The 130,589-nt window shown below is 47.0% G+C and overlaps 2 protein-coding genes across 9 annotated transcripts; both read right to left on the reverse strand.

Moving 5' to 3' along the window:
• Nucleotides 1-6,487: 6,487 nt before the first annotated feature.
• LOC131082116 (interferon-induced very large GTPase 1-like) lies at nt 6,488-70,401 on the reverse strand. Of its 8 annotated transcripts, XM_058021767.1 has the most exons (5): nt 70,345-70,401; nt 68,696-68,826; nt 67,884-68,010; nt 67,615-67,802; nt 32,652-41,530 (listed from the first exon to the last, which is right to left on the reverse strand). In XM_058021767.1, the coding sequence occupies exon 5, from the start codon at nt 41,526-41,528 to the stop codon at nt 34,224-34,226; it is 7,305 nt and encodes a 2,434-aa protein (XP_057877750.1). In that variant the 5' UTR covers nt 41,529-41,530; nt 67,615-67,802; nt 67,884-68,010; nt 68,696-68,826; nt 70,345-70,401; the 3' UTR covers nt 32,652-34,223. The 8 variants fall into 8 exon arrangements, 7 of the variants coding, with proteins under 7 accessions (XP_057877754.1, XP_057877755.1, XP_057877750.1 ...); XM_058021771.1 differs by lacking the exons at nt 32,652-41,530; nt 68,696-68,826 and adding an exon at nt 6,488-15,424; XM_058021766.1 differs by lacking the exon at nt 68,696-68,826.
• A 40,991-nt stretch (nt 70,402-111,392) lies between these two features.
• LOC131082130 (interferon-induced very large GTPase 1-like) lies at nt 111,393-118,727 on the reverse strand. Its single transcript, XM_058021811.1, has one exon. It carries the CDS (start codon nt 118,725-118,727, stop codon nt 111,393-111,395), a length of 7,335 nt encoding a protein of 2,444 aa, XP_057877794.1.
• Between the last annotated feature and the right edge of the window lie 11,862 nt (nt 118,728-130,589).

Below are 130,589 nucleotides of genomic sequence, written 5' to 3' on the forward strand. Positions count from 1 at the left end.
GGATGCTCCATAAGGTCCAGTGGCTACAGGTAAGAATCAGGGGAAGGCCATTGTGAAAAACACCAATCACTTGTTTTTGACATTTTAAAAGTTTAATAGTTATAAAATGGTTATAAAATAGTAATAAAATTAGAGTAATAAAAATTTGGACAATTATGATTAGGACAATAGGAGACAATAAAAACAAAGAGCTATGGTCAGCCCTGGTACCTTCTTCTGGGCAAAATAAGCCAGAAAAAGGACATCCATTAACAGAGGATACCTTAAAAACAATAACCTGTTGCATATTCATACATCTCATACATGATGCATAAATTCCATTCAAACAAAGGATTCTGTCTGGTCAGTGTCAACTTCTTCCTCTTAATTCTAACTGCATCTTCAGGGCTGAGCAAGGGAGGAAGAAGTTTGTTTCTTCTGATAATGGAGCAATAAATTCTTTTTCTCTGAAAGACTTAGGTGTTTGCAGCTGCTATCTCAGTGAGAGTACCTCATTCCTCTCTTTAAAAAATATCTTACATGGCATAGTTTCTATTTTAACATTATAACTTAAAACTACATTTAACACACTACTGAAAAAAATTAATACAGCGTAACTTTCTAACATAACACATATAATACTAATTTGATTATTTGCAAAATGCCAATCATAAAATACACACTTTTCACACTGGGCACAGTGACCATGAATTGACTGAAGTTTTCAATTCTCCATGAAATAAGGAGAAGCTTTAACAAAACCTTGAACTTCAACAAAACCCTCAACTTCCAGGGGATGGGCTTTGTCTTGTTTAGGATACTGATTCAGAAAGTCCCTTGGGAAATAATCTTTAATTGAGGAGTGGGGGCTCAAAAGCCTACCACAAAGGCTACAACACCTCAGTCCTTGAGGAGCAGAAAAAGGCTAGGAGAAACCTCCTGTTGCCTTTTGGATCAAGGCAGGCGACCTGGTTCTGAGGTACAGCTCGACAGCCCTCTCTCTAGGGCCGTTCGGGCCAATGACATACGCAGACACCAATGTGGTGGACGGTCAAAAGGCGTTTATTACTTCTTCTCATGGGGTCTTATAGTCTTAGGGGTCTCTACGTCAAAAAGGAGTTTGTCCTTCTTACCTATGGTTAGTAGGGGATGGAAAAGTACTGGGTAAGGGATGGAAAGTTACTGGCTTCAGTGGGGCAACATTCCTATTGTTAGTGGGACCACATTCCTATGTTAATTTCTTATCTATGAGTACCTGAGGGTCTTATCTATGGGGAACCGAGGGTCCTAGCTTCCCGTGACATCGCGAAATCTTCCGCAGCGCCTCTTCCCTAGCTACCACAACCTCCCTCCAAGGCTGGGTGAGAACAGCCTCCTTCCCATGGGCCTCTGCAGGGACACGTTAATATTTCAAGTTTCATTGGTTCTCCCAGTTGTTCCACCCCAGCCCAGCCCAGCCCCCCATTCACCCTATATGTATATCCCCTAGAATCTTCTCCCCTTTCTCAATCCCTATTGGCCCCAGTTTGCTGCAGTGCTCCTCCCCATCATCTCATTGGTTCTTCTATTTGCTGCCCCTCCCCTGCACCATTTTTCCCTGTTTCCATTGGTCCTTCTCCCTCAGATCCACCCCCTTTCCCCCATATTTAGCCCTCTGCCCTCGGCTCTTCTGGGTCTTTTCTGGACCCGCTTCAAAGTGGTCGACAGCCCTTGGTTCTCCAAACAGAGACTTGTCCTTCATCTTTCTTTCTTAGCTCCTTTTAACAGGTGTGCTCCAGACCCTGAAAACACCAATTGCTCTCCGGGACTTGTTGTAGTGTGACACCTCAGAAGGGTTCAGGAGGGCTGGATGTGCTTTAAGAAGGAAAACTTCAAGGCACAGGAGCTGCTCATCAAAAGATGAGCAAGAGGGGGAGTAGACCAGCCTGGCTGAACATGGAGCTTGGAACTCAGGAGAACTGTTTCAGAAGAAGGGACAGAGAGCATGGGAAGAGTGCAAGAATCTTCTTAGGTCATGCAGAGAGAAAATTTAAAAGGCGAAAGATCAGCCTGGGCACTGCTGGGAAAGGTAATGTGAAAAGTCCATATTATATGGTTGGCTCTTTGCAGATATTATGTTGTAATAATTGATGTTACTGTATTGACCTTTTTTAAATAGTGTGGTAAATATAGTTTCAGGTTATAACATAATGTTAAAACAGAAATTATGCATTGTGAGATATTTTTTTAAACTAACTATAAGATAAAGAAATTCTTCACACAGAGATAACAGCAACAAAACACCTAAATCACCAATAAAAGAATTATTGCCTCCTTATCGGAAAAGACAAACTTTCTTACACCTCCTCGTTTCTGAGGCGCCAATAGGATTAAGGAGGAGAAGTTGACAATAACCAGAGAAGACCCTTTGTTTAAAAAGAATTTATGCATAATGTGTGACATATGAATATGCAACAGGCTATTGCTTTTAAGGATTATTCCTTTGTTAATGAGTGGGCTTTTGGGGTTTAATTGCCCAGGAAGCATCCAGATGTCCATATTTGATCTTTATTGTCCTAAGTCTGATTGTGAAATTCTTATTGCTCCAATTTTAATTACTGTTTTTGTAACCATTTTATTTCTATTAAACTTTTAAAACTTTAAAACAAGTGATTAGCGTTTTTCGCAGTAACAAAGAGCATTTTTATAAATATATCAACAACTAAACGAGAGCCAAGGAAAATTTCCATCCTTTTTTTTGGGATGCAGAAGGGATCATTGTCACCAAAGAAGAGGAAAAGGGTGAGGTACTTAATGCCTTTTTTGCCTCAGTCTTTAATATTAAGACCAACAATCCTGTAACGGGTCTCTGAGCAGGCAGCAAGGGATGGGGAGCAGAACAGATCCCCTGTAATCCAGAAGGAGGCAATTGGTGACCTGCTGAGACACTTAAAAGTCTACAGGGCTGGATCAAATTCATCCCAGGAAGCTGAGGGAGCTGATGGAAGAGCTCCCCAAGCCATGCTCCATCATTTATTATCCATCCTGGCTCACTAGTGAGGTCCCAGAAAACTGGAGGTGGGGCAGTGCAACACCCATCAACAAGAGGGCTGAAAGAAGGATCCAGGAAAGTACAGACTTGTCACCCTGATGTTGGTGCCCAGAAAAGCCATGGAACAGATCAGCTTGAATGAAATCTGCATATACAGGATCACAGAATTACAGAATTATTTAGGTTGGAAAAGACCTCTGAGACCAAGTCCAACCCGTGACTGATGCACACCTTGTCACCAGCCCAGAGCACTGAATGCCATAGCCGGTCCTTCCTAGGACCTCCACGGATGGACACTCACTCCAAAACTCCCTGGGCAACCCCTTCCAAGGCCTGACCACCCTTTCCAGGAAGAATTTCCTCCTGATGTCCAACCTTCTTGTAAATCACTTATGCAGAAGTCAGGACCAATGGAAAGTTATGTAATCGTGGTGGAATGCTGAGAGCTCTGGAACAAGTCAAACCAGCCCAACCCATTTGGTTCAGGAACACCTTTGGCAGCTTTACATAACCTGGGCAAAAAACATCATCTATGGAAAATCACCAAGGAACCCCAAGGACCCCCCAAGAAGACACCAAGGCAAAATAAAAAACTGCAAACGTATAAGGAAGATCCTGGAATCTCCTCTAACCACCTATGTAATGAGTATTGATATTTCAGGTTAATAAGCACCTGTAACCCCTTGAGCCAGGCAGGTACTTTAGGTGGGGTTATCCCCCTGCAACCAGTGCTGCAATGAAGTGATGCTGCTTCTTAATGCACACTGGGGTTTGGAGGGCTTCTTTTGGTGACAGTTTCTGGTGAATCAGACAGGACAGTGCTTCTGACACTCTGTGGTCTCACAGGATTGAAAGGACTCCGGCACTTACCAAATACATTTTTGGGGAGATCCTCCATTCTCTAGATCTGGTGAGTTCAGGGCAAGGCCCCTGGAATTTTACAGCATTACTAAACGGGATGAAGGGTGCACTTGTCCAGAATCATGGTGGAAAATCGTCACAGGATTGGATTAAAAGGAAGAGTAAAGGGAAGGCACATTTTGAGTTGCAGTAGTCTTCCCTCCCAAGGTGCAGAAAACTGTGCTGGCTGTTGTGTAGGGAGCTTACACAGGTGCCTTGTTTCAAGCTCTGTGGTGTGTGAATGGTAAATTTTATATTGCTGTAGTTTTGTATCATGGGATCAGGTCAATCCGTTGAAGGGGGAATTCTAAAGAACTTCCCTTTGTGCTGTAAATTGAAACACTGGGGAAAGGGGGTGGGTGGAGATTCCTTGGCAGGAAAGCAATTGGTTGAATACTGTAAACATTGATAGCCAATTTATGCATTAGACAATGAAGAAAAATAACCAAAGGATGGTTTCATATATAACACTTTATTATAATTAATGTTGTTTTGTCACTGGGTAGGAAAATGGGATGGAGTATTGTATGTCAATTTATTTCTCACAGCACCATCATCCAGTACAGCAGAAGGATGGTGGTGTAGTACCTAAAAATGTCATGCGGTTATCAGGGAGGAAAAAGCCTGAAAGATTTTATTCAGCCTGATCTACATGAGAGTGTTGTCTTGAAGCTGGAAAAATAGGAGTGTCCTAGTTTAACAGAGATGTGTACCAAGGAAGGTGAGAAAATTCCTGGAATAGAAAGATGAACCCCTCACTCCAGATTATTATAACTTTGGAATTACTGGGCTTCTAGGCAAAGATGTGGGAAAAGGAATATATGTTCTTTACTAGGAGATCTACAGATAGGGATATAGATATGTGTGTATATATATATATATATATATATATATACATACACACACATAGACATAGGCATAAATATAGATAACAAGACAAGCAACTACAGCTGTACGAAATGGAAAGGTAGAAACTACCACAGACACTGAAGGGTTTGATTTGGAGCCTTGGAAGAAGCTTGAATTGATGTAAAAACAAAAGTACACAGACATGAAACAGAAAAATTATAAACTCATGTTTCTATAGTTGTAAGTAAGAATATGCCTTAAGTAAGTGAGAAACTGCATTGGGTAAAATGGTGAAGGGTTTTATAATGTAGTAATGCATTTGTATAGAGTAAGCTAAGAGTTTAGATGTTATAATAGGAGTATAACTGTGTATGTGTAATAGTTGCCCATTGGATAAAAGTATCCACAGTGCAGCAGAATGAAGTAAAGGTGATAGGTTAGAAAAACAAAATAAACTTTGTGACAACTTTCCATTGGATGAGAAAGTCATGTTTTGCCTTGCAATGAAGAAACTTGTGACTACTTTGACCAATGGCCGACGGTTTACTCCATTAAAATCTGTTGAATTTTGAGGCTGATGTTTATCTGAGTAATAAAACTGTTTTTTGCCTGACAGTAGTCCCATCCCTTCTGTAAGGCATCGATAATAAAGAGCAACAAGAGGAACAAAAAACCACCAACCAAAACCAGCCTTTTCTCTCACCCATCAAGTAATTTCCCTTTGGTGTAGTTACACCCACAACCATCAGGGAGCGCTGTTGGCTCAGTCGAGGCAGAGAGGCTGCAGTGACGCCCCAGCGGCTCCAGGGGTCGCTGCTGGTTCCCAGCGAGGCGGAGGGGCCACAATGGCTCCCCTGCGGCTCCAGGGGTGCTTGGAGTGGGCTCACAAACCTCCGGAGATGGTGGATGGTGATTGGGATCTCAAATAAGGGGAAAAGATGGGAGATGGTCACGTGTGGTGTGGGCATCGGGTGCCTGTCTTTCCTAATGCAAAAAATGCTATTTACTTTTGTTAAAATTTTAAAAATGTATTAGTAATTAAAATAGAAATTAAAATTGGGACAATAAAAATTAGGATAATAAAAATTGGGATAAAAAAGGGAATAAGAGACAAAAAAAGAAAAGAATTATGGATGTCTGGAGGTTTGGTATTTTGCTAAAAGGCACACTTTTCTAATAAAGGATTACTCTCTAAAAGTAATAGTTTATGGTATATTCATTTATCTTATATATGATTTAAATATTCTTTTCAAATTAGAGTGGTTTTGTTTATTTTAGCTTGCCCCCGACCCCTTCTTGTAAATTCAGTTATTTGGTTTTTGGAAGTTTGATTTTTCTCGATAAGCAGGTAATAATAATTTTCTTGGGATTTTGGTGTCGTTGTTTTTATCTAGATAGGATTATGTGAAGAATTTCTTTGCTATATTTTTAAATATTTGAGTTAGTTACAAAAAGTATCTTATATAGTTTCTATTTTAATATTATTTTACAGCGTAAAAGCTGTATTTACTACACTGCTTAAAAGAGATTAACACAGGACTACTTAAAAGAGATTAATATAGTATAACTTTGCAACATAACACATATAGTATTCATTTCAATATTTGCGAAAAGCCAATACATATAATATGTATTTTTCACCCCCCTGTCCCCTGCCTGTCTGTGGCACACAGAGCTGGAGTCACTTCCAGCTGCGGCTCCCCTGAACACAAAGGAGACACAGAGCAGTCCAAATCAACTCCTTTATTAGCAGAGTGTGAAAAACGCCAATCACTTGTTTTAAAATTTTCCAAGTTTAATAGTAATAAAATACCTATGAAAATAGTAATAACAAATTAGAGCAATAAGCATTTGGATAATCAGAGTAGGACAATAGAAGACAATAAAAAGTAAAGAGTTACAGACATCTGGGTGCATTTTACTCTTTCTGCCAAGCAAAACCACACCTCGCTAACAAAGGATCAATCCTTAAAAGCATTAGCCTGTTGCATATTCATGTATCTCATACATGATGCAAAAATAATTTCCAAACAAAGGGTCTTTTCTGGTTATTGTCAACTCCCCCACTCATCTTATAAATCAATCATCTTGGTCCCTCAAAGTCTGGTTCTTCCCAATAAGGAGGCAATAATTCTTCTCTTGGAGCTTTTGGTGTCGTGTTACTGTTATCTCTACATAAAGAATTTCTTGATGCTTTAACCATTCCTTGAGATAGTCAGAAAAGCATCTTCCATCACATCGTTTCTATTTTATATTATGTTATAGCCTAAAATTTATACTTACCACACTACTTAAAAGAGATTAATACAACATAACTTTCCAATATAACACATATAGTGTTCATTTTAATATTTGCAAAGAGCCAATGACATAATATGCATTTTTCCCACGGAGCCTGCAGGGGATGAGGCTGAAGCAGCCCTTCAGCAGCTCTCCAGGAAGGCCTTGGCCCTCCCATTGCCAGCGGGGTTTCAGCACATGCACAGCAAAAGCCCCCACAGCTCCCTGGGGCAGAGCCAGCTGGTGCCACCTTCTCCAGAGCATGGCTCTGGTGCCACCAGCCTGCCTGGGCAGCACCAGCACTGCCCCAAGGGCTGCTGCGGAAGGTACTGCAGACAGGATTCTCCACATGGGGCACTCCAAAGGCTTTTGTTCAGCAGAGAGGCCAAGGGCAGGAGCAGCTCCTGCTGGGGCTGAGAGCTGGAGGGAAGGGCAGCAGCCCCAGGCACCTGAGCAGGAGCGGCTGCCCTGGATGGAGATACAGCACCCCTGAGACACAGAGTGAAAGCACTGCCTGAGCCTGGGGCAGTCGTGTCACTGCTCTCCTGAGCCTGCAGGCACAACAGCTCCTGCTGGGAGAACGGCCTCAGTTGATCCAGGAGGCTTCAGTGAGGGAGGGAAGGATGACACCCAAAAGCCAAGCAGCCCAGCTTGCAGCCAGCGTGGAGCTGGTGTCAGGTCCTGCAGGCTCTTCTCCGAGCAGGACAGCTCCTTGCTGCAGGAAAACTGCCTTAGGGGCACTGTCCCTTCTTGTCTCACAGCAGCTGATCCAAGGGGTGCTTTGAGTGCTGCCTTTCCCCATCCCTGCCCTTGGGCTCAGCCTTGGCCACAAGGCCGATTGTCCCAAGGAGGGGATTTGGTTTGGCTCTAGGACAAAGACAAGGGACATATTTATGGCAAGAAGGCAGGAGGATTCTGGCTTTTTCATGAAGCGAAGGAATTGCTGAGTGAAGACCGCAATAATGTGCCTTATTTCACCAAATTTGGGAAAAATTAGATGCTATTATCTGAACGTGGTTTGAGAGCATCATCATTGTAACTGCATTATGTTGAGAGCCTTGTACAAACTTCTCCTAAACTCAAAGCTGTTGTAGTTCTTCCTACCCAAGGATGTGGCCTAACGTTTCTCCAGCTCAGACAGAGCTTCCTGCTTGGTAATTCTCCGCCACACCTCAGGGATTTCTCCTTTGCCCTGAAATTTCCCATTATACAAAGCTTCCAGCTGTGTCCTGAAATGAGACACAAACCATTTCCAGTACGCCTGCATGGATGAATCAGGAAGAATATTCCAAGTGGAAAAAGGAGGTCCAGCATCCCGGTATCTCTTGTAGGGGATCCATTTGCTGTTATCAAACACAAATTTGAGATTAGTTGTAACAAGGCTGGAACAAATATCAATGGCCAGCTGGTCTGTGCCATGCCACATGGTTCCCATCAAAGCTCGTGGGCGATGGAAGACCACCTGATGGTCTCCATCGTGATTCTGCATTGTGTTTGTGCAGACAGCCCCACAAAAGGGACACTGCTCCCAGCACCCTGAAAAATGCTCTGCCAGGATGGTGTGAGGCTGCCTTGGAAATGAGCTCAGGTCAGCAGCAGCCAGTTCTTTCATGAGCCTTTCCCTCAGGTCATCCAGAGCTTCTGCCATGGCACTGCTCAGGAACTCAATGTCTGTGACCTCCTGGTGCTCGATGGCCTTCAGGTCACTTCTGGGCAAGTTGATCACCTCTGTCAGTTGCCTACAAAATTCATCCAGCCAAAGAGAGACTTTGTCTTCTCTGTCTTTTCTGTCTTTGAAAATTTGGGTTGATGAATAAACAGCTGACAGGATGTTTTGATAGATATTATTAAAGGAGTAATCTAAAAACTTCTTCAGCCTCCTGTTCTCGTCTGAACAGTAACGCTGAACTTGTATCGCAATGTATTTCTGAAAACATTCCTTCGGATGCATAATGTAACATTTAAAATACTCAAAATTTTCCTGTTCTGCCAGGTATCTCAGGATACAAACTTCCAGATTGGCTCTGCTGCCCTGGAAATCTGGGAATTTGCCCTGCATGTCCTCAGCTATGGCTTTAGCTGTCTTCTCATAGATGGCCTGGCTAAGAGCTCGTTCAATCTTGTCACAAAGGGAGGCAGCAAAAGTTGTGACAGAAGTGGCTCCTTGGCAGGAAATTTGGAAACATTGGAAGAAATCTTCTCTCTTGCTGTTCAGGTACACAACTGGGTCATTTGCCTTTTGGAATGCTTTGTGCATGGCTTTAAACCTTTCTGCTGCCATTGTGCACAGATACAGAGACAAATCGATGCTGTACTCTCTGTTAAAAGTACAGGTTGCATTGCTGGGAACAGAGATGACACCTTTCTGTACTTCATTGAGTATTTCATGAATAAAATTTCGACTATAATCACGTTTCTCCTCTTCCTTCTTAGCAATGTTTGCCTTTACACATGTTATGATGCTGTCCGTGATGTGCTGAAAGTTGAACATATCAGCAGTGGAAATGCTCCTGGGAGCTGGGATAACACCAAAAATCTTTTTCTTCATGATGTGTTTCTCTGGATCAAAAGAAAATCCTTTGCCTCTGGGAAATGACATGATCTGTGCATGGATGCCCGGCTCCTTAAAGTGCTCAAGAAGGACATCTTCAATTTCTGCATCAATATCCACCAGTTCCAGAGGACGAACAGCACAGGAGACTTCGGCAATCCACTTGCTCCAGACAAGAGTGAAGTTGTCCTTCAGTTCTCTCTCACTGAGGCTCTTCCCTTTTAGAGTCACAGCCAGTTCCCGACTCCTTCTCAGGAGTTCATCTTCATATTCCAACTTCCTTCCATCCAGTTTCCTCTGCTCCTTCTGTAGCTCAATGAGATTCTCACATTTCTTTTTTGTTTCAAGAAGAAGAATCTCTTTTAGTTCTTTCAGCTTCATCTCTGTGTTTGATTTCCACTGGACCAGTGTTTCACAGTCTTTGTCCTCCCTGAAATACTTTTCCACTTCTTTCTCAATGGCATCACTTGTCTCTTGCACCAACCCTTCAAGGTGTTCTGTGGTTACATTCTGCAAGTCCCCATTCCGAATTTTGTTGTCCAGTCTCATCTGTACATCTAAGATGTGACTCCTCAGCCTCCATGTCCACTGACTAAAGGCACTTTCCAGTCTCCTGTATAGAGCAATCTCCAGGGAATTCTTGAAGCTGAACACAAAGTTTTCATTCAGCAAAGCATTCCAGAGGTCACCAATACGATCTTTCAGACTTGAGAGCCTCAGAATGCTGCCCTGCGACTGCTTCTTGGCAGCCTGGAGGATTTTGCTCTTGAGTTGCCGGACATTCTGGCTGTAGGTGGGGTTGGGTGGTGCCATTGGGGGGTCTCCTTCCCACAGATGAGCAAAGTAGTGAATGTGGGTGTTCACATCAAAGTCGATGACATCACTGAAGGAGGAGACATCACAGAATTCCTGCTGAGCAGCTACCACAGTCATTTCATCCAGCTTTTCTTGCAAACGCCTTTGTCCTTCCATGTTCTGCACCTTGGCAGTTGCTTCCCCCACATTTTGGTGGACAAAGAGGCAGCTTGGGGAAAGATTGACTTTCTTCATCCTCAGGAAAGCCTGCACAGTGATCTGGAGAACATCTTGCATTTCTAATGGATTTTCTCCAAAGATATTGATCACAGTCATGTTGCCAATACCAATGACAAAGGTGGCCAGCTCATTGTCATGGTTCAGAGAGTGTTTATTTGCCATCTCGATGGCACGAAGTCCCTCTGTGTCGACCACCAGCACAAAATCAAAGCCCAAGTCTTGCTGCAGCTCCTCGCCCACTGGGATGAGCTGCATGAAGGCTCCGCGGGTGCATCTCCCTGCGCTGACGTTGAACTGCAGACCAAACATGGCATTCAGCAGGGTGGACTTGCCTGTGCTCTGGATGCCGAGCACGGAGAGCACAAACACTCGTTTGTCCCCCAGCCTCTCAATTAAGCTGTCAAAGATTGCTCCCACCCAGCGCAAGGGCAGGTAAGAAGCGTCCCCATCCATCAACTCCACAGGGTATCCTGAGACCATGAGATCTACTGCAAGTTCTGGAAGTTTGACGAAATTGTCATTAGTGGAGTTCATTAATTGCAGAGCTTCAAAAATCTGCCCTACTTCTCTCAAGAGGTGCTCCAGGCCGATGGATGAATCATTGATTTCATCAGAGAGGGCATACAAGCGACTCAGCAACTCCGCATTCAGCATGGCTTTTTTCTTGCTTTTCTTTCTTGAACAGATTTCAGACCATAACTTGTGATAGTCTCTCCTCAGTTCTTCAAGCAAGCCAAAAGACAGGTCATGCATGAAGACCTTCATCCAGTGCAGGAAGTATTTCTTGGTGTTTGCTGGCTGGGCCTGGAGAAATGCAAGGAATGATTTCATCAGTGCGTTGAGAGGGAAAGCTTGTTCAAGCTGCTTTCTTCTTATTGCTTTCTTCTCATGTTCAATTTGGCTGTGATGATGCTCAATGCTCTTGTTCCCCTTCTTTTGCAAGCGAGTGAGTTCTTTGTCCTTTTGGCACCACTGGTACCACAGTTTTCCTTGAAGTGGCAGCAGCCGGGATTTGATCTCAGACAGCTTCTCTTTCTTCAGAAGCTCCACCAGCTCCTTTGCCTTTGCTTTGGCTGTCACGCACGCAGGTTGATCTGCATCCACTATGAATCCATGCTGGCGAGCTTTGTCCACACAGGCATCCAGGCTGGAACATGGATTAGACCCTTCCAGGAGATTCGCAATTGTCTTGGTGAGCTCCTCCACCAGTTCTGCTTCATTTCTGTTTTTAATCCCTATTGTTATGTTTTTGCTAGCTTGTCCAGCTGCAACGTTCTCTTTTTCCGTGAGAAGACAAAGCAAAGGCCTTTGTGACTGCCACAGGTCCTCCAGAAGCTTTTTACCCCTGTTGTCCATGTGCTCCCAATCAGACACAAGAGCCACGTTGACAGCAGATATCTCCTGCAGGAACTGCATCTGTGCTCCGTGATCCCTGGCGTCTCCATGCAGGTTACAGAAAGCCACGCAGCACTCAAAGGTGTCATCAGAGCTTCCACGGGGGCAGTACCAGGCGATCTCCACCAGCCCTTCCACCAGCAAACGCTCTCTGGTGCTGCCTCTGCAGTGGCGGTGGAAGAAAGTGTCGTGTTTGTGTTTGCTGAGCAGAGCATTGAGGAGCTGGGACTTGGAAGAGGAGGCCGAGTTGCCAATGCGGATGAAGGACACAATGGGTGTCTGTGCTAGAAAGATGAGTTTGTTGCTGTAAGTCTTAGTTTGGGCCTGCTTTCCTGACTTGTCCACCTCTTTCCAGCTCCTTTGGATTTGGCTGAGGGCGTAGAGTGGGAACTCAATGTGTGAAGTGCTCGGGTTGGGCACCAGCAGAGGCAGCGCCAGTTGGCAGAATGCCAACTTGGTTGCCAGGGTCTGTCTCAGGAAGTCATCAGCACAATGGAAAATGGCCATCTGCAGGTCCATGGGGTGCACATGGCTGTCCCTGCTTGCACATTCAGGAGCTGCTTCCATCAGCTCTTCAAGAAAGTTTTCAAAGGAGTCTGATTGTTGGTTCTCTTGCTCTGTGGTTTGTGGCACGGGTGGAAAGCTGGGATTGCTCCTTTCCCAGCAAGTCAGGTACCTCACCCGGTAATCCATGGTTAACAGCTTTTGCAAGAAGTATAGTGGCAGTTCTGTGTCCTGGCTGGGCTGGCTGTCTTGCAGAGATGTCTTGGAGATGGTGTGGAAATCTCCCATCCCCATTTTCCTTGGATAGTGACTTTCCAGTCCAAGGTGCTGGAGCAGCTGGAGGAACTCCTGGTTTGCAATGGCTTCATTTTCTTTGAATTCACAGCTCTCGGACTTGGATTGGGACTGACTGGAAACCTCGGGTGTTGAAAAAGTGTCTTCTAGGTCGCTGAGTATGTTCTGCATCCTCTGTTCATTCCATTTGTCATCCAAGCAGCCATTGATCAAGGAGTCCAAGTCCTGTTCCAGCCTATCCCAGTCTTCGTCTCCACTGTGCCTTTGGAGGAGATTCTTTATCCGTGTCGACCACATGCCTTTCATGTGTTCTTCCATGAAAACCAAACGCTCCCTCTTCTGCTCAAGGGACAGCTCTTGACTTTCAGGTGTCACAGTCAGACCCGTCAGCAGGAGGAAGGCCTCAGCTCTGTTGGGATCTTGCTCCTTCAGGTTCATGTACTCTGCATGTGCCACTTCCATTTCCTTGGCCATGTACTGAATTTCTGGGTGTCCAAGGAGGTGCTGAAAAGTGCTGCTTTCCACCTGGTATCCTGTGCTGGTCACAATCAAGAGCACCAACAGTTCCATGTCCTTCTGAGCCTGTTCCTGGAGAGACTGGAGTAAGGAATAAATTGCCAGGCTGCTGGTCAGGGTGGCTTCTATCTTTGCTTCATGAACGTCAGAAGCAGAGCTTCTTGGTGCGCAGGTTACAGCATGGATGTGCTCCTTCATTTGCTGCAGTGTTTTGATGAGTTCTTGAAGCTCAGAGACTTTGGGAGATCTGGGAAGCGGGTGCTCAGTCTTGACGATCCATTTCATAATGAAGGAAGCCTCAGGGAAGTCCTTGACAGAATAGACATGAGGATCCAGGAGACTCCTCAACATTACCTTGATAGTGGTAGTGTTTTCTGGAGGTGACTCCTGGCATCTCCGCATGGTGTTCACCAGGAAGTTCTGCAGGGCTTTGTCTGACAGGCACACATTGATCCACACACTGGGGTTTTTGGTTTTTGCACTCAGATCATCTTTTAGCTCCATCAGCATGAGCAGCTTCCTTTCATCCACTTTTGTCACCTCCCAGGCCTTCACAGCTGCCATGAAATCTCTGGCCTCTTGCACTGCACTGCCCTGTTTCTCTCCAAAAACGGTGCCAATACTCTGATTCGTCAGCGCTTCGTACCCAGCCCTGAGGGTTCTTCTCATCTGAAGAATAGACTTAAAATCCCCACAGTGATTGTACAGGATGATGTCCCACACTGGGATCAGCTCAAAGCCACGGTCGATAACGCACCACGTTGTGTTATCAGACACCAGCCCCCTTTTCCACTGAGGAAGTGAAGCTGTGTCTGCTGGGCCCCCTGTGTTGGCCACATAGAGCTGAATTCCTGTATGAGAACTCTTTCCAGCTCTCCTCAGGACAGAAGCCTTTGAGCTGGATTTGGAAACATCCTGGGTCCCTTCTACATTGGCCCTGAAGCCACCCCAGCTGGCCCCATCAAAGCTGTTCAGTGCTTCAGATGTTTGTCGCTTCACCTCTTCCCGCTGCTCAGCTCGAAATCCTTCTGTAGATGCCTTCCACCAGAATATCCCCCCAAAGTGGATGGGACCCTGGTTTATGTGGGACCCAAACCTGCTGAAGAAGCTCTCACACATCTTCACCAAGGTGGAGTTGTCTTCTTTCTGACTGAAGCTCAAAAGTTGCTCCTCCATGCCTTGCAGCTCCTGCAGAGCTGCATCCGAGAGATGAAGCTGATGCCTTTGGAAGTAGCAGGAGGCCAGAGGGATGTACTGGTACTTGATGATGCAAAAGTAGCTCTGCTCTGAATGGGACTGGTGGGTGTCCTCTGATTGCGAGGAGCTGCTCTTATCTACACTCCCTCCCAGATTAATCCCCCAGACAGTACCGCTCATGCTGAAGCCCAGCTGCTCCATGGACTTGGTGAAAGTGGATTCTTCCGCAGAGGAGGAGAGCTCCTTCCTCTCAAGCAGCGATCTGTGCTTTGGACCAGTGAGCTGGAACCCCTCAGGAACCCTGAGGAGCTGCTCTCGCTTTGCCAGCACATCTTCAGGTCTGCTGGTTCTGTAGATGCCCTGCAGGGCCAGTCCCCCTGACGCCCGCCTCAGTACCTCCGTGTCAGGGATGTTCTTCCCACTGCCTGCTGACTGCTCCTGCTGCTCCAGCTGCTTATGGATCCTCTCCAGTATATCTGCCAAGGGTTTCTCTGGTGGTGGCCAGAACTCTTTGGGAATATCCATGGCTCGCCACCGAGTCTCTGCTTTCTTCCTCAGAGCATCCTGGCTATGGATGTTGAGCATTTCTGTCCGATACTTCAGAGCTTTTTTGACCTCATCTTGTCTCTGCTTTGTTATCTCTGAGTTATACTTTTGCATCTCCCTGCACGTTTCGTTCAGGAGTTTCTCGAAGGGCTTTTTCTCCCAGGGGTGCCTTGACTTACACTCTAGCCTGAAGTAGTCTTTACATTCCTGATGTTGCAGGGATTCTCTGCAGTTGATTCCCAGGATCTGTGTCCGTTTGGGCAGCAAGTATTCAGCATCCGTTCCTTCCTTCTGGAATGCCTCTGCCAGGAGCTGGGCCTTTGCATCCTCCTTCTGTGTAGCCATGGCTGTGGAGGAAGAACAGAGACATTCCCTAAGGTGTTTTCAGAGGCCCCAGGCTACTGGCAGAGGCTCTGCAGCAGCTACAGCCCTGGGGATTGCTCCCACCAGGCTGCTGGAGCCAGGTCTTGGATGGCACAAGTGGCAGTGAAACAGAGATTTTTGGAGTTCGCTTGAGTTAGCATTATGAATTAAGGATTTAAAGTTTATAGTGTTGAACTATGTGTTGAATTTTAACCTATGCCCTGTACCATGGAAGAGGTTTCTTAAATAGAAACCTCTTCCATGGTACAGGGCATAGGAAAATGCAAATTTCTGAAGCTTCTTGCAGAAAGAACAATACCAGAGGAGACTAAGGGATGCAAAGAACCCAGATAAAGGGACTTCTCTGTCTCCAAGCTGATGAAGGTCAACAGATGTACTCAGATAATCACCAAGGGACCAAATGTGCACACGTGAAGGAGAAAAGTTCAAAAGTTCAGTCATGAGGAAGACCACAATCTTCAGCCTCAGAGACCACCTCAGAGACCCCCATGTGACCACTAGAGCAAACAATGCATGCTCAGAAGGGCATGCATCCAATTACCATGTGAGGCGAGAACAGGCACGGCCAGGGGTTGAATATGCATGGAAAGGTTGTGTAATGTATTCCATATGGAACACCTTTGTGAATAAAGGTATGGGTCAGACTGAGGCTCAGGGCACAAGTTTTCACAAGATGTATCTTGCTTTTGGCAGTCATTGACAATACATACCCACTTCATAACTACATCAGGTTGTGGAGTCTATTTATTCTGCATATTGCTTCACCAGGGTCTCCTTCCCAGCACCCTGGATGTGCCTGTTGCTTTCCCGTTTGCAGCATCAACCCTGTAGCTGAGTGTGTATCCTAGAGACAATACAGAGACACAGACACAGGCACACACATGCAGACACAGAGACAAAGTCTTGAAGATACACACACAGACACACACAGACGCGCACACACACAGAGAAACACACACAGATTCACCCAGCCACACAACCTGCCCTGGACAAGGTGCTGCCTTCACCATCGCCCACATCCTCCCAGCAGAACTCCTCAATCCACAAGTGCAGACAGCGGGGGCCATTCCTGGCTCCCTGGAGCACTGGCACAGCCCCTCTGCCCATCCAGCAGCCCTGCCTGCATCCTGCACCCTCTGCCCAGCCCACGGCTGCCCTGCTCGCTGCCTGGCCCAGCCTGCTGCTCCCAGCACCCGGAGGCAGCGCTCACACACTCCCCCCATGGCACCCCACACTCCCCAGACACACTCCCCCCATGCCCCCCAGGGGCTCTGAGCTGTGCTCCTGCTCCAGCTGCCAGCGCAGCCCCTCCCTCGCCCCTCTCTGGCCTCTTCCCAGGAGCTGCTTCCTGGCACCCTCAGGGGCCCACCCCAGTGCAGGGGGAAAATCCACCTTGTCCCTGCCCACAGCTGTGCCTGGGACATCCTGGTGCGCTTTAATGAGTGACTGGATGTGAAAAATGATTGCATAATATTGGCTTTTGCATTTATGTATTAGCTTTTGCATGTTATTAGTTATGAAAAACATTATTCACTTGTGTTAAAATTTTAAAAAAATAACAGTAATAAAATAGTTATAAAAATAGTAATAACAACTAGGGCAATAAGAATTTGGATAATTACATTTAGGATAATAAAGGACAATAAAAAGTAAAGAATTGTGGATGTCTGGGTGTTTTGTTCTGCTCTAGAATATGCGTTGTTAACAAAGGATTAATTTTTAAAAGCAATAGCTCATTGTATATTCATATAGTTCATACATGATTTAAATATTCTTTTTAAAAAGTAGATTTTTTTGTTTATTAATAACTTCCCCTCCTCATCTTGTAAATTAATCTTTTGGCCCCTTGAATTCTGGAAGAAGTTTGAACTGTCTTGATTAGGAAGTAACAATTTTTTTTTGAGATTTTAGTGTTTTGTTGTCATTATTTTAATGAGAAGGATTTCTTAGTTATTTTATTTATTCTTTGAGTTAGTATAAAAAGTATTTTATATCACATAGTGTTTATTTTAATATTATGGTATAACTTAAAAACTATATTTACTACATTACTTAAAAAGGTGAATACAGGATAACTTTCTAACATAACATATATATTATTAATTTTAATATTTGTGAAAAGCCTATAATATAATATAATATAATATAATATAATATAATATAATATAATATAATATAATATAATATAATATAATATAATATAATATAATATAATATAATATAATATAATATAATATAATATGTGTTTTTCACATTAGTGATGATAAGTATATAAAAATAGTACAAATTATAACTATTTTTAGCTGCTTGTTAATATAATCTATCAGTTTAAGGATGCACTGTATTGCTCATAGGAATGGTAGAGTAATGAATATAACATCTATCTATCACTCATTGAAATAATAGTATGATGAATGTTTTGTATTATAGACCTTTGCAAAACCCAGGATGTAGAAAAAGGTTTTTGTGTAACTAAAACGGTGCAAAGCCATCCACTGCTCATAGCATCCAGCCAGGAGACTAGGTTGCAGTTAAGGAGTGGAAAGAAGCACCACTTATGGCAAAGTGGTTTGGACCTTTCCAAGTGTTGTTGACTACAGAAACAGCTGTCAAGACACCTGAACTCAGATAGACCCATCACATTTGCATCAGGGTCTCTAAAACCCCAGAAGTTTGGACATCTCATCTGGAAGAGAGGGATGGGAGGCTGTGACTGGCACTCCACAGGAGTTGACTGGAGCCGTAGCCAGTAGGTCGACATCAGGGGAAACCCTGTGTGACTACCCACAGAGTGCGTGCTTAAATAGATGTGTGGGCATCCCTCCTCTCGGATCTCCAGTCATTGGGGGCCAATCCTCACTGTCATTGTTTTCTTTATGTTGAGTTCTTTCTGTGCTTTCACTCACTGCAGATGGTGTGGAAGACAACATGAGATTTAGATTAGGAAATGAGATTACACCATTAGAATGTTTTTCTTAATGATTTTACCTTTATATTGTCAGTTAGGTTTGAGCCAGAGATGGGAGAATAGTTTTTTAGTCCCAGAAGAAGAAGAAGAAGTAGCAAAATCCTTTACCCTTAAAGGATAATTGTTGGGTCTGTAGAGGGCAAGGAGGATATGAAGAGTGGCCATGGGTGGCCAGCCCAGTAGAGCCTACATGGTGGGTCAGCACCCTGAGTGCCGTCCATGATGGAATGGGATTTTGGGATGAGGAAGAAAGTCCATGGCAGCTTAATTTTTCTGAAAGAGGCATTTATCATCTAAATAGAACAGGAGACCTGTATGTCAGAAAAAGTGTTTGTGACTGGACTTTATCTTTGGGTTTAGACCGTTGGATCCCCAGTACCCTCCTTACAATTGTTCTAAATATTGAGGCAACTGGAATCAAATGCATGTTAAGCTCACTAATGGTAGCTGGGTAAGGTGTTCCCACCATAATTACTGAAGGGATTTTGAAGGCTACAAAGCAGTGGGGAAAGATAATTTTTTTACCACTTGTTTTTAAGCTGTCCCCAGGATAATTCCACAAGTAGGACACATGTTGTGTGCGACTGTCAGTGGAAGGGGCAACACTGGAATGGAACTTGAACTCTTTTTAATAAGTTCTGGTCCAGATCCAGCAGAACAGATATGGGATGTAACTGCAGGTGGAAACTTCATGTGGGAGCTTGGAAATGCAAATACTGTGATTCTTATGGTGGGGCAACTATTGTTGGGGAACCACTCGGCCCAGAAAGCAAGCAAGTCTTTTGACCCACCAATTAATGATGAAAATTGGGACGGCCCCTTTGCCAATGGGACCTGGCTCTGAAAGGGCATTTTTGGATTTGTGGCCAACATGTTATCATGGTTTAACATTGCTTGGTTTTTAGTTAAAGAGAAAATCCATCAGTTTCAGAAGTGATTCTCTCTGAAGACTGCTGACTCCTGACTCAACAGAACTAATCACCTGGTTAGTTTTGAATATTGACACCTTGTTAAACCACTTATGAAGTCCAGACATGCCTCTGTGAAATCGTATTTAAAAACAAACAAACCTGGCGAAAAGCTCTCCTACTTTCCAGCCTTTGAGCAGACACCTGGACCCTACCTAGGCATGCTGGTTTTGCTTTGGAGGGCTGTCGGGGCTGGGCCAGGCCCTGCTTTTCTGCAGTGTTGGCCAGGTCAGGCTGGCTCTCCTAAGCCCCAGCCCAGGTACTTGCTGAAATTCTGCTGCTGCTGAGTTTCACCCACAAGTACCAGGCAGGGGAAGCCATCAGCCTGTGGCACGCTGCCACTGAGCCATAGCCTGGCTGTTGAACTCTTAGCCACTTCCCCCTACAGTGCAGCCATCAAAAAAAATCCTCCACTGTGAACAGCTCTGGCCACTGCCCGGCAGAGATAATGTGACCAACAGCAAAAGGCCATTTCCTAATGCAAGGCCCAGGTAAGATTAATTGTTCCAGTGCCGTAGAATCCCATTTAAGAAGAGATACACCTGCAGGTGCCAATCTTCTCCTGAGTCAGAGGAAAGGAATGGTGAAGGCATATGGAGAGAATGACATAGAGACACCAGTGTGGTCAGTTAAGAGGGGTCAAATTCCAGACAGGAGAAGAATGAAGAGATGCCTTAATCTTGGGCTGAAATTCTCCTGTAAGTCTATGGTGAAGCCTATATGACTGATATATCACACTTATTTTCCCCCTGTAGCTTATGTAATGTATTGGGGGGATGTAGCATTCTAACTACAGCCATGAACAGAGGCATTCGTGTTGAACCAAGTAGATGTTGAAGCAGCTGTGATCCAATGAGAAGCTTAAACAGAGAGAAATGAGAGACATGAGAAACCTTGCCCCAGGAACAGAAGAAGAAAGCCTCTGTTTCCCAGAGATGGAGGAAGAGAATGTTATAGATGAGTAATGTGATAGTTGACTCTCACAGTTAAGGAGTGAATACTATGTATATGTTAAGAGGAGTTTTGTAGAGGTACAGTTATGTTTCCCCTCTCCCTTGTGTTGTTATCACGGGATGCCTTAGTAGTCAGGGCATTTGGAAGGGTTGGCTTGTTACTATGGCAACACTTGACCTCCAATCAAGATGTAAGAAAGTGATCTCCACCACTAGACAGGGAAGAAGGAGTCATTGACAAGCATTTGGGAGGAGCTAGAGGTATAAAAGGCGGAGCATGCATTTTGTAGGCAAGCGCATGGTGGTTGAATCTTTTGTTCCCAGCACTGTAGTTTTCCTTATTCAGTCTTCTGTTGTATTTTGATAAGGCCTTAATAAACCTTTTAAATTTTTAAAAGTGAGCATCTCTTCTCACAAGAGCTTTTGTTTTTATGCTAGAACAGCTCATCCTTAAAACAGGACCCCATAAGTTGACATGGCCTGTCAAAGCAGCTGTGGGAAAGCTGCAAGGCATTGGGAGGGACTTTCACACTGGAAACAGATTTTTCTTTCCCAGGTGGCTGATTTGCTGTAGCACTGAAGCCACAAAGAGCTGTTTCTTATGGAGGAGTCTCCGTGGCATGGCAAGAGAGACTCCTCTCCCTAAGAGAACTGAAAAAAGACTATTTTAGAGATGGTAAACTGACTGAATATCCCAGGTTTTATCTCTACATTGTGAGTGGGAAAGAAAAGAGGAGGTGGGGGGAAAAGAGGTATTCTGAAGGTTTATTCTGATTTCTTCTCATTTCTTGTTTTAGTTCTGTTAATAAAATTTTTTATACCCTTTAAAGTTTTGAGCCTGCTTTGCTCTCCTCCTAATCCTTATCTCACAGCAGAAAATGAGTAAATAATCCTAGTGGGTGTACTGGTGTTTGGCCAGTACTAAACCCACTACATTTAATTGGTGCATTCTCCAGGAAACTTGGATAGGTGAACCAAAACCACTTCACATGCCTCTCGCAGATTATCTCCAAACTGGTCAGGAATATGTTATGTAGGAATATGCTATGTAGTGTATATTAAACCATTGTTCTTTCTGATACCCCAACTTCGGGGAAATCAGTTAAGAATCAAGGTATATAATGATCTAATTAGAGAAAAGGAGTCAATTGATGAAGCCCTGGCTGAAGGGAGCACCCAAAAGTGGGGAAAAGATGAATGGCCTCCTGAGTGAATCAAACAACACAATGGACCAGGCACATGGAATCCTAATGAATTAATATTGGGTGCCAGAGAACCCATTTATAATTTAGATTGTATAATTAGGTTACAAGCTGCCTTTGAAATAATAACCAACCAGACAGCTACAGCCCTTGACTGTTGTACTTTGGACCTGATTAGCATTAAAGATTTGATAATCAGGGTGCCATGGCAAGGACAAACAGAGCTTTGAAGATTTCAAGAAGATTGAATCAAGAAAGAAGATTGAATCAACTTCTACAAGCAAGAAGTGTTGCAAAATGGATAACTTTGTTTATACGATGATTACCCCAGTCGTTGTAGTAGAAAATTACTGGCATTCCTAGAATAGTATATAAGCATATGTAGTCCACAATAAATTCGGGTTCAGACCACCACTCAGTCTCCTCGTCTCTGTCCATTGCTGATACTTGATATTACTGGCCAATCCACTCAGATGAGGAATGCAAAATTTCAGCATCCGATGGTGTTACATTATCTATTAGCAGAAGAAGGGGGAGTGTGTGGCAAATTAAATGACTCGAACTGCTGTTTGCAAATAGATGACAATGGAAAAGTGTTGAAACCAATAACAAAGGGAATAAGAAAGTTAGCTCATGTACCAGTCCAAATATGGAAAGGATGGGAATGGACATGCTTTTGTAATTACCTGGTGGCTTTCTTTTAATTTGTAATTACCAAATGCTTTCTTTCCTGTTATGTGCTGCAGCAACTCTCATCTTTTTACCAAGTGTGATCCCTTGCTTAGTGCAACTTATTCAGGAGATCAAGGGGATGCAGGTAGCAGCCATGCCTACAGATCAAGAAATGGCTACAAAAGGACAAGAAATGATGTCAAGGACCCAGGAACAGAAAGATAAGTCTGTGGAGACCCAGGGACCTACCATGAGAACTGTAATACCTCAGGGCAAAGCTGACCAGGGTCAAAGAGAGACATTCTTCTGAATACAATCGTCTCACCCATAAGCATTTGCAAGCTCATGTTAATGCAACAGGTTTTATTGCAATCACCTAGTTCAACTGACATTTTTTCCTTATATGTACTCTTCCTAGAACGTTCTCCCCTCTCCTGACCCGTATTGATTCTGGCTTACTGCAATACTCTGCACCTGTTGCCTCATTGGTTCCCATTTGGCTGCCCCTCCTCTGTGCCACTTTTACTCAGTTCCCATTGGCCTTTGACCCTCAGATCCACCCCTTTTCCCCCCATATAAAACCTTGTGTCCTCAGACCATTTTGTCTCTGTCCCTGGACCCTCTTCATCGCAATAAACCACGTCTGGAATTCCACACAAAGACCCATCTCTCGCCTCATTCGTCAGCAGTTTAAGCAAGCGTGCTCCAGGCTCTGGGAGTGCAGGTTGCTCACAGAGGCTCTTTGTGGACACACTGCAACAAGTGGCCACCCGAACAGGGACCTTCTTTGAGAAGTCTATAAGTGCAACTCCAGTGACGATCCAGCTCGTCCACCGTCACTGGACAGAGGACACCTTAGGTTAGTCACCACCCTGAAGTGGGACCTGAGATTTATCGGGGCTTGCTGAAGGGAAAGAGGGCACCCTCCAGCAGCAAGAGGTCTGGCTCAACTGACAAACCCCATGGGATATTTTGAAACACCGGCATCCAGACCCACCAGACCAGTGAGTTGGGGGATAGTTGCCTGGAGTGCAGGATCCTTCCATGATTTTTTAGTCTTGTGGGTGGGTGACCCTTTACATCAGGGGCAGATATGGAGAATAAAGTATCCAAAGCTGAGAGGGATGCATATGTTTGGGTTAGGGAAGTTCTCATTTCAGAGGGGAAGAGTTTTACTAAGGGAAGTTTGAAGCCTTTTTTTCATTGGCTGTTTAAGGAGTTCCCAGACACTTCTGTTGGTTCAGTTCGTCAAATAGCATTCTGGGACTCAGGGAAAGAGTCCCAGTCCATTTTTTGCAATACAGGGAGTGAGAAGAGTCACAAAATTTTACACTATTTTTCATATGATTTATGGAGTTTTTTCAAGGATTCAAACTAGTAATATTCAATCCCAGTTTTTGTGCTCGGCCCTCTGCATTCCTAAACCCACTGACCCCAAGGTTAGGACGAGAGATGGAAACTGCTGGAAAGCATAGATGAGTCACCTGCCATCTGCCATGTCCCCTCCTTCTCTACCCCCTACCCAGGTCTGTACTGATCACACAGGCTTGCATTCTACTCTAACCTATTCTCCAGTACCTCTCCTCCCTGTATTCCCCTCTGATAGCTCACAAAATGGAGTCCAGCCCCTGCGGGGGGGCGGATGTCATGTCAAGATCCCTCCCACCCCTGGCTCTCTCATTGGGTCGTCCGCCTGTGTTGGGTCCCACCTCTGTGTTGGGTACTGCCCCTGCATTGGGATCTGTTGGGATTTTAGCTGACTAGAGGTTGGAAAAGTGCAAGGCTGTGGCTAATTACAAGTCCTGCTCCTGCAAGATAGCGTGCCCTTGGGCCTAGTTGTGGTATGATAACAAATAGTGAAAGAGACATGAGAAAAGAGAGATGTAACCCCTAAGGAGTGGGGAAGAGGTGATGTTGTGGTGTGGCCAATGGACAGTGTAAATTACAGAATATTCATGAGCTTATTACTTGCTATATAAGTGTCTGATGCTCTCTTCAATAAATGGAGCTTGCTGATGACTCATATTGAGCCCCAAGTTTTCCCTGCACCCGACAAATGGCTCATTCTGCAACAGGGATCCACCGCTTCCTTGTCTAATTCTGCTGTCCCTGCCCCATCCAACTCAGCCCCTTCTGGATCCCATACCATCAAAAGTGGAAGTTAAAGGGAAGGTAGCCATCTTGGCTACCAAAGGCCCACAACACTGGGCCTTGCCAGTCACCTAAAGGCCCCACTTCTCAGCAAAAGACCAAATTCTCTCTTCTGAAAAGGAGAGTGAAAGTTCCTCCAACATTGAGGATGAGCCTGAGGGTTCTTCTCATAGGATGAGGAGGCTAGCAGCTGAAGAGGGGGACTGGGAATTGGTAGCAAAAATACAAGCAGCACCAGTGCAGTACCAGAGCAGGGCTAATCCCCAGTGGAAAGCTATCACACATAGGGAGATGAAAGATCTTTGTAAAGCAGCAAAAGATCATGGGAGGGGCTCGCCATATTTTAATAATGTGTTAAATGCCGTCTTTGCCACACATGTTTTCATGCCTCACGATCTGTGCCATTTTATGCACATCCTACTCTCTCCCACTGAATTTATTCTGTGGGGAGGAATGTGGAAAAAATTTACTACAACAACTATTAAAAGACTATGCTAGAGAAGATGGGCCGGCACACCTAACACTAGACCATCTGGCTGGGAATTTCGCTAAACCTGAGGATCAAGCAATAGACCTTCCCCGAGCTGTGTTAGAAGACAGCTATCATGTAGACACCTATGGAACAACACCTACTCTAGAATTCACAGACATTTGGCAGGGACCTGGGAATCCTTTATAAAATTTATTGACCACCTTACACAAGCAATAGAGAAGCAAGTTGGACATCCAAAAGTCAGGGAGGAACTGCTTATTAAACTTGCTGAAACAAGTGCTAGCAACACCTATAAAGACATTTTATGCTCTCTACCCCTTGACCCAAAACCTACCATTGCACAAATGGTCGAGGCATGCACCCTTAAGGCATCCTTACACTGTGATGCCAGCCTAGCTAAGATTACCAGTCAGGGTGTAGTAGAGGCGCTGGTAGCATCCCAAGTTATTCCCTGACATACACATTGAAAAGGCCCTTGTTTTAAATGTGGAGAGATGGGACATTTTCAACAGAACTGTAAAAATAAAGGCTATAACCACAGACCTTCTAGGTGTCACAACCACTGTCCTGACTTCCCCCCTCATCGACACACTCTCCAACACCAGCAAAACTGGTGGCCTTCGGGAAATTCCACACAGAGTGCAGAAAGGCCCCACGCGATGACACCAAATGCGAACCTGCTACACCCTACTCTCCTGACCATCATGGAGAACCAGCACATCAACCTTCTCATATCCATTGGGATGGCTTGATCACCACAGAAGAACTGATGAAGGACAGGTCTGCCCTGGAACCCGAAGGCAGCTGGTAAGCGCCTTTTCAGTTCAAATCAATGATGTTTATGTTCACCATATTCCAACAGGCAAATATGGGCCCTGATGAACAGCCCAGAGACATTTTGATTTTAAGTGACACCAAGGAAGGAATGGAGGGACTTGCCATACTACCTGAGGTAGTCACCTTGGCATCTTTGCAGGAGATAACTCTCCAGGCTCTATGCTCAGACTGTCCCCTTTTCATTCCAAAAAGAGTAGATACAGCCAGAGCCTACCTCCTACTGGACATGATCACCACACCAGTTGATCCAATGGTGATGTGGGCACAGATCATGGGCCAAAAAAACCCCTTTTTAAAGTGTGCTTTGTCATCTAAAGGGAGAAAGATGTCTTTCAGGACTATTAGATACAGGAGCTGACACCACCATAATTTCCTGCTCTGATTGGCCAAAAGAATGGCCCCTGGTTCCAGCTGCTGGGGTGATTTCCAGCATTAGGGGAGCCAATACCAGCTTTCAGAGTCAAGGTACCATTTATGTGGAAAGTACTGAGGGCAGAATCGCTACAGTAAGACCATTTGTCACCCAGGCACCAGTAACACTTTGGGGAAGGGACATCTTGTCCCAGTGGGGGACAAGGCTAGAGGTCCTATCAACACCACAGTTTTTCTAGCTGGGGCCACTGAGAAGTGTGCCACCCTTAAGTTAACGTGGAAGACCAACGACCCCATATGTGTGGATCAGTGGCCCCTCCCAGGCAGAAAGTCAAAGGCTCTGCAGTCCCTCATGCAGGAGCAGCTGCCTGTGGGCCACACTGTACCATCTACTAGCCCCTGGAATACGCCTGTCTTTGTCATACAAAAGCCAGGCAAAAAGAAGTAGTGGCTCCTGCAGGAACTCAGGAAAACCAATGAGGTCATCAAGGACATGGGTCTCCTCCAGCCTGGCCTGCCCTCAGCCTCCATGTTACCTCAAGATTGGCAGATGGCTGTTATAGACCTAACAGACTGCTTTTATAACATTCCCTTGCACCCTGATGACGGTCTCCTGGTTTGCCTTTTCCATGCCCTCTTTATACTGACAAGCCCCTTTACAGGGATAACAGTGGACCGTATTGCCTCAAGGAATGAAGAAGAAAAGCCTGACTATTTGTCAGTGCTTGGAGCCCAAATTCTCTGACCCATCCAGAAAAGCCATCCTAATACTATAATTTTTCATTACATGGACGATATATTAGTTTCTGCAGAAGATCAAATTATTTTGGACACTGCAGTACTAATCACTGTGGTACAGGAGAAAGGTTTTGAGATTGCAGAAGATAAAGTCCAAAAGACAGCCCCCTGGAAGTACCTGGGCCTAAAAATCACAGAGAGAACCATCACACCCCAACCACTGCAATTCAAGGACAACCCAAAGACTCTGTGAGAGCTCCACCAACTCTGCGGAAGCATCAGCTGGGTACTTTCACTGCTGGGAATCACCACAGAAGATCTTGTGCCACTGTTCCTGCTTCTTAAAGGCAGTGAAGAACTCCATTCCCTATGATCATTACACTGGAGGCTGAAGCAGTTGTATAAAATGTAGCTCAGGCAATTCAAACTAAACAGGCACAGAGATACCACCCTAACTTACCTTTCTCCCTGGCGATCCTTGGTGTAAATCCAAAATTCCATGTATTATTGTTTCAGTGGGACTCAACTATCTCAGATCCCCTGATAATAATTGAATGGGTTTTCAGATCACACCAACCTAATAAAATGATAACAACCCCACGAGAAGTTATTGTACAACTTATCAGTACAGCTAGAGAGCATCTATGTTCCCTTGCAGGAACAGACCTTGATAATATATACTTACCTTTCATTCAAGAGCACCTCAATTGGCTACTTCAAGCATCTGAACCACTGCAATATGCCTTAGTTACTCAGGACAAATTTCTAGTCATTTTCCAAACCACAAACTGTTTATTTTGGCTCTCAATTTGGTCCCCAAACTTCTAAAAAGCCAAACACTGTTGAAGGCCCTGTTTTCACAGAAGGCTCTGGGAGCTCTCACAAATCTGTGGAAAGACTCCACAACCCATCAATGGGACTCAGATATTGAATTCGTTCAGAAGTCTACCAAAATTGCTGAATTGCCTGCAGTCATTAGGACCTTCTCCAAATTCAAAGAACCTATTAATTTGATCACTGGTTTGGCACATGTCTATGGCGTAGTGAGCAGGCTGAGAATTCAATTTTAAAAGACATTTGTAATCCCCAGCTATATGATTTGCTTTCCCATTTATCTTTTGTCTCACAGACAACACCTGCACTATATCACGCACACAACCTCTCATACTACCCTTCCTGGATTTATAGCAGAAGGGAATGCTAGAGCAGATGCCCTAGCAGTGGTTGTCCAAAACATCCTACCTAATGTTTTCGAACAGGCTAGGATCAGCCACCAATTCTACTATCAAGACATTCCTTCACTGGACAGGATGTTTAAAATTACCTGAGACCAGGCGAGATCCATTGTAGCCACCTGACCAAATTGTCAGGAACATGCCCTTCCTTCTGTCAGAGCTGGAGTCAATGCAAGAGGACTACAGAGTCTCCAGGTCTGGCAGTCAGACATCACACACTCTGCCCCTTTTGGGAGACTAAAATACATCCATGTCTCAATCGACACCTTTTCTGGTATGGTTTTCACATCTGTCCATGCTGGTGAAAAATCAAAAGATGTGGTAAAATGTTACTTTATAGCCTTTTTCCACCTTAGGAGTTCCACAGGATTATTAAAACGGGTAATGGTCCTGCTTATAGCTTGCACTGATTCCAGCAATTTTCTGACCAGTAGGGTATAAAACATGTCACAGGCATACCACACTCTACCACGGGCCAGTCCATAGTTGACAGGGCCCACGATTCCATCAAAAGGATCCTTGATCAAGATAGAGAGGGGGTCCAGATGACATCTCCCATTGTGAGATTGGTGAAGGCCCTTTATGTGTTCAACTTTTTGAACAATTAATTTATGGAGACAACTCCCCCAGCCATCAGACATTTTACTAATTCGACAGCAGCCCAATTAAAAGAAAAGGCACCTTAGCTGATCAAAGACTCTGAATCTAAAAAAATTATGGGACCTTTCCCATTAATTACTTGGGGGAGATGATATTCTTGTGTGTCTACAGCAGCAGGCCCAAGATGGATCCTAGCAAAAAACATAAAACCATTTCTGGAAATGGCAAGGCAAACACCAGAGCAACCATCAGAAGAACAGAATAAAAGCCTAAGAGAGACAGCAGCAGCCTGGAAAAGAAGAAGGAGAAGGACAGAAGGTCTCCTAAGCAGCATTGACCACACAGACCAAGACCAAGATAGATCAGACACCACTAACCAGGATATATGACTAAACATTTGTAAAAACTATATTTTAGTGCTGATAGATATTTCTTCTAATAGGCTATGTTAAAATCCTTAGCTTACAGTGTAGAAAGTTTAGTGGGAGCAGAATTTAAGTCTAACCTTTTAATCTCTTTATCTGTTTTCTTTAAGGCCACCCAACCCTTCAGATACTAAATTAGGTAAAGACAAAGGATGCTATTGTTTGTTGCTGTTGCAGCAGAAATCTGGATGCTCCTCACTATGCCTCATGCCTTCAGACGAGTGGTTCCACCGACAAGCCTCAATTTCTTGGCCATGGCCATGGCTGTCAGGCATTTGAAGGCATGTGTTGTTTCAACCTGTTGTTGCATAGTGAGTCAATAGACCACAGCAGCCAGCTGCTAAAAAACCAAATAAACAAGATCCAGATGGAAGACAACAACAACTGGCTCACTGGACTTTTCAAAGACTGGGGGATGAATGGCTGCCCTTCATCTCTGGTTAAGGCTGTTCTGTGGACTTGGTTTATTGTGTTGGTAATTTAATCAATTTTTGCTAAATGTCTGCAAAATTCTATGGCAGAAACCTTCTTTTTAGAAAACAAAAAGGGGGGAGTTATGGGGGCCCAGGGGCCTTCCTTTGGAACTGCAATACCTCAGGGCAAAGGTGACCAGGGACAAAGAGCCACACTCCTCTGAATACAATGGTCTCACCCATAAGCATTTGCAGGCTCAAATGCAGGCTCACCCAGTTCAACTGCTGTTTTTCCTTATATGTACTCCCACTGGAATGGTCCCCTTCTCTTGTCTTCTATTGGTTCTGGATTACTGCAGTACTCCACCCCTGTTGCCTCATAGGTTCCCCATTTGGCTGCTTCTCCTCTGCACCAATTGTACTCAGTTCCCATTGGCCCTCAGCTACAGATACAGATATGTAGATTTAGATATAGATATAGGTATAACAAGACAAACAACAGCTGTAGGAAATGGAAAGATAGAAACTACCATAGACACTGAAGGGTTTGATTTACAACCTTGGAAGGAGCTTGGATTGATATAAAAATAAAAATACAGAGACATTAAACAGAAAAATTATAAACCTATAAACTTATGTTTCTATAGTTGTAAGTAAGACTATGCCTTAATTAAGTGAGAAACTATATTGGGGAAAATGATGAAGGGTTCTATAGTGTAGTAATATATTTGTATAGAGTAAGCTAAGAGTTTAGATGTTTTAATAGAAGCATAACTTTGTACGTGTAATAGTAGCCCATTGGATAAAAGTATCCACAGTGCAGCAGAATTAAGGAAAGATGATAGGTTAGAAAAACAAAATAAACTTTGTGGTAACTTTCCATTGGATTAGAATGTTATGTACTGCCTAGTAACGAAGAAACTTGTGACTACTTTGAGCTATGGCTGACTGTTTACTCCTTTAAAATCTGACGACCTTTGAGGCTGATGTTTATCTGAGTAATAAATTGTTTTTAGCCTGACAGTAGTCCCATCCCTTCTGGAAGGCATTGATAATAGACAACAACAACAACAGCAACAACAGGAACAAAAAAACCAACAACCAAAACCAGCCTTATCTCACCCATCAAGTAATTTCCCTTTGGTGTAGTTACACCCACAACCAGCAGGGAGCGCTGTTGGCTCAGTCGAGGCAGAGAGGCTGCAGTTACTCCCCTGCGGCTCCAGGGGGCGCTGCTGGCTCCCAGCGAGGCGGAGGGGCCACAATGGCTCCCCTGTGGGTCAAGGAGTGCTTGGAGTGGGCTTGGAAAACTCCAGAGGTGGTGACTGGGAGATGGTGATGGGGAGCTCAAGCAAGAGGAAAAGATGGCAGATGGTTGTGTGTGGTGTGGGCATCGGGTGTCTGTCTTTCCTAATGTGAAAAATGCTATTTACTTTTGTTAAGATTTTAAAAGTTGAATAGTAATGAAAATAAAAATTGGGACAAAAAAAATTAGGATAATAAAAATCAGAATCATAAAAGACAAGAGAATAAAAAGTAAAGAATTATGGATGTCTGCGTGTATGGTATTTCGGTGAAAGGCACACTTTGCTAATAAAGGATTACTCTCTAGAAGTAATAGTTTATTGTATATTCATATATCTTATATATGTTTTAAACATTCTTTTCAAATTAGGGTGTTTTTGTTTATTTTAGCTCCCCCCCCCCAGTCTTGTAAATTCACTTTTTTGGATTTTTGAACTTTTTTTGACTTTTCTCAATATGCAGGTAATAATTATTTTAGTGGGATTTTGGTGTCATTGTTATTTTTATCTAGATAGGATAATGTGAAGAATTTTATGGTTATCTTTTTTAATTTCCGAGTTACTTGCAAAAAGTATCTTATTTCATATAGGTTCTATTTTAATAATATGCTATAGCTTAAAAGCGATATTTACTACATTACTTGAGATTAATACAGCACTACTTAAAAGAAATTAATACAGTATAACTTTTCAACATAACAGATACAGTATTAATTTTAAAATTTGTGAAGAGCCAATCATATATATTTTTCACACCTAAGATGGGTCAAGGAGGCTAAAGTCTGGGGGGATCCCCGGAGCAGTGGGCTGGAGCAGTGGAGTTGGGCAGACCTAGGGTGGCAAGCTAAACTGTACCAATGTCCCTGCAGGAGCCAAATGCTGTCTGTAACACACACAACTGCTATCCTCAAATGTGGAGCCAAAAAAGTGGCCAGAAACCAGCTCCCACACCCCAGACAGAATCCTGGACTCCGCCCCAAAACATCTCACGGTATCAAGCCACAACAGTAAAGCCACTCCTGGAGCAGAGACCCTGAATGGAACAGAGCTTCTGCTGCCACACGCCCTCCCCCAGTGCCACCCCCCTGTCCCCTGCCTGTCCACAGAGCTGGAGTCACCCCCAGCTGTGGCTCCCTTGAACACAAAGGAGACACAGAGCAGTCCAAATCAACGCCTTTATTAGCAGAGCCTGCAGGGGACAAGGCTGAAGCAGCCCTTCAGCAGCTCTCCAGGAAGGCCTTGGCCCTCCCATTGCCAGCGGGGTTGCAGCACATGCACAGCAAAAGCCCCCACAGCTCCCTGGGGCAGAGCCAGCTGGTGCCACCTTCTCCAGAGCACGGCTCTGGTGCCACCAGCCTGCCTGGGCAGCACCAGCACTGCCCTGAGGGCTGCTGCAGAAGGTGCTGTCACACAGGATTCTCCACATGGGGCACTCCAAAGGCTTTTGCTCAACAGTGAGGCCAAGGGCGGGAGCAGCTCCTGCCGGGGCTGAGGGCTGGAGGGAAGGGCAGCAGCCCCAGGCACCCGAGCAGGAGCAGCTCCCCTGGACAGAGACACAGCACCCCTGAGACAGGGAGTGAAAGCACTGCCTGAGCCTGGGGCAGTCGTGTCACTGCTCTCCTGAGCCTGCAGGCACAACAGCTCCTGCTGAGAGAACGGCCTCAGTTGATCCAGGAGGCTGCAGTGAGGGAGGGAAGGATGACACCCAAAAGCCAAGCAGCCCAGCTTGCCGCCAGTGTGGAGCTGGCCTCAGGCGCTGCAACACTTTCTGCAAGCAGCACACCTCCTTGCTGCAGGAAAACTGCCTCTGAGGTGTTGGATTTTAGCCATTTTCTCACCCAGAAATGGGGCAACTGAGAGGCTTTTTAAAAACATTTTATTCATTTTTTATTCTCATATGAAGGATGAGACAATACAGAGGTTCCAATTCACGCCATCACAATTAGAAGCTGACTATTTATTTCTTGATTACAAAACATTATAGGCATATCTCGGCTTATTAGTTTTTTGCTGCATTATGCCGTAGATTCCTTAAAGCCAATTATTTAAAACTGCTCCTTGTAGGTGCTCTTAAAATGCATTTTTTATCATCCTATTTCTCTAAAGTGTCTAATCTTATTTGCAAGCAATCTTTGAAAACTTTTTTCTAGCTCTATTTCTCTCCCAACAATATCTGTCTTATTCTATGGCATTTCTAAGTTAGCATTTTTATCTCAAAGTTTGCATATGGATGCATACTATGTGGGCCGTTTGTCAGGTCTTGAGAACTCTCCTCAAATCTATTCCTTAGATTTCCTCTCTCTCTTGGATAGAAAAACTTTTTTGATGGCCTTGTTCATAATTTTTCGTGCGCAGTGAAGTACACAATGCACTATTACTAACATTGCTATGATTGCAACCAATATCTATAAACCTATTTTGCAAAGTTCTTTTAGCTAAGGTGTAAAACTGAAATCAGTTTTCTAACAATGATCTATTGCTTGTTTTAATTTGATTTGTAAAATCTCTCAGTTTTTGAAATTATTTGTGGATGGACATTGAATAGTCAGACAAGTTCATAAAACACAGTCCTTCAAAATCCTCACAACTATGTTTATGTGCCAGTAAAGGAAAATCAATGGCGGCTCTGTTTTGTAAGTTTGCATTTTGGCAGCACTAACATCTGTCCTCATGTTACTAATTGCAATGGAAGCAGTATTGACTTTGCTCAGCCAACACCCCAATTGGTTTAATGTTCTAATGCCTCACCTGAGGGAAGTTGAGGTAGAAATAAAGCTGATGTAAGTTATTTTGTAGGGCTCTAGGGTTTGAAATTGCGATAACAGTTTTCTTCATAATGCTGGGCAAATCTTTTTCCTCTATGTTTGCTCTTGATGGCTTTTTTTAACATTACCTGCTATCACAGTGAGATGTCCAATGCTACATGGGCCACTTTTAATTTTAGAGGGGATGCCTTGCCAGGCTCTATCTCTAGAAATGAGCTAATATCTTTTTGGCAATTGCTGTGGGGACTCATCTAGGTCAGCAATTTCACCCTCAGGAGGCACTGGGGTTGTACAATTGCACCACAAACTTGAGTTTCTGTACACAGGATGATGGGGAGTAACATTTAATTCTGGATCTCCCTGGTACTGAAACTCAGCATAAAATTCCATTGCTAATGAACCAAGAATTTCTAATTCTTGAGGTTCAGAAGGCGCTTTAAGAAGATCAGACAAGAAGGCAAGAGGATTCTGGCTTTCTCATTAAGTGAGGCAATGCTGAGCGACGGCCACAGTAACATAATTTCACCAAATTTGGGAAAAGTTAGATGCCGTTATCTAAACAAGGCTTGAGAGTGTCATCATTGTAATTGCATTTTGTGGAGAGACTGGTACAAAGTTCTCCTAAACTGCAAAGCTGTTGTGGTTCTTCCTCCCCATGGATGTGGCCTAACGCTTCTCCAGCTCAGACAGAGCTTCCTGCTTGGTAACTCTCAGCCAACCCTCAGGGATTTCTCCTTTGCCCTTAAATTTCCCTTTGTACAGAGCTTCCAGCTGTGTCCTGAAATGAGACACAAACCATTTCCAGTACGCCTGCATGGATGAGTCAGGAAGAATTTTCCAAGTGGAATAAGGGGGTCCAGCATCACGGTATCTCTTGTATGGGATCCATTTATTGCCATAAACTCTGAATAAGCCATCACTTGCAACATCGCTGGAACAAATATCAATGATCAGCTGGTCTCTCCCATGCCACTTGTGTCCCTTCAAAGCTTGTGGGCGATGGAAGACCACCTGATGGTCTCCATCGTGATTCTGCATTGTGTTTGTGCAGACAGCCCCACAAAAGGGACACTGCTCCCAGCACCCTGAAAAATGCTCTGTCAGGATGGTGTGAGGCTGCCTTGGAAATGAGCTCAGGTCAGCACCAGCAAATTCTTTCTTGAGCCTTTCCTTCAGGTCATCCAGAGCTTCTGCCATGGCACTGCTCAGGAACTCAATGTCTGTGACCTCCAGGTGCTCAATGCCCTTCAGGTCACTTCTGGGCAAGTTGATCACCTCTGACAGTTCCCTGCAAAATTCATCCAACCAGAGAGAGACTTTGTCTCCTCTGTCTTTTCTGTCCTTGACAATTTGGGTTGATGAATAAACAGCTGACAGGATGTTTTGATAGGGATGTTCAAGTGAGGAAACTAGAAATTTCCCCAGCCTCCTACTCCCATCTAAACAGTGACTTCTAACTCGTGTCTCAATGTAACTCTCATAATACTTTTGTGGAGAGCGAAGGTACTGCTTGAAATGCTCAAAATTTTCTTGCTCTGCCAGGTATCTCAGGATGCAAACTTCCAGATTGGCTCTGTTACCCTGGAAATCTGGGAAATTCTTCCGCATGTCCTCAGCAATGTCTTTAGCTGTCCTCTCATAGACTGCCCGGCAAAGAGCTGGGTAAATCTTGTCACAAAGGGAGGCAGCAAAAGTTGTGACAGAAGTGGCTCCTTGGCAGGAAATTTGGAAACATTGGAAGAAATCTTCTCTCTTGCTGTTCAGGTACACAACTGGGTCATTTGCCTTTCGGAATGCTTTGTGCATGGCTTTAAACCTTTCTGCTGCCATTGTGCACAGATATAGAGACAAATCGATGCAGTACTCTCTGTTAAAAGTACAGGATGCATTGCTGGGGACAGAGTTCACACCTTTCTGTACTTCATTGAGTATTTCATGAATATAATTTTGACTGTAATCGCATTTTTTCTCTTCCTTCTGAGCAATGTTTGTCTTCACACATGCAATGATGTTGTCCGTGATGTGCTGAAAGTTGATAACACCTGAACTAGGAGTGCTCCTGGGATTTGGGATATAGCCTGAATGCCGTATCTTCATGATATGCTTCTCCATGTCAAAAGAAAATCCTCTGCCTCTGGGAAGTGACCTAAGCCGTTCATGGAACTGTGGCTCCTTAAAATGCTCTACAAGGACATCTTCAATTTGTGCATCAATATCCACCTCTCCTGGAGGAGGAGCATCAGGGGAGACTTGGGCAATCCACTGGTTCCAGACAAGAGTAAATTCCTCCTTCAGTTTTCTCTCACTGAGGCTCTTCCCTTTCAGACGCACAGCCAGCTCTCGACTCCTTCTCAGGAGCTTGTCCTCATATTCCAACTTCCTTGCATCCAGTTTCCTCTGCTCCTTCTGTAGCTCAATGAGATTCTCACATTTCTTTTTTGTTTCAAGAAGAAGAGTCTCTTTTAGTTCTTTCAGCTTCCGCTCTGTGCCTGATTTCCACTGGACCAGTGTCTCACAGTCTTTGTCTTCCCCAAAATACTTTTCCACTTCTTTCTCAATGGCATCACTTGTCTCTTGCACCAACCCTTCAAGGTGTTTTATGGTGACATTCTGCATCTCCCCATTCCGAATTTTGTTGTCCAGTCTCATTTGTACATCTAAGATGTGACTCCTCAGCCTCCAGGTCCACTGACTAAAGGCACTTTCCAGTCTCCTGTACACAGCAATCTCCAGGGAATTCTTGAAGCTGAACACAAAGTTTTCATTCAGCAAAGCATTCCAGAGGTCACCAATACGATCTTTCAGACTTGAGAGCCTCAAAATGCTGTGCTGCGACTGCTTCTTGGCAGACTGGAGGATTTTGCTCTTGAGTTGCCGGACATTCTGGCTGTAGGTGGGGTTGGGTGGTGCCATTGGGGGGTCTCCTTCCCACAGGTGAGCAAAGTAGTGAATGTGGGTGTTCACATCAAAGCCAATGACATCACTGAAGGAGGAGATGTCACAGAATTCCTGCTGAGCAGCTACCACAGTAATTTCATCCAGCTTTTCCTGCAAGCGCCTTTGTCCTTCCATGTTCTGCTCCTTGGCAGTTGCTTCTCCCACGTTTTGGTGGACAAAGAGGCAGCTTGGGGAAAGATTGACTTGCTTCATCCTCAGGAAAGCCTGAACAGCAATCTGGAGAACATCTTGCATTTCTGATGGATTTTCTCCCAAGATATTGATCACAGTCATGTTGCCAACACCAATGACAAAGGTGGCCAGCTTGTTATCATGGTTCAGAGAGTGTTTATTGGCCATCTCAGTGGCACGAAGTCCCTCTGTGTCAACCACCAGCACAAAATCAAAGCCCAAGTCTTGCTGCAGCTCCTCGCCCACTGGGATGAGCTGCATGAAGGCTCCGCGGGTGCATCTCCCTGCGCTGACGTTGAACTGCAGACCAAACATGGCATTCAGCAGGGTGGACTTGCCTGTGCTCTGGATGCCGAGCACGGAGAGCACAAACACTTGTTTGTCCCCCAGCCTCTTAATTAAGCTGTCAAAGATTGCTCCCACCCAGCGCAAGGGCAGGTAAGAAGTGTCCCCATCCATCAGCTCCATGGGGTACCCTGAGACCATCAGTTCTGCTGCAATTTCCGACAGTTTGTAAAAATTGTCATTCATGGAGTTCATTAATTCCAGAGCTTCATAAATCTGCCCTACCTCCCTCAGAAGGTGCTCCAGGCCAATGGATGAATCGTTGATTTCATCAGAGAGGGCATCCAAGCGACTCAGCAACTCATTATTCAACCTGAATTCTTTCTTACTTTTCTTTCCTGTCTGGATTTCAGACCATAATTTGTGATAGTCTCTCCTGAGTTCTTCAAGACAACCACAGGTCAGCTCATCCATTAAGACCGTCATCCACTGCAGGAAGCATTTCTTGGTATCTGCTGGCTGGGTCTGGAGAAAGCCAAGGAATGATTTCATCAGTGCATTGAGAGGGAAAGCTTGCTCAAGTTGCTTTCTTCTTATTGCTTTCTTCTTATTTTCTGTTTGGCTGCGATGATGCTCAATGCTCTTGTTCCCCTTCTCTTGCAAGCGAGTGAGTTCTTTGTCCTTTTGGCACCACTGGTGCCACAGTTTTCCTTGAAGTGGCAGCAGCTGGGATTTGATCTCTGACAGCTTCTCTTTCTTCAGAATCTCCATCAGCTCCTTTGCCTTTCCTTTGGCTGTCACACACGCATCTCGATCTGCATCCACTATGAACCCGTGCTGGCGAGCTTTGTCCACACAGGCATCCAGGCTAAAACATAGATTAGACCCTTCCAGGAGATCCCAAATTTTCTTGGTCAGTTGGTCCATCAGTTCTGCTTCGTTTCTGTTCTTGATCCCTATTGTTATGTTTTTGCTGGCTTGTCCAGCTGCAACGTTCTCTTTTTCTGTGAGAAGACAAATAAAAGGCCTTTGTGACTGCCACAGGTCCTGCAGAAGGTTTTTCCCCCTGTTGTCCATGTGCTCCCAGTCAGACACAAGAGCCACATTGACAGCAGATATCTCCTGCAGGAACTGCAGCTGTGCTCCGTGATCCCTGGCGTCTCCATGCAGGTTACAGAAAGCCATGCAGCGCTCAAAGGTGTCATCAGAGCTTCCACGGGGGCAGTACCAGGCGATCTCCACCAGCCCTTCCACCAGCAAACGCTCTCTGGTGCTGCCTCTGCAGTGGCGGTGGAAGAAAGTGTCGTGTTTGCGTTTGCTGAGCAGAGCATTGAGGAGCTGGGACTTGGAAGAGGAGGCCGAGCTGCCAATGCGGATGAAGGACACGATGGGTGTTTGTGCCTGAAAGATGAGTTTGTTGTTGTAACTCTTTGTTTGGGCCTGCTTTCCTGACTTGTCCACCTCTTTCCAACTCCTTTGGATTTGGCTGAGGGCATAGAGTGGGAACTCGATGCGTGAAGTGCTCGGGTTGGGCACCAGCAGAGGCAGCGCCAGTTGGCATAACGCCAGCTTGGTTGCCAGGGTCTGTCTCAGGAAGTCATCAGCACAATGGAAAATGGCCATCTGCAGGTCCATGGGGTGCACATGGCTGTCCCTGCTTGCACATTCAGGAGCTGCTTCCATCAGCTTATTAAGAAAGTTTTCAAAGGAGTCTGATTGTTGTCTCTCTTGCTCTGTGGTTTGTGGCATGGGTACAAGGCCGGGATTGCTCCTTTCCCAGCAAGTCAGGTACCTCACCCGGTAATCCATGGTTAACAGCTTTTGCAAGAAGAATAATGGCAGTTCCTTGTCCTGGCTGGGCTGGCTGTCCTGCAGAGATGTCTTGCAGATGGTGAGGAAATCTCCCATCCCCATTTTCCTTGGATAGTGACCTTCCAGTTCAAGGCACTTGAGCAGCTGGAGGAACTCCTGGTTTGAAATGGCTTCATTTTCTTTGGATTTGCTGCTGTCTGACCTGGATTGGGACTGACTGAATGCCTCAGATGTTGTAAAAGTGTCTTCTAGGTCTCTGAATATGTTCTGCATCCTCTGTTCAACCAATTGCTCATCCAAGTCCCCACTGATCAAGGAGTTCAAGTCCTGTTCCAGCCTCTCCCAGTCTTCATCTCCACTGTGCTTTTGGAGGAGATTCTTTATCCGTGTGGACCACAAGCCTTTCATGTGATCTTCCATGAAAACTAAACGCTCCCTCTTCTGCTCAGGGGACAGCTTTTGACTTTCAGGTGTCACAGTCAGACCTGTCATCAGGAGGAAGGCCTCAGCTCTCTCAGCATCTTGCTCCTTCAGGTTCACATACTCCTCATGTGCCTCTTCCATTTCCTTGGCCATGTACTGAATTTCTGGGTGTCCAAGGAGGTGCTGAAAAGTGCTGCTTTCCACCTGGTACCCTGTGCTGGTCACAATCAAGAGCACCAACAGCTCCATGTCCTTCTGAGCCTGTTCCTGGAGAGACTGGAGTAAGGAATAAATGGCCAGGCTGCTGGTCTGGGTGGCTTCTATCTTTGCTTCATGAACATCAGAAGCAGAGCTTCCAGGTGCATAGGTGACAGCATGGATGTGCTCCTTCATTTGCTGCAGTGTTTTGATGAGCTCTTGAAGCTCAGAGACTTTGGGACATCTGGGAATTGGGTGCTCAGTCTGGAAGACCCATTGCATAATGAAGGAAGCCTCAGGGAAGTCCTTGACAGAGTAGATATGAGGATTCAGGAGACTCCTCAACATTACCTTGATAGAGGTGGTGTTTTCTGGAGGTGACTTCTGGCAGCTCCACACAGTGTTCACCAGAAAGTTCTGCAGGGCTTTGTCTGACAGGCACACATTGATCCACACACTGGGTTTCCTGGTTTCTGCACTCAGATAATCTTTTAAGTCCATCAGCATTAGCAGTTTCCTTTCATCTACTTTCGTCACCTCCCAGGCCTTCACAGTTGCCATGAAATCTCTGGCCTCTTGCACTGCACTGCTCAGTTCCTCCCAAAAAACAGTGCCAACGCTCTGATTCATCAGCGCTTTGTACCCAGCCCTGAGGGCTCTGCTCATCTGACCAACAGACTTAAAATCTCCACAGTGATTGCACCGGATGATGTCCCACACTGGGATCAGCTCAAAGCCACGGTCGATAACGCACCACGTTGTGTTATCAGACACGAGCCCCGTTTTCCATTTAGGAAGAGAAGCTGTGTCTGCTGGGCCCCCTGTGTTGACCACGTAGAGCTGAATCGCTGTCTGAGAACCCTCTCCAGCTCTTCCCAAGACAGAATGCTGTGAGCTGGATTTGGAAACATCCAGGTTCCCTTCTACACTGGCCCCGAAGCCACCCCAGCTGGCCCCAACAAAGATGTTCAGTGCTTCAGATGTTTGTCGCTTCACCTCTTCCCGCTGCTCAGCTCGGAATCCTTCTGTAGACGCCTTCCACCAGAATATCCCCCCAAAGTGGAGGGGACCCTGGTTTATGTGGGAGCCAAACCTGCTGAAGAAGCTCTCACACATCTTCATCAAGGTGGAGTTGTCTTCTTTCCAGCTGAAGCTCAAAAGCTGCTCCATGTCTTGCAGCTCCCGCAGAGCCGCATCCGAGAGGCGAAGCTGATGCCTTTGGAAGTAGCAGGAGGCCAGAGGGATGTACTGGTACTTGGTGGTGCAAAAGTAGCTCTGCTCCGAGTGGGACTGGTGGGTGTCCTGTGACTGCAAGGAGCTGCTGTGATCTACACTCCCTCCCAGATTAATCCCCCAGAATGAGGATTCGGCAGAAATGCTCATGCTGAACCCCAGTTGCTCCATGGACTTGGTGAAAGTGGATTCTTCTGCAGAGGAGGAGAACTCCTTCCTCTCAAGCAGCGATCCTTGCTCTGGACCAGAGAGCTGGAACCCATCAGGAACCCTGAGGAGCTGCTCTCGCTTTGCCAGCGCATCTTCAGGTCTGCTGGTTCTGTAGATGCCCTGCAGGGCCAGTCCCCCCGATGCCCGCCTCAGCACCTCCGTGTCAGGGATGTTCTCCCTCCTGCCTGCTGACTGCTCCTGCTGCTCCAGCTGCTTCTGGATGCTCTCCAGCACATCTTCCAAGGGTTTCTTTGGTGCTGGCCAGAACTCTTTGGGAATGTCCATGGCTCGCCACCGAGTCTCTGCTTTCTCCCTCAGAGCATGATGGCTGTGGCTGTGGCTGTTGAGCATTTCTGTCAGATCCTTCAGAGCTTGGTTGGCCATATTTTGTCTCTGCTTTGTCTTCTCTGAGTTATGCTTTTGCATCTCCTCACATGTTGTTTCATGTGTTATGTTCAGGAGTTTCTGGAGTGCCTTTTTCTCCCAGGGATGCTGTACCTCACCCTCTAACCTGAGATAATCTTTATATTCCAGATGTTGCAGGGCTTCTCTGCACTTGATTCCCAGGATCTGTGTCACTTTGGGCAGCCAGTATCCAGCATCCAGTCCTTCCTTCTGGAAGGCCTCTGCCAGGAGCTGTGTCTTTTCATCCCCCTCCTGTGTGTCCTCCTGTGAAGCCATGACTGTGGAGGAAGAACAGATACTTTCCCTTGAAATGTAGGTTTTAGGAGTTTGCTTAAGTTAGCAATATGAATTAAGCATTTAAATTTTAGCTTGTAGAATTTTAACCTCTTACTTAAGAAACATCTGCCATGGTACAACGGGCAGAGAAAATGCAAATTTCTGAAGCTTCTTGCAATAGAGAACTCTTTTGGGAGTGTTGAAGATTGCAATGCAAGATGTTTTCCATTACCATCTTCATGGCAGATTATCTTTTGTCAAGTGGCAGCTTGCTTTATCTCTCTCTCTGAGTGACAACATTCACACCTCCCTCTGGAGGGGACATCTGCTGATAACCGACTATTGAATTTCACTGCATGACTGCACCCCCTTGTGAGATGCTCCACCCAGAGGGAGGAGCCAAGCATTGCTACCCAGATGTCATCCAGAGGTTTTTGAAACACCAGCACAGCTTTCTCCATGGGATTCCCCAGAGGAACAGCAGCTGTCTCTTCTTCCACTGGATCTTCAGAGGAAGAATACATCCTTCTCTAGACGACCCCCTTGCTCCAGTGGAGCCACACCTGACACTTCAGTAGGACTGCAGCCACATTTCCATTTGGACTACTACCAACACCCCACAGGTGGTTTCTGACTCTGTCAGTGTTGTTTTAGTGTACTGCCTTGTTTATTTTATCCTTTTATTTTTTCTTCCCTATTAATGAACTGCTATTTCCTGCCCGCATATTTTTGCCTGAGAGCCCCCTTAATTTAAAATTTATAGCAATTTGGAGGGTTGTGAAGGGTTTACATTCTCCATTTCAGGGGAGGCTCCCGCCTTCCTTAGCAGACTCCTGTTGCAAACCAAGACAAGGAGAAGACCAAGAAATGCCAGAAACCTAGATAAAAGAGCTCCTCTGTGTCCAAACTGATCAAAATCAATAGACTTACTCGGATAAGCACCAAGGGACCAAAGGACATGTGCAAAGGAGAAAAGTTCAAAAGTTCAGTCATGAGGAAGACCACAGCCTTCAGCCTCGGAGACTACCAAAAGAACCCTGTGCAACCACCATCGTGAACAACGCATGCTCAGAATTGTGTGGACCTAACTATCATGGGAGGTGAGGACAGGCAGGGTCAGGGGTGAATATGCATGGAAAGGCTGTGTAATGTATTGCATATGGAACACATGGTGAATAAAAATGTAGCTCAGACCAGCTTGGGGCACAACTTTTCACAAGAGGTATCTCACTTGTGCCGGGCGCTGACAGTACATAGCCAGGTCATAACTACATCATGTTGTGGAGTCTATGTATTCCATGTATTGCTTCACCCCAAGGTGAAGGTGTTGTCAGGGGCTCCTGGCAGAGGCTCTGCAGCAGCTGTGGCTCTGGGGCTTGCTCCCACTTGGCTGCTGGAGCCAGGTCTGGGACGGCACAAGGGCCAGGGTTTCCTTCCCAGCACCCTGGACGTACCTGTTTCTTTCCTGTTCGCAGGATCAATGCTGAAGCTGAGTGTGTATTCCAGAGACTACACAGACAGAGACACAAACACAGACGCACACACACAGACACACACAGACTCACTCAGCCACACAGCCTGCCCTGGACAATGTGCTGCCTTCACCATTGCCCACATTCCAGCCGCAGAACTCCTCAATCCACAAGGGCAGACAGCCGGGGCCATTCCTGGCTCCCTGGAGCACTGGCGCAGCCCCTCTGCCCATCCAACAGCCCTGCCTGCATCCTGCACCCTCTGCCTAGCCCACGGCTGCCCTGCTCTCTGCCTGGCCCAGCCTGCTGCTCCCAGCACCCGGAGGCAGCGCTCACACACTCCCCCCATGGCACCCCACACTCCCCAGACACACTCCCCCCCATGCCCCCCAGGGTCTCTGAGCTGTGCTCCTTGTTATGGTTTAGGCCTGGCAAAGCCAGAGCTCCCATGAGTGTACCTTCTACCTGATATCCGCTATGAGATGTGAGCAGGAATAAGCAAAGCAGGCTCCTGCTTAAACATAAGGAAAAGTTTATTAACTAAACTGCACACAATTACTAAACTACACACACACAAAAAAAGAAAACACAAGGAGAATGAAAACTACACAGAAACACTTCCCCCTCCTCCTCCAGATCCCAGTACAATTCATTTCGCAAAATTATCCACATTCGGTCTGGCACCACCCTTTAGAAAATCAAATCTTCAGCTTATGAAGAGTAGACGGAGTCCTTCCTTGTACCACGGACTTCTTATCACAATTAGCACCGCCCGGAATCCTGCTATCTCGTGACATCTCCTTTCCATGCCAAGGTGCTCTCACCACCAGGCATGGGATGAGGCAGAGGCCTGCTTTCAGGGTGGACCATTTTAAGGATGCCTCGTCTCATTCCAAGCAGAGCACAGTCTCATCTCTGGGACCTTTGTCCCCCCCATTTCTTCTATACCCCCTGGGGCCGAGGGGTCTCAACACCAAACTCTCCTGGCTCCGAGCCTCCGCTTCCCCCTGCAATGCAGCCTCTGTATCACCAGGAAACCGTCCATGGATCTACAACAAAAGAGTCCAGCAAAGTTGCCACTCCATCTTCCCCCATTCCTTCAAAATCTCTCTTTCTCTTTGCCAGACCCCCTTACTGGCCTGTTTCTTCCTTCATCTTCCACTCTTATCCCTTTCCTAGGAAAGGTAATGTTCAGTGACGTTCTCACTATCCACAAGAGTTAAAAGCTCTCCCAGGCGGCTGGGCTGCTCACAAGCCCCCCCCTTCTGCTCCCAGCCGTGCTGTCAGCACATGATATCAAGATTCAAGATAACAGTTCCAGCACAGGCTGCATTCTCTTCGTCTCCAAAAAAGGGAGGGGGGGGTATAAACAGGTTGATCGATTCTCCCCCACCCTTCCACCGAATCCGGGCCTACCGTAGATGGGCCACGTGGCTTTCCCCTCCCCCAGCCCAGCCAGCAACTGGGCTGGGGGAGGGAGGCCCAACCCTTCACGCCGGAAATCCCAAGAGGGCTCTGAAGGACAAGAGCCCTGCTTTGAACTCCTTGGGTTTGTAGTCTCAAGAGGCGGTTACAATACCCCACTGGTCAAACCAGGTGCTCATCTTAAAATCCGAACACCCATTGGTAACCACAGCAAAAACAACATATCCCAGATGTCCCATTTCCGGTCAAGCCATGACACTCCTGCTCCAGCTGCCAGCGCAGCCCCTCCCTCGCCCCTCTCTGGCCTCTTCCCAGGAGCTGCTTCCTGCCACCCTCAGGGGCCCACCCCAGTCTAGGGGGAAATCCACCTTGTCCCTGCCCACAGCTGTGCCTGGGACATCCTGGTGCCCCTTCAGGAGAGACTGGAGACTTTGGGAGCCAACTCAGAGAGGTGCCCTTTGTGATCTGCTGCTCATTAGCACAGAAGGTCTCATCAGGCTGGTGCCCATTGGTGGCCACCTTGGCTTCAGCCACCACGGAGCCATCAAATCTCTGCTGACAGGTGGAAAAATTATAGCAAAACTTCAGCCCTGGCTTTGTGGGGAGCAGACTTCAGGCTTCTCAGGGGTGAGTTACACAGGGCCCCTGGAAAACTGTCCTGAAGTTGCTGGGGTTCATCAGTGCTGGTCCCTTTTGTTTGAAAAAACCCTGAAGGATGAGTCAGTCATGGGTCACAACCAGCACAGGGTCACAACCAGCACAGGCTCACGAGGGGGAAGTCCCTCTTGTCACACTGAATTTCTTTTTGTTATAGATGAATAATGAGATGGTTGACTCTCACAATTAAGGGATGTACGTTATGTGTATACTAAGAGAAGTTTTGTAGATGTATATGTCTAGTTATAATTATGTTACTGTAATATATCCTGTCCCACTGCCACCCCCCATGTGCTATCACAGGATGGCCTTGGGAGTCAGGGCATTTGGGGAGGGTTGCCTTGTTCCTATTGTAACACCTGACCTCCAGTCAAGATGGAAGAAAATGATCTCTACCACTAGACAGCAAGGAAGAAGTTGACTGACAAGACTCTAGGAGGGGCTAGAGATATAGAAGGGAGAGCATCCATTTTGAAGAGGAGCACGTGGCTGGTAGTCATGGGGGCTCCCAGTGTTGAAAACCTTTTCCGTATCCATCCTTTGTTGTAGTTTTTATTAAGGTTTAATAAACCTTTGAAATTTTAAAAGTAAGCAGTTGTTTCTCAAAATGGTCTATTATCTGGAATAAAAACTTCATCTCTGTGGCTGTAGGAGATTTGATAAGAGAAGTGCACCCTGCCACAATTTTGGCAGCTTGGTCGAGATCTACTGTGACCAGTGTGAGTGCAGGTATCCCCTGGGGACAGCAGAAGACTAAATAATGAAAAAGAAGGAGGGGACAAAAAGGCAGATGAAATTGTGAGTATTTGCATGCGTGTGAGAGTCAGAGAGTGTGCTTGGAGTCTGTGTGAGAGTTACCGGACTCAGGAGTGCTTGAGAACAGCTGGGGTGTGCCAGGTTGAGAGCCACCGGACTTGGGGGGCTTTAGTACACCTGGGGGTTGCTAGGTTGAGAGTTACTGGACTCAGGGGTGCTCAAGAACACCTGGGGGAGCCAGGTTGAGAGCTGCCAGACTTAGGGGTGCTCAAGAACACGTGGGCGGCCAGGTTGAGAGCTACCGGATTTGGAGATCATCTGATCACGCTTGTGCAAGTGATAGGAGTCCATATAGGGCTCCATGTAGTGCGGCGGCTCAGGCAGCACCTGGGGTGGGGCCTGACTCTGGTGTGCAACTCATGTATAATTTTCTGAGCCAGCCAAGGCTGGGGTCATGGTGGGATGGGCTGGCTGCTGAGCGGGGAGTGGGGTGGAGCAGCCACTCACTGCAATGGGAGTGGGGCAGAGACACCACTTGCTGAGCTGGAAGCGGAGCCACAGCTTGCTGAGTGGGGAGTAGGGTGGAGCTGCCACTGACTGAGCTGAGTGGGGAGTAGGGCGAAGATGCCACTTGCTGAGCCTGGACCTGGCCAGGGCCACCACTCACTGAGAGAGGATCAAGGCAGACACGGGGCTGTACCAACTCCCCTGTAATACCTGCTGAGATAAGGCCATGGGACCAGAACATCAAGCTGAGGAGGAGAGGAACGGCAGGGAAAATCCAGTGATATGGAGGCCCCTGGACCTAATAGGCGAGGTTTTATTCACTTTTTGGAAGAGAGATAAAGATTTTTTCTCTCTTTTATTTCTTTGTCTTGCATCCTTTCCTTGTTTCCCTTCCACACCTTGCCCCTTTCCTTTTCTCTTCTTAATAAGGTGGGCCTTGCTGGGAGAGCTTGTGGTTAGCCGACTGGGGAGGCGAGCTCTGTTGGGAGAGCCTGTGGTTGGAAAGGCTCTGTTGGGGGAAGACCTTTGATTGGCCTTTCAGGATGGGACTATGGGTAAGTAGGGTATCCCCAAGGGGAGAAGTAGAAATTGAGGAGGTACCAATAGATATACCTCCAGACAGCCCACTGGGAAGGAAACTATCCTGGCAGAATAATGACCCCAATACCAGAAATGAGGACAAGCTCAAAATAATTCAATACTGCATAGTAGAATGGAACAGAAGGAAAATTAGGAACCATCATGTATACTGGCTGAGGTACGGATCAGAAGAAGGATTGCTATGTTGACCATTAAACATATATGTAAGTGCTAACATACCATGCAACCAAGAAGAGAGAGCAATGCTGCCTGCTGGGAAAGAGAGGCTTCAACCTTGAAGGTGAGTGTGTTTAAAGTATCAGAGAATAAAGAATGGGATGCTGTTGTGGTGCCTTTTTATTTCACAGATTGTTCATGTCAATAGTCAGTTCCAGTTCACCCCCTGTATTTTGTATTTCCCTAAGATGGCCTATTCCCAGGTTTATATCCCTCCCCTTTTACCCTTCAATCATTGCAATCCCCACCCAGTATTCCAGTGCCTTCCCTGTCCATCACTGTAAACTCTGCCCCCTGTTCTGGACCCTTTCCTGTCAGTCTCCTGCAAACCCTTCCCCTGCCAGTTTTTACTCCCTGGAATTCCCCTAATGTACGATGCCCCATTGGTCCATGTGACCTGCCCTCTCCACCCCCTTCTTCCCATTCCACCCCCCAATTCCCTGAATTGTATTCCCCTCCTGTTGCTCCTCCCTCTCGGATTCCCTTTTGGTTTAGAGATCATACCTACCCCCAGTTCTAGTGCTGTATAAAATCCCAAACACACTGGTGCTTGGGGCTCTTCAATTCCTGTTCCCTTTGGTGAATAAGTTTTTCTTAGAATTTCCCAAAAGCCTCCCTCTCCTTTTTCGTCCACTCCCTGACACAGACAACCATTCGAGCGGTAGAGGAGGTGGTTCTAAGGTTCAGCCCTCTCTGTTTTGAAGGGAAGCTATTCCCCACTCACGGCACTGCATTGCTCCTGAGCTAGCCATGGACTCCGGTGCGGTGTCAGTTGAAGCCCAATGTGAAGCCTCCCCTCAGGTCCCAGACCCCACGAAGAGATTGTGTGCTTCTCTGTGGATTACAATTAAACCCTTTGGCCATTAGCTACCCCAGTTGTAGCAGGCTGGTTTCTGCATGGCAGTGCTCCTGGGGGTGATACAGGAGAAGGAACCTCCATGCCTCCTGCCATAAAATCAGGAGTCAAAGCAGCAGGTGCAAGATCAGACACAACTATTGAGTCTTATTCCGTGAAGTACCTTCGTGGCCTAAGGAAGGATTACACTCGACGGTTGTAGTGTGTTGTTAAGTTTCTTGTATTACTCCCTCATTTTATGTATTGTCGCCCCTGTTCAATGTAAATGGTTCTGCCCTCCCCAGTTTTCCCGCCATTAACTCTAATGTCAGTTATGTTACTATGGTTACCCCTGCCCTTGATTGTGTCAGGTACCTAAGTTATATAATTTCTCCTCCCCCTTTTCTCCTTATAAGTAAACTTTCTCCCCTCCCTGGGCCCAGTCAATCACCCCCCAGTCCTCCCAACTTTCCAGAGTCGTCTTCTCTCTGGGGGTTGTGGTTGGCTGTGGTCCCGGGGCCCCTCCTCTACTTTGTATTCATTGGATTCCCCTTTATGTCAGTTATGTTAAGTTCGTCCCTCCACCCTTCCTGATTGGTTCCGTGTAAACCCCTCCTTTGTACACCCACTCCCTTTATAACCTTGTTTTACCCCCATTTCTTGGTCTCTCCCTGGGGTTTCTGCCTGGATGCTGTCTTGAGTTGTTCATTAAACCACACTTAACCCCATTGAGAGTCCAGCTCCTTATTTCCAGTTGCATTGGCAGTGAGATCGGTCTGCAGGCGAGCACAGCCTGAGGCCCTCTGACGCCAAGGGGTGCTCACACTGGATTGCAGCGGTGTGTCGGCCTGCCCTCTGCTAGCCGGACCCTGACCACCCAGGCCAGATACACCCTCGCCGCACCTGACGACCTGATGAATCCATAATTAGTTGGCTGGTCCGTCCCTGGGGTGCTGCAGGCGAGGCTACAATTCTGGACGGCACTGAAGCGAGGCATTCAGGATCCTGTCACAGGATCCTGTCATTGACCAAGAAATGATGAGTGGGGCTAACCCTCACAGCCTCTGGGAACGGGTCCTGAGAATTGTAGCAGAAAGATACCTGTGTGCAGATGATCTCTATATGCAGCAAACCCAGTAGAAAACTATAGAACAAGGGATTCAACCCTTGAGGGAAATGGCAGTGGCTGAGATTGTCTTCTCAGATGATGGAAACACTCTAAATCCAGACTTGGTACCATGCACACCTGTGATGTGGAGAAAATTTGTACGACTTGGGCCACGAGAATACGCTTCTGCTTTAGCAATAATGAAGCGGGATGATGGTGAGAAGACTGTGCTGGATATGGCAAAGAAGCTCCGAGCATATGCATGGCCCAACACATGCCAGAATTGCAGCGGTGGAAACACGTCTGCAAAAATTAGAAGACAAGATGGAAGAGGGTCACAAGAAACTGAGGGAGGAGATTAAAGAGGGCTTTCTCCAAATCTCGGCAGTACAGATCAGAGGTTCTGGTACCCAAGGCAGATGTTCCCCAGATGGTGAGAGAATGTACACGAGCTGAGCTGTGGTTCTACCTGCGTGATTGTGGAGAAGTCATGGGGAGATGGCATAGAAAACCTACCGCTACTCTGGCACAATGGGTACGTGAACTGAAGACTCAGAGAGGAAGTTCCAAAAGGGAAGCATTTCCAGTGGCCAGAAAACGAAATGTCACATATGATGATAATGACAATATTTTTGTTCCCCTTGAAGGAACCGCCAAGGCATATGCCCAGGGAAAGAAGGATAACCAGGCTTAGAGGGGCCCTGCCTCTAGCCAGGTAGAAGCTGGGGAAAACCGTGTTTTTTGGACTGTGTGGATTTGTTGGCTTGGCACATCTGAACCACAAGAACACAAAGCTTTGGTTGACACTGGTGCACAATGTACATTAAGCCCATCAAGATATGGGGACAGAGTCTGTTTCTATTGCTGATGTGACAGGGGGATCACAGGATTTTACTGTGGTGGAAGCTGAGGTGAGCCTGACTGGAAATGAGTGGAAGAAGAATCCTATTGTGACTGGCCCAGAGGCCCCATATATTTTAGGCATAGACTTCCTCTGAAGTGCGTATTTCAAAGACCCAAAGGGACTCAGATGGGCATTTGGAATAGCTGCTGTAGAGACAGAGGGTTTCAAGCAGTTGAACAGCTTCCCTGGACTGTCAGAAAGCCCATCTGCAGTAGGTCTCCTGAGGGTGGAAGAACAACGAGTACCAATTGTCACCTCAACAGTGCACCGCTGACAGTACCAAACAAATTGAGATGCTGTGATCCCCATCCACAAAATTAGCCGTGAGCTGGAGAGCTAAGGGGTGGTCAGCAAGACCCACTCACCCTTCAACAGTCCTATTTGGCCTGTGTGAAAATCTGAAGGAGAATGGAGATTGACAGTGGACTATCGTGCATTGAAGGAAGTGACTCCACCACTGAGTGCTGCTGTGCTGGACATGCTGGAACTCCAGTACGAGCTTGAGTCCAAGGCAGCAAGGTGGTACGCAACTATAGATATTGCCAATGCATTTTTCTCCATTCCTCTGGCAGCAGAATGCAGGCCTCAGTTTGCTTTCACCTGGAGAGGCGTGCAGTACACCTGGAACCGACTGCCCCAGGGGTGGAAGCACAGCCCCACCATCTGCCATGGACTGATCCAGGCTGCACTGGAACAGGGTGAGGCTCCAGAACATCTGCAATATATTGATGACATCATTGTGTGGGGGAAGACAGCAGCAGAGGTGTTTGAGAAAGGGGAGGAAATCATCCAGATTCTCCTAAAAGCTGGCTTCGCCATCAAGAAGAGCAAAGTCAAGGGACCTGCTCAAGAGATCCAGTTTCTGGGAGTGAAGTGGCAAGATGGACTGTGTCAGATTCCCATCGATGTCATCAACAAGATCACAGCAATGTCTCTACCATCCAGCAAGAAAGAAACACAAGCTTTCCTAGGTGCCGTAGGTTTATGGAGGATGCACATTCCCGAATACAGTCAGATCGTGAGCCCTCTCTACCTGGTCACCCATAAGAAGAACACTTTCCACTGGGGCCCTGAGCAGCAACAAGCCTTTGCACAGATCAAGCAGGAGATTGCTCATGCAGTAGCCCTTGGCCCAGTCAGGACAGGACCAGAGGTGAAGAACGTGCTCTACTCTGCAGCCAGGAACCATGGCTTGTCCTGGAGCCTTTGGCAGAAGGTGCCTGGGGAGACTTGAGGCCGACCACTGGGATTTTGGAGTCGTAGCTACAGAGGGTCTGAAGCCAATTATACTCCAACAGAGAAAGAAATCTTGACTGCCTATGAAGGAGTCCAGGCTGCCTCGGAGGTAATAGGCACTGAAGCACAACTACTCCGGGCACCCTGACTACCAGTATTGGGGTGGATGTTCAAAGCAAAAGTTCCCTCTATGCACCATGCCACCAGTGCTACATGGAGCAAATGGATTGCTGTTATCACACAGTGCGCCCGTGTTGGAAAACTGAATTGCCCTGGGATTCTGGAAACACAAACTGGCCAGAAGGTGAAAACTTTGGTCTCGCTGATGAAGGGGAAGAAGAAGTGACATGGGCTGAAGAAGCTCCACCATACAACCAACTGCCAGCAGAAGATACATTATACGCTCTCTTTACTGATGGTTCTTGCCACATTGTAGGGATGAACCGGAAGTGGAAAGCAGCCGTATGGAGCCCCACATGACAGGTGGCAGAGGCCACTGAAGGAGAAGGTGGATCAAGCCAACTTGCTGAATTGAAAGCTGTTCAACTGGCCCTAGACATTGATGAGAGAGAGAAGTGGCCAAAGCTCTACCTCTACACTGATTCATGGATGGTAGCCAATGCTCTGTGGGGATGGCTTGAGAGGTGGAAAGAGGCTAACTGGCAGCATAGAGGAAAACCAATTTGGGCTGCTGAAGAGTGGAAAGACATTGCTACCAGGGTAGGGAAGCTGCCTGTGAAGGTCTGCCATGTGGATGCTCACGTTCCCAAGAGTAGGGCCAATGAGGAGCACCAAAACAATGAGCAAGTAGACCAGGCTGCAAAGATAGAGGTGTCAAAGATAGACTTAGATTTGCAACTGAAAGGAGAGTTATTCCTAGCTCAATGGGCCCATGATGCCTCAGGCCATCAGGGCAGGGATGCCACCTATAAGTGGGCATGAGACCGAGGGGTGGATTTAACCATGGACAGTATTTCTCAGGTTATCCATGACTGTGAGACATGTGCTGCCATCAAGCAGGCCAAGCGAGTGAAGCCCCTGTGTTACAGTGGGCGGTGGTCCAAGTACAAGTATGGGGAGGCCTGGCAGATTGACTACATCACACTGCCCCAGACACGCCAGGGCAAGTGCTATGTGCTGACCATTGTGGAAGCCACCACTGGATGGTTGGAAACCTACCCTGTGTCTCATGCTATGGCCCGGAACACCATCCAGGGCCTGGAAAAGCAAGTCCTGTGGAGACATGGTACCCCTGAGAGGATCGAGTCAGACAATGGGATTCATTTCAAGAACAGCCTTCTCAACACCTGGGCTAGGGAACATGGCATTGAGTGGGTGTACCTTATCCCCTACCATGCACCAGCTGCAGGCAAAGTGGAGAGGTACAACGGACTGTTAAAAACCACATTGAAAGTATTAGGTGGGGGATCTTTCAAAAACTGGGAGCAGCATCTGGCAAAAGCCACCTGGTTAGTTAACACCCGAGGCTCTACTAACCGAGTGGGCCCTGCCGAATCTGAGCCTTTGCAGAGAGTAGATGGAGACAAAGTCCCAGTGGTACATTACATGTCAGAGGTTTATTAGGGAAGACAGTTTAGATAAATCCTGCCTCAAATACAGACAAACCCATTTGTGGGGTTGTTTTTGCTCAGGGACCAGGTTGCACATGGTGGATAATGCAAAAAGATGGAAGAACATGATGTGTACCTCAGGGAGATCTGAATGTTGGATAAAACCTCTGTAAATATCACTGTTTGCTGAATGTTATTACCATTGTCTGTGTATAGCTGTATAATGGATGTATCATGTATGTACTTGTAGGGTTAGAATTTATATTAGTTTTAGTAGTAAGCAGACGATATGGGGATAAGGGGTGGAATGTCCTGGGTGGACTATATGATGCTTTTATCCCCAATTGTCTCATTCTGTTTATGTTGAATGATAAGTTTTGTACCTTTAGGAGCGTGGAGAGTATTATTAATAATTGGTTAGCTGAGAAAGGCCATGCTGACATAATGCCGCTGGTTAAGCTGAAAGAGGGAAGTCAGCAGTCAGTAAGCTGAAAGGAGAAGTCAGCAGTCAGTGACCATTGACAGGCAAGGACAGAATGCCCTTGCCGCAACATGAGGATAGGGAAGAGAGATTCTTCCTGAGAATATGTAGAAAGTATCAAAAGTATAACCATAAGAATGCAGAAGTAGGCGTAGTTGCTGATATGTAACTAACCAATCCTGAGCTCAACTTTCACAATATGTATGAAGCTCATTATGAACTGTATTTAACCTGCTGTACTGATCAATAAAATGAGGCCTGTGATGATCTAATTGATGTCCTGGTCTCCTTCTGTTGACATAAGAGTGTTCCAGAGAGTGAAGGGTGGGGAGAGAAGATGTGCACAGTTTGTTTTCAGACACTGCACTCACTCCTCCACATTTCTGCTCCTGACTGCGTTGTCTGCGGATGGACAGACAGCGGGACGGAGCTCTTCTTTTGCTTTTTAGTTAGTGTTAGCTAGCTGAAGCAAAGAAGTTCCCTGGACTGTTTTTTTCCTTTTTCTTTGGACCTCTTGAAACTGCTCTGGACTGAACACCCAGGAGAGCACCGGCAGCTGCAACTGTGGCCTACCTGGCCAGGCCTGGCCTGCCACAATTCCAGCACTGGAGGGACTGATCAGAGACTGAGTGAACTGAGCTTCAACCCGGGGTTTTCTCAGTTTGTCATCTCTTTTAGAGTGGCAAGGGGTCTCATTGTTTGATATTGTTTTGGTTTTATTGTTTAATAAACAGTTTTTTTCCACCTTTCTCCAAGGAAGTATTTTTTCCTCCCGGACCAGTTTGGGGGCGGAGGGGCCAATTGGATCTGCTTTTCCCACCGGAGCTCCTCTGGGGGATTTTCCCCCAGATTTGCTCTAAACCTGGACAAATACAAGATGAGAATCCTTAAAGCACCAAGGACTGTCTCTGGAACCGGAACTTCATCTGCACTGCCTCTGTCTGGTCGAGACTAAAGGTGATTATCCCTCAGTGGAGAGGGAACTTTAGGCAGAGAAGGGTATTTTGTCTCGGGAAACCTAAAAGCCACATTGTGTAGTTGGCTGTGGAATATACCCTAACCTTTGGGACAGTCTCCTGGACCCTTATTTTTAGTAAGATGTTTTCACGTTTTGAGAGGGTGAAGTTAGAGGTTGCTCTGTGGACTGGGAATCTAAAATGAGTGCTAGGTTATTTATGTGATATGGAGGGGCTTGAGAGCTGGCCTGCAAGAAAAGCTGAGTTAATAGAAGAAATAACAATTGATGATTTTTGGGTGTATCCATAGCAAAGAAGAAGACAACACCGTCAGCATGGAAACAGATTAGAAAAGATACATGAAAATTTTTGTAAGCTACACTACGTGCATAAGTAGATGTGTATGCATGCCTTTTTAAATTTCTGTAAAACTTTTGCCAATTATATTGACATTAATTGCTTTGCACCAATGAATATAATCAGTTATTGCGATGTAGTTAATAACTTAAGATCATGCTTTGTTAAGAGTATATTAGCTGGAGAACACGCAGAATAAAAAATTTTTTTCTTCTTGAACCCTGATCATGTGTGTATGTCACGTCCAACCTAACTGTGACCTTTGGTGACCCCGATGTGATGGAACTGCTGGGTGCAGGGCAGTGAGGTCGGAACCCAGCGAGCTGAGAGCAGAGGGGTGCAGCTGCCAGTCCAGACCTGATTCTGACACTTGGAAAAAAGGTGAGCCACTAGGAACAATAGGAAATAATTTAACAGATTGTTTTATCTACATGGAAATCTTTGTTTAAAATAAAAAGAGTTTAAACAATGGACTACGCTCAGAGTAGTATTTTAATTTGGGCAAAGTCTCAAAATTTTAAGACTGATGTAACTACTGCTTTTAGTGTTAGAACTTAGAAAGAAGTTGGAGAAACACTCTTGGAAGTAATTCAGAATGGGGATAAAGCAACTGCAGATCTATCTCCTACTTGGAGTTTGCTTTATAACATCTTAAAGAAGAGGAAAGTGGAGCAAGATAAAAAAGACTTGGAAGAAGTAGAAGGAGAATCAGAGGAGGAACTTGAAGTTGCTGAGGAGCAGCAGAGGGGAGAAGCTCAGCCTGAGAGTTCTGCTGTTTTTTTTTTTTTTGCAGAGACTGTTGCTAAGTCTGGTGCTACAGGGAATGAGCAAAAAGTTGATAAGGCTTCTTAGTGCTCCTCTTCAAAAGGCTTTAAATCCACGTACCCTTCTGCTACACAGCAATTAGCTGAACTTAATGTTAAATCTAACTCTGAGTCTTCAGCACAGCAACTGGCTAAGATAACCTTAAAAAAGAAACAAATTGAGCCATCCCCTCCTTTGCTTGCTCCTAATTATGAACTGCACCAACAAATGAAACTATTAACTCTTTCTCCTCCTTTGTCTTCTGATTCTGATAGTGGCGAAGAAAACACTAGAGATTAAAAAGTCTGAATAAATATATACTTCTCTTTGCTGTAAAACTGGTAATAGAGATAAGCTTGGTAAAACTGGTAATACAAATAAGCTTAGTGTTTCAAAAACTCTGCCTTCTGATCATATTATTGTAACTTGTTGTTACAATTATTGTATTATTGTTCATCAGTCTTCGGTGTTTGGAATATGTTAAAAGGAAAGCAGTTGAGACAGGAGACTGAAATTTAGTAAAAAAATAAGCCCACCAAAAGGCTCAGATGCTGTTGATATTCATGTTGATAATGCATTGTAAAATAGCTTTTCCTGTGTTTAAAGCAATTCCTAATCAAGACAAAATGATAACAATGAGGTTTTTGCATAGAAAATTGTGCAAGACCTTCAGTCTAAAGTAGCTAAATTTGGTATTAATTCTACTAAAGTAATGCAATTAATTTGTATTAATAATACAGATTTGCTGTCTCCTTATGATATTGTTCATTTGTCTACAGTTTGTTTCAACCAGTACAGTATAGAGTATTTCAAAACAATTGAAAGCAATTAGCTGAGCAAACAGCTTTAAATAATATGCAACTACCTCAGCAAAACCCTCATCGTGCTGTAAGAGTTGGTATTTTGCTTAGTCAAGGGCCTTCTTCTAATTCAGATTTATAAGCACTGTGAAATCCTCTAGTTTTAACACAAGCTTAACAATTAAGTATGAGTTCTATAACTAAAAGAATGGAAATAGCAGCTCCAAAAGCAAAATATGTCACTATAGGACAAAGTCTTAAAGAGCCTTTTCTGCAATTTGTTGAAAAAATTGCTGCAGCAATTAAAAAAACAAGTAGAGGTGAAAATTTAAGGCAAATTCTATATAAGCAGTTGGCAAGAGATTACGCAAATGAAGATTGCCAAAAAATTATTGAAGCGCTGCCAGGACATCCCTCTGTCCCTAAGATGGCCACAGCCTATTCAAAAGTTGGCAGAGTTCAACCTAAAATGACTGCATTAGCAGCAGATCTAAGGCCTCCACCAAAATATTTTTCCTGAAGAGAACAAAGTCATTTACAATCACAGTATCCTAAAAATGTTGAACAAAAAGTGAAGTCTAAAATGAATCTTACTTATAATCAATGTAGTAAAAATAAGCCCTTTGCTAAATGATGTAAATCAAAATACCATGCAAATAAACAATTGTTACAAAAAATCAAGAAAAAAAAACCGCAAAGGGGCACATATGGACACAAATACCTCAGCAACCACAAGCCCTCCCAGCATTGCAAAGTTATCCATTTCTGAACAATGCTTAGAGGCAACAATTAGCTTAGCAAGAATTGATATACCCACCACCAACATGATAACTGTTAATACTCATGATGTTGTTAAAGTACCTTTGCAAACATAGAGACCTATTGGTAAAAGTCTCAGAGCTCTTTTAATTAGAAGATCAAGTGCTACTTTAACAGGACTTAATACACATATTGGAGTAATTGATGCTAATTACATAGGACAAATTTGTGCTATGATTTCAACTAATTATCCACCAGTTACTATACCTAAAGGAACTTGTCTTGCTCAAATTGTTCCTTTTTTAAATTGTGTTCCCAAACCAGAAAATCAACTACATTCCACTAGAAGCTTCAAATCTACTAGGACGCCCCAAGTTTGCTAAGCACAACAAATGAAAGCTCAGCGGACTACATTAACGTGCACCTTGACTTCTGAAAATGCAAGACCTCAAATTGAATGGTCTGCTGGACACGAAAGCTGCTATTACAATTGTGTCTTTACACTCGTGGCTACCACAGTGGCCGGTGCAAACAAATGACACTGGGGTTGTTAAGCTAAAAGGCACCACAGTCAGTAGAAGTTCACTTTACAATATTTTGATCACAAATCCTGAAAAGCAAAAAGCAACTTTAAAGCCATCTATTACTTCTACTCTTTCGAATATATGGAATCAGGATTGTCTTAGTCAATGGGAAGTGAATATTACCACGGATTTTTAACAGAGTTCACTGTGTTACAGTGTTCAGCAACCCACTCTTGCTTTAACCTAGTTGTCCACTGTGTGAGTCAATCAGTAGCCTCTGACTGGTGAAAAATTAATTTCTCTGCAAACTTTGGTTCAAGAACAATTAATTGTAAGTCATATTGAAGCTTCATGCAATCCATGGAACATTCCTGTGTTTGTTACAAAAAAAAAATCTGATAAGTGGAGATTTGTACATGATTTAAGACAAAATAATACTGTAATGGCTACCATGAAAGCTTTACAGCCTGGTTTACCATCCTCTACTATGATTCCCATTAACTAGAAAATTATTGTGATGAATTTAAAAGATTGTTTTTTCACAATTCTCTTAGCTGTACAAGACAAAGAAAAATTTGCATTTACAGTGCCCACAATTAAACATTGTGAACCAACACAAAGGTATCAATGGAAATTTCTTTCCCAAAGAATGAAAAATTCTCCTACTATCTGTCATTAGTTTGTAACACAAACATTGTCTCCAGTAAGAGAGAAATTTCCTAATTGCTATTGTTTTCATTACATAGATGCTATTTTGTTTGCAGCCAAAAAACAAGAGCAGTTAACTGATTTGCAATCTTTTGCCATAACTTCTTTAAAAAGTTATTGCCTGTGTTTAACTCCAAAGAAAATTCAAACTGTTAAACCTTGGAAATATTTGGGTCTCATTATGTCTCAAAAACAAATGAAACCTGAAAAAATTCAATTACAAAACAAAGTTAAAAATTTGACTGATATGCAAAAATTAATAAAATTAATTAATTAAATAAAACCTTATTTAAGATTACTAATTCACAATTACAGCCTCTTTTTGAAATGTTGAAGAAATCAGACAATCCTACTGATGTCCATGTGCTAACCCCAGAAGCTCTTTCTGTTCTTGAAAAGGTTGAGAAAGCTCTGTGTAAGAAATTTATTTCTCGCATTGATCTGACACAAGTAATGCAGGTGTTCATTCTGATTGACAAGATAATTCCTTGTTAAATTCTTGTGCAATGAAATTATCAGTAGAAATATCCTTTACATATTTTAAAATGGTTGTTTATACCTTCCAAACCTGTGAAAACTGCTCCTAGTCTTTTTGAATTGATTGCTGAAATTATTATTAAGGCTCAGAAATTATGTGTCAAGCTGAAATCCTAAAAAAATTGTTTTGCCTGTGCAGAATTAGTATGTTAAGTGGTATCTTTCCAACAATTATCAGTTGCAAGCAGCTATGGCTGTTTTCACAAGACAGGTGTCTTATCATTTACCAAGTCACCCCTTGTTAAAATATTTTCCAAAAGTACCTGTTAGTCAAAAGCAATGAAGCATGAAAAGTCCTGTGGATAGACCAACTGTTTTTACAGATGGTCCTAGGAAAACAAAAAAAGCTGTAGTAACTTAGAAAGTTAATAGTAATTAGCAACATGTAATCAAATTTCAGACAAGATCACCTCAAACTGTTGAATTGCAAGCCATGACAACAGCTTTTCAGTTGTTCCCTCAAGCTGTAAACATTGTCACATATTCTGCTTTTGTAACAAATTTGACCAAAAAGTTAGATAAGGTTGTTTTATCTGAAGTTAATCATTGTCGTTTATTTGAGGTGTTGCTGGAATTGTAGAATACAATCCAGCAATGCACTAAACTATATTTTGTAGTACACATTCACAGTCACACATCTTTACCAAGATTTTTCACTGAAAAGAACACTGTAGCTAATGCTCTTGTTGCCAATACTGCTTTAACATTTCCTAATCGTAAACAACAAGCAATTTTGTCTCATCAATTTTATCATCAAGGAGCTCAAGGTCTGCAGTTGCAATTTGGCCTTAGTAACAATAATCCTCATTCAATTATCACTGCATGCCATGATTGTGAAAGTTCACATGTTCCTGTGTATTATAGAACAAATCCCAGAAAGTTGCAAGCTTTGCAACTCTAGCAGACAAACATTACTGAAACTGCTGATTTTGGGAGATTGAAACATGTACGTGTTTCGATTGATACCTAGCTATAAATATTATTTGTGACTTCAAAAGTCTTTTTCTGTTTTAGGGGTGCCTCAATAAATTAAGACTAATAATAGATCTGGTTATGCTTCTCAAAAAACAAAGTTTGTTTTTTTTTTTTTGCTGCTTAAGATGTTGTACATAGTACAAGTATTCCTAATTCTTCCACTAAACAAGCTATTGTGGAATGTGCCCATGGCACATTGAAGCATCAGCTTGAAAAACAAAAAAAGAGAATGCAAAGAAAGCCCTCCAAGCACAATTAAACAAAGCAGTTTTTGTGCTGAATTTTTATCCTACAAAGAAACAACTTCTTCCTTTGTTTTCTCATTTTTCCTCATTAATTTCAAAAAGATCTAAGTTGCAAAAGCCTGTTCAAGTGCAAATGAGAAATCTAATTAGTGGTCAATGAAGCAGTCCTGTAAATTTAATAACCTAGAAGAAGAGATATGCTTACGTCTCTACAGAAAATGGACCACATTAAATATCTACTCCTTGTGTTAAACCTTATCTGGAACGCACCAGAGGGAACAGTGTTGCGGTGTGTCTTAAGCTTCCGGGTCCCTTCCCCAGGTGTGCCTATATCTCTCTCCCTTCCCCCTTGCCCCCATGCTGAGTGAGTCCTGTCAATCAGGCCTAACATTCCAGCAAGGCGTTGTGTGGTTGGTCAAGTTCAAAGGATGCCCCTCAGGCCCAGGGGTCATTGGCCTTTCTGGGTGTCATCTTCCCCTGAGACCCTGCCCCTCTCACCTGGTTGGTGGCTCACCTGTACCTCCCCTCCCCCTGTCCCTGAGCTTAAAAGGTGATCAGACCATGCGACCGGGATTCTGTTGGAGCAGTTGCTCACGTTCAGACCTCTGTAACCATGGAATAAACCTCTGGACATTAAACCCTCCAGCAGAATCCTCTCCTTTTTCTCTTCACCATCGTCTGAAATCTTCCTCCTGAGGTAAACGGGGTTCCTAACAAGCCTGGACTTGTTCAGTGCCCAGCTGCAATCACCAGCAAGCCAAGGTATCTCTGGGGTGATACACCGCAGTTGCTGCCTTTGGCCCAGCAGCAAGGGTCAGACTGGCCCAGGCACAATATAACTGGTAATATTGGGATTCCTATTCCAATAGAACAGAATGGAAGATTCCACTACAACTGAAAAAGGAATGTGTGAGTAACACTGGCTGAGGATACACATCAAGACATGCTGTGCCTGTCAGTTTCCAGTCCTAAAAATCCATTCTCTACGTGGTCTTGTAAGTGTACCTCTTAATAACTAGGTATATCCTTTACAAGCTTTTAATTGTAAACCAATAAATCCTGTACACAATATAAATTTCTAAGATAGTATCTATGTACACTTGCCTCAAGTTTCCATTGAGCCACAAGAGCTAGAATTACTAAGATCATTGCAAATAGATGCTTGTGCAATGTTTAGTTACAAAGGAAAAGACAAGACAACAGAAAGGCAGTCTCAGGATGTAAATACAACACTAGACATTCATAGAAATTCAAGTTTGTGGTGTAACTATACCTCACGTCATGTATCATGTGCCTTTGATGTATCTTTGCAACTATCAAAAAGTGTGTTTTTAATCTGTAGTGATTGTGCTTGAGTTGGTATTCCAAGAAAGATAAGAAAAAGTCCCTGCAGTTTGGAGCAGTTAACTCTATTGACACCCAACATAGCAATAATGCATCAAAAAACAAGAAGCAACGATCGCTTCAGCATAAATTTGCTTCTCAATACCAGGATTAAGGGGCTTTGTGAAGACCTGCTTCTATTACTTCTGCTTCAATTTTTGCACCTGGAGTAGCTTCAGCTTATGCTCTATCTTCCTTAAATAAGCTTAGTTGTTGGCTTGCTAAGCAAAGCAATGACACATCTGTGGCTTTAAGTAGATTACTGCTAGGTGTAAACCGCATTAGACATGCAACATTGCAAAACAAAGCAACTGTATATTTCTTATTGTTACCTCATGGTCATGGATGCCAAAATTTTAAAAGTATGTGTTGCATGAATTTATCAAATCACTGTAAATCAATCTACAAAACTATTGCAAACTTGAAAGAGAGTCAATCACTTCAAAGTAAATGACAAATGCAGATAGTTGAATAGTTTTTTCAAAAGCTAAGGCATCACTAGGTGGCTTAAGGCCTTGTTGAAGACTGGATGGTTAATTTTGTTGGAATTGTAATTATTGCTCTGTGTCTCTCTTGTCTGCCTGGATTTTTGCATCAGGCCCTGCAAAAATCCTTGTAAGCTGTGTTTGTCACTCAAATACAAAAAGGGGGAAGTATGGAGGGGCTTGACAGCTGGCCTGCAAGAAAAGCTGAGTTAATAGAAGAAATAACAATTGATGATTTCTGAGTGTATCCATAGCAAAGAAGAAGACAAGGCCGTCAGCATGGAAACAGATTAGAAAAGATACATGAAAATTTTTGTAAGCTACACTACATGCATAAGTAGATGTGTATGCATGCCTTTTTAAATTTCTGTAAAACTTTTGCCAATTATATTGACATTAATTGCTTTGCACCAATGAATATAGTCAGTTCTTGTGATGTAGTTAATGACTTAAGATCATGCTTTGTTAAGAGTATACAAGCTGGAGAACATGCAGAATAAAAAACTTTTTTCTTCTTGGTCCCTGACCATGTGTGTATGTCATGTCTGACCTAACGGTGACAAACAACAAAGGTTCATCTGTGAAAGTTATTAAGTCATAGCTCAAGACATTTGTTTGGACACAGAGCAAAATATCTGTCACTTTGAAATTCATCCTAACAAGACTTCTGAAACAGTCCTGATATACATAGGCAATGGGTGTGCATGCTTTAGAACTGCTTGTGACATTGTATTTGTAGCAAACATAGTAGTGGATACTAAAAATCATTCAAATTTTTATCCTTGTAACTTTACCGAAATTGCAGGATGTGATTTTTTTTATGAAGCTCCAGTTACCTCTCACTACCTTTTACAATCCAACTACACACTGATTCCCAAACTGATGCCTACTCTTTTGGGAACCCAGGAAATTCCTCTGGCTGCCCTGGAGGATGCGAGACCCTGTCAGGGGGCTTGGAGACCTTGGCACAGAGCCCAGGACCCCTGTGCCTTTGATGTAGCCCTTGGAAAAAAAAATTACCAACCTTGTCGTGGTTTGAGAGGAAGTGAATTTTTTGGGATGCTGTGGTCTAACCAATGGGTGCTCAGATTTGAATATTGGCACCTGGTGTGGCCACTGGGGACATGGATACGCCTCTGAGAACACAGGGGTTAAAAGAAGAGAACTCCCAGGAAAACTTTCTCTTGGGTTCTGGTGGGGAAACAGGTCAGACCTCCCCTGCCCAGCTGCTGCCGGCTGGGTAGGGGAGGGGAAGCCATGCAGCTGGGTGAGGTAGTCCTGGGCCTTGGACAGAGATAGGAGGTGAAGAGGCCCTTGAGGACAGAAGGGTGGAGGAGCACTGAGAGGCATCAGGCAGCCACCCCCCATACGCCCTGCCACTCTCCCCCCAGGAGAGAGAGAGAGAGAGAGAGAGAGAGAGAGAGAGAGAGCTGGTGTCTGTGCCTGTGCCACCTTGAAATTTGATAGCAGCTGGCTGAGAAGGAGAAGGACGGTGAGCAGGTGCCTGACAGGGCAACATGGGAGTTCTGGACAAGCAGAGACTGAGATTTTTAACCCTTTTCTTGCATAATGGAAACCTTACAAATGCTAATCCTCCTGGAGCTGAATGAGAAGAGATAAGAGATGAGAGAAGAGGAAATGGGCCACGAGAGAAGTGGAGAAGAATCTTAGGTGGGAGGAGATGATGGAGTGGCTTTGGCTGGACCTTTCTTGTATAGCCATGGATGGAACCAATTTTTTTTCCTGTGACACAGAGACTGCATTTAGGGTGAGTCAATGACTTGGAGCCAAGGGAGTGCAGTGATGTTAGGTGAGAGAGTGCATGAACAGAGACAACAGTTGAGGAGGGTGGTTGGTGCCCTTGATCTTCAGTGGAAGAGAAGATCTCTGTTTTTGAGACCCCTCGGCCCCAGGGGGTGAAATTTGGGGGGGGAGGTGTCCCGAAAGTGAGAGCCTGTGCTCTTTTTTGGAACTGGACAAAGCACCCTTAAAAGGAAAACCCTAGAAGTAGCCCTGGTCCATGTGCAGTGATGAGAGCACTGGACATGGAAGGAAGATGTCATGATGGCAATGATCACTGGGCGATGCCATGAGTGACAGGAAACACAAGAGGTCTCAACTATGTTTCCAGGGGAAGCCTATGGTGCAAGAGGGACTCCTCACCCCTTGATGAACTGAGAATGGATTATCTAAAGGGTGGTGATGGACTGAGGGTTGGTGATCTGAGGGATGGATGTATTGGAAATTTGGTGGGGGGGGAGGAGGAACTGTTTTTGGAAGGTTTTCATTCTTTCTGTGTGTTTCTTTTTACATATAGTTGTAAGTTAATAAAGTTTTCTCTTCTTTATTCCTAAGTTGGAGCCTGCTCTATTGCAGTGACTTGATGAGGGCTCCTCAGGGTGAGAGAGAAGACGAGAATCTTGCTTCATGATCAGAAGGCTGGATTTATTAATTTATGATATATAATACATTATGACTATACTAAAAAGAATAGAGAGAAAAGTTGCAGAAGCTGCTAAGCTAAGAATAGAATAGAAATCTAAAAACAAGAGAGCTCTCTGAGAATCTGTCCCTGAGCTTGGTCCTGTGATTGGTCCTTAATTGTAAACATGGAACATGAGCCAATCACAGGTGCACCTATTGCATTTCACATCAGCAGATAATAATTGTTTACATTTTTCTTCTGAGGCCTCAGCTTCCCAGAAGAGGAAAAATCCCAAAGAGAGGATTTAATGAAAAAATGTCTGTGACAATGCTTTTCTATATTTCTGGTTACATCTCACAGCAGACACCAGGGAGAATGTATTTTCATGGGGGTACTGACATTGCGCCATCATCAAACCATGAAAAACCTTTATATGAAGAAGTACAAGCCATGAAAGTTTAAACGAAATGGTAGTGAATTTATTACAAGGTGGAAAAATAGATTTTTTGGGGTTTTTAGAATGGGAGTTCAGGGGGCAAGATGGAGGAATCTCGGCATGTCCAACCTTTCTCTTTCTTCTTCTTGGCCTCCGTCTTCTGCCGTGATGTTGGCACTTTTAGATTGGTTTAGAGTAGAAGCTTACTGTCTAACAGAGGTGATAGGTATTGGAAAGTAATTCTAAATAGTGTATAGGTAGTTTTTAGTATAAAAAGATAACACCACCCCGGAGGTGGGCAGAGTGCCTCAGACTGTCCTGCTAAGTAGACCACAGCAGGACAGGAGAAAGAATTTTATAGATTAGAAACAATAAACAACCTTCAGACCGAGAACTGAAGAGCTCTGACTCCTTCTTCGAGCACTGGGCTGGGAAAAGAGACTTTCTAACATATCTTGGTGTCACTCTGACCAGCAGAGATACTCCCATTGGGATGAGCCTCCATTTGGTAAAGCAATTGTTGCTCCATAAGGACTTAATCAAAATTTTGGAAAAGATCAAGAAAAACAGACAGAAGACCCTGGTAACTGTTCATCATAATGTGAGACAAATACACCGTGCCATGGAAAGAGTAAGGAAAGATGTTGAGCACAGGTGGTGGGATGCCCTTTTTGAGTGGTTGCCTACTGCCACAAGTGTCCTGAACAATATGTGTTATCCCATCATTATCCTTTTGATTCTAGTTTTGATTGGTTTTATTTTATCGGCAATCTTATTCATTATGAATTGGAGAGCAATGAAATGGTTAGCAAAATTAACATCTATAATTAATGCACACAACTTAGCTGATGTCCTCTTCAATATGGACATCCCCAAGACGGTTGACTCAAGGCAATTATAAATTAGAGAGTGTTTTGAAATAATCTTCTATTTTCTTTTATGATTTGTGAAAATTACTTTTGATTTTTAGTGAAATGTTTTGAAAAAAAATATTTTAAATTAATACTTATTGTATTTTTTTACTGCTTTCTTGCTTTTGATTATTTGAAAAATTGTTTAACAAATAATATTGTTTTAATTAATATTATATTTGTTTTTTATTTCCCTTTTTCTACGTTTTCCTTCTTTTCTCTCTCTCTCTCTCTCTGACATACTATCGCAGTTTTTCTGGGATGTACTACCAACAACGAGTCCTGAAGACTTCGCAATGACACTGCAGAACCCTGCTCATGAAGACCCCTTGAAAACAGTCGTGAGTCACCGGCTGGTGAGAGAGATGGTCTGGAGTTCCCCTCATTTGCCTCATGACATTCACAAGGACAGACATCGGGACCCTGAGGACCCTGATCCAAATTCTGGCCTGCCAGTGGTGGATGAATGCCAAATAATCCCGAGGCCCCTGAGCAGAATTCTGGCCTGCCAAGTGATTGTTCACAGCTTTGTTTACAGTGACTGCTTCTGGCAGGGCCTGCCAAGGGGACACCACGCCCTGGGTATGCTGGCACCCGTTTCGTGAAAAAAACTTGTTAATTTCCCCACCTCTTGGACTGTTTGGTCTTTTCTGGGGTAACTTTTGGTGGTCTCTCCATGGAAGACCCCTCATCTGCCATTCAACCACTGTGACGGGTGGACTGAGATGGGAGAAGCCTCTCCCTCAAGGACCGAGACATGAAACCCCTATATGGAGAAGATCCCCCCTCCCAATGACCAAGACTGAAACCCCTAACACAGGGAAGGTGTGTGGGGGAGCGCACCTGACTAAAGTGAGATGGTTGCCTGCAGGTGTGGCCTTTGGACCAAGAAGACAATGGTTCTTGCCTACTGCTGAGAACATGGACTGGCTGTATCCATCTTCAATGCCTTCTTTCTCCCTCAGCGATTTCAATAGACTTATTCTTTATTGTATCTATTCCCCCTCAACAGTTATAAGATCTGTTCCCCCCCTCTCAGCAATGGACTATAATAGAACCTTGAGTTAACCAGGTTTCTCGTGATCTCTCCAACGTGACAGGCATATTCCTTCGGCTGGACTACAAAGGACTTTGTCTCTATGTTTGGTAGCTATATTCCTCTCTCTCTCTCTCTCTCTTCCTCCCCCTCTTTTCTATTCTTTTCCTTTCCCTAATTTAATGCATTTGCTGGGCTCATTCAATAAAGGTGCATTTGTTTTGATTGATGCTGCAATCCCCTTTCTGTGTTGGTTTTTGCACTCTGAGATCAGTAAAATGAACCATCATAACTCCCTACTCGTAAAGCAGATTGTGACACAATGGGGGGAACCACAATTTCCACAGGCAGTCCACTAATTGACACAGATTGTTACTCAAGACTGTGTGAAATATCTGCATTTAGAGAAAAATAACAGGGATGCAAGGAAAAAAAAAGAAGGAGGGTATACACTAGAAGGAGGTCTGTATCAGGCATTTTGGAAAGACTGAATGTCTCAAGTTCCTCAGTCAATGGGGAAAGAGAGAGGAAAATGCAGCTCAAAAGGACAAAAAGAAGGCTGTGTCCCCTAGAAATTTTGAGAGACCCCAGGGGAAATGCCCCATGGCCTCTCCCTTTATTGCAATGAAGTTACAGGGCTCCTTTGTTTCATTCTGGACATAAATCTCTGGCGTTTGTGAATCAATTTTCTTGAGAACACTGCAACACAACTCTGAGAATTGTGCCACTATTAATTCACTTGGATACTGGGGAGATTTATTTAATGCACCAACCCTTCCCGAGCATTCAGTTTCCATCCCACCAAAGCCACAAAGACCCTTACTAGCACAGGAATCAGTTCCAGGGGCTTAGATTCAGGTATAGATCTGAGGGCTCCTGCACCCTTCCAGAGCCTTCAGGGGCAGCTTTCCCTCAGGAATCCCTGCAGATTTGGGCAATGTGTGCAAGGGCTGTGGGCTCTGATTCCCCTCACCCACCTCACAGGAGATGCTCCCGTTGCTCCCAGCCTTGGCTTCCCAGCAGACACCGGCAGTCGAGGGCCCAGCTCAGGGGACACAGCACAGCAGCAGGGGCAGGCCTGGGGTACACGGTGGGTGTGGAGAAGAAGATGAGAACCCCTTGAGAACTCAGGAGGAAGAGCAGCAGGAAGGAGAGGCCCCAAAATCTTAAAGGAGAAGAGCAGGCAGTCAGGAAAAAGCAACCCATGAGCATGGCAGATTCATTCCAGGGAGCACTGGAGGCCAACCTTTTTCCTTCACTGGCAACTGCCCAGGCAGCAAAGACTGCTCAGGGCTCTTCTGGGGAGGTGACCAGAGCGGGGTTTCACCTGGGACCTACATCCATGTTCCCCCACCAGAAGGAAGCTGGACATGCTGAAGAGGTGGGACAGAGCAAAGGCCCTGAAGGTCACCAAGGCCAAGTGCAGGTGCTGCCCCTGGGCCAGGGCAATTCCAGGCACAGACCCAAGCTGGGAAGAGAATGGATTGAGAGCAGCCCTGAGGAGAAGGGCTTGGAGGTGCTGATTAGTGAGAGGCTGTGCAGGGAACATCTGTGCTCTGGGGGCAGCAGACAAGGTGAGGAGGGGGCAGAGCCAGGGGAACAGCACTGCCAAGGGGGCAGCAGGGCCCTGTCCCACCCCTGCCCACAGCACGCAGCTGCTGCTGGGGGGAAGCTCAGGGCCCTGGAGAGGGGAGAGAAGCAGCGCTGGGCTTGGATCCCAGCAGGCACTGAGCCCCCCCAGCAGCTCCTGTGCTCCCACCAGCAGGATGGGGACAGGATGGCGACAGCAGAAACAGGAAAATCCACTGGCTCGAGATAAAGGCAGTTCAGCAGCAGAGGAAACTGGGTGTGCTGGCAGAGCACAGGAGGGATTTCAGACACCAATTGTTTTCTTTGTTAATGTAAAAAATGCATATTATATGGCTCTACACAGATATTTACTACATGTATTATGTTGTATTGATTAGTAGTGCTGTATTAACATTTTAATAGTATGGTAAATGTAGTTTTGTAGTTAAAATGTAACTTTTGTAGTTAAAATAGAAACTATGTATGTACCTTTTAAGAAAGGAATGAGGTACTCGCACCAAATGGCAGCTATGAGACACCAAAATCTTTCAGAGAAAAAGAATTTATTGCTCCATTATCAGAAGACTAACTTCTTTCTGCCTCTCTCAGTCCTGAAGAGGCTGTCAGGATTAAGAGGAAGAAGTTGACACTGATCAGAGAGAATTCTTGGTTTGAATGTAATTTATGCATCATGAGAGGCATAATGAGATGTATGAATGGGCAACACGCAATTACTTTTAAGGGTTAATCCTCTGTTAGTATGTGTCCCTTTGTGGGCTTATTTTGCCCAGAAAAAGGTACCTGGACCATCTGCAATGCTTTGTTTTTATTGTCTTTTATTGTCCTAATCTCAAATGTTAAAATTTTTATTACTCTAATTATATTACTATTTTATAACCTTTTTATGACTATTAAAATTTTTAAAATTCTAAAAACAAGTGATTGGCATTTTTCACAGGCACATGTCCAGCTGCTCCCTGGGCAGCAGAGCCTCAGTGCAGGATGGCTGCTCAGGATGGGAACTGCTGGTTCAGGGTCACTGCTGCAGCTTGTCCACTTGAGCCACTTGTCCCAGCCCTGTTCCCTCCCAAGTTCTGTCCAAATGGAGCACTGAAAGGACTGGTTCAGTCTCAGGAGCCAGAGGCTGCCCTGGACAACATCAACTCCAGCCCAGCCACACCCTGAACCTGCCCCCAGGCAGCCTTGGCACTCCCCGCACAGCTTCCCAGTGCTGCAGGAAAAGGGGAAGAGCCCCATGCGACTGTGTCAGTGCTTGCAGAGAGGCACTAAACACGTTCAGGGCGTAACTCGGAACCGAATTCGTCCTTGGAAGCAAAGGAGGGAGGCAGCAAGGCTGACAGCAGGACCTGCCATGGGAATGCCTGCACCCCGTTTCACAGGAACAGCCCCCGAGAGTGTTTTCCGCAGCCCTGCCCCAGGAAAAGGGGCCCTGGGAACACTGCTGCCTTTGTGGGGCTGTCCCAGGGACCAGAGCGCTCGGGGTGGTGATGCTTAGAGTGTAAGAGAGGAGAATCCCACCCTCCCTGCGCGGGCAGGAAAAGGAATGATCCCCCCGGCTCCTGCCTTCAGGGGAGCGCAGCCATCCGGCCCCGCCGCGGGGCTGGGGGTGCCCGGGCCGGGCAGGGTCGGCCCCGCCTGCGGGGAGCGTTTCCCGGCCGGGCACGGGCTGGCGGCAGGGAAGGGACTCCGCTCGCCATCTGTGCCCGGCCAGCCCCGCTGCCGGCTCTCGGGACAGCCTCTGCGCCTCTGCAGCCTTCCCTGTGCCCCTGCATCCCCGCATCCATCCCTCCTCCTTCCCCCGCCGCTCCGCTCCCACCGCTCTGAGCCCGGGGCCCTCCCAGCTCAGCCCCTGCAGCGCACACGGCTGCCCCGAGCTCCCCAAAGCGGTGCCAGCAAAGGCGGCTTCTGCAGCCCACGCTCGGAGCGCACAGCGCCCGCCCGCTGCCCTCAGCCCCCTCTGCTCCTGCCCTGCCATCTCCCCAGCCCTGGCAAAGCACAGGGAACAGGAGGCAGGAGAGCAACAAGATCCCGCTCCCGGCTGCTCCCGGCTCCCGGCCCCGCAGCTCATCCCCATGCCCATGCCCATGGCCATGCCCATGGCCATCCCCATCCCCTACCTTCTCCCTCTGGGCCTTGCAGCTCCTAGGCTTGTAGAAGTCCCGCACAGCTCACACATCTCCAGCTCTTTAGGAGGAATCTGCTTCCCCTTTTATCGGAACAGTGAGGGAGTTGCTTCCCAGGAAATCATGTGTTTTCCTGCAACAATGGGAAAGGTACACTGCTGCTGCCTGGTTTGGGATGAAAATGTTTCTTGTAAGAGGTGGACTTGGTCATGTTGGAGGTCTTTTCCGTCCGTAATGTTTCTATGATTCCATGGAGGGCAGAAGGAGCTGGGCAGAGCCTTCAGCTCCTTGCTGGAAGCCACCCACCCTGCTCCCCTTAGCCTGGATTATGGAATCCCAGAACTGGACATCCTGTGCCAAGGCCTATTCACTCTTACAGGGAGGAATTCTTTCCCAGTATCCCATCCATCCCTGCCCTCTGGCAGTGGAAGCCATTCCCTGTGTCCTGTCTCTCCATGCCTCGTCCCCATTCCCTCTGCAGCTCTCCTGGAGTGCCTTCAGGCCCTGCAAGGTGCTCTGAGCTCTCCCTGGATCCTTCTCCTCTCCAGGTGAACACCCCAAGCTCTGAGGAAAGGAGGGTTCAGGTGAGATGCTTGGTGGTGCCATCACATCAGCTCTGTGCTCGGAACAGCCCAGGGACACCAGAGACAACGTCCAAAGCCATCAGCCCCTCAGCTCATGCAGGCCAGGGAGATTCCCTGGGCTGGGGCAAGGCCAGAAGAAGGAAGATGGGAAACCGGCACCCCCAGCACAGCTTCTGCAGCCAGAGCCATCCTGGCAAACCCACAGAGCATCCATTATTAATACCGAGGGAACAACATGGGCAAGTCCCATGGCACAGGGGTTGCCACCAGCAGCTCCCATCATGTTTTCCAGCTCAGGAAGAGGGCACAGATGGTGCCAGCATCCAGGATCTGGGGTTCCAGGCCATGGGGTCAGGCTACTACAAAAATATCCCTCTGATTTTGGCATAGAAGAAATGCTGATGCCCCGGTGGGGTGTTTTCTCCTTCAGCACTGGCTCAAGGCTGCGGGACCCCCTGGAGCAAGAAGCCATAGGGCAGGAGGGAAATGCCCTGGATTTGGGGTGGGAGGGATTAAAGGACAAGCACCAGGAATGGGGTGTTCCTGAGGGAAATGGTACAAAATTTTCTGTAACTTTAGTCAGGTGTCTCTGCAAGCTGGTGTGGTGCAAGAGCCATGGACTAGACACAACTGATAAGCACTTTTTAGTGACCCAGTGGCTGGTGCTGGCCACCTTAAAACAGATGAAAGCAACAGCTGAGGCGCTACGGGCCCTGCCTGCTGGAACATCCAGCAGGGATGGAGAATGAAGTGGAGCCACGGGGGGAATGAATGCCATCTCAGATGTGTGCGTAGAGAGGACAGGTGAGAAGCTGAGGGATGAGTTTTCAGAACCCCTTATCCCTGTGACACTACCCCACTGCGCTGCTGCCAGATCTCCCCCACTGCCACCAGCACTGGCAGCGTCTGCATCACACATGGGTGCATCTGTACAGTGCCTGGGACCACCCACACTGTGTCTGCAGGAGCCATTGCTTTACTCCACGTCCCATGTTGCTGTTAACTCACTTGGCCCGTCCGTGCCTGTGGCTGGTTGGGCAGCCCAGCCACTGCCTGGCAGGCCCACTCACAGCTTCAGTGCGCAGGTCAAAGCTGGAAGTCAGGTGGTACCTGGCGTTGGAAGCGTCAGTGTGGAGCTGAGAACATCTGAACCCAGAAGTGCTGTTGGGAGGTTGTCAGCACCCAGGACTGCAGGACATCACACCATGGCCCATACATAGCCAGGGCTCAAGAAGCCTGAGCGATGCTGCAGCAGCCAGCCCCTGAGGGGCTTGGGGATCCTGTTGACTGTGGGCAGCCCTGGGGACCAGCAGAGCAGAGCAGAGCTGCACCCCACCAGGAGATGCCCCAGGATGGGCGCCACATCACCTAGCAACCACTGTCTGCAGTTGGAGGCCAATACAGCCCTCTGAGCCAACCACGGCCATGCTGAGAACCACTATCCTGGAGATCAGTAGAGGGCCAGCGTGTCACAGTCCATTCTACAGCCCAGCCAGCAGAAGCTGGTGGAGAAGCTCACCATCCTTACTTAAAAACTGTGCCGTTGGCATGCTTACCCAGCTCTACAACATTAAGAAGGCAAGTGGATTCCACAAATGGAATGCGAAACCAATATGTCACAGACATGTTTTATGAAAAATCTTTTCCCTAGGATTTTTTCTCCTGAGAAGCTGAGAGGCCTCCGGAACAAAATGTAAACAATGATTATCTGCTGTTGTGGAATGCAACAGGTGCATCTGTGATTGGTCTCATGTGGTTGTTTTTAATTAATGGCCAATCACAGTCCAGCTGTGTCTCTCTCTGGTCAGACATAGGATTTTGTTATTCATTCCTTTCTTTCTCCTTGCTTGCAAGCCTTCTGATGAAATCCTCTCTTCTATTCTTTTAGTATAGTTTTAATATAATATATATCATCAAATAATAAATCAAGCATTCTGAAACCTGGAGTAAGATTCTCATCTCTTCCCTCTTCCTGGAACCCCTGTGAACACCACCATACCAATACGACTAGACAATCTCCCTAAAGAAAAATCTACCTTTTAAAACCAGCAAGAAGCCTTAACAAAGGCTTACTGTAACACTGCTTAGTCCATAGGGTTTCAACAACTACGTTGTATATACCTTATTTGTCACCCTGAGAATACTGGAAATGTGTGAACTCTTCTACTAGACCTGCTGTCCTTAAAATATGTACTGTATTTAATAACATCTTAGTAACATGTAAGTATCAACAGTCACATACAGCTCTATATATTACAGTTGAATTTATATGCATATATCATATTTAGTTTAACTAGATTTCAGTCTTCTCTAATGACCATGTCAAAATCATGAAATATATAACAAAAGTGGTCTGCTGTATTTCACTCATAAGCATGATCAGCTGTTTTGCATTCTCTCCATTTGCAGCTGGAGAAAGAACATGTCCCAGGAACAAGCCTTTGAGTAAGAGAGGCAGTTTGAAGATTTTAAGGGTTACATATACTGTTGTTAGGAAAGTTGAGTGAATAATAGGAGGAAGCTGTTAATGGTACATCTACCTGACATGGCAAACTATTTTCTAATACAGCATGCATTATGTGTGGGGAGAGAGTTTATATCTTACAGACTGCCGTAAAATAAGAAATACCACAACTCCACAAAATCAGATCAATCAAAGCACTCCTAATCTACTAGTAATAATTAACAAAGTCTGAACTTATGTTTTCTATCTCAAGGCTTTGTACATATATCCATTCACACGATACCACAGTAATTAACTACAACAGACACACGGGTTTGCGGAAATATTTTCCCAAATATACTGTAGCAGTGTAGACCACTATAAAACATTGATTGTGGTGTCTAAAGACAGCACATCTAGTTAAATATTGCCTTTGTGTTCACAGCTTTAAGTTATAATGAACAGGGAGTTATATCAATAAAAGTACTGAAGGTATTATAAATGAAAGTGCTAGAAGTTTCCATGAACTCCAAAGATCTTAGAGAGGTGTCTGAGTGCTAGGTTTGTAGAAAGAAAGGTGTTTCATTAGCAAATTTCAGTTTCAGAGTATTCTGGCTGGGTACTTGCCACCTTGATGTTGCAGTTGAGACAGCCACAAAACACAAGGTTCATGCAGCAACAGCCAACTTTTATTGAATATAGTTTATATAGTTTTCAAAACCCGGCATGGTTGGTCCTGATTGGCTGAATTTAGGTGCCACCCAGCTTATTGGCTAATAGCTGTCTGCATCCCTAACAGCTTAGACTGGTTCCCTAATGGCTTAGACTGGTTGAGTTACATAATTAGGGTTATCTATTACTGTGAGGCCTCCAGGCCAGGTGTTGGCCACCACAGTGTCACTTCTGTTTACAATATCTGCAAAATCATTTTCATGCTAAAAATCCCTGTCAACTCCCCTTCATATTTATTCATGGCTAAGCACTCATTCCAACTCCTGTTGAAGTCAATAGCAGATTTCTGGACAAGGCAGCAATAGGATTAAACCTACAAGGTCTATCACTGAAATATTGATTTGCATGTTTGCTTATTTTTGAATTAAAATATGACCATGGATTTTTAATGTTGGGTTTTTGCAGCTAAGTATGCAGATGCAATAATCACAGAACTGAGGTCACTGGAGATTACAGAAAGGTTAAATCTATGCATGGGCAGGTAATAACAGGAACTCCTAATTAGCAAAAAGGTTTGTCCTGCAGCATTAAGGTCATGTCGATGTACTTTTTCTGAAAAAGCATATTGATTGAAGATGTATAATCAACCCATAAGCATGTTTAGAAATAATTGGAATTACTGATTTAGCCCTTGTGCACTGCAAATTAGCACCTTCCTTTTTCATTGTTGCTGACTGGCCTGTCATTTCACACACAATGGTACAGGCACATATGGTTATTCATAGCTCACTTCTTCCAAAATCTGCTCTTCCAAAAAAGATTTGAGCACATTTGAGTACAAAAGCAGTGCATCTTACCTTTGAAAAGATTATCAGCCCATCCAGAGAGTGAACTTCAAAACTCTCAACAAAAGGAAAAGGTTCATTATTTGTACCACTGCTACTGAGCGATGATGCTAAGTATACTGATGGTGCACTTGCAAAATTTAGTAACAAGTGACAAATTTGAAATCTGGAATGTGAACTTCACCTTGTCTCTTAGGTGTGTTATACATATTCCTTTGGTTGTTTATAGGTTGTTCATGTTAAGAAACTTTCTCAACAGATATTAATAGACATTTGTTTGTAAAATTTCCTGTTGGTTTTTGTTTGGTAGTGCTTCTTGTTTTATTAGATCTATTGTTTTACTGTTCATAATGAAAAAAGTGCATGTTGTGTTGGACACTATCCAGAATTCAATGAGTTGAAATATGTTCAAGTCGTTGTTGTTAAAACAAAGAAGAGGGAGTGTGGGAAAGGCCCATGAAAGCCTTGGATGTTCTTAAAATTCTCAATTGTGTTCAAAATGACCTAACAGGCCGACAGTTAATGGATGTAGGATACTGTCAACAATTGTAAGACAATCTACCCATTACTTCACTTCAACCTGAAGAGTCATTTAATTTAAGGACATTACTAACAAAAGGACGTGTAAATTTTTAATTATACACCTGGACATGACCTGTAAGACCAAACCGCAACAAGACAGCAAAGTGTTATTTCTGACAGATTTTTGAATGTTATCTCTTACAATTTTGAATATTACCTTTGATAGTTTTTTGAGTTAACTTGTTTGTAGCTTTTTAAAGTTTGAACAGTTCAAACATATATGTGAACAGTGTGCAGCAGGTGTACATCCTGCAAAACTGCGCTCATTTTTGATAGCTCCTGGACATGCTTGTAAAATCTTTTGAAAGTATGTGGAATAGACCAATGGCTGGTAAGGTTAGGCTTGTTGAGTTGGGTGAAGAGGCTCATTATAACTCGGCTTATAATTTATGCCATGTTTGTTATGCTTTCTGCAAGGGCTCTGCAGAGGAATGACAGACACTGCCTTTGTATTTAAAAACAAAATCAGGGGAAATGTGGTGGCTAACATCTGGCCTGGAGGCCTCACAGTTAGAGATAACCCTAATTATAACTTGACAAGTCTATGCCATTAGGGAAAAGAGCTAAACATCCTTAGAAGGAAGGCACAGAAAAGTGTGGGGGGGTTAGAATTCAAACAGCAGATGCCAGCCAATACCCACAAGCAGCCATTGGCCTGTGTGCTGGGTGGTATCCAAATTCAGCCAGTCAGGATCAACCATGGGACTTTTGAAAACCCTATAAAAAGGAACTGCACTTGATAAAATTTGCTGTTGCTGCACGAACTATGGAGTACCATGCTCTGTTTATCTCAGCTGCAACATGTTTTCTCCTAAATTTGTCTCTAAACCAAAATACAAGGAATAAAGAAGGCCCTCAGGCAGAGAGAATGAATCCTTCAGTGTTAGAGCCAGCTCTGCAGGAGGTCAAATTGATGGGGATGTAGCATGAAGAGGACCCAGGAACAATCCCAGCTGAACCCTGGGTTGCACTAAAGCTGGGGAGTGAAGAAGATTTTTGATAGATACAGGAGCAACAGATTCACCTTTGAATACATGCAAAGGAAAACTTAGTCAGAGACAACAAATGTAGATGGTGAGATGCAGTAAAAGGAAAAAAGGCTGATAATCCAACCATAAAAATTCAAACTTGGACAAAGGTGCCTAACCCACCAATTTTTGTATATGCCTAACCGTCCTGGTCACCTTGAAATTATTAAAAATACAGTGTGTGATCCTTATGATAATGAACTGAGGGAAAATGATTCTTTACCTCCCTCAATTCCCTTCCCTGCGCTGGTTAATTAGATGTGAGCTATAGTTCTCACCTTGATTTTTCTGGCCATTTGAGGGGTGTCCCCAACAACTACATATGTCCCATGTTAATGTTCAGACTCAGGACAAAAATAATTTGCGGTTTCAATTGCTTTGCCTTCCCCAGTAACCAACATGTTTCTTTAACTGTCATTTGGAGTTGTGGGTGCTCCCAAAGCATGCCCTACAAATATACTCTTACTCAAGGGTACAACCCCTGAGAAAGCGTCTTTGAGGGAAGACACTTGTGCCCCATATCTGTGAAAACGGTTGTGGGGGCTTTACAGAGACCAATAGCACAAGTGATTAGTAAAACTCCTTTTGAGTTTTTAGTAACCCTTCTGATAAAAAAGCCATCCTTCATCCTCCAGCTCACCTACTGGGGATGAAGAACAGGGTTTCCCTACATCTTTACTTTTTGTGGATCTTCTAAGGGAGAAGCCATAGTGGGATAGAAATGTTGGTTGGTCTCTTCTTTTTCAGCCACCCTTTCACTAATAACACCAGGCTATCACTAGGCTGATCATCCGTAAGTGTTTTCAGGATCCCCTCTTGCAAACCAGACCCCATGAAGAGATTGTGCGCTTGTCTATGGATTACAATTAAACCCTTTGGCCATCAGCTACCCAAGTTGTAGCAGGCTGGTTTCTGCCTGGCAGTGCTCCTGCGGGTGGAGATGAGAATTCTTAAAGCACTGAGGACCGTCTGAGGGAGTGGAACTTCATCTGCAGTGCCTCTGTCTGGTGGAGACTAAAGGTGAGTATCCCTCAGTGGAGAGGGATCTTTAGGCAGGGATGGGTATTTTGATTTGGGGAACCTAAAAGCCACATTGTGTAATTGGCTGTGGAATATACCCTGTCCTTTGGGATAGTCTCCTGGACCCTTATTTTTAGTTAGTTGTTTTCACGTTTTGAGAGGGTGAAGTTAGAGGTTGCTGTGTGGACTGGGAATCCAAAATGGTTTCTAGATTATCCATGTCGTATGGAGGGGCTTGACAGCTGGCCTGCAAGCAAAGCTAAGTTAATAGAAGAAATAACAACTGATGATTTTTGGGTGTATCCATAGCAAAGAAGAAGACAAGGCCGTCAGCATGGAAACAGATTAGAAAAGATACATGAAAATTTTTGTAAACTAGATTACATGCATAAGTAGATGTGTGTACGTGCCTTTTTAAATTTCTGTAAAACTTTTGCCAATTATATTGATGTTAATGTCTTTGCACCAATGAATATTATAAGTGATTGTGATGTAGCTATGGACTTAAGATCATGCTTTGTTAAAAGTATATAAGCTGGAGAACACGCAGAATAACAAACATTTTTCTTCTTGGACCCTGATTACGCGTGTATGTCACGTCCGACCTAACGGTGACAAACAACAAGGGTTCATCTGAGAAAGTAATGCTCAAGACATTTGTTTGGACACAGAGCAAAGTATCTGTCACTTTGAAATTCATCCTAACAAGACTTCTGAAACAGTCCTGATATATACAGGCAATGGGTGTGCATGCTTTAGAACTGCTTGTGATATTGCATTCGTAGCAAACATAGTCGTGGATACTAAAAATCATTCAAATTTTTATGCTTGTAACTTTACCAAAATTGCAGGATGCGATTTTCCTTATGAAGCTCCAGTTACCTCTCACTACCTTTTACAATCCAACTACGCACTGATTCCCAAACGGATGCCTACTCCCCTTGGGATGAACCTCACTTTGGTAAGACAATTGTTGCTCCATCAGGATTTAATTGAAATTTTGGAAAAGATCAAGAAAAACAGGCAGAAAACCCTGGTAACTGTTCATTTTTAATTAGTACTTATTGTATTTGTTTATGGCTTTATTGCTTTTGATTGTTTGTGATTTGTTTTGATTATTTGAAAAAAAAATTTAAAATAATATTGTTTTAATTAATTATATTTGGGGTTTTTCCCCCTTTTTCTACCTTTTCTTTTTCTTCTTTTCTCTCTCTCTCTCTGAAATATTGTCGCTGTTTTCCAGGATATGCTACCAATGTTCAACGAGTCCTGAAGACTTTGCAATGACCCTATGGAACCCTGCTCATGAAGACCCCTTGAAAACTGTCGTGAGTCACTGGTTGGTGATAGAGATGATCTGGAGTTCCCCTCATTTGCCTCACAACCGTCCCAAGGACAGACATTGGGACCCTGTTCAGAATTCTGGCCTGCCAGTGGTGGATGAACGCCAAATAATCCCGAGACCCCTGAGCAGAGTTCTGGCCTGCCAAGTGATTGTTCTCAGCTTTGTTTACAGTGACTGCTTCTGGCAGGGCCTGCCAAGGGGACACCACGCCCTATATGCTGGCACATGTTTCATGAAAACAGCTTGTGAATTTCCCTACTTCTTGACCTGTTTGGACTTTTCTGGGGTAACCTTTGGTGGTCTCTCCATGGAAGACCCCTCATTTGCCTTTCAACTACTGTGACAGGTGGACTGAGATGGGAGAAGCCTCTCCCTCAAGGACTGAGACATGAAACTCCTATATGGAGAAGATCCCCGCTTCTGAGGACTTAGACTGAAACCCCTAACACAGGGAAGGTGTGTGGGGGAGCGCACCTGACTAAAGTGAGATGGTTGCCTGCAGGTGTGGCCTTTGGACCAAGAAGACAATGGTTCTTGCCTACTGCTGAGAACATGGACTGGCTGTATCCATCTTCAATGCCTTCTTTCTCCCTCAGCGATTTCAATAGACTTATTCTTTATTGTATCTATTCCCCCTCAACAGTTATAAGATCTGTTCCCCCCCTCTCAGCAATGGACTATAATAGAACCTTGAGTTAACCAGGTTTCTCGTGATCTCCCCAACGTAACAGCTGGATTCCTTTGGCTGGAGTATAAAGGACTTCATCGCTACATTTGATAGCTATGTTCCTCTCTCTCTCTTTTTCTTCCCCTCTCTTTTCTATTCTTTTCCTTTCCCTAACTTCTTTAATGCATTTGCTGGGCTCATTCAATAAAGGTGCATTTGTTTTGATTGATGCTGAAATCCCCTTTCTGTATTGGTTTTTGCACTCTGAGATCAGTAAAATGAACCATCACAACTCCCTTCTCTTGGAGCAGATTGTGAGACAATGGCGGGGGAACCATGAATTCCATAGAAGTCCACTAATTGACACAGACCATTATTCACTCAAGACTGTGTGAAATATCTGCATTTAGAGAAAAAGAACAGAGATGCAAGGAAAAAACGAAGGGAGGAGGGGGTATACATTAGAAGGGGGTCTGTATCAGGCGTTTTGGGAATTCTGTATGTCTCAAGGTCCTCAGCCAATGTGGAAAGAGAGGGAAATGTAGCTGGGAAATTAGGATAAAAAGGAGGCTGTGCCCCATAGAAATTTTGAGACACCCCAGGAGAAATGCCCCATGGCCTCTCCCTTTCTTGGAATAAAGTTAAAGGATTCCTCTGTCTCATTTTGGACATAAACCTCTGGTGTTTGTGAATCAATTTTCTTGAAAACACTGTAACACAACTCTGAGAACTGTGCCAGTATCAATTCACTTTGATACTGGAGAGATTTATTTAATGCACCAACCCTTCCCCAGCATTCAGCTTCCACTCCACCAAGGCCACAAGACCATTACCAGCACAGGAATCAGTCCCAGGGACTTGGACTCAGGTAGAGATCTGAGGGCTCCTGCACCCTTCCAGAGCCTTCAGGGGCAGCTTTCCCTCAGGAATCCCTGCAGATTTGGGCAATGTGTGCAAGGGCTGTGGGCTCTGATTCCCCTCACCCACCTCACACCAGATGGTCCTGTTGATCCCAGCCTTGGCTTCCCAGCAGACACCGGCAGTCGAGGGCCTCAGCTCAGGGGACACAGCACAGCAGCAGGGGCTGGCCTGGGGTACACGGCAGGGTGTGGAAAAGAAGATGAGAACCCCTTGAGAACTCAGGAGGAAGAGCAGCAGGAAGGAAAGGCCCCAAAATCTTAAAGGAGAAGAGCAGGCAGTCAGGAGAAAGCAACCCATGAGCATGGCAGATTCATTCCAGGGAGCACTGGAGGCCAACCCTTTTCCTTCACTGGCAACTGCCCAGGCAGCAAAGACTGCTCAGGGCTCTTCTGGGGAGGTGACCAGAGCAGGGATTCACCTGGGACCTACATCCATGTTCCCCCACCAGAAGGAAGCTGGACCTGCTGAAGAGGTAGGACAGAGCAAAGGCCCTGAAGGTCACCAAGGCCAAGTGCAGGTGCTGCCCCTGGGTCAGGGCAATTCCAGGCACAGACCCAAGCTGGGAAGAGAAGGGATTGAGAGCAGCCCTGAGGAGAAGGACTTGGAGGTGCTGATGGGTGAGAGGCTGTGCAGGGAACATCTGTGCTCTGGGGGCAGCAGACAAGGTGAGGAGGGGGCAGAGCCAGGGGGAACAGCACTGCCAGTGGGGCAGCAGGGCCCTGTCCCACCACTGCCCACATCACGCAGCTGCTGCTGGGGGGAAGCTCAGGGCCCTGGAGAGGGGGGAGAAGCAGCGCTGGGCTTGGATCCCAGCAGGCACTGAGACCCCCAGCAGCTCCTGTGCTCCACCAGCAGGATGGGGACAGGATGGGGACAGCAGAAACAGGAAAATCCACTGGCTTGAGATAAAGGCAGTTCAGCAACAGAGGAAAGCTGAGTGTGCTTGCAGAGCACAGGAAGATTTCAGACACCAATTGTTTTCTGTGGGCACATGTCCAGCTGCTCCCTGGGCAGCCGAGCCTTAGTGCAGGGCGGCTGCTCAGGATGGAAATGCTGGCTGAGGGTCACTGCTGCAGCTTGTCCACTTGAGCCATTGTCCCAGCCATGTTCCCTTTCCAGATTCTCTCCCACTGGAGCACAGCGAGGACTGGTTCAGTCTCTGGAGTCAGAGGCTGCCCTGGACGACATTAACTCCAGCGTAGCTACACCCTGAACCTGCCCCCAGGCACCCTTGGCACTCCCTGCATGGCTTCCCAGTGCTGCAGGAATAGGGAAAATTCCCCATGACACTGTATCAGTGCCCGCAGAGAGGCACTAAGCACATTCAGGGTATAACTCGGGACCGAATTCCTCCTTATAAGCAAAGGAGGGAAGCAGCAAGGCTGGCACCAGGGCCTGACATGGGAATGCCTGCACCCTGTTTCACAGGAACAGCCCCCCGAGAGTGTTTTCCACAGCCCTGCCTCAGGGAAAGGTGTTGCCTTCTGATATAAGGCAAGGCGACCTGGTTTTGAGGAACAGCACGGCGACCCAAACTCTCCAGGGTCGCTTGGGCCAATGAAGCAGGCAGACACCAATGTGGTGGACGGTCAAAGGCGTTTATTATCTCTTCTCGTTTTAGAGTCTAAGGGGTTCTCTATGTCAGAGGGGGGTCTGCCTTTACTATCTATGGTTAGTAAGGAGTGGAATGTTACCAGGGGTGGAATGGAAAGTTACTACTGTTAGGGGGGCTACATTCCTCCTAGGGTGGTTTCTTATCTTAGGGGAACAGGGCGTCCTGCCTTTCCGTTACATCACGTAATCTTCCGACCACCTGTCCCTATCTACCACATCTCCCCCACCCTTTTTCACAAATGAATGAGGTAATCATATACATAGGCACTGAAATGAGGTATAAGGTTGTAGTTTGACAAGGGAAAGGGGTTTGGTAAACCTGAGTAAGTTTTTGCCAGGCAAGTTTAGAAGACCTTGTGACTGGCAGTGTTCCCTGGTTGAATTCACAGCATTTGTTGCCAGCCTATGAACCGGATGTTGGTCCGTTCTAGGCGGGTCTGAACGAATGAGACTAGCTTGTTCAGCAGGCATGGTCCGAAGGTAACTGCTAGAAGCAGCAATGCCAATGGACCTATTAGGGTACAAATCAGGGTGGTTAGCCATGGTGATTGATTGAACCAGGACTTGAACCAACCCTGTTGGGCTTCCCTGTCTTTCTGTCTCTGAGCCAGTCTTTTTCGGAGTTCCGCCATGGAGTCTCTTACGACTCCCGTGTGGTCTGCGTAGAAGCAGCACTCCTCTTTCAAGGTGGCACACAGGCCCCCTTGCTGCATGAACAGGAGGTCCAGTCCTCGCCTGTTCTGCAAGACCACTTCCGAGAGTGAGGAGACCGACTTCTCTAGAAAGGAAATGGATTTCTCGATCCTTTGCAGGTCCTCATCGATGGTCATTTGCAGCTGGGACAGTCCTTGGTGCTGGGTTGCTAGGGCTGAGACACCCGTGGCCGTTCCGGCTGCTCCTAGGCCGAGTAGCATTGCGATAGTTATACCTGTTATTACTTCTCTTTTGTGGAGCCGGCTGGGTTCCTCGAAAAGGTGGTACACTTCTTCGTCTGAATGGTACAGAACCCTAGGTACAATCAGAACTTGGACACAAAAGTCATTAGAGTCATCGAATTTGGCAGGGAACACACAGGGACTCACTCCAGATCGCTGGCAAACCCACATCCCAGGTGCGGATGGGACTACCCACTTGTTGTTTTTCCTGTTGGGCTTGACTACTTTGGTGCAGACGTTGCCTCTCCGCCTAGCTAGGGTTGCATTGCCAAAGCATCTGCCTCGGCCTGTGACTTGACTCAGGGTGATTCCTTTGCAAGGGCTATCCCATCTGCACTGGTGAGGGGCGTTGGCTGTGGAGTAACTGAAGGGAGTGTTTAAAGCGACTCCTTCGTAAAAGGGGGGTTTGACATCGTAACAAAGCCAGCAGGACTCGGTTAGGTTAGGGTTGGATTAGTTCAGGGATACAAAGGTAGCTTCTAACATATGAAGGATTGGGTCTGAGTCCGACCCGGCTGAACGGCCTATCTGAAAGGCTTCCGCATGGCCGGTCGGGACATTGCTGACCCTTGTGGGTAAGGCTTTGGGGTATGTCATGTTTCTCCCTTTCGGCACACTTTTAATCACTTTGTTGGGTCCGACTGCTCGGGGTGCCGACGGTTGGAACCTGATAATTCGCACATTCACCCTCTCTTTCGACCCTTGAAGGACTACTGTCCACGTTCTGCCTATGGCCCAGCTGGGGTGATCTGGCTGCAAAACCGTCATGTTGTAATCAGTGCATTTCCAAATTTTTGGGACTTTATGGCGATTTTGATAAAAACTTCCCTGGAGGAAGACGGGTGTTTTGCAGCCGCTGGGTGCCCAGGTGAACTGTCAGAATTTGTCGGGCTCTTGTGGATCCCACCCAGGCCCCGACGGTCTGGCATCTGTAACAATGGTTTTGAAGCCCCAGTGCCCACAATATCCCCACCCTGGGTGATTGCAGTAGCTTTTCCCTGGGTTTGAAGCTGGGCACCAGTAGGATAGGTATATGTGTGTGGCATGGGGGGAATTGGGGTCTACCTTTGGTTGTCCTGGAAACAGGTCGGTGATGCGGAGCACGAAGGATGGGGTGTTCGTTGGGGTGATTTCTTTGAGTACCTTGTCGCTACTAAGGTGTCGCATGACCCACCTGAATGGCGGATGCAGGTAGTGGTCTGGGCTGGCTTGCCCTCTGGCAACAAGCCCCAACAGCAAAATCACACAGAAACACCGTTGATGCTTGGGTCTCACCCGTGCGGGTCTCTCGGGTGCTGCCTGGCGGCTTGGTGGTCTGTCACTTTCCTCTGGAATGGGGATGTACGCATCACGAGGACGTCCCACGAGCATGTCCTGTAAACAGAAACTCACAATTCCCGTCAGTCTCATTCTGCTCGTTGTGAAGGTCGGGCTGGATTGACTTAAGTGGACACCACCTGATTTTGCCGTCCTTTTTGACAGCTGTGTACCCTCGCCCCGTAAGCATCAGCCTCCAGCCCTGTTCCCATTTACCTAGCTCGTTTCTGATTACCACCTGTGGGGCCTCCTCTAGCGCTCGGTTGGCCCAGTGTTTTTGAACGGGACTGTTTGTTTCATCTCCCCTAGGGAATTGATTCAGTGCTAGCAAAGCGGCTGCCAACATGCGTGCCTGATCTCCTGGGGGAATGGAATTGGCAAAGCCCTTTGCTTTTGCCAACACTTCTGGCTTGGTTTTCAGGGTTTGATTTGCTCTCTCTACTATGGCCTGCCCGGTACTGTTATACAGGATACCTTGCACTAGTGTGATGCCCCATTTTGCGGCAAATTCTTGCACTGGTTTGGAGGTGAAATTGGAACCGTTGTCCGTTTTGATCTGCTTGGGGATGCCGAGCCAAGCCATGGCTGTCAGCCAGTGCTGGATTGTGGCTTTGGAGTTAGTTTTGGGGTGCTGTGTGGCTATGATCGTTCCGCTATAAGTGTCCACTGTCACTGCAAGCCATGCTCGGGGCTTCAGCAGTTCACACCAGGTGAAGTCCGACTGCCAGATCTCTGAAGGCTTGAGACCTCTCGGGTTGACCCCACAGGTCCATAGGGGTGACTTCTGGCAATGAGGGCAGGTGGCTACCACATGTTTTGCGTCCGCTGTTGAGATTCCGACATTTCTTTGCCAGTGCTTTGGCTCCGATGTGGAGTGACTCGTGCAGTTGACAAGCTTCCTGCAACGTCCATACGCCTTTTGCTGCGGCGTCCACTTTGTCGTTGCCAGTCTGGAAGTAACCTTTGGCTGGGTCATGGCTGTTGATGTGGATGACTGACACGGTGCCCTGTCGCGAGGAAAGCGCTTCTTCCAGCATTAGGGCTGCTGCTGATGTTGACACTCCTGGTCATGCCATGGCTAGGCAGAGCCTTGCCACAAATATAGAGTCCGTTACAATGTTGAGGTGTTCGTCTTGGAAGAGTCCGCATGCCAAGACCACTGCTGCTGCCTCCAGCTGTTGCACTGACAGTGTGGGGTCACACGCTCTGACGCAGTGCCATTGCTCTCCTGCCTGCCACACTGCTGCTGCGGTTGAAGTCATGGAGGAAGCGTCTGTGAAGACTGTTGGTCCTGGCTGTGGTCTGTCCTTGACCTTCGGTGGCATGTCCATGTCGACTATGGTCAGCAGCTGAGTCCAGGGTGGTCTGGCAGAATAGGAGATTTCTCCTCCGAAGCCGGTGAGAGCAAGGGCCAGGTACTCCGATATTGTGGCTGACTCCGAGGTCGGCTGCTTGCGAAACGGAAGGTGGATGCTTGTTGGCTCTGTCCCTAGGTGTTTCAAGGCGAGTCTCCTGCCTTTCATGATGAGGCTGGCGATGCATTCGATTCCTGGGGAGAATGCACGAGCGGGTCTTCCAAGGACCACCCATTGGATCGGTCAGGCCTTTTCAGCGAGTCCTTGGGCCAGTGCTCCCACTCTTCCCTTCGGTGTAAAGTGGACGTACAGGTCCAGTGGCACGGCTGGGTTCCACCTGGCAAGTGTGCCAGTGGACATTTGGTTTTCGATGAAGTCGAGGGAGCTCGTTGCTTGCGGTGTCAGCTCCTTGGGATCCCAGGGATTCTTTCCTTTCAGGAGGTCGTACAGAGGGTCCATGACCTCGGGAGGAATCAGGACGATGTTGCGAAGCCACTGCAGCGATCCCACCAGGCATTGCACGTCGTGGAGTGTCTCGACGTCTCAGTTGATCTTCATCTCGGGGGGTGTCACGTAGGAGCTTGTAATTCCTACTCCCAAGAAGGTCACGCAGGGTCCTCTCTTGATCTTTGCGCTCGTGATCTCCAAGCCGTTGGCCTGAAGGGTTTCTGTGATTGTAGTCACCAGGTGATCTACTTGGCTTGTTGATGGTGCTGCGACCAGGATGTCGTCCATGTACTGGATTATGGTCGCGGTGGGATTGGAGTGTCAGACTGGCATCAGTGCTTTGCCCACGGTGATCTGGCATATGGTCGGGCTGTCGACCAGGCCTTGGGGAAGCACTCTCCATTGGAAGCGAAGGTTGGGCCGCTCGCTGTTCCGAAACACCACGGAAAAGGCGAATCGTTCTCTGTCCTCAGGGTGCAGGGGTATCGAAAAGAAACAGTCCTTGATGTCCAGTACTGCGCACAACTGCCCTGCGGGGATGGCTGAGTTCGCGGGTAGCAGTGTCTGAACTGGACCCATGGGTCGGATCGTCCTGTTCACCTCTCTCAGGTCGTGGATGAGGCGATAGCCTTCTCCGGACCTTTTGGGGATCACGAATACAGGGGTGTTCCATGGGCTGGTGGAGGGTTCTATGTGACCCTTTTGCAGTTCGCGGTCGACCAGTTCCAGCAAGGCTGCCATTCGAGGCTCTGTCAGGGGCCACTGCTCAACCCATACAGGGTCTGATGATTTCCAAGTTAATTTGATTGGCAGTGGGGGGTGTACGGCAGTGGTCCTCATGATCGATTTGTAATCCAAAATCCGAGCATGGAAAGGATGTCCCGTTTCCCCGGGGCCGGGATGCTTGGAGTGAGGGTGCTGCCAGGGAAAGCTGTGCCGGCTGGGGACAGCTCGCTGAGTTGCTGCCCTTCCCCGGAAGCCTGGGCTAACGCGGTCGTCCTGCCATTCCTGCTTAAATACAGTCCGCCCCACCCCATCAAAAAGCATTTGCGTAATATCAAAAGTGAGCAGATTGTTATTGCTAGAAAGGTCGTTCTCAAGGGTGGGTACTACAGCTGAGTTGATCCCTATTTCTGAAATCGCTTTGGCTTCTTTTGGGTTAACTGGGGTATATGCCCTTTGTTGGTTCCCCCGCCCTCCGGCAACCCCCCCCCCCGGGAAAGCGTGCATGGAGGCTGCCAGTGCCCGGTCCCCACAGGCTGCTTTTATTTTTCCCCAGTCGGTGAGTTTGTGTTGCGATTGTTTCCCGATATTGTTTAAAGCTTTATTCGGTTTTGCTCAAAACCACATTAATTCTGCTCTCTCGGTTTCTGAGTCCCAGCCGGGCTCGGTCGGCTCTTTCGAGCTGTCTGAGCCGCTGTTACTTGACTCTGAGCCGGAAGCTGACTGCCGGTACACTTCCGGCGCTCCGTGCCGTTTTGTTCAGCTTCGACCTCACTCCTCCCTTTGGGGGTGGTGTCGTTCCCTCCCCCTGGGCTCCCCCCGCCTCCTGCCGGGGGAGGTCCTTACCCCATAAGGACCTAATTTGAATAGACCGCTCTGGTTGGTTTTGCACTCTACCGCGGGGGCCGCCATGTCTCCCTGCTCTCCCACGCATGCGTTGTTAAGCAGGCTGACTCCATTTCCGCCCCCCGCCTCCTCCCTTCCGCCCTCGCCATGTGGTGCGGCGCCATTTTTAAACGCACATGGCGGGGGCGAGTTTTTACCGATCCTGGCGGGGTCCGACAATCCGGCCTCGTTCCGTGCCTCCTCCGCGAGTCCCTGCCAGAAGCATCGCGTGCGCTGCTCTGCCTCCTGCACCGGACCGGTGACCGGCAGGGAAGAGACGGATAGAGAAACCGCAGCTTTTTCGGACGGTTCCGTGGGGGGGCTAGGACCCGGCGGGCTCCACGGGAAGGTCGGGGGGTCCCCTGGGGGTTCCGGGGGGTCTCCTGGGGGCTCTGGGGGGTCTGGGCTCGGGCTCGGGAAGGGGTGGAACGCGCCCGGCCCCCGCGTATTCCCGCCTTCAATCCGATCGCTCTCAGAGGCAGTTTGTGTCGTGGCCCCCACCCCCGGCTTTGGTGTAGCTAATAAACATGTACACGCGGCTTTCCACGTCTCCTGTTCTTCTAACGTCTTGCGTAGGGCCTCTTCTACTTTCCCCCACGCTTTGAGGTTTTTACCACTGCCTGCGGACTTAGAGTCCTCTGCTGAGGCGGCAGTGCACTTCTCCCGCGCTTCCAAATATAATATATTTACCGGACGTTCGATCGTCCCCAGCTCTAGGAGCGTTGCAATAGCAAGATTAGAGTTCCTGAGCTCACCTTTAATTCCCCATTGCTCATGAGCCTGACTTACGACCTTTGCTGTGGATTCCATTGTCCACGCTGGTCCGGGGGCGTCCCCCCACACTGTGGTCAGACCTGCTGCCACAGCCGCCGTCCTCTTTCCAGGAGAATCCCTGTTCCCTGGGCGCAAGTGTCTTTCCCGGGTTTCGGCACCAAAATGTTGCCTTCTGGATCAAGGCAGGCAACCTGGTTCTGAGGAACAGCTCGACAGCCCACTCTCCAGGGCCGTTCGGGCCAATGACACACGCAGACACCAATGTGGTGGACGATCAAAAGGCATTTATTACTTCTTCTCATGGGGTCTTATAGTCTTAGGAGTCTCTACGTCAAAAGGGGGTTTGTCCTTCTTACCTATGGTTAGTGGGGAATGGAAAAGTACTGGGTAAGGAGTGGAAAGTTACTGGCTTCAGTGGGGCAACATTCCTATGTTAATTTCTTATCTATGAGTAACAGAGGGTCTTATCTACGGGGAGCAGAGGGTCCTGCCTTTCCGTAACATCGCGACAACTTCCTCAGCGCCTCTCCCTGACTACCACACACAGCAAAGCAGGAACAGGGCCTGGCTGCAGCTTTCTTGGCAGGGGACACCCCACACCTGACAGTAACAGAGTGTCGGGGCTTGGCAGAGGACATTCAACACCCAACCAGAGCAGGGGGCCTGCTTTGTTTTTTCCTGGGCATGTGGACACACAAATCCTGCTCCATAGCGTCAAAACAAGCACTGCAGTTTGGATATTGAGACCTCCAGCCTGCCAGGGCCAGCCACTACTGAGCAAGGCTGACAAGTCACAAGTGCTGGATAGACACAGCTGGCATTTGTCCGGCCTCAGGGGAAGCCTCAGCAGCTGCCAGGCAGGGCTGGGACACATCACCTACAGAGCATGGGTTTGGTCCCTCTCTTCCCAGTTTAGATGAGCCTGTCTCCAGAGGGATATTTCCTCCAGCCACAGAATTCCCTGCTGCAGGAGTGTCACAGGCAGAGAACCGCAGGATCACTGAGGTTGGAAAAGACCTCCCAGACCCTCAAATCCAACCTATGACTGATCTATATCTTTTCACCAGCCCAGAGCACAAAGTGCCATGTCCAGGCATTCCTTGGACACCTCTGGATATGAGATTCCACCATGTCCCTGGGCAGCCCCTGCCAAGGCCTGAGTACCCTTTCCATGCAGAAATTCCTCCTGATGTCCACCCTGAGCCTGCCCTGGCCCTGCCTGAGGCCATTTCCCCTTGTCCTGTCCCTGTTCCCTGGGAGCAGAGCCCGATTCCCCCCTGGCTGTCCCCTCCTGTCAGGAACTTGCGCAGAGCCACAAGGTCCCCCTGAGCCTCCTTTTCTCCAGGCTGAGCCCCTTCCCAGCTCTCTCAGCCTCTCCTGGGGCTCCATTCCCTTCCCAGCTCCGTTCCCTTCCCTGGACATGCTCCAGCCCCTCCAGATCTCTCCTGTCAGGCGGGGCCCAGAGCTGCCCCCAGCACTGGAGGTACCCCAGCAGTGCCAGCACAGGGGACGGGCACTGCCCTGGCCCTGCTGCCACTCCAGAGCTGGCACAGGCCAGGGGCCAGTGGCCTCTGGCACACCTGGGCTCGGGCCCAGCTACTGACACCAGCAGACCCAGGAAATCTCCAGCACCATGAAACCATGACCCCCTCTCGGCCAGCTCTGCACCTTGTGCTGCACAGCTTCCTCAGGCTCAGGAGCTCCTCAGTGCCCCTTCAGGAGCAGCCAGAGAACCATTCCCTCTCTGCCCCTGCCAGCCTGGCACAGCAGGAGAACACTCCTGCCTCACCCCAGCCAGCAGGAACGTGCACACTTCAAACTGAAACCATCTGCACTCCTGACTCCATGGCAGCAGTGACCCAGCCAGGGCTGGAGAGGGCTGGGGATCATCCTGCATGAAGCTCCTCTGCTCCTTCTCTGTCAGCTCCAGGTACACCAGCTCCTCTGCAAGGACAAGCTCCTTCTCTTTTGGGGACACGCTGCCTCCTGCACACTCCCTCAAATCCAGTGTCTCTACTCCAAATCAATGGTGTGTGGCCCAAGAGCCTCTGCCAGGCACAGCTCAGAGGCTGAGGCACAGCCAGGGACTGGCACAGGGTGCCCAGAGCAGTTGTGGCTGCCCCTGGATCCCTGGAAATGTTCAGATCAGGTTGGACTGGGCTTGAAGCAACCTGAGATAGTGTAATGTGTCCCTGACTATGGCTGGGGCTGGCACTGGATGAGCTTTAAGGTCCCTTCCAGCCCAAAGTAACCCAGCTTTGGATGTTGCAAAGGGCAGAGCACATCAAGCCTCAATCCCTAAATCAAGGCTGGAATACATGACCCAGTACCGAGATTTGTGCTGGATCAGCCACTTTCCCAAGGCTAAAATAGCCAGGAACATGATCTGGTTTGGCACGAGGAGACAGGAAGAATGTGGGTCCCATGGATATGAATGTATGGAGAAGACACGGGGCAGGAGAACGGTGGTCCTGAGGTCCATGGGGGCAGTTCCTGGGCTGGCTCTGCTCCCGGGAAACACACAGACCCCTTTGCAGTCCTTTCATTTGGGGGTACAGCCCCAGAGTTCACTGTGTGTATGGACAGGTCACCATGGCCTCCGTAGACCCCAGCCTAGGAGGAGGAGAAGCTCCCAGGCACACTCTGACCCCTCTAGCAAGGTCGGTGTTCCATGTCGCACACTCTCTCACCTTCACCCCACTGGTCCTTCCTGCACCCACCACCCTTCCAATCCCAGGTCTTATTGCAAGCCTCCTGCCACAAAATCCTGGTTCTCTCTGCAGTGCCCCCTACCCACAAACCTCAGGTCTCACTGTAGCCGTCTTCCCAAACCCTGTGTTTCCCTGATACCATCCCCAATCTGGGGTGTCACTGCAGAGCTTTCCATACCCTGAAACCCTGATGTCTCACTGGCGGTTCACCCCAAAACGCTGGCTTCCTTGCAACCCCCTACCATGGTTTGACAGTGGCCAAAAACCAGAGACACATGATGAAAACTACTGACTCGTTCTTCTGCTGTAGTTGAGCAGAGGAGGGGGATATGTGGCCAGTAAACCAGCTGAGAAGAAGCTTACCACATTCCCCTGGAGGGACAACCCTTAAGCAAGAACCTCCCTAGTCATGGCGAGGAAACAAAGCTTTCCCCAGAATGCATTGTTGCTGTATTTTCATTCTATGTATCCCACTGGCCCTTCCCCTTTGTTCCACTCCTGTGCCCTCATCTCATCCATTCTCATGTTCTGTCCCTACCCCCCCTTGCCATCCCTACATAAATCCCTGCTCTCTCTGCCTGGAGAGTTCTTTGTGTCTGGATGCCTTCGCAGTAGGAGCTCCATAAAGACCCTCCGTGGAACCCCATATAAAGACTCCATCCCTTCCTTCTGCATTGCTCATGGCTGAAATCACCCAAGAGCTAAAATCACTCAGTGAGAGCGAGCAGTGCCTATGCACTCAGGACGTCTTTTTAAAGATGTTTTTCTGGGAAGGTCGTGGCACTCTACCATCTCCACCCAATGTGACAGGGAAAGAAAAAACTGAAGAGCTCAAAAAGTGAGATAAGGATTATGAGAAAACACTAAAGGCAAAACTGGCTTAAACTTAACAGTACAATAAAAATTTATTAACTGAATTAAAGTAGGACAAGGAGCATGAAAATAAACCTTTAGAACACCTTTTTTCCTCCCTTCCAGCCCCTCCTTCATTCTCACTGACAGTGCAGAGAGACAAATCAGGGAGTCTTTAGTCAGTTTGTTTTTTCTAAAATTTTTCTTCAGTTTTCTTAGGGAAAGGAATTTCTTTTTTCTGCTGGGGCTTGGAGTCCTTCCTAGGAGAGAGAGTTCTCTGTGAACTTTTCACTCATGTTTTTAATTTTCACGAGTAGCTGTCCTGCCCAACCTGTTGCAATATAAGTCCCTCCCACAGGCAAACAGTCTTCCCACAACAGTTTTTTCATGGGTCATTAGTTTTCATAGGTCATTATAGTCTTTTAAGGATGAGCTGTTCTAGTTTGGAAGCAAGGGCCTTTTTTGTCTATCCCTGGAAGCAAGGGTCTTCTCTCTCTGAGTTTCCCACTAGATTACAGTTTTCAGCATCCACTTGCTCCAGAGGGAGCACCTTTCCTCATGGGCTGCAAGCAAATCTCTGCATCCCTCCATGCACTTGATGAAGTGCAGGGAAAACCAGTTTGTGGTATTATGGTCCTCACCACGGCTCCCAGAGGAATCTTAGCTCTTCATTTGGAGCATCACCTCACTCTCCTTCCTTTTCAATGACCTTAATTTCATCACGTTGCTTTCTTCACATGTCTTCACCTTTTCCTTTTCTGTGGCTCCAGAGAAAATTGTCCATAGGTTTGTTTGTTCTCAGATTCTATTAATTTAAAAGATCGCATAGGGCTTTGCGGCACTGAAAGGCTGATCTTTCCTAGGCTCCATATGGGGAATTACTCATCATGCCCCTTGCTGTTGGTCTCAAGGTCCCTGCTACTGCCATTTGGGTGGTGCCAGCTGCCATGGCGTTGCCTCCATTCAGCAACTCTTTCCATGCAGGGCGCTGAAATGGAGAAGCTGCTGCCACTGCCCCTGCCCTTCTGTCCACAGCACAGCTGGTCAAAAGCGGTCAAGCAAGCACAGTTCACTGCAGACCTTTCTGACACAACCATGGCTGCATGGGCACTCCTGGCAATGACTCCAGCGGCATGATTCCAGCTTCATGGCCACTCATGGTGTTGGGACAGCCCCTGGGGGCTGTGCTGAGATGGTCCCCTGGCAGCCACAACCAGATGGGCCCCAACAGCTGCATCAGGATGAGCCCTGGTGGCTACCTTGCCACCTGTCATAAGAGAAGAAAGACGGTGTGGGCTTTTCCTTATAATTTTTAAATATGTCAGCACAGAGGCATTATGAACTTCTCTGATTGGCTATCCATATGTCTATCCTGAGAGCCTTCAGGGACTGGCTCTGCTGGACATAGCCCCTCCCATTTTCCACAAGCTTTTCCCACAGCTGTGTTTATGGGCCTTGTTAGCTTGTGGGGTATTGTTTTAAAGATTAGTTGTTCAAAGATAAAAGTTCTCATTATCTATCTCTAAAATAATTTTCATCTCTAGGAACAGAGATCTTCTCTTCCTGGAGGCACAGGATTACTCTTGTCTCCTTCTCTGTTCAAACTTCTCAAAGGATCACAGCTACCTTAACTTCTGCCTATTTTGGCATGGAGGCCTTTGCTCAATATCAAATTGAACCCTTCATCTCCCCATGCTTTCATGTGTTACAGGGAAACGGAGTCTTTTCTCCATGGCTTTACAAGGGGATTTCAGCCCCAAGATCAAGGCATCTCCTCATCCCTCCCATCTGGGACTTAACATCTTCTTCACTGACCTTGATGTCTTCATGTTGCTCCTTTACGTGCCTGCATTCTGTTTCTTTCCCTCACTCAAGGGAGGATTGAAGCACTGAAAGAGTTAACATCTCCCCCAGGGCCTGCAGATGGTCACCTGAACCTGGCTGGTAGCTTGGGGCAGGAGCTGCAGCTGGGGCTGTGTCAGGATTGTCTGCATGGCTGGTCTTTGGTTTTTGCTCTGTTCTATTCCAGCTGCAGGGCCACTCTTCCTGGGCTGCAGGGCTGCTTCTGGTCTCAGCCACATGATCTTCTGAGGTGGCCACGCTGGGGAGGGGACCTGGCGTAAAGATATTAACAGCCACGGCCCAGCCCTGTCTCCGCCAGAGCCCCCACAGTTTCCCCACTCCCTGCCTGGCAGCTGCTGGGGCCTGGCCAAGCCATGACGGAGCCCGGTGGGCTCACCGGAAAGTGGCCCGGATGTGTGGCTGAGCCGGCTCGATTTGGTCTGGCTGAGACTGGGGCCAGGCCAGGACTTGTTCCTGTTCCCAGGCCAGAAGGAAAAGAGGAATTTCCTGGGTTTCTTTAGTCTTTAACATGTGCTTTTCACAGAGGCATGTACAGCTTTCTAGTGGCTAAAATCTTTGCATCACTTGCGTAAATGTTTCCCTTGCAAAACCAGGACACAAGGCCACGTGAAGGTAAACTGTCCACACTAGTCTGTACCACAGGGTGCAGCATGCTGAATTGCTGCTAGCATAGTCCAGGGTAAGGAAGTAAAATGAACCTTTGCACAGATGTTTAATTCAGCCACGCAGTGAGATCATCAGGTTCCCGACAAACACACATTCAGGGTCCAGCTTTCTCTCCCCAGGGGCCCGGCGGCTGACCCTGGTCTTGGGGCAGTACAAAGATAACAGACAATCAGGGAATCGGGAAAGTGTGTCTCAGGGACATAGGAACAGAGACAGGACCAGGGGAAGGAGCCAATGGGGTCTAACAGCTTTTTGAGAGAAGCTTCTTGTGTCTCCCCGGACCAGGGAATGCCTCTCCAGGATCTCCACAATTCTCTGTTTTTTATATTATTAAGAAAGCTTCTTTGAAGGATCAACAGAATCAACACAAAATGACAAAAACAATCAAAAGCGCCTGTAAGATAATATTTCAAAATGCAAACAATTCTGAGTTCCCAATGTCCCAACAGGTTTCCTGTAGTATCTTAGAGCTGGCCAGAGGAATGCCGCGTTTCCTTAGCACGTTTTATCAGGAAACCAAATCAGGAGAAGTTCATTGTCTTGACTTCTCTGGAGTCAGGAGAAGTGGTAGAGAGAGCCAGCTCCAGCAGGGAGTGGATCTCTGCCACTTCTGGCAGTTTTTTTGGCTATAATTGTCACTGTCCGAAGTCATGGAAGTGGTAGTGTGTCTGCTGAAAACTCCAACTAGAAATAATTAACTTTGAGAGAAAGATGGTTATTTTAGGGAAACTTTCCTTTTTTCCCTCCCAATCACCTTCCCTCTGGGGGAAGGGATTAGTAGAGGGAGGAAAGGGGGAAAAGGTGGTGGGAATTTGTGGGAACATAAAAAAGGGGTAATAGCAAAATGGAAAGGCAAAGGAGAAAGTGGGAGGGGGGCAGGGAGGCCACAGGAATTGGGGAAGGATATGAGAAGTACTGGGATTTATCAGACTGGAAGGTTCTTTCATTATGGAGGTGGACTCTTGGATGGAGGATGGCTCATTGGTATTCTGTGCTCTTTCAGCTTTCAGGCTGTTGCTGGGCCTTGGTTGATGGCTTGGTGTTTTATTTCCTTGCTAGGAAATAAAAACTTGGTGTATTATTTCCTTGGTAGGAGTGTGGAGGACTTCTATGATGTGGGTAATATTCCGCAGGTTTGCAGTTTGGTGCATGTTTATTACCTTGCACTGGAACTCCACCAGGTCCTGTCACATCGGCTGTTTGGGAGCCTTTTCTTCCTTGTATTATATTAAATTCCACAATTTCTCCATCTCCTAGACTGTGGAGGTATTTCCTGGGGTGCAGTCTTGTCCCGCGGCTACTGGAGCTGATGGGTCTGCTAGCCGCTCCCGGAGTGACAGGTGGAGAATACAAATCCCACCACTCCCAGGTCCTCTGCGAGAGCCTCGAGTAGTGGCTCCATCTGCTGTGTATTGATGCAGGCAAGAGCAGGACTGCGAAGTACTGAGGGGAAGGATGGAAGGAAGGAAGGAAGGAAGGAAGGAAGGAAGGAAGGAAGGAAGGAAGGAAGGAAGGAAGGAAGGAAGGAAGGAAGGAAGGAAGGAAGGAAGGAAGGAAGGAAGGAAGGAAGGAAGGAAGGAAGGAAGGAAGGAAGGAAGGAAGGAAGGAAGGAAGGAAGGAAGGAAGGAAGGAAGGAAGGAAGGAAGGAAGGAAGGAAGGAAGGAAGGAAGGAAGGAAGGAAGGAAGGAAGGAAGGAAGGAAGGAAGGAAGGAAGGAAGGAAGGAAGGAAGGAAGGAAGGAAGGAAGGAAGGAAGTGGCGGAAGGAAGGAAGGAAGGAAGTGGCGGAAGGAAGGAAGGAAGTGGCGGAAGGAAGGAAGTGGCGGAAGGAAGTGGCGGAAGGAAGTGGCGGAAGGAAGGAAGGAAGGAAGGAAGGAAGGAAGGAAGGAAGGAAGGAAGGAAGGAAGGAAGGAAGGAAGGAAGGAAGGAAGGAAGGAAGGAAGGAAGGAAGGAAGGAAGGAAGGAAGGAAGGAAGGAAGGAAGGAAGGAAGGAAGGAAGGAAGGAAGGAAGGAAGGAAGGAAGGAAGGAAGGAAGGAAGGAAGGAAGGAAGGAAGGAAGGAAGGAAGGAAGGAAGGAAGTGGCGGATAGAAGGAAGGAAGTGGCGGAAGGAAGGAAGGAAGTGGCGGAAGGAAGTGGCGGAAGGAAGTGGCGGAAGGAAGTGGCGGAAGGAAGGAAGGAAGTGGCGGAAGGAAGTGGCGGAAGGAAGGAAGTGGCGGAAGGAAGGAAGTGGTGGAAGGAAGGAAGTGGCGGAAGGAAGGAAGGAAGGAAGTGGCGGAAGGAAGGAAGTGGCGGAAGGAAGTGGCGGAAGGAAGTGGCGGAAGGAAGTGGCGGAAGGAAGGAAGTGGCGGAAGGAAGGAAGTGGCGGAAGGAAGGAAGTGGCGGAAGGAAGGAAGGAAGTGGCGGAAGGAAGGAAGGAAGTGGCGGAAGGAAGGAAGTGGCGGAAGGAAGTGGCGGAAGGAAGGAAGGAAGTGGCGGAAGGAAGGAAGTGGCGGAAGGAAGGAAGTGGCGGAAGGAAGGAAGTGGCGGAAGGAAGGAAGGAAGGAAGGAAGTGGCGGAAGGAAGGAAGTGGCGGAAGGAAGGAAGGAAGTGGCGGAAGGAAGGAAGGAAGGAAGGAAGGAAGTGGCGGAAGGAAGTGGCGGAAGGAAGGAAGGAAGGAAGTGGCGGAAGGAAGTGGCGGAAGGAAGGAAGGAAGTGGCGGAAGGAAGTGGCGGAAGGAAGTGGCGGAAGGAAGGAAGGAAGGAAGGAAGGAAGGAAGGAAGGAAGGAAGGAAGGAAGGAAGGAAGGAAGGAAGGAAGGAAGGAAGGAAGGAAGGAAGGAAGGAAGGAAGGAAGGAAGGAAGGAAGGAAGGAAGGAAGGAAGGAAGGAAGGAAGGAAGGAAGGAAGGAAGGAAGGAAGGAAGGAAGGAAGGAAGGAAGGAAGTGGCGGAAGGAAGTGGCGGAAGGAAGTGGCGGAAGGAAGTGGCGGAAGGAAGGAAGGAAGGAAGGAAGGAAGGAAGGAAGGAAGGAAGGAAGGAAGGAAGGAAGGAAGGAAGGAAGGAAGGAAGGAAGGAAGGAAGGAAGGAAGGAAGGAAGGAAGGAAGGAAGGAAGGAAGGAAGGAAGGAAGGAAGGAAGGAAGGAAGGAAGGAAGTGGCGGAAGGAAGGAAGTGGCGGAAGGAAGTGGCGGAAGGAAGTGGCGGAAGGAAGTGGCGGAAGGAAGTGGCGGAAGGAAGGAAGGAAGGAAGTGGCGGAAGGAAGGAAGTGGCGGAAGGAAGGAAGTGGCGGAAGGAAGGAAGGAAGGAAGTGGCGGAAGGAAGGAAGGAAGGAAGGAAGGAAGGAAGGAAGGAAGGAAGGAAGGAAGGAAGTGGCGGAAGGAAGGAAGGAAGGAAGGAAGGAAGTGGCGGAAGGAAGGAAGGAAGTGGCGGAAGGAAGGAAGGAAGTGGCGGAAGGAAGGAAGGAAGGAAGTGGCGGAAGGAAGGAAGGAAGGAAGGAAGGAAGTGGCGGAAGGAAGGAAGGAAGGAAGGAAGGAAGTGGCGGAAGGAAGGAAGGAAGGAAGGAAGGAAGGAAGGAAGGAAGGAAGGAAGGAAGGAAGGAAGGAAGGAAGGAAGGAAGGAAGGAAGGAAGTGGCGGAAGGAAGGAAGGAAGGAAGTGGCGGAAGGAAGGAAGTGGCGGAAGGAAGGAAGGAAGTGGCGGAAGGAAGGAAGGAAGTGGCGGAAGGAAGGAAGGAAGGAAGGAAGGAAGTGGCGGAAGGAAGGAAGTGGCGGAAGGAAGTGGCGGAAGGAAGTGGCGGAAGGAAGGAAGGAAGGAAGGAAGGAAGGAAGGAAGGAAGGAAGGAAGGAAGGAAGGAAGGAAGGAAGGAAGGAAGGAAGCAAGGAAGGAAGGAAGGAAGGAAGGAAGGAAGGAAGGAAGGAAGGAAGGAAGGAAGGAAGGAAGGAAGGAAGGAAGGAAGGAAGGAAGGAAGGAAGGAAGTGGCGGAAGGAAGGAAGGAAGGAAGGAAGGAAGGAAGGAAGGAAGGAAGGAAGGAAGTGGCGGAAGGAAGGAAGGAAGGAAGGAAGGAAGGAAGGAAGGAAGGAAGGAAGGAAGGAAGGAAGGAAGGAAGGAAGTGGCGGAAGGAAGGAAGGAAGGAAGGAAGTGGCGGAAGGAAGGAAGGAAGTGGCGGAAGGAAGGAAGGAAGTGGCGGAAGGAAGGAAGGAAGGAAGTGGCGGAAGGAAGGAAGGAAGGAAGGAAGTGGCGGAAGGAAGGAAGGAAGGAAGGAAGTGGCGGAAGGAAGGAAGGAAGGAAGGAAGGAAGGAAGGAAGGAAGTGGCGGAAGGAAGGAAGGAAGGAAGTGGCGGAAGGAAGGAAGGAAGTGGCGGAAGGAAGTGGCGGAAGGAAGTGGCGGAAGGAAGTGGCGGAAGGAAGTGGCGGAAGGAAGTGGCGGAAGGAAGTGGCGGAAGGAAGTGGCGGAAGGAAGTGGCGGAAGGAAGGAAGGAAGGAAGGAAGGAAGGAAGGAAGGAAGGAAGGAAGGAAGGAAGGAAGGAAGGAAGGAAGGAAGGAAGGAAGGAAGGAAGGAAGGAAGGAAGGAAGGAAGGAAGGAAGGAAGGAAGGAAGGAAGGAAGGAAGGAAGGAAGGAAGGAAGGAAGGAAGGAAGGAAGGAAGGAAGGAAGGAAGGAAGTGGCGGAAGGAAGGAAGTAAGTGGCGGAAGGAAGGAAGGAAGGAAGGAAGGAAGGAAGGAAGGAAGGAAGGAAGGAAGGAAGGAAGGAAGGAAGGAAGGAAGGAAGGAAGGAAGGAAGGAAGGAAGGAAGGAAGGAAGGAAGGAAGGAAGGAAGGAAGGAAGGAAGGAAGGAAGTGGCGGAAGGAAGGAAGTGGCGGAAGGAAGGAAGTGGCGGAAGGAAGGAAGGAAGTGGCGGAAGGAAGGAAGGAAGGAAGGAAGGAAGGAAGGAAGGAAGGAAGGAAGGAAGGAAGGAAGGAAGGAAGGAAGGAAGGAAGGAAGGAAGGAAGGAAGGAAGGAAGGAAGGAAGGAAGGAAGGAAGGAAGGAAGGAAGGAAGGAAGGAAGGAAGGAAGGAAGTGGCGGAAGGAAGGAAGTGGCGGAAGGAAGGAAGGAAGGAAGTGGCGGAAGGAAGTGGCGGAAGGAAGTGGCGGAAGGAAGTGGCGGAAGGAAGTGGCGGAAGGAAGGAAGTGGCGGAAGGAAGTGGCGGAAGGAAGTGGCGGAAGGAAGTGGCGGAAGGAAGTGGCGGAAGGAAGGAAGGAAGTGGCGGAAGGAAGGAAGGAAGTGGCGGAAGGAAGTGGCGGAAGGAAGTGGCGGAAGGAAGTGGCGGAAGGAAGTGGCGGAAGGAAGTGGCGGAAGGAAGGAAGGAAGTGGCGGAAGGAAGGAAGGAAGTGGCGGAAGGAAGGAAGTGGCGGAAGGAAGGAAGTGGCGGAAGGAAGGAAGGAAGGAAGGAAGTGGCGGAAGGAAGGAAGCAAGTGGCGGAAGGAAGGAAGTGGCGGAAGGAAGGAAGTGGCGGAAGGAAGTGGCGGAAGGAAGTGGCGGAAGGAAGGAAGTGGCGGAAGGAAGGAAGGAAGGAAGGAAGGAAGGAAGGAAGGAAGGAAGGAAGGAAGGAAGGAAGGAAGGAAGGAAGGAAGGAAGGAAGGAAGGAAGGAAGGAAGGAAGGAAGGAAGGAAGGAAGGAAGGAAGGAAGGAAGGAAGGAAGGAAGGAAGGAAGGAAGGAAGGAAGGAAGTGGCGGAAGGAAGGAAGTGGCGGAAGGAAGGAAGGAAGTGGCGGAAGGAAGGAAGGAAGGAAGGAAGTGGCGGAAGGAAGGAAGGAAGGAAGTGGCGGAAGGAAGGAAGGAAGTGGCGGAAGGAAGGAAGGAAGGAAGGAAGGAAGGAAGGAAGGAAGGAAGGAAGGAAGGAAGGAAGGAAGGAAGGAAGGAAGGAAGGAAGGAAGGAAGGAAGGAAGGAAGGAAGGAAGGAAGGAAGGAAGGAAGGAAGGAAGGAAGGAAGGAAGGAAGGAAGGAAGGAAGGAAGGAAGGAAGGAAGGAAGGAAGGAAGGAAGGAAGGAAGGAAGGAAGTGGCGGAAGGAAGGAAGTGGCGGAAGGAAGGAAGGAAGTGGCGGAAGGAAGGAAGGAAGGAAGGAAGTGGCGGAAGGAAGTGGCGGAAGGAAGTGGCGGAAGGAAGTGGCGGAAGTGGCGGAAGTGGCGGAAGTGGCGGAAGTGGCGGAAGTGGCGGAAGTGGCGGAAGGAAGGAAGGAAGGAAGGAAGGAAGGAAGGAAGGAAGGAAGGAAGGAAGGAAGGAAGTGGCGGAAGGAAGGAAGTGGCGGAAGGAAGGAAGTGGCGGAAGGAAGGAAGGAAGTGGCGGAAGGAAGGAAGTGGCGGAAGGAAGGAAGGAAGGAAGGAAGTGGCGGAAGGAAGTGGCGGAAGGAAGGAAGGAAGTGGCGGAAGGAAGGAAGTGGCGGAAGGAAGGAAGTGGCGGAAGGAAGGAAGTGGCGGAAGGAAGGAAGGAAGGAAGGAAGGAAGGAAGGAAGGAAGGAAGGAAGGAAGGAAGGAAGGAAGGAAGGAAGGAAGGAAGGAAGGAAGGAAGGAAGGAAGGAAGGAAGGAAGGAAGGAAGGAAGGAAGGAAGGAAGGAAGGAAGGAAGGAAGGAAGGAAGGAAGGAAGGAAGGAAGGAAGGAAGGAAGGAAGGAAGGAAGGAAGGAAGGAAGGAAGGAAGGAAGGAAGGAAGGAAGGAAGGAAGGAAGGAAGGAAGGAAGGAAGGAAGGAAGGAAGGAAGGAAGGAAGGAAGGAAGGAAGGAAGGAAGGAAGGAAGGAAGGAAGGAAGGAAGGAAGGAAGGAAGGAAGGAAGGAAGGAAGGAAGGAAGGAAGGAAGGAAGGAAGGAAGGAAGGAAGGAAGGAAGGAAGGAAGGAAGGAAGGAAGGAAGGAAGGAAGGAAGGAAGGAAGGAAGGAAGGAAGGAAGGAAGGAAGGAAGGAAGGAAGGAAGGAAGGAAGGAAGGAAGGAAGGAAGGAGTGGACATGCGTGTGGATACCAAGGCACTTTATTGGCCCAGGCGGGGCCAGTAACGGTGTCCGGGAAACACCATTAAGGATCATTTATAAAGGGGAAGGGTGTAACAGAAGGAGACACAAGGGACGAATGAACGAAGCCCAGGGGGAGAGCAAGGGACACACTGAATCAATAGGAAGGGCCCAGGGGAGGGAAAAGGCACAGGGGACAAATCATATATTAGGTAAGGGAAGATTGACACAGAAATTTCTCAAAATGAAAGGGGGACAGTTACAATGATTGACAGGTAACTGGCTGGAGGAGCAAACCATTAAGAGGGAGAACATGGGGGGAACCGAGGGTCACACCAAATTTTTAAGTTCTGAAATATAACCAACTTTACAACAAAACCCATATAAACAGACAATGCTACATCTCCCCCCCACCTTTTTTTTTAAAGGAGAGAGGGGACACTGTAAAAGGGACAAAGTCCAGTTCATGGAGAGGGTGCTGTAAAAGTGTAATACCCCGGTGCTCTCTGCCTTTTCCTCTCCCACCATCTATCGCTCTTTGTAACAATGGCAGTAGAGGCAATCTGGCATGAGGAGGGCTTTGTGGTGGAGGCAATGATGACTTGCTTCAAGACACTGAAGCACAAGGCCAGCAGGAAATTAATGACGGCAAAATAAATTATGCTCTTCATGTGAGACAGCGTCCTCAATTGCATGGAGCATTGTGGGTGCCTGAAATGAAATGAGAACAGAACACATAATGAATACTAAAACAAACATAACAGCGAATGGCAAACAAATAAAAGAGATAATATCAGGAATTTCTTCCCCTCCTGCGGTGTTTTTACTATTCTGTGCAAATGTGCCATCATTGGGGTCTTCCTGGCCGTGGAGGGTTACAGCTGTAGGTGTACTAAGGGACTCCGTTGGTGTATAGGGGTTTATTAGTTTCTTAGGGACCCGTCTGATACCTGAGGGCGTGGACACGCAGGCGTATCCACGGCCACAAGTCATGAGCTGGACCAGACCCTAGATTTCTCCAGAGTCTGGGTCCCTAATAAGGACAGATGGCATTTCTTTTAACCCATAGTGTTGTGGTTGATGGAAATGTCTCAGGACTGGTGACTCCGGTCTGTCAAAAGAACAATTCAAAAAGTTGATAGTAAAGAGTGCTTTACAAAGACTGAGATGTGGGGACAGAGCTTGGACATCTCCCTGTTGGAAGGTGAGGACTTGCTTAAAAGTTTGATTACTGCGTTCTATTACAGCCTGACCAGTGCGGGAGTGTGGAATTCCCATCCAATGTTTTACCCCCCATTCCTGCAAAAACTCACCAAATGCCTTGTAGGTATAAGCTGGGCCGTTATCTGTTTTGATGGTAGATGGGATCCCCAAAACTGCAAAGGCATGAATCAGATGTTTTTGTGCATCTGCCGCTTTTTCCCCAGTGTGGGCTGAGGCAAAGACTGCCCCCGAGAAGGTGTCCACAGATACATGGACATATTTGAACTGCCCAAATTCAGACACCTGGGTGACATCAGTTTGCCAGACTTCGCAGCTGCGAAGTCCTCTAGGGTTCACCCTGGAACCCAATTATGGTAAAGCCGTCTTCTGGCAATTTGGGCAGGTGGCCACAATCGCATTGGCCTGGGCTCGCCGCAGGTCAAATTGGCGACCAGCCCTGGGGCATTCTGATGAAATTGCTGATGGCCTAATTTGGTCTGCTAGTAGATGCTAGGTAAGCCAGCCAGCCGCAGTGGTGTGGCTAGGGCGTATGCCTCGGCAATAAACCCAGGGAGGTCGGTGTGTGATCTTACATGCATTACAAAAAAGGGTTGCTTTCGGTGGGAAACCAGGTGTATTAAATGTGAGAGCAAGTGATTAAGCAAGTGATCTAATTTTTATTGCTCTTTTTGTAACCATTTTATTACTAATAAAGTCCCAAAATTTTAAATCAAGTGATTAGTGTTTTTCACGGTAACAAAAAGCATTTTTAGAAATATATCAACAACTAAACGAGAGCCAAGGAAAATTTTCATCCTTTTTTAGGATGCAGAGGGGATCATGGTCACCAAAGAAGAGGAAAAGGGTGAGGTACTTAATGTCTCAGTCTTTAGTATTAAGACCAACAATCCTGGGGGCAAACGGGTCTCTGAGCAGGCAGCCAGGGTTTGGGAGCAGAACAGATCCCTGTAATCCAGGAGGAGGCAATTGGTGACCTGCTGAGACACTTAAAAGTCTACAGGGCTGGATTAAATTCATCCCAGGGAGCTGAGGGAGCTGATGGAAGAGCTCCCCAAGCCATGCTCCATCATTTATTATCCATCCTGGCTCACCAGTGAAGTCCCAGGGAGGTGGGGCAGTGCAACACTCATCGACAACAGGGCTGAAAGAAGGATCCAGGGAAGTACAGACTTGTCAGCCTGATGTTGGTGCCCAGAAAAGCCATGGAACAAATCAGCTTGAGTGAAATCTGCATATACAGGATCACAGAATTACAGAACTATTTAGGTTGGAAAAGACCTCTGAGACCAAGTCCAACTCGTGACTGATGCACACCTTGTCACCAGCCCAGAGCACTGAATGCTATAGCCGGTCCTTCCTAGGACACCTCCACGGATGGACACTCACTCCAAAACTTCCTGGGCAACCCCTTCCAAGGCCTGACCACCCTTTCCAGGAAGAATTTCCTCCTGATGTCCAACCTTCTTGTTAATCACTTATGCAGAAGTCAGGACCAATGGAAAGTTATGTAACAGTGGTGGAATGCTGAGAGCTCTGGAACAAGTCAAACCACCCCAACCCTTTGGTTCAGGAACACCTTTGGCAGCTTTACATAACCTGGGCAAAAAACACCATCAATGGAAAATCACCAAGGAACCCCAAGGACCCCCCAAGACGACACCAAGGCAAAATAAAAAAAACCAAACACATAAGGAAGATCCTGGAATCTTCTGTGACCACCTATGTAATGAGTGTGGATATTTCAGGTTAATAAGCACCTGTAACCCCTTGAGCCAGGCAGGCACTTTAGGTGGGGTTATGCCCCTGCAACCAGTGCTGCAATAAAGTGATGCTGCTTCTTAATGCACACTGGGGTTTTGAGGGCTTCTTTTGGTGACAGTTTCTGGTGAATCAGATGGGACAGTGCTTCTGACACTCTGTGGTTTCACAGGACTGAAAGGACTGCAGCACTTACCGAATACTTTTTTGGGGAGATCCTCCATTGTCTGGATATGGCGAGATCAGGGCAAGGCCCCTGGAATTTTACAGCATTACTAAATGGGATGAAGGGTGCTCTTGTCCAGAATCATGGTGGAAAATCGTCACAGGATTGGATTAAAGGAAGAGTAAAGGGAAGGCACATTATGAGTTGCAGTAGTCTTCCCTCCCAAGGTGCAGAAAACTGTGCTGGCTGTTGTGTACGGAGCTTACACAGGTGCCTCGTTTCAAGCTCTGTGGTGTGTGAGTGGTAAATTTTATATTGTTGTAGTTTTGTATCATGGGATCAAGTGAATCCATTGAAGGGGGAATTCTAAAGAACTTCCCTTTGGGCTGTAAATTGAAACACTGGGGAAAGGGGATGGGTGGAGATTCCTTGGCAGGAAAACAATTGGTTGAATACTGTAACCATTGGTGGCCAATTTATGCATTAGACAATGAAGAAAAAAATCCAAAGAATGGTTTCATATATAACACCTTATTATAATAAAAGTTGTTTTGTCACTGGGTAGGAAAATGGGATGGAGTATTGTATGTCGATTTATTTCTTACAGCCACATTATCCAGTACAGCAGAAGGATGGTGGTGTAGTACCTAAAGAAGTCATGGGGTTATCAGGGGAAAAAAGCCTGTAAGATTTTCAGCCTGAGCTATAGGAGAGTGTTGTCTCGAAGCTGGAAAGATAGTGTCCTGGTTTAGCAGAGAGATGTCTGCCAAGGAAGGTGAGAACTTTCCTGGAATGGAAAGATGAATCCCTTACTCCAAATTATTATAATTTTGAAATTATTGGGCTTCTGGGCAAAGATATGGGGAAAGGAATACATGTTCTTTACTAGGAAAGACATAGACATAGACATAGACATAGACATAGATATACAAAAACAATGTGGGAAATATAAACTTAGAAACTACCACAGACATTAAAGGATTTGATTTTCAGTCTTGAAAGAAGCTTGGATTGATGTAAAAATAAAAGTACACAGACATTAAGCAGAAAAATTATAAACTCATGTTTCTATAGTTGCAAGTAAGAATATGCCTTAAGTAAGTAAGAAACTTTATTGGATAAGATGGTGAAGGGTTTTATAATGTAGCAATGTAATTGTCCAGAATAAGCTAAGAGTTTAGCTGCTATAAATAGAAGTATAACTGTGTATGTGTAATAGTAGCCCATTGGATTAAAGTATATGCAGTGCAGCAGAATTAAGTAAAAGTGATAGGTTAGAGAAACATAATAAACTTTGTGACAACTTTCCATTGGATTAGAATGTCATGTTTTGCCTTGCAATGAAGAAACTTGACTACTTTGACCAATGGCTGACCGTTTACTCCTTTAAAATCTGATGGCCTGTGCTGGTTTGACCAGGAAGTGGGAATTCTGGGATGCTGTGGTCAAACCAATGGGTACTCAGATTTTGATATTGGCACCTGATGTGGCCAGTGGGGTTCAGACACACCTATGAGAACACACAGGGGTTAAAAACCAGAGCTTCGTCCCTGGGAGTTTCTCTTGGAATTTCGGTAGAGAAGGGCTTCAGATCTCTCCCCCTGTCCCAGCTGCTGGCTGGGCAGGGGGAGGGGAAATGCCACGCGGCCATGAGGTAGGCCCAGCCCAAGGATGGAAGGGTGGAGGAGACCAAGAGACACCAGGCAGAGAGAGCCAGTGTCTTAATTCGATAGCAGCGCTGGCCGAGGAGGAGAAGGGGGGAGAGTGCCGGCCAGGGTAGCGTGGGAGTTCCGGAGCTCTGGGACAGGCAGAGACTGAAATTTTTAACCCTTTTCTCACATGAATGAGGCCTTGCAAAATGCTGATCCTCCTGGAGCTGAATGAGAAGAGAGATAAGAGGTAAGATAAGAGGGAATGGGTCATGAGAGGAGTGGAGAAGACTCTTGAGTGGGGGAGAGATGATGGAGTGGTCTTTTGGCTGGACTTTTCTTGTGTGGCCATAGACTGAACCAGTTTTTTTCCTGTGACACAGAGACTGCATTTGGACAGAGGCAGTGCCTCAGAACCAGGAGGGTTCAGTGTGGGTACCCCTCGGCCCCAGGGGGTGAAAAATTGGGGGGGACAGATGTCCCAAAGCAGAGACTGTGCCTTTTTGGAGTGAGACAAGGCATCCTTGAAAGACAGCCCTAGAAGCAGCTCTGGTCCATGCACAGTGGGGAGAGCACTGGGCTTGGAAAGAAAGGTGTCACGATGGCAAAGGACTTTCTGGGCAGTGCTGAGTGACATGGAAGCACATGAGGTTTCAACGGTGTTTTCAGGGGAAATCTATGGTGCAAGAAGGACTCCTCTCCTCTTTATGAACTAAAGATTGAGTATTCTAAAGGGTGGTGCTGGACTGAGAGTTGGTGATTTGGGGGAATGTATTGCATTGGGAAATTTTGGTGGGGGGGGAGGAGGAAAGTGCTTTTGTAAGGTTTTTTTCTTTTTTTTCCCTTATTTTTTTTCTTCCTTCTTTTCTTGTAGTTTAGTTAATAAAGTTTGCTTTATTTCTAAGCAGGAGCCTGCTTTCCTTATTCCTGGTCACATCTCACAGCAGACACCAGTGAGAGGGTATTCTTATTGGGGCACTGGCTCTGTGCCAGGCCTAAACCATGAAACTTTGAGACTGATGTTTATCTGAGTAATAAATTGTTTTTAGCCTGACAGTAGTCCCATCCCTTCTGTAAGGCATTGATAATAAACAGCAACAAAAGGAACAAAAAACCAACAACCAAAACCAGCCTTTTCTCACCCATCAAGTAATTTCCTTTTTGTGCAGTTACACCCACCACCATCAGGGAGCGCTGTTGGCTCAGTCGAGGCAGAGAGGCTGCAGTGATGCCCCAGCGGCTCCAGGGGGCGCTGCTGGCTCCCAGCGAGGCGGAGGGGCCACAATGGCTCCCCTGTGGCTCAAGGAGCACTTGAAGTGGGCTCGGAAACCTCCGGAGGTGGTGGCTGGGAGATGGTGATTGGGATCTCAAACAAGGGGAAAAGATGGGAGATAGCTGTGTGTGGTGTGGGCATCGGGTGCCTGTCTTTCCTAATGCAAAAAACGACATTTGCTTTTGTTAAAATTTTGAAAGTTTAATAGTAATTAAAATAGTAATTAAAATTGGGACAATAAAAATTAGGATAATAAAAATTAGACCCATAAAGAAAATAAAAGAAAACAGAAACTAAAGAATTATGGATGTCTGGATGCTTGGTATTTTGCTAAAAGGCACACTTTGCTAATAAAGGATTAGTCTTTAAAAGTAATAGTTTATGGTATATTAATTTATCTTATATATGATTTAAGCATTCTTTTCAAATTAATGTGTTCTTGTTTAATTTAACTACCTCCCCCTTCTTGTAAATTCAGTTTTTTGGTTTTTGGAAGTCAGATTTTTCTCGATAAGCAGGTAATAATAATTTTCTTGGGATTTTGGTGTCGTTATTTTTATCTAGATAGGATTATGTGAAGAATTTCTTGGCTATATTTTTAAATATTTGAGTTAGTTACAAATAGTATCTTCTATAGTTTCTATTTTACCACTATGCTACAGCTTAAAAACTATATTTACTACACTACTTAAAAGAGATTATTATAGTATAACTTTCCAACATAACACATGTAGTATTCATTTCAACATCTGTGAAAAGCCAATGCATATAATATGTGTATTTCACACCCCTGTCCCCTTGCCTGTCTGCGGCACACAGAGCTCGAGTCACTTCCGGCTGTGGCTCCCCTGAACAAAAAGGAGACACAGAGCAGTCCAAATCAATTCCTTTATTAGCACAGTGTGAAAAATGCCAATCACTTGTTTTAAAATTTTAAAAGTTTAATAGTAATAAAATAGTTATAAAATAGTAATAACAAATTAGAGCAATAAGAATTTGGGCAATTAGAGTAGGACAATAAAAGACAATAAAAAGTAAAGAGTTACAGACATCTGGGTGCATTTTACTCCTTCTGCCAAGCAAAAGCACACCTTGTTAACAAAGGATCAATCCTGAAAAGCAATAGCATATTGCATATTCATATATCTCATACATGATGCAAAAATTATTTTCAAACAAAGGGTCTTTTCTGGTTATTGCCAACTCCCCCACTCATCTTGTAAATCAATCATCTTGGTCCCTCAAAGTCTGGTTCTTCCTGATAAGGAGGCAATAATTCTTCTCTTGGGATTTTTAGTGTCTTGTTGCTGTTCTCTCTATGCGAAGAATTTCTTGATTCTCTTATCCATTCCTTGAGCTACTTAGAAAAGTATCTTCCATCACATGGTTTCTATTTTATATTATGCTATAGCCTAAAAACTAAATTTACCACACTACTTAAAAGAGATTAATACAACATAACTTTCCAATATAACACATATAGTATTCATTTTATTATTTATGAAGAGCCAATGATATAATATGCATTTTTCAGACAGAGCCTGCAGGGGATGAGGCTGAAGCAGCCCTTCAGCAGCTCTCCAGGAAGGGCTTGGCCCTCCCATTGCCAGTGGGGTTTCAGCACATGCACAGCAAAAGCCCCCACAGCTCCCTGGGGCAGAGCCAGCTGGTGCCACCTTCTCCAGAGCACGGCTCTGGTGCTACCAGCCTGCCTGGGCAGCACCAGCACTGCCCCGAGGGCTGCTGCAGAAGGTGCTGGCAGACAGGATTCTCCACATGGGGCACTCCAAAGGCTTTTGTTCAGCAGAGGGGCCAAGGGCAGGAGCAGCTCCTGCTGGGGCTGAGGGCTGGAGGGAAGGGCAGCAGCCCCAGGCACCTGAGTAGGAGCGGCTGCCCTGGATGGAGACACAGCACCCCTGAGACAGGGAGTGACAGCACTGCCTGAGCCTGGGGCAGTCGTGTCACTGCTTTCCTGAGCCTGCAGGCACAACAGCTCCTGTTGGGAGAACGGCCTCAGTTGATCCAGGAGGCTTCAATGAGGGAGGTAAGGATGACACCCAAAAGCCAAGCAGCCCAGCTTGCAGCCAGCGTGGAGCTGGCCTGAGGCCCTGAGGCTTTCTCCAAGCAGCACAGCTCCTTGCTGCAGGAAAACTGCAGCAACTGGGCATTGGATTTTAGCCCTTTTCTCACCCAGATTTGGGGCAACTGTGAGGGATTTAAAAATTTTTATTCTATTTTTCAGTCTCATATGAAGGGTGAGACAATACAGATGTTCCAATTCCTGCCATCACAATTAGAAGCTGACTATTAATTACAAAACATTATATGCATTTCTCAGCTTATTAGTTTTGTGCTACACTCTGCTGGAGATGCTCTAAATCCAATTATTTAAAACTGTTCCTTGTGGGTGCTCTTACAATGCATTATTTATTGTTCTATTCCTCTAAAGTATCTAATCTTATTTGCAAGGCCATCTTTCAAAACTTTTTTTCTAGCTCTATTTCTCTCTCAACAACATCTGTCTTATTCTATGGCATTTCTAACTTAGCATTTCTCATCTCAAAATTTGCATACAGATCCATACTGAGTGGGCCTTTTGTCAGGACTTGAGAACTCTCCACGAACCTATTTCTCACATTTGCCCTCTTTCTTGGATAGAAAAACTTTTTGATGGTCTTGTTCATCATTTTTCATGCACAGTGAAGTATACAAGGCTCTATTACTAACATTATTACGATAACAGTCAATACCTATAAATCTATTTTGCAAAGTTCTTTTAGCTGAAGTGTATAACTCCCTCTTTCAAGCAAGTCGTCTGACTATGATCTATCATTTGTTTTAATTTGATTTGTAAAATCTCTCAGTTTTTGAAGTTGTTTGTGAATTGACACTGAATGATCAGACAAGTTCATACAACACAGTCCTTCAAAATTTTCACAACTATGTTTATATGCCACTAAAGGAAAATCAATGGCAGCCCTGTTCTGTAAGGTTGCATTTTGACAGCACTAACATCTGTCATCATGTTACTAATTGCAATGGAAGTAGTATTGACTTATTTGCTCAGACACTGTCCCTAATTGTTTTAATGCCACACCTGAGGGAAGTTGAGGTAGAAATAAAGCTGATGTAAGTTGTTTTGCAGGGCTCTAGGGATTGAAATTGCTATTACAGTTTTCTTCATAATGATGGTGAAATCTTTTTTCTCTCTGTTTTCTCTTGATGGCTTTTTTTAACATTTTGTGCCATCACAGTGAGCTGTACGATGCTACATGGTCCATTTTTCATTTTTGAGGGAATGCCTTTCCAGGCTCTATCTCTACAAATGAGCTAATATCTTTTTCACAATTGCCGTGGGAATTCATCTAGGTCAGCAATTTCACCCTAAGGGGCACAGGGCTAGAACAATTGCACCACAAGCTTGAGTTTCTGTACACAGGATGATGGGGAGTAACATTTAATTGTGGTTCTCCCTGGTACTGAAACTCAGCACAAAATTCCATTGCTAATGAACCGAGAATTTCTAATTCTTGAGGTTCAGAAGGTGCTTCAAGAGGATCAGACAAGAAGGCAAGAGGATTCTGCCTTTCTTATAAAGCAAGGTGTTGCTGAGAGATGGCCATAGTAACTTGCCCTGTTTCACCAAATTTGGGAAAAGTTAGATGCCATTATGTGAACATGGTTTGAGAGTGTTGTCAATGTAACTGCATTTTGTGAAATGCCTGGTACAAAGTTCTCCTAAAGTGCAAAGCTGTTGTGGTTCTTCCTTCCCGTGGATGTGGCTTAACACTTGTCCAGCTCGGATAGTACTTCCGTCTTGGTAATTCTCTGCCATGCCTCCGGGATTTCTCCTTTGCCCTGAAATTTCCCTTTGTACAGAGCTTCCAGCTGTGTCCTGAAATGAGACACAAACCATTTCCAGTATGCCTGCATGGATGAATCAGGAAGAATGTTCCAAGTGGAAACAGGAGGTCCAGCATTACGGTATGTTTTGTAAGGGATCCATGGGCCACCACCAAATCTGAATGTGCAGTCACTTGCAACAAGGTTGGAACAAATATCAATGGTCAGTTCGTGTGTGTTGTACTCAATGCCAGGGGAAATTTTCCACCATGTAAATCCTGTCAAAGCTTGTGGGCGATGGAAGACCACCTGATGGTCTCCATCGTGATTCTGCATTGTGTTTGTGCAGACAGCCCCACAAAAGGGACACTGTGCCCAGCACCCTGAAAAATGCTCTGCCAGGATGGTGTGAGGCTGCCTTGGAAATGAGCTCAGGTCAGCACCAGCCAATTCTTTCATGAGCCTGTTCCTCAGGTCATCCAGAGCTTCTGCCATGGCACTGCTCAGGAACTCAATGTCTGTGACCTCCTGGTGCTCGATGCCCTTCAGGTCACTTCTGGGCAAGTTGATCACCTCTGTCAGTTGCCTGCAAAATTCATCCAGCCAAAGAGAGATTTTGTCTTTTCTGTCTTTTCTGTCTTTGACAGCTCGAGTTGATGAAGAAACAGCTGAAAGGATGTTTCGATAGAGACTATCAAAGGAGGACACTAGAAACTCCACCGGACTCCGACTCCCATCTAAGCAGCGCTTCCTAACTCGTGTCTCAATATAAGTCTGAAAAAACTGTCTTGGGGACCTAAGGTACTGCTTGAAATACTCAAAATTTTCCTGTTCTGCCAGATATCTCAGGATGCAAACTTCCAGATTGGCTCTGTTGCCCCTGAAATCTGGGAATTTGCCCTGCATGTCCTCAGCAATGTCTTTAGCTGTTCTCTCATAGACTGCCTGGGTAAGAGGTGGTTCAATCTTGTCACAAAGGAAAACAGTGAAAGTTGTGACAGAAGTGGCTCCTTGGCAGGAAATCTGGAAACATTGGAAGAAATCTTCTCTCTTGCTGTTCAGGTACACAACTGGGTCATTTGCCTTTTGGAATGCTTTGTGCATGGCTTTAAACCTTTCTGCTGCCATTGTGCACAGATACAGGGACAAATCTATGCTGTACTCTCTGTTAAAAGTACATTTCCCATTGCTGGGGACAGAGTTGACACCTTTCTGTACTTCGCTGAGTATTTCATGAATAAAATTTCGACTGTAATCGCGTTTCTCCTCTTCCTTCTTAGCAATGTTTGCCTTCACACATGTTATGATGTTGTCTGTGATGTGCTGAAAGTTGATCACATCAGCATTGGAAATGCTCCTGGGATCTGAGATATAGCGTAAATACTTTTTCTTCATGATGTGTTTCTCTGGATCAAAAGAAAATCCTCGGCTCTTGGGAAATGACGTGATTCGTGCATGGATACCCGGCTCCTTGAAGTGCTCTAGAAGGACATCTTGAATTTCCGCATCAATATTCACCTGTTCTGGAGGAGGAGCAGCACGGGAGACTTCGGTAATCCACTTATTCCAGAGGAGAGTAAAGTTGTCCTTCAGTTCTCTCTCACTGAGGCTCTGCCCTTTCAGAGTCACAGCCAGCTCCCGACTCCTTCTCAGGAGCTCATCTTCATAGTCCAACTTCCTGGCATCCAGTTTCCTCTGCTCCTTCTGTAGCTCAATGAGATTCTCACATTTCTTTTTTGTTTCAAGAAGAAGAGTCTCTTTTAGTTCTTTCAGCTTCAGCTCTGTGCTTGATTTCCACTGGACCAGTGTCTCACGGTCTTTGTCTTCCCTGAAATATTTTTCCACTTCTTTCTCAATGTCATGACTTGTCTCTTGCACCAGCCCTTCAAGGTGTTGTATCATGACATTCTGCAAGTCTCCATTCCGAATTTTTTTGTCCAGTCTCAACTGTACATCTAAGATGTGACTCCTCAGCCTCCAGGTCCACTGACTAAAGGCACTTTCCAGTCTCCTGTACACAGCAATCTCCAGGGAATTCTTGAAGCTGAACACAAAGTTTTCATTCAGCAAAGCATTCCAGAGATCACCAACACGATCTTTCAGGCTCGAGAGCCTCAAAATGCTGCGCTGTGACTTCCTCTTGGAAGGCTGAAGGATCTTGCTCTTGAGCTGCTGGATGTTCTGGCTGTAGGTGGGGTTGGGTGGTGCCATTGGGGGGTTTCCTTCCCACAGGTGAGCAAAGTAGTGAATGTGGGTGTTCACATCAAAGCCAATGACATCGCTGAAAGAGGAGATGTCACAGCATTCCTGCTGAGCAGCTACCACGGTCATTTCATCCAGCTTTTCCTGGAAACGCCTTCGTCCTTCCATGTTCTGCTCCTTGGCAGTTGCTTCTCCCACATTTTGGTGGACAAAGAGGCAGCTTGGGGAAAGATTGACTTGCTTCATCCTCAGAAAAGCCTGCACAGCGATCTGGAGAACATCTTGCATTTCTGATGGATTTTCTCCAAAGATATTGATCACAGTCATGTTGCCAACACCAATGACAAAAGTGGCCAGCTCGTTATCATGGTTGAGGGACTGTTTCTTGTCCATCTCGATGGCACGAAGTCCTTCTGTGTCAACCACCAGCACAAAATCAAAGCCCAAGTCTTGCTGCAGCTCTTCGCCCACTGGGATGAGCTGCATGAAGGCTCCGCGGGTGCATCTCCCTGCGCTGACGTTGAACTGCAGACCAAACATGGCATTCAGCAGGGTGGACTTGCCTGTGCTCTGGATGCCGAGCACGGAGAGCACAAACACTCGTTTGTCCCCCAGCCTCTCGATTAAGCTGTCAAAGATTGCTCCCACCCAGCGCAAGGGCAGGTAAGAAGCGTCCCCATCCATCAGCTCCATGGGGTACCCTGAAACCATCAGCTCTGCTGCAATTTCTGGCAGTTTGACAAAATTGTCTTTCTTGCAGTTCAGTAATTGCAGAGCTTCATAAATCTGCCCTGCCTCTCTCAGAAGGTGCTCCAGGCCAATGGATGAATCATTGATTTCATCAGAAATGGAATCCAGCAGATTGATCAAATCATTGTTCACACTGTTTTTCTCCTGTTTATTTTTTTCTGTCCGGTGTTTAGACCATATCTTGTGATAGTCTCTCCTCAGTTCTTCAAGGCGACCACAAGACAGCTCGTCCATAAAGACCTTCATCCAGTGCAGGAAATATTTCTTGTTATCTGCTGGCTGAGCCTGGAGAAAGCCAAGGAATGATTTCATCAGCGCGTTGAGAGGGAAAGCTTGGTCAAGTTGCTTTTTTCTTATCGCTTTCTTCTCATTTTCAATTTGGCTGCGATGATGCTCAATGCTCTTGTTCCTCTTCTCCTGCAAGCGAGTGAGTTCTTTGTCCTTTTGGCACCACTGATGCCACAGTTTTCCTTGAAGTGGCAGCAGCTGGGATTTGATCTCAGACAGCTTCTCTTTCTTGAGAAGCTCCACCAGCTCCTTTGCCTTTGCTTTGGCTGTCACACACGCATCTCGATCTGCATCCACTATGAATCCGTGTTGGCGAGCTTTCTCCACGCAGGCCTCCAGGCTGAAACATGGATTAGAACCTTCCAGGAGATCCCCAATTGTCTTGGTCAGTTGGTCCATCATTTCTGCTTCGTTTCTGTTCTTGATCCCTATTGTTATGTTTTTGCTTGCTTGTCCAGCTGCAATGTTCTCTTTTTCTGTGAGAAGACAAACCAAAGGCCTTTGTGACTGCCACAGGTCCTGCAGAAGCTTTTTCCCCCTGTTGTCCATGTGCTCCCAATCAGACACAAGAGCCACATTGACAGCAGATATCTCCTGCAGGAACTGCATCTGTGCTCCGTGATCCCTGGCGTCTCCATGCAGGTTACAGAAAGCCACGCAGCACTCAAAGGTGTCATTGGGGCTTCCACGAGGGCAGTACCAGGCGATCTCCACCAGCCCTTCCACCAGCAAACGCTCTCTGGTGCTGCCTCTGCAGTGGCGGTGGAAGAAAGTTTCGTGTTTGCGTTTGCTGAGCAGGGCATTGAGGAGCTGGGACTTGGAAGAGGAGGCTGAGCTGCCAATGCGGATGAAGGACACGATGGGTGTCTGTGCCTGAAAGATGAGTTTGTTGCTGAAACTCTTTGTTTGGGCCTGCTTTCCTGACTTGTCCACCTCTTCCCAGCTCCTTTGGATTTGGCTGAAGGTGTAGAATGGGAACTCGATGTGTGAAGTGCTCGGGTTGGGCACCAGCAGAGGCAGCGCCATTTGGCAGAACGCCAGCTTGGTTGCCAGGGTCTGTCTCAGGAAGTCATCAGCACAATGGAAAATGGCCATCTGCAGGTCCATGGGGTGCACATGGCTATCCCTGCTTGCATGTTCAGGGGTTGCTTCCATCAGCTTATCAAGAAAGATTTCAAAGGCGTCTGATTGTTGGTTCTCTTGGTCTCTGTTTTGTGGCACTGATGCAAGGCCTGGACTGCTCCTTTCCCAGCAAGTCAGGTACCTCACCTGGTAATCCACAGTCAACAGCTTTTGCAAGAAGTATAGTGGCAGTTCCGTGTCCTGGCTGGGCTGGCTGTCCTGCAGAGATGTCTTGCAGATTGTGAGGAAATCTCCCATCCCCATTTTCCTTGGATAGTGACTTTCCAGTCCAAGGCGCTTGATCAACTGGAGGAACTCATGGTTTGCAATGGCTTCATTTTCTTTGGCTCTGCTGCTTTCTGACTTGGACTGGGACTGACTTGGGGCTTCAGGTGTTGGAAAAGTGTCTTCCAGGTCTCTGTGTATGTTCTGCATCCTCTGTTCATCCCACTTGTCATCCAAGTCCCCACTGATCAAGGAGTCCAAATCCCGTTCCAGCCTCTCCCAGTGTTCGTCTCCACGGTGCTTTTGGAGGAGATTCTTTATCTGTGTGGACCACAAGCCTTTCATGTGGTCTTCCATGAAAACCAAACGCTCCCTCTTCTGCTCAAGCGACAGCTCTTGAATTTCAGGTGTCACAGTCAGACCTGTCAGCAGAAGGGAGGCCTCAGCTCTGTTGGCATCTTGCTCCTTCAGGTTCACGTACTCTTCATGTGCTGCTTCCATTTCCTTGGCCATGTAGTGAATTTCTGGGTGTCCGAGGAGGTGCTGAAAAGTGCTGCTTTCCACCTGGTACCCTATGCTGGTAACAATCAAGAGCACCAACAGCTCCATGTCTTTCTGAGCCTGTTCCTGGAGAGACTGAAGTAAGGAATAAATGGCAAGGCTGCTCATCAGGGTGGCTTTTATTTTTGCTTCATGAACATCAGAAGCAGAGCTTCCTGGTGTGTAGGTGACAGCATGGATGTGCTCCTTCATTTGCTGCAGTGTTTTGATGAGCTTTTGAAGCTCAGAGACTTTGGGAGATCTGGGAAGTGGGTGCTCAGTCTGGAAGACCCATTGCATAATGAAGGAAGCCTCAGGGAAGTCCTTGACAGAGTAGATATGAGGATTCAGGAGACTCCTCAACCTTACCTTGATAGAGGTGGTGTTTTCTGGAGGTGACTCCTGGCAGCTCTGCACAGTGTTCACCAGGAAGTCCTGCAGGGCTTTGTCTGACAGGCACACGTTGATCCACACACTGTGGTTCCTGGTTTTTTCATTCAGATCATCTTTAAGATCCATCAGCATGAGCAGCTTCTTTTCATCCACTTTTGTCACCTCCCAGGCCCTCACAATCCCCATGAAATCTCTGGCCTCTTGCACCGCATTGCCCAGTTCCTCTCCAAAAACGGTGCCGATGCTCTGATTTGTCAGTGCTTTGTACCCAGCCCTGAGGGCTCTGCTCATCTGACCAACATACTTAAAATCCCCACAGTGATTGCACAGGATGATGTCCCACACTGGGATCAGCTGAAAGCCACGGTCGATAACACACCACGTTGTGTTATTAGACACCAGCCCCGTTTTCCATTGAGGAAGAGAAGCTGTGTCTGCTGGGCCCCCTGTGTTGACCATGTAGAGCTGAATTGTGGTATGCGAACTCTCTCTGGCTCTACCCGAGACATAAGCCTTTGAGCTGGATTTAGAAACATCCAGGGCACCTGCAACACTAGACAGGAAGTCACCATAGCTCTTCCTGATAAAGCTGTTCAATGCTTCAGACGTTTGTCTCTTCATCTCTTCCTGCTGCTCGGCTCGGAATCCTTCTGTAGACGCCTTCCACCAGAATATCCCCCCAAAGTGGAGGGGTCCCTGGTTTACATGGGTCCCAAACCTGCTGAAGAAGCTCTCACACATCTTCACTAAGATGGGGTTGTCTCTTTCCTGACTGAAGCTCAAAAGCTGTTTCTCCATGTCTTTCAGGTCCCGTAGAGCCGCATCGGAGAGGCGAAGCTGATGCCTTTGGAAGTAGCAGGAGGCCAGAGGGATGTACTGATACTTGGAGATGCCAAAGTAACTCTGCTCAGAGCGGGACTGGTGGGTGTCCTGTGACTGCGAGGAGGTTCTCTCATCTACACTCCCTCCCAGAGTAATCCCCCAGAATGAGGATTTGGCAGAAACGCTCATGCTGAACCCCAGCTGTTCCATGGACTTGGTGAAAGTGGATTCTGCTGCAGAGGAGGAGAACTCCTTCCTCTCAAGCAGCGATCCTTGCACTGGACCGGCGAGCTGGAACCCCTCCGGAACCCTGAGGAGCTGCTCTCGCTTTGCCAGGATATCTTCAGGTCTGCTGGTTCTGTAGATGCCCTGCAGGGCCAGTCCCCCTGATGCCCGCCTTAGCACCTCTGTGTCAGGGATGTTTTCCCTCCTGCCTGCCGACAGCTCCTGCTGCTCCAGCTGCTTCTGGATGCTCTCCAGCATATCTGCCAAGGGTTTCTTTGGCAGTGGCCAGAACTCTTTGGGAATCTCCATGGCTTGCCACAGAGTCTCTGCTTTCTCCCTCAGAGCATCCTGGCTGTGGCTGCGGCTCTTGAGCATTTCTGTCAGATGCTTCAGGGCTTGTTTGGCCTCTTCTTGTCTTTGCTTTGTCTTCTCCAAGATCTTGTTCTGCACCTCTTTAGAGGTCATTTGGTCATCTGTTATTTTCAGGAGTTTCTGGAGTGCCTTTTTCTCCCAGGGATGCTGTGCCTCACACTCCAGCTTGAGGTAGTCTTCATAATCCAGATGTTGCAGGGCTTCTCTATGCTTGTTGCCCAGGATCTGTGTCACTTTGGGCAGCCAGTATCCAGCATCCAGTCCTTCCTTGTGGAGTGCCTCTGCCAGGAGCTGTGCCTTTGAATCCCACTCCTGTGTGTCCTCCTGCAAAGCCATGGCTGTGGAGCAATGTTATAGATTGATAATGAGATGATTGGCTGTTGCAATCAAGGGATGAATACTGTGTGAATATTAAGAGAAGCTCCATTGATGTATGATTAAGTTCCTGTAGTCTGTTCTTTAGATGTCCTCTGTTCTCTACATAGTTCCCCCCCAATATTGTTACCATCAGCTCTCACCACCCACCCCATATTGTTACCATCAGATAGTCTGAGTAATCAAGGACAGGTAGAAAGAAGGTGTGTACAAAAACTTGTCTGCAAGAAAGCACACTCCACCAATAAATTGTGAACAAGAGTTGACTGACAGACTTTTAGAAGGTGCCACGGTTGGCTGATGCAAACCCCTCCATCACAGGGTATAAAAGGCAAAACTTCCATCTTGAAGATTAGGCAGCCACTTGGTAGTCAGCCATGAGGGAAGCTCCCACATGTGTTTTTCTTGTTTAGTCCTTTTGTTGCAAATTTTTTTAAGGTTTTACAAACCTTTCACAATTTTAAAATGTGGGTGGTTGTTTCTCACAAGGAAGAACAGGGAATTTTCCTAAGGTGTTGTCAGAGGTCCTGGGCTCCTGGCAGAGGCTCTGCAACAGCTGCAGCCCTGGGGCTGCTGGAGCCAGGCCTGGGATGGCAAAAGAGCCAGGGTCTCCTTCCTAGCTCCCTGGGTGTGCCTGTTGCTTTCCCGTTTGCTGGATCAACCCTGAAGGTGTCTGTATCCCTGAGACAAAAACACAGACACAGAGACACAAACAGAGAAACAGACTGTCATGGTTTGATGCTGGCAAAATTCCAGTGCCTCATGAAAATATATTCTCCCTAGTGTCTGCTGTGAGATGTGACCAGAAATAGTGCAAAGCAGGGTCAAGCTTAGGAATAAAGGAAAGAACATTATTAACATACAATATGAAAAAGAAACACACAGAACTCCGAATGAAAACCTTCTGAAAACATTCCTCCTCCTTCCTCCAGTTTCCACTATGGCACAAAATAAAACCTTAGCTTCTCAATCCAGTGACCATGCCTCAGATAACCAACTCTTAGTTCATCACCACCCCTCAGATAATTAGCTCTCAGTTCATCAAGGAGAGAGCAGTCCCTCTTGTACCATAGGCTTCCCCAGGAAACACAGTTGAAACTTTTCATGTTTCCATGTCACACGTGGCACCGCCTGGAGAACATTTGCCACTGTGACCTCTTCCTTCCATGTCCAGTGCTCTCGCCACTGCGCATGGACCAGGGCTGCTTCTAGGTTTCCCCTTTTAAGGATGCTTTTCCTAGTTCCAAAAATGCAACAGTCTCTCTCTTTCTGGACACCAGTCTCCCCCAAATTCACCCCCTGGGGCCGAGGGCTCTTGAGAACAGAGATCTTCACTGAAGATCGAGGGCACCAGCACTCTCCTCACCCATTGTCTCTGTTCACGCCACTCCTTCACATAACATCACAGCACTCTCTAGGCTCCAAGCCATTTCCTCCCCCAAATGCAGTCCCTGTGTTACACAAAAAACCCAAACAACTGGTTCTGTCCATGGCTATACAAGAAAAGTCCAGCCAACGGCCACTCCATCATCTCCTCCCACCTATGATTCTTCTCATCTTTTTCTGACATCTTTCACTTGCACGGACTTTCATCACACTTGCCCATTTTCTCCTATTTCATTGGTATCTCTCATCTCATTCAGATCCAGGAGGATCAGTATTTGTAAGGTTTCCATCATCCAAGAAAATGGTTAAAATCTCAGGCTCTGCCTGCCCAGAATTCCCACAATGGCTCTGCTGGAAACTTTCTTGCCACACCCCTCTCCTCCTTCTTGGCTGGCCATGCTGCCAGCACATGATAACGAATTTCAAGGTGGCACAGGCACAGGCTCTCTCTCTCTTTTTCGTGGGAGGGGGCTGCCCGATACCTCTCAGTGTTCCTCCACCCTTCCATTCTGCAGGCGCCTTCACCTCCCTTCTCTGTCCAAGTCTCCGGCCTACCTCACCCAGGCCACATGGCTTCCCTTCCCTCACCCAACCTGCAGCTGGGCAGGTCTGACCTTTGTCACAGACCAGAACCAAGAGAGAGTTCTCCTGGGAGTTCTCTGCTTTTAACCCCCTGTGATCTCAGAGGCATTGCCATGTCCTTGGTGTCCACACATTCAAATATTTCCAATATTCAAATCTGAGCACCCATTGGCTGGACCACAGCCTCCCAAAAAACTCACTTCCTTTTCAAACCAGGACACACAGACAGACAGACAGACAGACAGATAGAAAGATATACTGAACACACTCAGCCACACAACCTGCCCTGGACAAGGTGCTGCCTTCACCATCACCCGCATCCTCCCAGCACAACTCCTCCATCCACAAGTGCAGACAGCTGGGGGAATTCCTGGCTCCATGGAGCACTGGCACAGCCCCTCTGCCCATCCAGCAGCCCTGCCTGCATCCTGCACCCTCTGCCCAGCCCACGGCTGCCCTGCTCACTGCCTGGCCCAGCCTGCTGCTCCCAGCACCCGGAGGCAGCGCTCACACACTCCCCCCATGGGCACCCCACACTCCCCAGACACACTCTCCCCCATGCGCCCCAGGGGCCCTGAGCTGTGCTCCTGCTCCAGCTGCCAGCGCAGCCCTTCCCTCGCCCCTCTCTGGCCTCTTCCCAGGAGCTGCTTCCTGGCACCCTCAGGGGCCCACCCCAGTGCAGGGGGAAAATCCACCTTGTCCCTGCCCACAGCTGTGCCTGGGACATCCTGGTGACCCTTCAGGAGATACTGGAAATGCTGGGACCCATCTCAGAGAGGTGCCCTCTGTGATCTGCTGCTCATTAGCACAGATTTTCTCATCAGGCAGGTGCCCATTGGTGGCCATCTCAGCCACAGACACCACAGAACCAATGAGCCTAAAATCTCTGATGACAGGAGGAAAAGGGCCAGCAAACCTTCAATCCTTCCCTTGAGGGGAACAGACTTCAGGCTGCTCAGCAGCAAGTTACAGAGGGCCCTAGGGAAATGACTCTGGAAGTTCCTGGGGTCCTGTCTTGGGGTTGGTTCTTATCCCATAGCCAGGTTGGTTTTGGATTTGGTTTGTGTCTGGAGCTGTCAATGTTCCCCCTCTGATTCAGGAGTATCACGATGGGTGAAGGTTGGTTCCAGGATTCTGTGTGGGGTGGGGGACCAGAGGGTGCTTTTCCTTCCAGCAGAGGTGATCAAAACAGGGGCCATGAAGCACAGTGTGTCTGACCTGAGATCCGGTTGCCCTAATGGCTTTTTTCTATTTTTTCCCCCTCATGTTTTTTCTTGCTTCAGCCCTGTGACCAGGACTTTCCAGTGTTATAAATGACAATATGGTTATTGGTTTTCACATTTATGCATTGGTTTTTAATATAGTAGTATTTGTAACCCCTTTTAACTGATTTAATATGATCTAATCTGACAGCTTCTGTATGCGCAGTATAGCTTATATAAATAGTAGTGTGATAAATAAATAAATAAATATATTATATCTTAAGCCTTTGCAAAATATTAAAATAGAGACTATGTAATGTTAAATGCTTTCCTTTGTGTAACTATCTCAGATAGTGGTGTGAATAGCTATGTTGACACAATGTACTTGTGGACTACCTTATCTGAATGATAACAGTGATGAGATCCAGCAGAATAAACAACAAAGCAAAAATGCAAGAACTGACCCTCAGAGGTTTTCTGAAAATGTTAAAGAATTGAACAGAGCCTCAAGAAGAAATAACAGATATGAATTTCACCCACAGAATAGAATGAAGACGCATCAAAGGTCAAGCCAAGCCAAAGCATTCCCTGAGGTCACAGGAATGTTTGACTATATACAAACAGAAATATGCATTTATCCAATGTAATGTAAAGGATAGAAAATAATTGTTTTAAGCTAATGGTGGGCTTTTGGCAGTTTGCCAAGCTCCTCAGCTCTGGATACTGTCCCTTTTATCCCTTATTAAACTTCTAAAACTTTTAAAGAGTGAACCATGTTTCTCACACCAGCTTGCTTCTCTGCTCCTCTGCTGCTTGGGAGCCCAGAGCCACTGCGTGCTATGCAGAGACCTGGGAGCACTGCCAGCCCCACCAGGCCTGACCTCAGTCTCAGCCATCACCAGTGAGCTGTGCAAAGGAGCGATTCCCACCTGGCCCCCACTGCTTTGGGGCCTTTTACTACACTTTGATTCATCACCCCAGGTTTGCAGTGCCACTGAGAGCAACTGCTCCCTGTGCGGTGTCCAGGGGAAGCCAACTCCCCTGTCCCCTGTTGCCAGAGCCGCCATTGCTAGTGGAGAGGTGGCCACGCTCGCACCACAGCAACCCCTGCAGCCGCGGGGGAATCATCGCACCTGTCCTGCCCGGCCAGGAGCCAGCAGCGCCCCTGCTGGCTGTGCCTGGAACTGCACCACAGGGGCAGTGCCTGAAAGGCTGGGATTGGGTTTCTGGTTTTGGTTGTTGCTGCTGCTGTTGTTGTTTTTATCTCTTGGCACATACATATGTTATAGATACATATTTTAATATTGGCTTTTTGCAAATATTAAAATGGATTTTATATGCATGATGGTAAAGTAACTTTGTTATAAAGATATAGTTTTTACTTCTGTTGTTAATTAAGCTTAGACATAGTAGTGAAATAGCTATGCTTGTGTTAAAATGCCTGCTTGGATGAACAAGCAATGAACATAGGATAAAGACACCTGCTAGAGACACGCCAACTATAAGCATCTACCATCTGAAGGCAGTATGGACCAGGGCCTGAACTTGAAGGGATAAAGAGAAGGAGCCAAAACCACAGCCAAGAAACAAGCATGCTCTAAAAAGGCAGATCCAAGGAGGGGCCATGTAAAATAGTTCCTGGAAAATGTAAACTAACTTATCGATATGCATAAGAATCTATGAACATGCAACAGGCTGATGTGACAGAAAAGGGGTATTTAAGCAGTACCCCTGAAGGTGATGGTGTGCTGTTGGCTGAGTGCCAAGATGCATTTGGCCGTACTTTTTGCTTTACTGTCCTTGTCTCCTATTGTCCTTTATTAAACTTTTAAAATTTTCACAGGAGACTATATATGTGTTTTTCACATATATACTCTAGTAAATACCTGTTATTCCTTTCCCTGTATCTTTGCCTAAAAGCCCCATAATTTCAAAGTTGTAATAATATGAAAGAAAGGGGTCATATTTTCCATTCCAGGAAGGTTCCAGGACACCTGTCTTTTAAACCAGTACAGATCCATCACTGCTGGTCAATTTTGTTGAAAAACCCCTGAAGCACAAGGCAGTCATGGGTCACAGCCACTACAGACTCAAGAGAAAATGTTCTGCTTGTCACCCTAAATTTCCTTTCACAACATATTAAAACATGGAGTTGATCAAGGACAGCCAGGTAATCTGAGCGTTTGGGATTTCAGGAAAGCTTTTGATCCTGCCTCTCCTAGCACCATGGTATGTCCCTTCCAACTCAGGCCATTCCATCATTCTGTGATTCTCATCCTAATGGACCTGGTACTCTCACTGCACACCTGCCTTTATATCATTGGGAGTTTTGACACTGTCACACAACCCCAAAATCTGCCACATTCTCAGTTCAGCTGGATACTGGGGAGATTTATTCCTTGCAAAATCCTTCTAAGCATTCAGCTTCTGTCCCACCAAGGCCACAGCACGCTCAACATCACTGGTATTGATCCAAGGGGAATGGACTCAGGTATAGATCCAAGGGCTCCTGCATGCTTCCAGAGCATTCAGGAGCAGCTTTCCCCCTGGAATCCCTGCAGGTTTGGGCAATATGAGCAAGGGCTGTGGGCTCTGATTTCCCTCACCTACCTCATAGCAGATGCTCCTATTGCTCCCAGCCTTGGCTTCCCAGCAGACACCAGCAGCTCATGGCCCCAGCTCAGGAGACACCGCACAGCACCAGGGGCAGGCCTGGGGCAGCCAGCAGGGTGTGGAGAAGAAGGAGCTGGGCCCTGCCCTGGAGAATATTAACTCCAGCCGAGACACACCCTGCCCCCAGGCATGCTTGGCACTCCCTGCACGGCTTCCCAGTGCTGCAGTAATAGAGAAAATGCCCCATGCGGCTGTGTCAGTGCAGGCGGAGAGGCACTAAGCACATTCAGGGCATAACTCGGGATCCAGTTTCTCCTTGGATGCAAAGGCAGGAAGCAGCAAGGCTGGCAGCAGGACCTTCCATGGGAATGCCTGGGCCCCGTTACAGGGGAACAGCCCCCTGAGAGTGTTTTCCGCGGCTCCGACCCAGGGAAAGGGGCTCTGGGAACACTGCTGCCTTTGTGGGGCTGTCCCAGAGACCAGAGTGCTCTGGGTAGTGATGCTTAGACTGTAAGAGAGGAGAATCCCACCCTCCCTGCACGGGGAGGAAGAAGGACGCCCTGGGTTTGCGGACTGAGCATGATGTCCCGTGCCTGCCCGTCATCATGATGGAGCTGACCTGCTCCTGAAGGAGCAGCGCAGGGCCAGGAACCACTCCAAGCATCAGTCCCATTGCTCCTGCCTTTAGGGGAGTGCAGGCATCTGCTCCCACTGCTCTGAGCCCATCCCCATCCCAGCTCAGCCCCTGCAGCGCACACGGCTCCCCCGAGCTCCCCAAAGCGGTGCCAGCAAAGGCGGCTTCCTGCAGCCCACGCTCGGAGCGCACAGCACCCGCCCGCTGCCCTCAGCCCCCTCTGCTCCTGCCCTGCCATCTCCCCTGGCAAAGCACAGGGAACAGGAGGCAAGAGAGCAACAAGATCCCACTCCCAGCTGCTCCCGGCTCCCAGCCCCGCAGCTCATCCTAGTGTTTATCCCAATGCCGATCCCCATGCACATGCCCATGCCCATGCCCATGCCCATCCCCATCCCCATCCCCTACCTTCTCCCTCCGGGCCCCACAGCTCCCAGGCTGGGAGAAGCCCATGCAAGCTCCCTTTTTATCCAGCCCTGGCTCTCTGGTGGGTGCGGCTTCACCTATTCAGAGCCAGCGGGGTAATTCCAGGAAATCAGGCATTTTATTGCAGCAGAATGTGTAAATAGAATCACTTGTTTGGAGTCAGATAATTGAATTATGGTCAGAATTCCATACCAGCTCTAATTGGATCACAGTCAACTCTGGTATGATACTCATGTCTGACCCTTAACTACCCAGCTTATTGCTGGTAATAATATTGTAAACTGTGATTGTTGGATAGAGTTGGATAGGCATACACATAAAAAAGGCAGGAGAGGGACTTTGGAGAAAGGCCTGGAGGGACAGGACAAAAGGGGATAGCTTCCCACTGCCAAAGGGCAGGGATAGAAGAGATCTTTGGAAGGAATTCTTCCCTGTGAGCTGTAAGGGGCTGGGATGTTATTCCCAGACAAGCAGTGGCTGCCCCATTCCAAGACAGGGACACCTTCCACTGTCCCACCTTGCTCCAGGCACCATCCAACCTAGCCTTCCTTGGACACCTCTCCAGCAGAGGAAGCAAAGCAGGAACAGGGCCTGGCTGCAGCTTTCTTGGCTAGGGGACACTCCACACCTGACAGTAACAGAGCGCTGGCGTTTGGAAGAGGACATTCAACACCCAACTAGAGCAGGGAGCCTAGATTGCTTTTTCGTGGGCATGTGGAAAAACGAATCCTGCTCCATAGCCTCTAAACAAGCACTGCAGTTTGGATACTGAGACCTCCAGCCTGCCAGGACCAGCCATCACCTGGGCCCTGAAAAGTCACAAGTGCTGAAGCTGAAAAGTCACAAGTGCTGGAGCAGACACAGGTGGCATTTGTCCAGCCTCAGAGGACGCCTCAGCAGCTGCCAGGCAGGGCTGGGACACATCACCTACAGAGCATGGATTTGGTCCCTCTGTTCCCCGTTTAGCTGAGCCTGTCTCCAGAGGGATATTTCCTCCAGCCAAAGAATTCCCTGCTGCAGGAGTGTTATAGGTACAGAATCCCAGGATCACTGAGATTGGAAAAGACCTCCCAAACCCTCGAGTACAGCCTGTGACTGATCCTCAATTTGTCACCAGTCCAGAGCACTGAGTGCCATGTCTAGGCATTTCTTGGACACCTCTGGGTATGAGATTCCACCATGCCCCTGGACAGCCCCTGCCAAGGCCTGAGCATCCTTTCCATGCAGAAATTCCTCTTGATGTCCACCCTGAATCTACTCTGCAAGAGCCTGAGGCCATTTCCCCTTGTCCTGTCCCTGTTCCCTGGGAGCACAGCCCGACACCCCCTGGCTGTCCCTCCTGTGTGGGACTTGTGCAGAGCCACAAGGTCTCCCCTGAGCCTCCTTTCTCCAGGCTGAGCCCCTTCCCAGCTCCCTCAGCCTCTCCTGGGGCTCCATTCTCTTCCCAGCACTATTCCCTTCCCTGGACATGCTCCAGCCCTACCAGGTCTCTTGTGTCAGGAGGGGCCCAGAGTTGCCCCCAGCACTGGAGGTGCCCCAGCAGTGCCAGCACAGGGGACGGGCACCTCCCTGGACCTGCTGCCACTCCAGAGCTGGCACAGCCCAGGGGCCATTGGCCTCTGGCACACCTGGGCTCGTGCCCAGCTCCTGGCACAGCACACCACCAGGAAATCTTCTCTGGAACCATTAAACCGTGGCCTCCTTTCTGCCAGCGCTGCACCTTGTGCTGCACGGCTTCCTCAGGCTCAGCAGCTCCTTGGTGTCCCTTCAGGAGCAGCCAGAGAACCATTCCCTCTCTGCCCCTGCCAGCCTGGCACAGCAGGAGCACACTCCTGCCTCACCTCAGCCAGCAGGAACGTGCACACTGCAAATTGAAACCATCTGCACTCCTGACTCCATGGCAGCAGTGACCCAGCCAGGGCTGGAGAGGGCTGGGGATCATCCTGCATGAAGCTCCTCTGCTCCTGCTCTGTCAGCTCCAGGGACACCAGCTCCTCTCCAAGTCTCCTTCCCTTTTGGGGACACACTGCCTCCGCCCCTTTCCCTCAAATCCACTGTCTCTTCTCCAAATCGATGGTGTGTGGCCAGAGAGCTCCTGCCAGGCACAGCTGCACAGCTCAGAGGCTGAAGCACAGCCAGCGACGAGCACCAGGTGCCCAGAGAATCTTTGGCTGCCCCTGGATCCCTGGAAGTGTTCCAGACCAGGTTGGACTGGGCTTGGAACAACCTAGGATAGTGGAATGTCTACGTGCCTATGACTGGAGATGGCACTGGATGAGCTTTAAGGTCCCTTCCAGCCCAAAGTAACCCAGCTTTCGATGTTGCAAAGGGCAGAGCACATCAAGCCTCAATGCCTAAATCAAGGCTGGAATACATGACCCAGTACCGAGATTTGTGCTGGAACAGCCACTTTCCCAAGGCTAAAATAGCCAGGAACAAGATCTGGTTTGGCACAAGGAGACAGGAACAATGTGGGTCCCATGGATATGACTGTATGGAGAAGACACGGGGCAGGAGAACGGTGGTCCTGAGGTCCATGGGGGCAGTTCCTGGGCTGGCTCTGCTCCCGGGAAACACACAGACCCCTCTGCAGTCCTTTCATTTGGGGGTACAGCCCCAGAGTTCACTGTGTGTAGGGGCAGGTCACCATGGCCTCCGTAGACCCCAGCCTAGGAGGAAGAGAAGCTCCCAGGCACACTCTGACCCCTCTAGCAAGGTCGGTGTTCCATGTCGCACACTCTCTCACCTTCACCCCACTAGTCCTTCCTGCACCCACCGCCCTTCCAATCCCAGGTCTTATTGCAAGCCTTCTGCCACAAAATCCTGGATCTTTCTGCAGTCCCCCCAACCCATAAATCTTGTGTCTCACTGTAGCCATCCTCCCAAACCTTGGGTTTTCCTGATACCACCGCCAATCTGGGGTGTCACTGCAGAGCTCTCCATACCCTGAAACCCCGATGTCTCACTGGCACTTCACCACAAAACCCTGGCTTCCTTGGAACTCCCTACCATGGTTTGACAGTGGCGAAAAACTAGAGACCAATGAAGAAAACTACTGACTCGTTCTTCTGCTGTAGTTGAGCAGAGGAGGGGGATATGTGGCCAGTAAACCAGCTGAGAAGAAGCTTACCATACGCCCCTGGAGGGACAAGCCTTAAGCAAGAACCTCCCTAGTCATGGCGAGGAAACAAAGCTTTCCCCAGAATGCATTGTTGCTGTATTTTCATTCTATGTATCCCACTGGCCCTTCCCCTTTGTTCCACTCCTGTGCCCTCATCTCATCCATTCTCATGTTCTGTTCCCCCCCCCTTGCCATCGCTATATAGATCCTGCTGTCTCTGCCTGGAGAGTTCTTTGTGTCTGGACACCTTCACAGTTGGAGCTCCATAAAGATTCTCCGTGGAACCCCATATGAAGACTCCGTCCCTTCCTTCTGCATTGCTCATGGCTGAAATCACCCAAGAGCTGAAATCATTCAGTGAGAGCGAGACGTGCCTATGCACTCAGGACGTCTTTTTAAAGATGCTTTTCTGGGAAGGTCATGGCACTCTACCATCTCCACCCACTGTGACAGGGAAAGAAAAAACTGAAGAGCTCATAAAGTGAGATAAGGATTACGAGAAAACACTAAAGGCAAAACTGGCTTAAACTTAACAGTACAATAAAAGTTTATCAACTGAATTAAAGTAGGACAATGAGCATGAAAATAAACCTTCCAAAGACCTTTTTTCCTCCCTTCCAGCCCCTCCTTCATTCTCACTGACAGTGCAGAGAGACAAATCAGGGAGTCTTTAGTCAGTTTGTAATTTCTAAAATCTTTCTTCAGTTTTCTTAGGGAAAGAAATTTCTTTTTTCTGCTGGGGCTTGGAGTCCTTCCTAGGAGAGACACTTCTCTGTGAACTTTTCACTCATGTTTTTAATTTTCACGAGTAGCAGTCCTGCCCAACCTGTTGCAATATAAGCCCCTCCCACAGGAAAACAGTCTTCCCACAACAGTTTTTTCATGGGTCATTAGGTTTCATGGGTCATTGTAGTCTCTTAAGTATGAGCTGTTCTAGTTTGGAAGCAAGGGTCTTTTTTGTCTATCCCTGGAAGCAAGGGTCTTCTCTCTCTGAGTTTCCCACTAGATTACAGTTTTTCAGCATCCACTTGCTCCAGAGGGAGCACCTTTCCTCATGGGCTGCAAGCAAATCTCTGCATCCCTCCATGCATTTGATGAAGTACAGGGAAAACTAGTTTGTGGTATTATGGTCCTCACCACGGCTCCCAGAGGAATCTTAGCTCTTTCATTTGGAGCATCACCTCACTCTCCTTCCTTTTCAATGACCTTAATTTCATCACGTTGCTTTCTTCACATGTCTTCACCTTTTCCTTTTCTGTGGCTCCAGAGAAAATTGTCCATAGGTTTGTTTGTTCTCAGATTCTATTAATTTAAAAGATCGCATAGGGCTTTGCGGCACTGAAAGGCTGATCTTTCCTAGGCTCCATATGGGGAATTACTCATCATGCCCCTTGCTGTTGGTCTCAAGGTCCCTGCTACTGCCATTTGGGTGGTGCCAGCTGCCATGGCGTTGCCTCCATTCAGCAACTCTTTCCATGCAGGGCGCTGAAATGGAGAAGCTGCTGCCACTGCCCCTGCCCTTCTGTCCACAGCACAGCTGGTCAAAAGCGGTCAAGCAAGCACAGTTCACTGCAGACCTTTCTGACACAACCATGGCTGCATGGGCACTCCTGGCACTGACCCCAGCGGCATGATTCCAGCTTCATGGCCACTCATGGTGTTGGGACAGCCCCTGGGGGCTGTGCTGAGATGGTCCCCTGGCAGCCACAACAAGATGGGCCCCAACAGCTGCATCAGGATGAGCCCTGGTGGCTGCCTTGCCAACTGTCATAAGAGAAAAAAGCCGGTGTATACCTTTCTTTGTCGTTTTTAAATATGTCAGCACAGAGGCATTATGAACTTCTCTGATTGGCTAGCCATAT

Source organism: Melospiza georgiana, chromosome 3, assembly GCF_028018845.1.
Source record: "Melospiza georgiana isolate bMelGeo1 chromosome 3, bMelGeo1.pri, whole genome shotgun sequence".
Taxonomy (NCBI): domain Eukaryota; kingdom Metazoa; phylum Chordata; class Aves; order Passeriformes; family Passerellidae; genus Melospiza; species Melospiza georgiana.

Excerpts from the sequence above, each read along its gene's own strand:
- LOC131082116 (XM_058021766.1), bottom strand. The coding sequence starts at position 41,528 with ATGGCTTCACAGGAGGACACACAGGAGGGGGATGAAAAGACACAGCTC.
- LOC131082130 (XM_058021811.1), bottom strand. The coding sequence starts at position 118,727 with ATGGCTTTGCAGGAGGACACACAGGAGTGGGATTCAAAGGCACAGCTC.